This window comes from Aotus nancymaae, unplaced genomic scaffold, assembly GCF_030222135.1.
Source record: "Aotus nancymaae isolate 86718 unplaced genomic scaffold, 86718_ANA_hifiasm-v0.15.2.pri h1tg000020l, whole genome shotgun sequence".
Classification (NCBI taxonomy): domain Eukaryota; kingdom Metazoa; phylum Chordata; class Mammalia; order Primates; family Aotidae; genus Aotus; species Aotus nancymaae.
The window spans coordinates 56,519,515-56,663,693 of NW_026988432.1; the positions used below are offsets into that span (position 1 = coordinate 56,519,515).

General features: G+C 40.7%; 1 protein-coding gene, 1 non-coding gene and 1 pseudogene across 2 annotated transcripts; 1 reads left to right on the forward strand and 2 right to left on the reverse strand.

The window, feature by feature from the left end:
- Positions 1-7,234: 7,234 nt before the first annotated feature.
- On the reverse strand, positions 7,235-109,945 carry YES1 (YES proto-oncogene 1, Src family tyrosine kinase). The gene is made up of 12 exons (XM_064379360.1): positions 109,867-109,945; positions 42,724-43,002; positions 37,451-37,550; positions 33,960-34,058; positions 31,330-31,433; positions 31,090-31,239; positions 28,819-28,974; positions 28,477-28,656; positions 24,498-24,574; positions 21,553-21,706; positions 17,865-17,996; positions 7,235-9,817 (listed from the first exon to the last, which is right to left on the reverse strand). The coding sequence occupies exons 2-12, from the start codon at positions 42,992-42,994 to the stop codon at positions 9,609-9,611; spliced, it is 1,632 nt and encodes a 543-aa protein (XP_064235430.1). The 5' UTR covers positions 42,995-43,002; positions 109,867-109,945; the 3' UTR covers positions 7,235-9,608.
- Positions 88,308-88,456, reverse strand: LOC135276176 (U1 spliceosomal RNA; annotated as a pseudogene).
- Positions 108,485-108,591, forward strand: LOC135276207 (U6 spliceosomal RNA). The gene has a single exon (XR_010343750.1). It is a non-coding gene; the product is annotated as a U6 spliceosomal RNA (small nuclear RNA).
- Positions 109,946-144,179: the final 34,234 nt, after the last annotated feature.

Genomic DNA, 144,179 nt, shown 5'->3' on the forward strand with positions numbered 1-144,179 from the left:
TAAATGTAGAGAAATTCATATTCTTGGATTGGAGGACTCAATATTGCTAAAATATCAGTTCTTCCCAAATTGAACTACAAATTCAATGCAATTGGCCGGGCGTGGTGGCTCACGCGTGTAATCCAAGCACTTCGAAGGGCAAGGCAGGCGGATCACCTGAGATTGGGAGTTCAAGACCAGCCTGACCAACATAGTGCAACCCCGTCTTTTAAAAAATAAATAATAATAATAATAAAAAATTCAATGCAATCTAATCTGAATCCCCAGCAGGATTTTTTGAAGAAACTGACAAGTTGATTCTAAAATTTATATGGAAATTTGAATAGCCAAAATAATCCTAAAAAAGAACAAGGCCAAAAAGGACTACTTGGTTTTAAGACTTACTATAAGCTACACTAATTGAGTCAATGTGAAATTGGCATAAAGACAGACAAGTAGATCAATGGAACAGAAGAGGCCTTGAAATAGACCCAAACATATGTAGTAAGTTGATTTTTAAAAACAGGAACCAAAGAAATTCAATGAGTAAGATAGTCTTTCCAACAAATGGCGCTGGAACAATTGAATATTCATATAAACAAACAAAACAACCGTGGATCCTTACCTTATATCATACACAAAACTCATCTCAAAGTGGAATACAGATCTAAATTTTAAGAGCTAGAATATTAAACTGATAACACAGGAGAAAATCTTTTCTAAGTGTAAAAGCAAACTTAATACACTAAAAGCATGAATCATAAAAAACACTGTAAATTATCAAAATTAAAAATGTTTTCTCTTTGATAAAAACCATTAAGGAAATGAAAAAGCAAGCTGCAGATTGGGAGAAAAATATTTGCAAAATATATCTGTTGAAGGACTTGTATGCAGAATATTGAAAAAATTCCAACTCAGTAAGATGGCAACTTGTTACAAAAATGTGCAAAATATTTTAATAGACATTCCACCAAAGCAGATATATGAATTTGAAATAAGCTTATGAAAAGACTCAACATTATTAGTCATTAGGGAAATGCACACCAAAACCACAATGATGTACTACTAACATGCACCAGGATGGCCACAATTAAAATAACTGGCAATACCAAGTAATGGCAAGGATGTGAAGCAGCTGGAACTCTCATATATTGCTGGAGGGGTGTGAAAGGGTATAGCTTCTTTGGAAAATAAGTGATCAGTTTCTTAGAAAGTTAAACATCTATGTACCATACAACTCAGTAATCCTACTCATAGGTAATTATCCAAGAGAACTTAAAACCTATGTTTATTTATTTATTTTTAATTTTTTGAGACGGGTTTTCACCATGTTGCCCAGGTTGGTCTCGAACTCCTGAGCTCAGGCAATCCACCCGCCTGAGCCTCCCAAAGTGCTGAGATTACAGGCGTGATCCACTGTGCCTGGCTCAAACCTATGTTTAAAATAAAAACTTGTATTTGTTCATAGCAGCTTTGTGATAGTCTAAAACTAGTAACAATCTAGACATCCATCAACTGGAAAAAGGACAAAACCAAGATGTGGTATATCCATACGATGGAATGTTATTAAACCATAAAAAGATGAGTCTCAAAAGCATTATGCTGGATGAAAGACATCAGACACAGTGACTACATATGATTCCATTTATATAAAGCCCTAGAAATGTACAATTATAGTGACAGAAAACACTCAGTGGTTGCCAGGGGTCAGGGGTGAATGGAAGAGATTGACTGTAAAAGGGCATAATGGAACTTTCTGAATTGATGAAAATGTTCCATGATTGTGGTAGTGGTTTCATGGCTGTATACATTTGTAAAACACTCATCTAGTGGTACACTTAAAATGGTGGCTTTGTTGTATGTAAATTATATCTCAATAAAACAAAAATGTTGCTTTGGGGTGCTGCCTCCTCCTTGAATTTGAATCTAAGTTTGAATTTTCTTTGAAATTGCACTTAAAACTCTGCAAAAATGTTTTCTTCTATTTTAGATAGAGTTTCTTCTGATTCCACAAGTTTCTCAAAATTTGCTGAACTGATGCCACCCTTTTCTAACTTTCTAGCAATGGTGAAGATTACAAAACCAACCAAACCAAGTTTGCCATCTAGTTCCATGGTATATCCTCTCAATGTTTTAGGAGAGTTAAGACTTTTTTTTTTTTTTTTTTTTTTTTTTGGGACGGAGTTTCGCTCTTGATACCCAGACTGGAGTGCAATGGCGCGATCTCGGCTCACCGCAACCTCCGCCTCCTGGGTTCAGGCAATTCTCCTGCCTCAGCCTCCTGAGTAGCTGGGATTATAGGCACGCGCCACCATGCCCAGCTAATTTTTTGTATTTTTAGTAGAGATGGGGTTTCACCATGTTGATCAGGATGGTCTCTATCTCTTGACCTCGTGATCCACCCGCCTCGGCCTCCCAAAGTGCTGGGATTATAGGTGTGAGCCACCGCGCCCGGCCGTACTTGGAGTTTTCTATTTACCTGATTTAGTTTATTTGCTGAATTTATTTCCCGAATTTATTTCCCTACTGCATTTAAACTAGGTTATGAAATGCATCCCTACCCGTTCTTGTACCTTGTCATTATACCTTCTGGCCATGACTGAATCCCTTTTCTTCTCCTTTAAGGTCACTGCCTCACAGTTGTGTGTAGCTGATTTGAAGGAAGGTTTGGGGTAACAAGGACTCTACAAGCATCTTAAAATTGAATATCCAATTGAATATCCTATCTGTTTCTTAAAGGTCCCAGGGGCTATTCCTCCTACTGGAGAATTTTCACATTTTATCTATTTAGCTTTTATTGTTTTACTAAGTCTCATTTCTAGTTTTGTTGTTTTGTTTTTTGAGACAGGGTCTCACTCTGTTGCCCAGATTGAAGTGCAGTGGCGTGATCAGTTTACTGCAGTATCTATCTCCTGGGCTCAGTTCTCCCACCTCAGCCTCCTTAGTAGTTGGGACCACAGGCATGCACCACCATGCCTAGCTAATTTTTGTAGCGATGGGGTTTCATCATGTTGCCCAGGTTGGTCTTGGAACTCCTGGGCTCAAGCAATCCTCCAGCCCAGGTTCCCAAAGTGTTGGGATGACAGGCATAAGACACCACATCCAGCCTCCTTCCTATGCATTTTAAAATTCAACTAATAAAATTCATTTTTGAACTGCAGTTAAACAGCGAATTGAACATTCTGTTCAACAGTTTTACAACAAATGTTTACTAATATTGGGAAAACAGGCATTGAAAAACTCTTTTAAAAAAAGATTTGTTCTGGGTTGGTCGTGGTGGCTCACACCTGTAATCCCAGCATTTTGGGAGGCTGAGGTGGGTGGATCACTTGAGATCAGGAGTTTGAGACCAGCCTGGCCAACAGGGTGAAACCCTATCTCTACTAAATATACAAAAATTAGCTGGGCGTGGTGGCGCACGCCTGTAATTCCAGCTACTCAGGAGGCTGAGACACGAGAATTGCTCGAACCTGGGAGGCAGAGGTTGCAGTGAACCAAGATGGTGCCACTTCTCAAGATTTGGTATGCTTTCTCCACAGTTAATAGTCTTGTAATTTTCTCAATAGGCTGAGCAAAAAAAAAAAAAAAAAGTCTTGTAATTTTACATTTAATATTGCATATATTGCTGTAATTTTGTATACACAGCACTGAAAATGTTTTGTATAAACTGTCACTTTGATGTGATAATTTGAGTTTCCTATTTTCTGATACAGCTGTTGGCATAATGAGTATCAGCCAGGGTCCCAAATGGAAACAAATGGCATTCTCAAATTAAGATAAATCAAGAAGCTGGGCACAGTAGCTCACACTTGGTAATTTCAGCACTTTGGGAGGCCAAGGTGGAAAGATTGCTGAGCCTAGGAGTTCGAGACCTGCATAGGCAGCATAGCAAGACCTCATCTCTATAAAAAAAATAATAATAATAATACAAAAATTAGCTGGGCGTGTCTGGGCTGGGCATAGTTCAAGCTACTACGGAGGCTGAGGTGGGAGGATCCCTTGAGCTCCTGAGTTGGAGACTGCAGTGAGCTATGATTATGCCACTGCCACTGTACCCCAACCTGGGCGACAGAGACCATCTCTAAAAAACAAACAAAATTTCAAATCAAGGATATTTATTTACAAAGAGGTGGGCAGGATAGAAACCACAAGGATTAATGCAGCATTAGTAGCAGCAAAACTGTCATCAACCTAAGGCAGAAAACATATGGAATGGAAGCTGCTACCAGTCTCCAAAAGAATGGTGTATGAGGGAAGCTGGACAGGGAGGAGCTGAAGGACATAGCCAGCCCAGATTCTCAAGGCGGGAGCCCGGGGAATAAATACCTTGCCCTCTCTGTTTTTCTCCTGTCTGCTAGAGCTCCTCACTGGCCTCCCATAACAGGAATCGAGAGCCCCCTAAGTACAAGTCAGCCTTCTAGTATGAGCAGGCAGTCTGGATGTGGAGGGCAAACAGATGACACTGGGCACAGATTGCTTAATCAGAAGTATTCCTTTCCCTCTTAACAATTTGAAAATTAATCGGGACTATAGTCGTCAGTGGCAACAATTCAACTTGATGTAGTTTAAACAAAAAAAGGAGATACTGAAAGACAAGGAGTTGATTTTAGGGAAATAAATGCTACTGGGGCACACTGTTTTTCAACTCTGCATGTTGTTTGTTGGTTTCTTTTGTAACAAAATTGGAATCTGGTCTCCAGAAGCACTGAATGGCACCCTTTGAGCAGTGTAATCAAACACAAGATGAGACTCATCTTCCAACTCCACACAGAAAGCTTAGAGAAAAACTTTATCTAAACGAAGACTTGCACAAATGGGATGAGAAGCCTGATGGAAGATGCAAATTCTTACCAAATTAGTTTATAAGCATAATGCTATCCCAACCAAAATCTCACAAATTATGTAGGAATATAAAAAAATAAAGGCTAGAGTTAATCAATAATTTGTCAGGACACTAAAATTTTAAGAAAAGGAATAATGAAGGAAACTTGCTGTATTATTAAAATGCATTATCAAGTGACAGTAATCAAAATGCTTTGATGAAAGATAATTGGACAAAACAGATGTAAGACATATGTGTAATAAAGGAAGGAAACCTAAATCAATGAGAATTAACCAATAATTGGTGATGAGAAAAGTACCTATATGGGGAAAAAAATCATGCTACACTAAGTCATTTTTTTTTTTTTTTTTTTGAGGCAGTCTTGCTCTGTCACCCAGGCTGGAGTGCAATGGCATGATCTCTGCTCACCGCAACCTCCTCCTCCTGGGCTCAAGCGATTCTCCTGCCTCAGCCTCCCAAGTAGCTGGGATTACAGGTATCTGCCACCACACCCAGCTAATTTTTTGCATTTTCAGTAGAGACGGGGTTTCAGCACGTTGGCCAGGCTGGTCTCGTACTCCTGACCTTGTGATTCATCCACCTTGGCCTCCCAAAGTGCTGGGATTACAGGCGTGAGCCACTGTGCCTGGCCCTTAAGTCACCTTTTATACTCAACTTCCAAATGAATTAAAATGCTTTTTGTAAGGTTGGCCGCGTCGTGGAGAGTTCGGACACGCCTCCTCCCCTCGCCGGGAGCTCGGACACGCCTCCTTCCCTTGCTGGGAGCTCAGACACGCCTCCTCCCCCCGCCGGGAGCCCGGGGAAAAAAGTCCCATCAGGACTTACCTGATACCATCCAGGCCCGACTCCTTTCCATCCGGGTCCCACGCCCCTCCATTTTGTCCCACCCACCTTAGCCACAGCCAATCGGATGCCTCCACTCCCTATAAAATCCCGTGCCTGAGAGGAGTCCGTGCGACTTCTCCGGCCCTTCCTGTCCAGACCGTAGAACCTCGTCCTGGAGCCTGAATAAATTTCCTTGCATTGGATTATTTTCGTGCTGGCCTGTTTCTCCATTTCGTCTTTGGCGAAAACAGACCTTACACTTTTTAAAAAACATAACCTATAGGGCTGGGCACAATGGCTCATGCCTGTAACCCCAGCACTTTGGGAAGCCGAGGCAGGCAGATCACTTAAGCTCAGGAGTTCTGAGATTAGCCTAAGCAACATGGCAAAACCCTGTCTCTACAAAGTATGAAAAATTAGCCAGTCAAGGTGTCTGTCTCGCGGCTGTACTCCCAGCTACTGGGGAGGCTGACGTGTTAGGACTGCTTGAGCCTGGGAGGTTGAGGCTGCAGTGAATCACAATGGTGCCACTGCACTTCAACCTGGGCAACGGCAAGACTCTGTCTCAAAAAAAAAATGCATAAACTGTAACATAGATAACTGAATATTAATCTTGGGGTGGACAACGACTTCTAAGCATAAAAAAGGAAATTAAAAGGCAAACAAGAAACTAGAGCAACTTTTTTTTTTTTTTTTTTTTTTGAGACAGAGTCTCACTCTGTTGCCAAGGTGGAATGCAGTGGCAAGATCTCAGCTCACTGCAACCTCTGCCTCCCGGGTTCAAGTGATTCTCCTGCTCCAGCCTCCCGAGTAGCTGGGACTACAGGTACACACTACCATGCCCAGCTAATTTTTGTATTTTTAGTAAATACAGGGTTTTACCACATTGGCCAGGATGGTCTTGATTTCTTGACTTCATGATCCGCCCACCTTGGCCTCCCAAAGTGCTGGGATTACAGGTGTGAGCCACCATGCCAGGCCAAAAAACATTCTTAAATTGAGGAATTATTGCTATACTACAAGAATAATAAATGTTTACTAAATGAAGTGTTTTAGAAATCAGGGAAAAAGCTAATAATTTTAGATAATAGTAAAATGTAATTAACACTATTATCTTATTGAAAATAAATGCTTTTGAATGACCATTCAAAATTTAGTATTAATTTTATTTTCATTATATCTATATAATAATTATAAAACACACAGAGATAAGGCGAAGCTCATATATTTTTCTTGTCTAAAAAATTAGGCCCCTTAACTTATAATAAAAGTGGTCATTCTACTTTAAATTCTTCACATAGATTGTGAATAGCTCCACTCAAATTACTTAGGTTTCTGTATTAACTGTACTTGCTGGTATAATTTTAAAAAGAAGAAAATACTTGTAAAAATAATGTCACTCATCTGACATGGAAAACTGACCACAAAGAACAAGTTCAATAATGTTCTGAATTTAATAAAGGATTACATTCCGCTCAGTAGTTACAAGTAACTGAACATTTTTTTTTCCAATGGAAGAAATTCAGAATATACCAAATTTAAAAAAAACTAATGAGAATATGAATAGCAACTCAAAAGACTGATAGATGCATTCAATGAGAATTTATTTCAATTATCCACAAAACAATATTACAATACTTTATAAAAATATTAAGTTTAGGCTATCATTATTCATTTAAAAAAGTGTGCTAGAAGGCTGTTTTTGCCAACTTCCTTTTTTGGTAAAGGTTAACTTCCACATTAAGACATTGAAGATGAAAAGCTGTTGGAAAAAAATCTTCAAATATACAAACTTGCTTATTTTTCTTGGCAATTTAAAAATACAGAACAATTTAAGATGAATACACATTAAGTTAGTGTTTTATCCCTATTATACAAGTTATTATATAAGGAACTGCTCCATTCCGTTAAAACCTAACGAATATTATCAACTTTTCCTGGCTTACTTTCCCGATCAGATTTAGTACATAATTTTGTTACCCTTCTGAATATGCTTAGAAAAATTACAATATCATAGTTCACATAAAGCCCTTTAAAAATCTCATGTCACAAGTTGTTGACAAGAGGAAATAATGACGGCACTCTTCTTAGGAAGACCCTCTTGGTAGAGTCAATACTAAGCAGGTTACGTAAACAGAAAAAACAACCACAATTTTTAGTACCACAATCATTGCCAACTTGCATGAAGTCCATCTGTCACATTTTAAAATGGTTTGAATTTGAACATATATGGAATGGCACAGAATTTCAAATTTAATGATTAAATCAGGTAAATAATGATAGTTAAGAACTACATCCTGAAAACAGAGGAACCTAATACAAGGCTTAATTTAAGGTGACTATATGAGAGTATTTTAAAACATACACACCAGACCTTCATTTTATTTATCAGGTTCAATTTTTCCTTTGCTAGACACTTAAATCACTAGTGCTGCTATTCAAATTTGTATTTTGAAATTTTTGAGTTACTCTTAAAAATCAGTCTTATTTTGTATGTTTCACTTTTGTACTTTAGGGTAAAAACAACTGTCCCCTTTTCCCCCACTGTTAATATTCAGAATAAGTTTTCCTCCCAAAATCAACTATTTAATATATTCTAAAAGGGAAAAAAATGACCACCATTAAGTAGTCTTTACAAGTGAATGTAGATTCAAACATGATTTGAAAACTGGAGTTCTAAAAATGTTTTGCATAAAAGCTGTATCCTACTGGAATTAATGTGAAGCTGTAACTTCACTATTTTGAACAAATAACACCCATTTAGTGTATAAGAAAAATTAGTTTTATAGGTACACCTTATAATTCTTCAAAGTCTCAGAACCTAGCTAAGTGAGGAGCTTTGAGTGCCAGTAAAGCCATTTTGTCACTCTATGACATCAACATTAAACATTTCATTCCATCCCTCTACTTGCAAAACTTTTACATTTTCTTTTCTCATATTTCTTTTAAATACGTTTTCCTCTCTATTCATCTATATTCAACATGAGCAAAAGTGCATTCAAGTCCCCGATCTGGTCATATTTTCTATTTGTGGCACCCATCACCATAAGGACATATTAGCAGTATCTCACCAGTACCAAGTCTGTTTTTTAAAAAGGGCTTTTTAAATGCTGGGTCTTACTTTGCATGCTATCTAAAGATTGAAAGATTTCCCCTTTGATTGGATAGTAGCTTCAATTACGTAACACCTTAAAAAAATCAATGCAACCTCATACAAGATTAACTCACTTTCTAGTTACCTTCATTATTCTAAGTCAAACTCTTCAGAAAAGGACTGAAGTGAAAAATTTCTCATTCTACTTTTCAGTTTCATGAATATGAATATTAACATACTGTATTATACTTTCAAATTCCACTTCTGTGGTCTAATATTTAATCCAGTTTGAGATCCTGTTTATATTCTTTTTGAAAAACCTGGCCCAGGTCCATGCAAAAGGAGGCATATATTAAGATTGCATATTGACTATTTAACTTAGAAAAAACTTTTGAGAATAATAAATGCAAGAAACTTTAAAAAACTGGAATGGAATTATTTGGTCCCATGATATTCCTTAATTTTAGATTTCATTATGGTATAGCTTTTTATCTCTCAAGTTTTATCGGTAATAATAAATAATTTTATTTGAGCAATTCTGAGTTTGGAGAAGAAAATAAAGAAAATGATTTATAAGCAGTAGCCTCACTGTCCTTCATGACCATGCTATCACCCACACTGTCATCATCAGTATCTTAGCTCTATTTTCTTTGGACCCTGAAATAGGTTGGAAAATTCATCATTGGTACGTTAGAGTTTAATACTTGGGAACAAAAAAAGTGGTTTTGTGCAACCATATCTGGGATTCCAGTTTGCCACTAAAAACATGCAGAGTAAAGAAGAATTTCTTCTTTTGATTCCTGTAGAAACTCTACACAAGTTCTTTACATTTTGGCAGATTTGTGCATATAAAATAGGCTACTTGAATTATAAATTTTCTCCTGGCTGGTACTGTGGCTCTGTGGCAGTGAAGTAGTCTTCCAAGAAGGACTGAATATATTCAAATGTTGGTCTTTCATCAGGGTCCTTCTTCCAACACTGATTCATCAAGTCATGGAGGGATTCTGGACAGCCCTGAGGGCAGGGCATCCTGTATCCTCGCTCCACCTGTTCCAGTACTTCACGGTTCACCATACCTAACACACAAGATTAAAACATTAAAGAACAATGGTCCTAATTACCACTAGGAAAACATAAACCCCCTAGCCACTAACTGATTCAAAGTATATTAAGTTTATTTAGTGAAATAATTCTTTTAACAAAGCAACAAAATGTATTTTGAAGGAAAGTATCAAGAAAAGCTTAGAAAATGCTAACCTATGTTTTAACATGTCTAATTTTTCATTCCATCTAATATCTTATTTTTAATACTAATGTCTTCAAAAGCCAACCCCATTTGATTAATAAGAATTAGGGAGGTGCTCTGAGGTACTGGTACTTTCTAATGTTAACATTAAACAATGATCAAACTTGGGCTACTGAGGAATGGTGGCAAGATTGTGTCTGAAAATATTTTAAAATAGGAATTGAGAAGAAAGTTCTAGTCTTGGTTTTGCCAAATATACTAACTACATAACTTTATACCGAATTACTTCCTTGAAACAGTGTCCTTATCTAGTATAACCTGTTTCACTTTCTTCAAGATATTACACATAACTCTCTAATAATAAGCAGCTCATCCCATCTTATCACAGGCCAGCAAAAAGCCTCCATTTCCAAATTTTTCCTGACAGTGTCTCACCAAGCTGACAATCCCACCACGCTTCCCATCTGGTGCATCACCTTCCCTGCCTGCCGACAAGTCAGGCCATCCCTCATATCTCTTGTAAACTTTATCAACCAATCAGGAATGGTTTTTAAAATGGACTTGATTCTCTCAAGAAAATGTAATGAGGCTAAATCATTATTATTTAGATTTTTAGTTATTTCTTTTTGAGGAATAACTGATTTCTCAAAATACATTTCTTAAACTATTTTTAAAAAAACCCTATATGACATTACTTTGAAACTCAATACTTAAAAGGAAGTTTTCTCAACTTTTCATCTAAATAGGTAGTGTCATCTTCATAAGTGAAATCTGGCCAGACGCAGTGGCTCTTGCCTGTAATCTCAGCACTTTGGGAGGCTGAGGCAGGCAGATCACTTGAAGTCAGGAGTTCAAGATCAGCCTGGCCAGCATGGTGAAATCCCGTCTCTACAAAAATACAAAAGTTAGCCAGGCACGATGGCGGGTGCCTGTAATCTTAGATACTTGGGAGGTTGAGGAGGGAGAATCGCTTGAACGGGAGGTGGAAGTTGCAGTGAGCCGAGATTGTGCCACTGCACTCCACCTTGGTGACAGAGTGAGACTCTATCTCAAAAAAATAAATAAATAAATAAAGTGAAGTCCAGTATATTTTACCAACCATCGAAATACAAGAAGTTATTTCAGAGGAGGAGAAAAGGAGCAAGGGAATTAATATTTGGTGAGGGCTTACTATAATTGAATTTTTTTTCCTTTTTTTCTTTTGCTAGGAAAATCCTTTTGGTACTTTTTTCCTACTCTGTTCTTTTATTTTAATTGACTGTTAGGATTAATCAATCCAAATAAGCCAGAACCTACGAAAGTAACTTCTAATTACTAATAAGCTTTCATTTCACTCTTCAGAATTTTATAACTACAACTATTATTTTATGCCAACCAGGTGTGGTGGCTCACACCTGTAATCTCAGCACTTTGGGAGGCTGAGGCAGGAGGATCACCTGAGGTCAGGAGTTTGAGACCAGCCTGGACAACATGGTGAAACACCATCTGTACTAAAAATACAAAACTTAGCTGGGTGTGGTGGCACATGCCAGTTGAGGCAGAAGAATTGCTTGAATCTGGGAGGTGGAGGTTGCAGTGAGCTGAGATCACGCCACCGCACTCCAGCCTGGGTGACAGAACAAAATTCTGTCTTAAAAAAAAAGAAAAGGAAGAAGAAAAAAAATATGGTAAATACTCAGCATACTGTCAATAAATGTTAAGCATTTCATACCTGTTGGCGTTTATCAAGGTTTATTACTGTACCCAAATAAGAATAGTAAACAGAAGCTGTTGCTTTGAAATGGACAAGCTACTGTGAGAAGAGCATGCAGTGGATGGGTCTGTGCTATATGTGGAAAGTTCTTTCCAAATCCTCTAAAATCATCAAAAAAAGACAGTATCTCTTTTCCTTTTCCTTTTTTTTTTTTTTTTTTTAGATGGAGTCTTGCAGATTGGGGTGGGGGTATCAAAAAAAAAAAAAAAAAAAAAGGAGGAGTCTTGCTTTGTTACCCAGGCTGGAGTGCAGTGGCGCAAATTGGCTCATTGCAACCTCCATCTTCTGGTTTCAAGCAATTCTCCTGCCTCAGCCTCCCGACTAGCTGAAACTACAGACACCCGCCACCACTCCCAGCTAAGTTTTGTATTTTTAGTATAGACAGGGTTTCACCATGTTAGCCAGGATGGTCTTGACCTCTTGGCCTTGTGATCCACGTGCCTTGGCCTCCCAAAGTGCTGGGATTACAGGCATGAGCCACCGCGGCTGGCCTAAAGTATCTCCTTTTCTACTTTAAAGACGGGCAACCTACAAATTGTTTATATTTGGATTCTCATCTGAACATTGAATTTAACTAGAATATCCAGATCATATAAATTTTTATGCATTTTGAAGCTATGTAGTTACATAGCTCATTTTGGATTTTTATGTTTCCCTGCTGAACTGACCCTTTTATCATCATGAAATGTCCCTTTTTGTCCCTAATATTATTTGCTTTAAATTTAGTCTACTGCTACCCAGGCTTTGTTTCTTTGGTTAGGATTTACAGAGCACATCTTTTTCCATTCTTTTAATTTCAGTCATTTTTAAATACCTTAAAGTATGTATCTAATAAATGCCATTACAGTACTTGTGTATGTCTTTAAAATCCAGTCTTACCTTTTTTTTTAATTGGAATGTTTAGTGTACTTTAATTATGGATGTAGATGGGTTTAATTTCTACCATCCTGTTCTTTGTTCCATCTATTCTTTTCTCCTCTTGCTTTTTGATTACACAAGCATTTTTCATTGTTCAGTTTTTTTCTCTCCTCTGTTAGCTTTTTATGTTATCTTCTTATTATTTTAGTAGTTATCATTAAGACCACAATATGCTTCCTTGGTTTATTATATTTCACTCAAAGTAAGTACTTTTACCTGTTCCAAACTTAGAGCAGTTTACCTCTTATTCCTTTACGCCCTCTACCCTTTGTGTTATTGTCACAGAGTCTATTTTTATATACATTATAAATTCAGTAAGTTTTTTTTTTTTTTTGAGATAGAGTCTCCCTCTGTCACCAGGCTGGAGTGCAATGGCACAGTCTCTGCTTACTGCAACCTCCACCTCCTGGGTTCAAGCAATTCCCCTGCTTTAGCCTCCTGAGTAGCTGGGACTACAGGCACCTGCCACCACGCCCAGCTAATTTTTGTATTTTTAGTAGAGACGGGGTTTCACGTTGGCCAGGATGGTCTCCATCTCCTGATCTCGAGATCCGCCTGCCTCAGCCTCCCAAAGTGGTGGGATTACAGGCGTGAGTCACTGCGCCCCACCCAGTAAGATATTTTTATTGTTAGTGTTTTAGATCAGCAGTTTTCCCCCAAGCAGTTTAAAGACACAATTTCATTCTTTTCTGGCTTCCATATCTGAGGAAAAATTAGCTGTCTGACTGTTGTTCCTGTGTAGGTAATATACAGGCTGAGTATCCCTTATCTGAAATGTTTGGGACCAGAAAGTATTTCTGATTTTGGATTTTTGATTTTGGAATATTTGCATATACAAAGTGAGATATCTTAAAGGATGAGACCCAAGTCTAAACACAAAATTGATTTATGAGCCAGGCACGATGGCTTGCATCTGTAATCCAGCACTTTGGGAGGCCAGAGCAAGCAAATGGATTTCGAGATCATCCTGGGCAACATGGTGAGACCCTGTCTCTACAAAAATACAAAAATTAGCTAGATGGATGGCACACACCTGTGGTCTCAGCTACTTGGGAGGCTGAGGTGGGAGGATCACCTGAACCCAGGGAGGTAGAGGCTGCAGTGAGCCCTGATTGTGTCACTGTACTCCAGCCTGGGTGACAGAATGAGACCCTGTCTAAAAAAAAAAAAAATTTAAGTTTCATATACACCTTATACATATAGCCTGAAGGTAATTTTACATAATTTAAAAAATAATTTTGTGCACAAAATTTTGATGGCATTTTGACTGTGACCTGTCACATGAGGACAAGTGTGGAATTTTCCATTTGTGGTGTCACGTCAATGCTCAAAATGTTTTGGATTTTGGAGCATATCGGATTTTTGAATTAGGAATGCTGAATCTGCACCACCTCCTTACGGCTGTTTGGCTTTGATTTTTATAATCTGACCATGATATATTTGCTTGAATTTCACTGAGTTTATTTTTTTTGTCTGAGGTTCACTGAATCTGTGGTTACTTCAGGCTACTGAATCTGTGGGTTGGTATTTTGTTTTATCATATTTAGAAGATTTTTAGCCATTACTTTTTAAAAATGTTGCTACTGTTTCATTTTTTCTCTCTTCTGCTTCTGGGCCTCCAATACATATAAATTAGACCTTTTCACTATGGCCCACTGGTTTCATACAGTCTGTTCTGCTTTCTTCTTCATTAGCTTTTATCTATACATTACCTTTGGATACTTTGTTACTGTGTCAACCCACTAATCTTGTCTTCTACTATGCCCATCTAGTGAGTTCTTAATTTCATATAATGTTTTACAATTCTAAAATTGCTAATTGAGAGCCAGGCATGGTGGCTCACGCCTGTAATCCCGGCACTTCGGGAGGCTGAGGTGGGCAGGTCGTTTGACATCAAAAGTTTGCAACCAGCCTGATCAACATGGTGAAACCCCGTCTCTACTAAAAATGCAAAACATTAGCCAGGTGTGGTGCTATGTGCCTGTAATCCCAACTACTTGGGAGGCTGAGGCAGAAGAATCACTGGAACCTGGGAGACAGAGGCTGCAGTAATTGAACCAAGATGGTGTCATTGCACTCCAGCCTGGGAGACAGAGCCATACTCCATCTCAAAATAAATAAAAAAATAAATAAAATTTCCATTTGATTTTTTTATAGATTCCAATTCTCCTGAAATTCTCCAGTTTTTTCATTATTTTGCCAAACTTTTCTTCTATTTTAACATTCTATATATTGGTATTTTGAAGCCTTTAGCTAACTACAAGATTTGAATTATCTCAGAGTCTGCTCCTACTGATTTTGAACTCTTGATAATCAGTCATCTCTTCCCTTCTTCATATGTCTAGTAACTTTTTATTTTATGCTAGATATTTAGAATTATACACTGTAGATTATCTGGATCATGTTATCTTTTTCTGAAGGATGTTAAGTTTAATTCCATTTGTAATTCACTGGAAGATCACCTACCTGTCAGGGCTTAGTTTTAGGTTTTGCTCAGTTTTGCCCCTTCTCCTAGGGTATGCACTTTCTCGGGTCTCAACAAAAAGCCTAGGGTATTCTTCAGTGTCTATCAACACTTTGGCTGGGCAAAGACTCCCTAGCACTCTGTAGCCTCTGAACTCTGCTTGACTCCCCAGCCTCCTAGTGGTTATTTTCTGTTAGGCCTCCCAGAGCCTCTCCCTGTGTATGTGCAGATTAGGAACTGACCAAGGACCTGAGGGTCTTTTTTTTTTTTTTTTTTTGAGACAGGGTCTTGCTCTCCTGTCTAGGCTGGTGTGCAGTGGTGCAATCATAGCTCACTGCAGCCTCAAATTCCTGGGCTCAAGTGAATTCCTCAGGCTCCAAAGTGCTGGGATTATGGGTGTGAGCCCCCACACCCAACTGGAATTTTAAAGCAGAATTTTAGAGTTCTTTCCCTATGTTCCTTCTCTGGTACGTGTCCTTCAGATCCCAGCACTTGGATCTCTGCCTTTTTTGCTTAGTAAGACTTATGCTTTCTGTCTGGGTTTTGTTGCCCTATGCCATTTTAGAAAATGCCTTCAGAAAGAAAGCCAATGTAAATGTAAGGCTCATCTCGTGTCCTTGCCCTGTTTTAAGGAATATGGCCTTCCTTGGTGCAATGTCCTACCAATTCTTTTATATATTTTATCTAACTTTTGTAGTTATAGTGCGATAGTAATCTGGATATTAGGCACTCCATCATAGCTAAAACTGAAAGCTCCTCATGGTTATATATTTAAAGTGAAACTATGTTGCATGGCTGTGTTGTTTTCTCTAGCCCTGTTTGCAGGTATAGTGGAGGCAGAGTTGGATTTATTCAGTGTGGTGATTTTGCTAAGCAATGATGATGAAATCAGAGAAGGGAAAAGGGCAATGTAACTGCAAACAAGTGATTATACTGCTTCACCGGGGAATTTAAGGAGTAGAATGGTTTCATGAAGTGGTTGAGAAGCAGGAAAAGGTGGCAGAAACAATGGAGTAAAGATCCTGGTAGCATCAAGAAACTGCTAGGGTTGGGGTACAGAAAGTTAGCTAGAAAGACAGCAAGTGGTGGTCAGAAAGTAGATGGATGAAATAGATTCTGAAAGGATTGCAGTTATTGGTAACATTAAGGTTTAAGGTATGAAGATAGGAAGACTGGCTAAGATAGAGTGAAAGACAAGATTACATAAGAGAAGAGTTCAAGCCACACGAAACCAGGGTAATAGAAAAATCATCACTATGTGTATTAAGGTGACAATGAATTAAGACAGGAGAAGAGTTGTGTTGGAAAGGGCAAGGGTGAGTCATTAAATGAGAGGAATTTATCAGCAAATAACAGCAACAAGACAAAGTGGGCGAAATAATTTGATGGCATTAGATCTACAGTTGGAGGTATTAGGGAAGAGGGATATGTTAGATAATATGCAAAACCCGTAAGATTAGCAAAATAGTTTTTCCTAAAGACTGAATTTTATATGATTTCACTCTCAACATTAGGATCTTCAGCAGAAGAATTTGAGAAGTAACAAACTAAAATAGTACTCAATGATAGCTGAATTTCAAGTGAGCTAAAATTTCTCTTTCCCCCTAGAAACTATTCCTCTTTACTAATGGCAGATATATCTCTTAAAGTACTGGTTTTATAAATACGTTTTGTTAGGATAAATAAAACAAGAAAATGATCTCGAAATAATCTACTGAAGAAAAGAAGGCAAATAAATATTTTAAAAAATATACCAGGCGGGCCGGGCGCGGTGGCTCACGCCTGTAATCCCATCACTTTGGGAGGCCGAGGCGGGTGGATCACGAGGTCAAGAGATCGAGACCATCCTGGTTAACATGGTGAAACCCCGTCTCTACTAAAAATACAAAAAATTAGCTGGGCAGAGTGGCGCGTGCCTGTAATCCCAGATACTCAGGAGGCTGAGGCAGGAGAATTGCTTGAACCCAGGAGGCGGAGGTTGCGGTGAGCTGAGATCGCGCCATTGCACTCCAGCCTGGGTAACAAGAGCGAAACTCCGTCTCAAAAAAATATATATATATATACCAGGCTGGGTGCAGTGGCTCAGGACTGTAATCCCAGCACTCTGGGAGGCTGAGGCAGGTGGATCACTTGAGGTCAGGACTTTGAGACCAGCCTGGCCAACATGGCAAAACCGTCTCTACTAAAAATACAAAAAAATAGCCAGACGTGGTGGTGGGCACCTGTAATCCCAGCTACTTGGGAGACTGAGGCAGGAGAATTGCTTGAACCCAGGAGACGGAGGTTGCAGTGAGCTGAGACTGCACCACTGCACTCCAGCCTGGATGACAGAGCAAGAGTCTGTCTCAAATAAAAAAAAAAAAAAAAAAAAAAAGAACAAAACAACACCAGTCACACCACTGGTGGAAAAGAACAATTACTTAGAGTATGGGGTGATGAGCCAGGATATTTAAGATATGTTTTTTATTTGAAGGAACAGTAAGAGGCCCTTTTGAAAAATGTCCTGAGAAAGCTGAGGTGAATGTGGGGCATACCTCATGTACTCACCCTATCAAGGATTGTAGCTTACACTGACTGTTATCCATCTAATGCCACAGAGTAAAGGGAAGGCAGTGGGGAGAGGGAGAGGCAGGGGGACTATGAGAAGAAATAAAGGCCTTTCCCCCTTACATTTCTGTTCCTAATAAACTCCTGATAAAGCCACTCATGAGATAACCAAGAGCTAATAAAATGCAAGCTTACCTGGATAGGGCACTCTGCCCTTTGTTACCAGTTCTGTCTGTAGAATTCCAAATGACCAGACATCAGACTTTATTGTAAACCGACCATACAGTGCAGCTTCAGGAGCTGTCCATTTGATTGGAAATTTTGCACCTAAAATAATATTGATAATTCTTTTTTTTTTTTCTAAAAATCTATTTGTGTAAACATAGCATAAGCAGGGCTAATCCTGTCAATATCTCTACTGTAGTTATCAGTGTCAATTCTTTAAAGGTACAAGATATATGGGGGAAAAAATCCTTAATTTTTAAAATTTAAATTGAAATAAATCGCATTTCTTCCTGATAAGATAGCTGATGATATAAAAAATTAGTTGTGGAGACAGAAAACAATTTGAGAAAACAGAGGTTGAAGCTCTAGTAAGCCAAAAATATGGATTATAAAATGTGTAACTTTTAAGTATAATCTGGCACCTAATAGCTGTAGTTAACTATTGAGCTCTAATGTCTACTGACTTTCAACTATAATTTCTTTCCTACTTTATATATCTTTCTGGAAAATTTTACTATACTATTGTTTTTTTAAAGTCCATGTTAATTTACTCAAACATTTAGTGCATGTCTTTTCTGTGGAAGGCATTATGGTAATCATTACGGAAACCTAAAAAACACAGCTTTCATCATAAGACACCTATAATCTTATTTCCACAATAAGTCCATAAACTTATTGTAGAAACACATATAAATAACTTATTGTGGAAATAAGATTATAGGTGTCTTGACAAACAGAAGATCAAATTTCATTGGCACAATCACAATGCATTTCATTTAAAAAGTGGCAATTGGTTGGGCATGGTGGCTCATGCCTGTAATCCCAGCACCTTGGGAGGTCGAGGCAGGTGGATCACCTAAAGTCAGGAGTTTAAGCCCAGACTGGCTAACATGGTGAAACCCTGTCTCTACAAAAATGAGCCAGGAATGATGGCAGGTGCCTGTAATCCCAGCTACGTGGGAGGCTGACACAGGAGAATCACCTGAACCCAGGAGGCAGAGGTAGCAGTGAGCCAAGATTACGCTACTACTGCACTCCAGCCTGGGAGACAGAGGAGACTCCATCTCAAAAAAAAAAAAAAAGGGGGGGCAGCTACAACATCACTATCAGGGAAATGCAAATTAAAACCACAATGAGATACCATCTTACTCACAAGAATGCCCATAATGAAAAAGTCAAAAAAACAGTAGTTGTTGATGTGGATGTGGTAAAAAGGGAACATTTTTGGACTGATGGTGGGAATGTAAATTAGTACAGCCACTATGGAAAATAGTATGGAAAGTCATTAAATAACTAGAAGTAGAACTACCATTCAATCCAGCAATCCCACTACTGGGTATCTTCCCAAAGGAAAAGAAATCAGCTGGGTGCAGTGGCTCATGCCTGTAATCCTTGAGCTTTAGGAGGCTGAGGTGGGTGGATCACCTGAGGTCAGGAATTTGAGACCAGCCCAGCCAACATGGTGAAACCCCATCTCTACTAAAATATAAAAATTAGCCAGGTCTGGTGGTAGGTGCCTGTAATACCAGCTACTTGGGCTGAGGCAGGAGAATTACTTGAACCTGGGAGGTAGAGGCTACAATGAGCTGAGATTGTGCTGCTGCACTCCAGGCTGGGCGACAGATCGAGACTCTGTCTCAGGAAAAAAAAATCATTATATGAAGAAGATATGTGCACACACATTTGTAGCAGCAGAAATTGCAATTGTAGATATGGAACCAACCTAAATAACCATCCACCAATGAGTGGATAAAAAAAGTGTGGCAGATATACACCATGGAATATTACTCAGCCATAAAAAGGAATGAAATAATGTCTTTTGCAGAAACTCAGACGAAGCTGGAGTCCATTATTCTAAGTGAAGTAACTCAGGAATGGAAAACCAAATATCGTATGGTTTCACTTAAAAGTGGGGTTAAGCTATGAGGACAAAAGGCATAATATAATGGACTTTGGGGAGTCAGGGGGAAAGGTTGGGGGGTGAGAAGTAAAAGACTACATATTGGAGGTGAAACCCCATCTCCACTAAAAATACAAAAATTAGCCGGGTGTGGTGGCGCGAACCTGTAATCCCAGCTACTTGGGAGGCTGAGGCAGGAGAATCGCTTGAATCTGGGAGGCAGATGTTTCAGCGCCAAGATCACGCCACTGCACTCCAGCCTGGGCGACAGAGCAAGACTCTATCTCAAAAAAACTGTAAACAAACAAAATACTACATATTGGGTACAGTGAACAATGCTTGGGTGATGGGTCCACCAAAATCTCAGAAATCACCACTAAAGAATGAATCCATGTAACCAAACACCCCCTGTTCCCAAAAACTATTGGAAAAAAAAAAAAAAGTGGCAGCTAAATTAAGCCTTAAAGAATGGTTAGGATTTTCACATGTAAAGATTACAGGCTGGGCATGGTGTCTCATGCCTGTAATCTTAGCACTTTGGGAAGCCAAAGCAGGAGGATTGCTTGGGCACAGAAGTTTGAGACCAGCTTAGGCAAACATGGGAAAATTTCATCTCTACAAAAAACACAAAGAATGGCCAGGTGTGGTGGCTCACACCTGTAATCCTAGCACTTTAGGAGGCTGAGGCAGATGGATCACGAGGTCAAGAGATTGAGACCATCCTGGCTAACATGGTGAAACCCCGTCTCTAATAAAGTACAAAAATTAGCTGGGCATGGTGGCGCACGCATGTAATCCCAGCTACTCAGGAGGCTGAGGCAGGAAAATTGTTCGAACCCACCGGGAGGCGGAGGTTGCAATGAGCTGAGATCATGCCACTACACTCCAGCCTGGTGAAAGAGCGAGCGAGACTTTGTCTCAAAAAAAAGAAAAAAAAAGAATTAGCCAGGTGTGTGGTTTGCACCTGTAGTTGCAGCTACTCAGGAGGCTCAGGTGGGAGGATCACCCCCAAGTAGGTCAAGGATGCAGTAAGCTGAGATCACATCACTGTACCCTAGCCCTGAGTGACAGAGTGAGAGAGACCCTATTTCAAAAAACAAAACAAACAAACAAAAACCAAGATTACAGATAGGAAGGCATTCCAGATGGAGGTAACTGCACAAAAGTATGGAGGTTGAAAGAAAGCACTATGTCTCAATCTCGGTACCACTACCACTTTGGACCTGATAATTCTGTGCTGTGGAGGATCTTGCCTGCACATTTCTGTACACTGTAGGAGGTTCAGCAGTATGCCTGGCCTCTACCCATTAGATGTCAGCAGTATCCCCTAGGTTGTAACCACCAAAAATGTCTCTAGATATTGTCAGATGTCCTCTGGTGAGTGGCGGTACAGGGCAGTATCTCCTCTGATTGAGACCCTCTGGCCTTAGGCAATAGTTCAATGATTCATAACGTTTGTTAGGAAAAAAATTAAAACATGTTTGTTGGCATGTCAAAAGAAGTGTAAAGAGGCTACTACTTACTATACATATAATGCAAAGGATACTTTAGTCAAATTATTTCTTGGAGGAAATAACTATCAGAAAGCCATAGTGGTATTTATTGTACATGATTTTATTCATAAAATCAATGACTCTATGACTCTTCTGAGGGAACCTTGAATGATTCTTATTCTAGAAAACCCTGTATATTCAAAAGAGTTATGTAAGAAAAACATGGAACACTACATTACAAGCTTTTATGTAAAAGTAATTTTACCTTGTCTTGCTGTGTATTCATTGTCTTCAATTAACCTTGCTAAACCAAAATCAGCTATTTTGCATACAAGATTTTCACCTACAAGAATATTAGCAGCCCGAAGATCTCGGTGAATATAGTTCATTCTTTCAATATATGCCATACCATCAGCAATCTTGGAAAGGGAAAAACAAAAAACACAAAACATAAGATACAAAGGGAAGTAGAGAGAAGACAATTATGGTTACTATCAAATTGTGTCACTGAAAATCATATATCTCAAAAGGCGATGATGGAAACAGGGCACAGTCTAGAAGATAATAGGAAAACCAGAAAACATAATACAAATGCAGGTTAAGGCTGGGCACAGTGGCTCACGCCTGTAATCCCAGCACTTTGGGAGGCCAAGGTGGGTGGATCATGAGGTCAAGAGATCGAGACCATCCTGGCCAACATGGTGAAATCCCTGTCTCTACTAAAAACACAAAAATTAGCTGGGCGTGGTGGCGTGCGCCTATAGTCCCAGCTACTCGGGAGGCTGAGGCAGGAAAATTGCTTGAACCCAGGAGGCGGAGGTTACAGTGAGCCGAGATCGTGCCACTGCACTCCAGCCTGGTGCCTGGCAACAGAGATTGTCTCAAAAAAAAAAAAAAAAAATGCAGGTTGGCTCACACCTGTAATCCCAGCACTTTAGAAGGCCGAGGTGGGTGGATCACGAGGTCAAGAGATTGAGACCATCCTGGTCAACATGGTGAAACCCCGTCTCTACTAAAAATACAAAAAATTAGCTGGGCATGGTGGCACGTGCCTGTAATCCCAGCTACTCAGGAGGCTGAGGCAGGAGAATTGCCTGAACCCAGGAGGCGGAGGTTGCGGTGAGCCGAGATCGCGCCATTGCACTCCAGCTTGGGTAACAAGAGTGAAACTCCGTCTCAAAAAAAAAAAAAAGCAGGTTAAATTCAGATTTCAAAAATCTAACACTGATTGGGTGTGGTGGCTCACACCTATAATCCCAGCACTTTGGGAGGTTGAGGTAGGCAGATCACTTGAGGTCAGGAGTTCAAGACCAGCCTGACCAACATGGCAAAATCCTGTCTCTACTAAAAATACAAACATCAGCTGGGCATGGTGGTGGTGCATGCCTGTACTCCCAGCTACTCAGGAAGCTGAGGCAAGAGAATCGCTTGAACCCAGGAGACAGAGGTTGCAGTGAGCCGAGACTGCGCCACTGCACTACATCCTGGGCAACAGAAGAAGTCTGCGTCTCAAAAAAAAAAGAAGGAAAAACAAAAAGAAAAAAAGAAAAAAAAATCTGACATTACTCTAAAGAGCAAGATTAACCCTCCTAGTATATCTAGTCACCATTAGCAACATAATATCCTAATGTCCTTTGTGTTAGTAGTTAGGAGAAGAGATAAATCACAAGGTTATTTAGTGCCTCTGGACACAAGCTCATCAAGGTACCTATGAAGCACAATCTAAGATGACCATCACAATCTAAGATGTGGCCTGCATTCTATTTTTGCATGGCCAGAGAACTAAAAATGTCTTTTACATTTTACTGATTGACTGAGACAGGGGTTTCACTCTGTCACCCAGGCTGGAGTGTAGGGGTGCAATCTTGGCTTACCGCAACCTCCATCTCCTGGGCTCAAACAATTTTCCCACCTCAGCCTACTGAGTAGCTGGGACTTCAGGCATGTGCCACCATGACCAGCTAATGTTTGCATTTTTTTTTTTTTTGTAGAGATAGAGTTTCACCATGATGCCCTGGCCCCAAAAAGTGCTGAGATTACAGGCATGAGCCATCTCGCACACAGCCTGGTTTTTACATTTTTAAAGGGTTGTAAAAAGAAAAAAGTATGACAGATTGGATGTGGCTCACAAAATCTAAAACTTTTTTTTTTTTTTTTTTTAAAAACAAAAATGGATTGCCAACCTCCCCTACCACAGAGTGTCTAACTTAGAGGCATGAACCGGCCTGGCATATGCCTGTCGTCTATGTATAGTTTCTCAGTATAAAATTTCTCTAAATTGTCAGATTCTGTGGACATTTGGATGCTAAGAGGTTAGATTCCAAAACCAGCATGTCAACCAAAGCCAATAATAAGGCCTCTCAAATACCTACCACGTATCTGAAGAGAAACTTTTAATAGTTTTCACTGTATATTTAAAACAAAGTCAGAAGAGTAAAAATGTCCCATTTTAAACTGTATAATTCTTGTGTTGGACTAAAGTAAATAAAAAATTCAGCATACGCTTTAGATTACTAATATTTTCTTTGGAACAGCATTCATTCATTTTAATTTTCTTAAAATTGTCTGTTAAAATATAAATACATATAGACTTTACATCTGTGGAAACATCCATTTTCTAAAAAGCGGTGTAATACCAGACTGGCACTGGACTGAGAGTTATATAACTGGTTCTAATACTGATTCTGTTACCAACAAGTTATGTGAATTTTAGATACCACTGGTCTTTTGATACTTCATTAATCTGTAACATTAAGAGCTCACATTGGATTATCTCTAATATTCTTGCCAGTTCTAAAATTCCATTTGGCCAGGTAATCCCAACACTTTGGGAAGCTGAAGTGGGACAATGCTTGGAGCCAAGGAGTTTGAGACCAGACTAAGTAACACAGAGACATCCTTGTGTCTACAGAACAAATTTTTTTTTAATTAGGCGGGCATGGTGGCCTGTGCCTGTAGTCCCAGCTACTCAGGAGGCTGAGGCAAGAGGACTGCTTGAGCCCAATAATTCAAGGCTCTTCAAGCAGGAAGCTATCAGTGCACCACTGCATTCCACCTTGAGTGACAGATGAGACTCTGTCTCTAAAAAAATAAAAAATAAAAAATAAAATTCCACTGTTTCACTATATAAACTATAATATTCTGCTAAAATTATTCCATATCTTAATATATACTTTCGGTTCAAACGGATACATGTATATATACAGATACCTGAGCAGCCATATCAACTAGTTGTGGAAGCTTCAAATACTTTCCATCTCCTTCCTTAAGGAAATCTAGTAAGCTTCCTGTAAGAGACAGCAAGATAATCATACAAAACAAGCAAATCTTATATTAGGATTGAAATGAATACTCCTCCACCTGGAATCACAACACAAAACTTCTTAGCTTTTCATTTTTTAAAATTTTGTGCAGTTTTGGAGTTTCCAAATAATTATCTAGCTCCTAGAAGAGGTTTCTAAGCTGAAATTTTGAAAACTTCTCCTGATAACATATGCAAAAAGAAAATGCATCAACTTTACCTGACAAGAGGCATTTTTTACTTTGATCAATATCCCAATTCTGATTCAAAAAATAGTATTAAATACTTACATATTTTTAAGTAAATCTCAATCAAGAATTCAGACAACTAGGAATATCTTGGGGGCAGTTAAAACTAAATATAGGTGGCTAAATGAGTTGCGGTGGAACTACTTCCCTGACCAACTTCCTCTGGAACTGCAAAGTACTATGAATAACAGCAAAGAAAAAGGCTAGAAAAGAAGTCTGATCATGGCATCTCTATTACTTGTTAAAAGCTTACCATGTACTTGAATTTAATCAAGAGAAAACATGACACAAACCCAAATTAAGGCACATTTAAAACATAAAAGTGGTCTATTCTCTTCAGAAGTAGCAATGCTATGGAAGACAGAGGAAGGTTGAGGAATGACTACATTAAAGGAGACTAAACAGAAATGACAACTAAATGGAATGCCTGACCATAAACTGGATTGGGGAAGTGTAGTTGGTGGACTGGTTCAGAGCTAGGGAGACCAATACAGGACAGCATTGGACTGAGAGTTATGTAGCTAGTTCTAATACTGGTTCTGCTACTAACAAGTTATGTGAATTCCAGGTGAAAGAAAAAACATGAAGAAAATAAGGGAAACAAACAGCAGAACAGTGGGTTTATGCTGGAGTGCACGGGGCAATCAATGAGTTTGGACAGATAAAGAGTTTTAAAAATACAAAGGACTTTTGTTATCTTGTATTCTAAATCTCTCCCGCCTGGAAATAATCCTACCCAGTGGTCTGACAACATATAATTCTATCATGTTCTCCCAATTAATTCTTAAGATTAATATACAAAGCTAAATGGACTATTAGGCTTACCGTCATTGTATTTCTTATGCTCCCAATATCTTTTTTTTTTAATTGTTAAAGTCTTTATTTATTTATTTGAAATGGAGTCTTGCTCAGTCACCCAGGCTGGAGTGCAGAGGTGTCATCTTGGCTCACTGCAACCTCTGCTTCCCTGGCTCAAGCCATTCTCATGCCTCAGCCTTCCAAGCAGCTGGAACTACAGGCATGAGCCACCACACCCAACTATTTTTTGTATTTTTAGTAGAGACAGGTTTCACTATGTTGGCCAGGCTGGGATCAAACTCCTGACCTCAAGTAATCTGTCTGCTTCAGCCTGCCAAAGTGCTGGGATTAGAGGCATGAGCCACCACGCCTAGCCTGCTCCTAATATCTTGATTTAAACATTTTCCTTGTCCTTTTCTCTCTTACTTTTTTTTTTTTTTGAGACAGGATCTCATTTTGTCACCCCAGATGGAGTACAGTGACACAATCACAGCCGACTGTGGCCCCAACCTCCTGGACTCAAGCGATCCTCATGCCTCAGCCTCCTGAGTACTATCTCTCTTACTTTTTTTTTTTTTTTTGAGACAGGATCTCATTTTGTCACCCCAGATGGAGTACAGTGACACAATCACAGCCGACTGTGGCCCCAACCTCCTGGACTCAAGCGATCCTCATGCCTCAGCCTCCTGAGTACAGGAGTACTCAGGAGTACTACATCTGTGTGCCACCATGCCCTGTTAATTTTGTATTTTTGTAGAGAAGGAGTTTCACCATGTTTGCTATGTTGCCCAGTCACCATGCCTGGCCCTCCCTTCCTTTCTGGTTCATCTAATGTACTCTTTGGAAGGGCATATTTGGGCTGGGTGTGGTGGCTCACACCTGTAATCCCAGCACTTTGGGAGGCCAAGGCAGGCTGATCGCTTGAGCCCAGGAGTTCCAAACCAGCCTGAGAAACATGGTGAAACCTTATCTGCACAAAAATACAAAGATTAGCTGGGTGTGGTGGCATGCACCTGTAATCCCAGCTACTTGGGAAGCTGACATGAGAGGACCACTTGAGCCCAGGGGGGTGGAGGCTACAGAGAACTGTGACCGCACCACTGCACTCCACCATGGGGGATAGAGTTAAGACCCCATCTCACAAAAACAAAAAGAAAAAACAAGCAAACAAACAAATACCATATTTGGCAACTGTTTGCAGTAGACATTCCTTCCAAAGAGCGCCAGGTGCTTTGGGTTTTTAGGTGTGTTCTGGCTATCAATTAACAGGCTGTATCATTTCTTAACTTTTGGTTTTAGTCCCTTTGAGGGGAAAAATTTTCCTATAGCAAACATGTAACTTGTAGTTGTCCATGTCACCACTAGATGGAACTACATCACTGGTCAAGGTAGACTACTGGAGAAGGTGACATAGTGACTACTGCGTATTACTGATTCAAGAGTAAAAATAACAGTAATAAAGTAGATCAAATCAAGTAGATAAAAATCACGCCTGTCAGCTTATCTTCTTACTTACTAGTTCCTCTTCTAAAGTATCATTTGCACAGGGAAAAGAGGAAAGAGCATCAATCTTTTCTTCCTCCTCCCCCCCTAACTAACCCTGTTACTGAAGAGCCCAGCCCATCTTGTGGTCTGGAGTTTAGGAAAATTAAGAAATTTTCATTGAAAGTAGGGGGGAGGGTCAAGTGTGGTGACTCACTCCTAGCACTTTGGGAGGCCGAGGCCGGTGGATCACGAGATCAGGATATGGAGACCATCCTGGCCAACATGGTCAAACTTCCTCTCTACAAAAACTACAAAAATTATCCCAGCACTTTGGGAGGCCGAGGCGGGCGGATCACGAGGTCAAGAGATCGAGACCATCCTGGTCAATATGGTGAAACCCCGTCTCTACTAAAAATACAAAAAATTAGCTGGGCATGGTGGCACGTGCCTGTAATCCTAGCTACTCAGGAGGCTGAGGCAGGAGAATTGCCTGAACCCAGGAGGCGGAGGTTGCGGTGAGCCGAGATCGTGCTATTGCACTCCAGCCTGGGTAATAAGAGCGAAACTCCGTCTCAAAAAAAAAAAAAAAAAAAAAAAAAAACCTACAAAAATTAAGCTGGGTGTGGTGGCGGGCGCCTGCAATCCCAGCTATTCAGGAGGCTGAGGCAAGAGAATCGCTTGAGCCCGGGAGGTGGAGAGAGCAGTGAGCCAAGATCCTGACACTGCACTCCAGCTTGGTGACAGAGGGAGACTGTCTGGTGGTAGAGGGTGTGGGGGAAGAAAGTAGTGGGGAGGCTGGGCACAATGGCTCATGCCAGTAATCCTAGCACCTTGGGAGGCCGAAAAGGGAGGAATGCTTTGAGCCAGGAGTTCGAGACCAGCCTGGGCAACATAGTTGAGACCCCTATCTCTATTAAAAAAAAAAAAAAAGTAGTTGGGAAGAAAGTTCTTAGAAGTCCTGAATATTGGGAATATGTTTATATTATTTTAACTTTACCTAATTTCTTTCTTTGCTTTAGTACTAAAAATACAAGTTTCTTTCTGATTTTATCATTTTAATTAAATGTGTACAAACATTTTCTATTTTTACCTTTCTAGCTTTTCCATTTCTTTTAGTCAAACTTAATTAATTTAGCCTATCTACTATTTCTTTTAAACATCACACTATCCTCTGGAATAACTGAATAATCGCTAACTATTCCATTAATAAAGTGTCAGGTTTCTTCTATTCAAATGTCTACATTAAAGTCTTAAATCAGAAAACAGTATATGGCAAGTCTACATGCATACAAACAGAAATAAAGACTTATAAAAATTGTCAACATGAATATCCAAAAAGATACTAATACATGCATACCTTTTGACATAAATTCAGTGACAATGTAAATTGGCTCTTCAGAAACAACAGCATATAGTGGAACAAGTTTATCATGTCTTAATTTTTTCATGATCTGAGCTTCTTGAAGAAAAGCTTCTGGCATCATTGTACCTGGTTTTAGTGTTTTGATTGCTACTTTTGTGGTTCCATTCCACGTTCCTAAAGAAACAACACATTTTATGAATTTATATTTTAAAGGATTTTAGACCAAACTTCAGTAAACTGCAGTTATCTTAAATATTGAAACATATTTTATCATAAATTGTGGCACTTTAATCCATAGCTAAACAATGACAGAAAACAAAAATTCAGGTTTCTTACCCATCCACACTTCGCCAAAACATCCTTGTCCTAGTTTAACCTCTAGTCGCAAAGATTCTCGAGGGATTTCCCAAGCATCTTTTGCTAGACCTTGAGTCTGAGGTTTCACAGTTGGACATACAGTGGTTAACTTGTGGCATAAACCATCAGCATGTTCTAGATAAATGAATAAACTACATTGTAAAATCAATTACAAAAATTAAGGCGTATATAATGTATCAATGTTTTAATAAGTTTAAACTGTAGAAAAACAAAAACAGAAGTCCTTTCAAGCTTTACTCTAAAAACACAAAACAAAAAGGGAGTTCTCCATAAGAGGCAAAACATGAAGTATACATAAATGCAACATTTTGTAAAATATATTTTTAAGTTATTATTATTTTGAGACAGAGTTTTGCTCTTGTTGCCCAGGCTGGAGTGCAATGGCACAATCTCTGCTCACTGCAACCTCTGCCTCCTAGGTTCAAGCGATTCTCCTGCTTCAGCCTCCAGAGTAGTTGGAACTACAGGCATGTGCCACTACACCAGGCTAATTTTGTATTTTTAGAGATACAATGGGGTTTCTCCACATTGGGCTGGTCTCGAACTCCTGACCTCAAATAATCTGCCGGTCTCAGCTTTCCAAAGTGCTGGGATTACTGGAGTGAGCAATCACACCCGGCCTTAATTATTATTTACTAAATGCTTAGTATGCTCCAGTATTGTGCTAAATTAGCATTTTACAAATATCTCATATAAATATAGCTTTGAAAACCTATGCAACTTTTCCCCCAAGGTCCTGAAGTTAGTAAGTGGTAGAGACGGGATTCAAATCCAGGTCTGTCTGCTTCCAAAGTTCTGCCTTTGTACACTGGGCTTTATTAATTCTCAAAGAGAATGCTATCATTAAACGTTACCTCTAATAGCCACAAATTTGTAAGAGGCATACCAAAAATCAAGAAAAAAAGTTCACTTAGGAGACTGGTTTTTTTTTTTTTTTTGAGATGGAGTCTCACTCTGTCGCCCAGGCTGGAGTGCAGTAGTGTGATCTCAGCTCACTGCAACCTCCACCTCACAGGTTCAAGCGATTCTTCTGTCTCAGCCTCTGGAGTAGCTGGGACTACAGGCACACACCACCACGCCTGGCTAAATTTTTTGTATTCTTAGTAAAGACAGGGTTTTGTCATCTTGCCCAGGCTGGTCTTTAACTCCTGACCTCAACTGATGTGCCTGCTTTGGCCTCCCAAAGTGGTGGGATTACAGGTGTGAGCCACCGTGCCCAGCCTGTTTTTTTTTTTTTTTTTTTTTTTTTAAAGAGATGCAGTCTCGCTATGTTTCCCAGGCTGTTCTTGAACTCCTGGCCTCAGTAGCTGGGATTAAGGGCACAAGCCACCATGCCTAGCAGGAGACCAATTTTTTAAATAAGGGAGACACAAAGTCAGGGAACCCTAGATTCATAACTGCTTGACTTGTGAATTCTGCTTATACAATCTTTCTTATTGTAAATGAAACATACTCCCTGCTATTCTCACTAAATAACCACATAAATTCACATTCTAACAAAAGCAATTACAAGTGATGCCACTGCTTGGTAACATGCTTGATCAATGTCAAGACTGCTGGTTGACTTGATAGACTCAGTTGGCAGCTAGCTGTCATTCAAGAAATTACCATGGAAACGTCCCCTCTCCTAATATTAATCATGTAAAGACTTACAGGCGCATTCATATGCCAAGTTGGTAATGAAAAATTTTGAGACAGAAGATTCTAATATTAAATACCTTCAGAGGTCCTTGAAAGACAAAAATGTCTATAATTGCTATCGGTTAATTTTCTAGGATAAGAAAAATGCATCATCAGACCAAATTTCATTGGATTTAGACTTTAGGAAACCTTATGTGATCCAGCCCATGCAGAGAAAGGTAATCCTTCTGACACAGTTATTTCTGTTAAATGTTTAGTTTTACTTACTAAGTATCCATAAATATTTGCTTTTATGTTTATTTTCAGAATGTATATGTGGTGAAATGAACACCAATGTAAATACTATGCCAGCAAGATATGAGGACTCAAATGATGACAGTCTAATTTTAGCATATTATCTGAGTAGCACAATGCAAGTACTAAGTATTACCTGTTCCTCCTTTTAAAACTAGAATACAACAGACATTTATTGGGAATGTATTATGTGTAAATAAGTGTGTTAAATCTTAAGAGAAATGAGGATATGGATTTTGTTCTCATAAATTAGAATGTGAGAAAATAATTTTTACCTTTGAAATATTCACATACCTGTGTAGTGTTTTACCAATTTCTGCAGAGTATCAAATTGTGCTCTGGTTGTGATATAGTATCCACCATTGTCAAGTTTCCTAATTTTGTAGTGCTTCACATTGTCACCCCTCACCTCATCCCAATCACGAATAGAGAGGGAATAAGCACCTGGGTGGAAAATAAATATTTTCATTATATCTTTCTCAAAATACTGCCCTAAGAAATTTTATACTTACACTAGTATAACAATATTCATACCTTTAGTAGTTTCACTCTCTCTTACTAAGAAAATACCTCGTTGATTTCCAGGATTCAGGAGTAATCTTTCAGCATCTTTTCTCCCCATTTTGCCAAAATACCATCTGGAAAAAAGTTGTGTTTTGAATTGAAAAATATGAGGTTCAGAAAAATTATACACAAGTGTCAGTAAGAATGGAGTGGGATAGGTTTGGATGACAAAGAACAGCTAGAGAACACAGCTCAAAATATAGGAAAATGTAAGAGTTTTATTAAATAGTAATATCATAAATATTACTGTTAGCATATACTCTTATAGTATTTCCATCTATTAACTACTCAATATATCTCTTAAAACTCCACCGGACAGTCACAGAACAGTAAATGGAGAAGGAAAGACAGCAAAATAACAGATCCTTTCTGCCAGTGACAAATGGAAATATTAAGACTATGACAGGAAGAACAGAAGTGGTGCCCTGGTAACAGCATCAATCATCTGTATTCAGTAAGATGCAAGTGTATCATACCCAAATTATTAGTAACTCTAAATGTGTGTGGGTTTAATTTATAAGTTTTGTGGGGAAAAAAAAAAAAAAAAAAAAAAGGCAGTGTTGCCGGGTGTGGTGGCTCACACCTGTAATCCCAGCACTTAGGGAAGCCGATGTGGGTGGATCTCCTGAGGTCAGGAGATGAAGACCATCCTGGCCAAAATGGTGAAATCCCATCTTTACTAAAAATACAAAAATTAGCTGGGCATGGTGCCACATGCCTGCAATCCCAGCTACTCAGGAGGTTGAGGCAGGAAAATTGCTTGAACCAGGGAGTCAGAGGTTGCAGTGAGCCAAGACTGCGCCACTACACTCCAGCCTGGCAACAGAGCAAAACTCCATCTTAAAAAACAAAAAAACACTGTCTGCTGTGTACTGTGGAAGACCTCACAGAATACTGGAGAAGAAAGACAAAAGAACAAAACAGAAAGCAAGAAGCACCAAAGAAGAATAAAGAGTTATTGAGACACATTACATATCATTAATAAAAGCAAACAAACATTGATAGAGCACCTGTCACTGCAAGGTCCTGTGTTTAGTGTTGTAATATGAAAATAAACCAGCGTTTATGAATCCCAGATAAACTGGTTTGACCTATAAGTAGGATGTCACTGAAGGAGAATTTTGACTTTTTAAAAGTTGAAAAATAGGACACAAAACTCCCATGCACCCTACATAAACCCTACAGCTAGGTTCCCCAACAGTTAATATTTCACTGTCATACTCTTTCTCTCTCTATATATATATATGTGTGTGCATGTATATATATGCTTTTTTTTTCTGAACTAATTCTAAGTTGCAAACATGCTGAATTATTACCTCAAATACTTCAGCGTGTACTTCCTAAAAGAAAAGTATACTTTCCTACATAACTACAATGCAAGTGCCTAACTCAAGAAGTTAATGGTCATACAAAACTAACCAAAGGTAATTATTTTTCCATGGGCATATTACTTTTGCAATCATAAAATGGTATTAAATCTCTGAAATAGTAAAACTTCAAAGAATGTAAGTCTTTGGACCGGGTGCAGTGTCTCATGCCTGTAATCCCAGCACTCTGGGAGGCTGAGGCAGGTGGATCACCTGAGGTCAGGAGTTCAAGACCATCCTTGCCAACAGGCAAAACCCCGTCTCTACTAAAGATATAAAAACTAAGGCTGGGCAAGGTGGCTCAACCTGTAATCCCAGCACTTTGGGAGGCCGAGGCGGGTGGATCACGAGGTCAGGAGTTCAAGACCAGCCTGGCCAAGATGGTGAAACCCTGCCTCTACTAAAAATATAAAAATTAGTTGGGCATGGTGGCAGGCACCTGTAATCCCAGCTACTTGGGAGGCTGAGGCAGGAGAATCGCTTGAATGCCTGGGGGTAGAGGTTGCAAAGAGCCGAGACGACACGCCACTGAACTCCAGCCTGGGCAACAAATTGAGACTCTATCTCAAACAAACAAACAAAGACGTAAAAATTAGCCGGGCATGGTGGCACATGCCTGTAGACCCAGCTATTTGGGAGGCTGAGGCAGGAAAACTGCTTGAACCCGGGAGGCAGAGGTTGCAGTGAGTCGAGATTGCACCACTGCAAACCAGTCTGGGTGATAGAGCCAAGACCTTGTTGCAAAAAAAAAAAAAAAGAATGTAAGTCTTTGTGTCATACGTATGGTATGCATATAGACACGAATATACCCATCCCTATCAACACAGCCCCATACATAAACTGTAAGTTAAAAAATAAGTCAAGGCAGGGAATGGGGATAATCTGAAAAATTTTGAAGTGAGACAGTCTGAAAAATATGCAAAAGGTTTATAGGTATATATATTTTTTTTATCTGCCATCTAAATTCCAAGGTATATATTTCTTAAGTGAAAACATAAAGGAGAGAGACTCAGCATAAAGAAATATGATTGATGCAGATTCTTTTATGATTCTACTCTAAGCGAATACTATGACATTAGTTATTAATTTTTAAGTAACATCTATTAATATGATACATTAGCTGTATTAAGCCTGATTTGTAATTCTGTGTGTGTAAAGTTGTGGCTAAGGAGAATGTGCATTAAAATATTTTTAAAATCAAAATAATTAATAAAATATGAAGTAGTGCCATACTCTTCTGCCTGAATGGAATCTGCAGGCGCTACATAATTGCTTGGGATATAACCATTCCTTCCTGTAGCGATTGATCTTGCTTCCCACCAGTCTCCTTCCCTGCAACACACAAAAAAGCAATCACAGCAAGGTAGACTATTGCCCAAAGTACAATATACTGCAGTGCTATCTTGTATCTGAAGTAAACAAAGGGTATTACTTTCTTTTTTATTTATGTGTTCATTGGATAAAGAATTAAACTCAAAGAATGATACTAAAAAATAGGTTACATGAATTAAAGGAAGCACAATTGCATACTTCTGCTCCAAATAAAACCCAAAAACCCTACAGACTTTTAGTTACAAGATCTCTTTAACATAATTCTTTCAACCTTAGGCAGACTATAGTGAATAAAACAATTTGGGAGATAAATCTTTCAAATTACTCAGTTTTGATTGTTTTATTATTTTTTACACTTTAAGATGTAATTTGTAGGCCATAAAATTCCCCCACTTAAGATGTACAATTCACTAGTTTTTAATATATTCACAGAGTTGTACAACCATTACTACAATCAATTTTAGAATATTTTCATCACTCCAAAAAGAAACCCTGTACCCATTAGCAGTCATTCCCCACCCCCAACTCCCTCCAACCACTGTCAATCACTAATATGCTGCCTCTATGGATATGCCCACTGCATACACTTCATATAAATGGAAATATGTACATTTACGTGGTCTTCTATAACTGACTTCTTTTACTTGACATTTTTTTAAAAGGTTCATCTAGGTTATAGCACGTATCAGTAGTTCATTCTTTATTGCCAAATGCTTTTCTTTTTACAGTACATAAAATTGTAATATTCTTTTTTACTCATTTTAGGAGAAAAATTGAAATGCTCTAACATTCCTGTAGCCAAATAACAATGAGCAACAAAGTTAAACACTGAATTTCTGGGCCAGGCACGGTGGCTCATGCCTGTCATTCCTGCATTTTGGAAGGCTGAGGTGGGCATATCACCTTAGGTCAGGAGTCTAAGACCAGCCTGGTCAACATGGTGAAACCCGGTCTCTACTAAAAATACTAAAAGTAGCCAAACATGGTGGTGCACACCTATAGTCCCAGCTACTCAGGAGGCTGAGGCCAAAGAATCACTTAAACCTGAGAAGCAGAAGTTGCAGTGAGCCAGGATCACACCATGCCACTCCAGCTTGGGCGACAAAGCGAGACTCCCTCTAAAAACAAAACAAAACAAAACAACACAACAACAACAACAAAAAAAACTGAATTTCCGGCCCGGTGTGGTGGCTCACGCCTGTAATCTCAGCACTTTGGGAGGCCGAGGTGGGTGGATCACCTGAGGTCAGGAGTTCGTGACCAGCCTGGCCAATATGGTGAAACTCTGTTTCTACTAAAAATACAAAAATTAGCTGAGTGTGGTGGCACATGCCTGTAATCCCAGTTACAAAGGAGACTGAAGTAGGAGAATCACTTGAACCTAGGAGGCGGAGTTTACAGTCAGCCAAGATCACGCCACTGCACTCCAGCCTGGGTGACAAGGGCAAAACTCTATTTCAAAAAAACCCAGAAACAAAAAACTGAATTTCTAGAGTGACGCATATTTATAAAAATGTTATCTAGAAATATTCCAGTAAGACTAAAATTAAATTACAATTCAGAACATGAGAACTACATGTGGTTTGTAACACATAAGCACTCACTTTTCAAAATTAATATAAAAAGACCAAATATTATTAGTCTTTAAATAGGAAGATAGATATGGGATTTGTTAGTAAAGATTAAATACATGTTTTGCGTCACCAGAGATAAAAACTAAAAATGTACTGTCTAAATTAAAATGTTATAAATGCCTGAGGTAAATTTGCTCTCCAGAAAATGAATGAAAAATCCCTCAGTAATTCAAATATTTAGAAAATCATACACTTGGTTTGTGGTTCCTCCTATCTACTAAGCACTTTCAGATATACAAACTGAAAACCTTGTATTCGATCCTGCTAAGCATTCATTGATTCATTCTAACATTTACTGTATACCTACTAAGTGACAGACTTTAGAACAGAGTGTGCTGGAAACAAAAGTAAAAAGACTGCCCTTGACTTCAAGGAATTCATAGTCTAGAGCTGGGTTTTTCAACTTCAGCTCTATTGACTCCTTACGCTTGATCATTCTTTGTTGTGGAAGGCTGTTGTGTGTATTTTAAGATGTTTACCAACATTCCTGAACTCTACCCACTAGAAGACAGTGGCAGCACCCTAACTGTGACAACCAGAAATGTCTCTGGATATTGCCAAATGTCCCCTGGGTGATTCTGCCCCAGGCTGAGAACCATTGGTCTAAAAAATGACAAGCAAGTGACAAACTATAATTCAAAATGTGATGAGATCTATGACTGAAATTTCCACAGGGTCCTACATAAACACCTAAGAGAGATACTTAATCCAGCAGGGGATAGGGACTGGGCCAGGCAGGAGGGGAAGAATGTAAGGAAAGGTATCCTTGATAAGAGACATATGAACTATATTTTGAAGGGTGAGTAGGATTAGCTAAATAAAGGAAAGAAATGGAAAGATGAGAAATCACATTCCAGAAAAAAAGAAACGTATGTGTGAAAGCATGAGAGTATGAGAAACTCCAGGATACTCAGAAAACTGCAAGTAATTCAGTATGTCTGGTGGTAGAGTTAAAAGTGGGGAGAAGCACACAGCAAATTCTCAGTGAATGACACCTCTTATCATTGTTTTCCTTTTAACTTGATGGCAAGTGGTAGGTACTGAATGATTTTAAAGTAGAAGGATATGATCACATTTTATGTTCTGGAACAATAACTGGTAGCAGATGGGAACAAAGATGGAAGAAAATATGACTGGAAACAAAGAGATCATAAATATATATTTTGAGAAGTTACAAAGTGGTTATTATGCTTGCTAATTTCTATTTGCTACAACAAGCATCAAATTTTCTACAGTGTACTTCTAGATAAAAACTCTAAAAGTCACCTAAGGAAAAAGAAACAACTTAATTTCATCAACTGGAAAGTACATGGGTTCTTACCCAACTTTTTCCCTTTGCTTTTTTTTTTTTTTTAAGAATGAGATAAGATTTGAATTGAACCAAATTCAAAAAAAAAGGAAAAAGAATGAGATAAGATCTTTAAGCCATCTGGTACTTAGAAAAATAGGAGCATCGAATTCTCTTCATAAAGTTTTTTTTTTTAAACTATATACTCACATACACCTGCCTCAATAACTCTTCATTCTTAAATCTCTACTGTTTATGGCAGAACCACAGCAGCACAAATTGTAGAAGTAGTAACTTCGGGCTACAGCAGCAGTGTTACAAATTACATCTAAAGCAGCCAATGCATCGTTAAACCCAGTGGGAGGCCCATGCCCTACCTCTCTCATCTCTGGATCAACTAGCTCAGGGGTTTCAGTGTAAAGAAAATCTTTCTCTCAGTATTTCTCTCACAAAATTGTCACGACACTTACGTATTGTTAATTATTTGAAATCTTTCACCCTTCTTAAATGAAAGGTCTTCTGTAGTTCTAGCTTCATAATCATACAAGGCCACAAATATAGTAACACCACCTATCAGAGGGAAAAAAGATCAAGGTAAATAATGCAGCTAAGTTAACAAAACAGAAAGAACGAACTATTGCCAGAAAAAAAAAAAGTTAGGGATAGTTTTTTCCATAGTTTTCAGACACTATTTTTAGAAGTTAGAGCTACTGAAGAATTTTAAAGCAGAGAAACACGATCATATTTTATGTTCTGGAACACTAACCCACTAACTGGTAGCAATAACTAGTCTTAAATTCTCTGAAGACCTTCCATGAAACTACTGTATTTTTTTTTTCTTTTTTTAAGAGACGGGGTTTTCACCATGTTGGTCAGGCTGGTTTCAAACTCCTGATGTTGTGATCCTCCTGCCTTGGCCTCCCAAAGTGCTGGGATTACAGGCGTGAGCCACCACACCCCGCCTGAAACTACTGTACTCTGTAGACTTGGAAAAACAAGTTTTTAAATTTTGTTTCATTTTGAAACAAAGTCTTACTCTGTCCCCCAGGCTGGAGTGCAGTGGTGTGATCTCAGCTCACTGTAACCTGCCTCCTGGGTTCAAGTGATTCTCATGCCTCAACCTCCCAAGTATCTGGGATTACAGCCATGCGCTACCACATCTAGTTAATTTTTTCTGTTTTTAGTAGACACAGGGTTTCACTGGGTTAGCCAGGCTGGTCTTCAACTCCTGACCGCAAGTGGTTCACCCACCTTGGCCTCCCAAAGTGCTGGGAGACGTGAGTCACAGTGCCCAGCTAACAAATTTAATTTTGCCTCATGGTTAGCAACATCTCTGGCTTGGAAATGTAGTCAAATTTCAAATCAATTCTTTGATAGAAAAAGCACTGAAGAGCACTATAAACTAGTGCGGAGCTGTTCTTCACTTCGTATAAACAATGAATGAACAATTGCATCTAATCATTAACAGTAAAACTACGGTTTTAGTAAAATTATTAATATTTAACTCAAAGATAGAGTCATGTTTTGTCTTAAAAGTTAAATGGTTTCAGACAGTGACAGTGGCTTACACCTGTAATCTCAGAACTTTGGGAGGCCGAGGCAGGTGAATCACTTGAGGCCAGGAGTTAGAGATCAGCCTGGCAAACATGGTGAAACCCATTTCTACTAAAAATACAAAAATTAGCTGGGCGTGGTGGCACACACCTGTAATCCCGGCTACTCAGGAGGCTGAGGCAAGAGAATCACTTGAAACCCAGAGGTGGAGGTTGCCGTGAGCCGAGACTGCGCTACTACACTCCAGCCTGGGCAACACAGTGAGACTCTGTCTCAAAAAAATATAAAATAAAATAAAATAATATAAAATAAATGGTATGGCTGATATGAATTATAAAGCATAAATTCAAAAAATAAACTCATATTTAGCATTATGTGCAGATGCTTAAAAAGATTTGCAAACTGAACAGTCAAACTTATTTGCAAACAAAACAAATAATAGAACAGATGTATACAACATGTATGACATTTCAGTGTTAAAATTATTCAAGGCAGGTATTCTGGTTAAAAACTCCATAATATATTAATATTCTTTTAAAAATTATATATATTTATTGTATACAATATGATGCTTTGAAATATGTATACACTGTGGAATGGCTAAGTCAAGCTAATTAACATATGCATTGCATCACATATCATTTTTGTGATGAGAACAATTAAAAATTTGTTAGCTATTTTCAAGAATATAATACATTGTTATTAACTGTGTTCTACAATAGATTTCTTGAACTTATTCCTCCTATCTAAACTTTGTATCCTTTGGCCAAGATATTCTTAATTTGAGTATGTATATATTCTATATAATTCCACTGACTTGTCAGATCAAATTTTTTTTTTTTTTTTTTTTTTTTTTTGAGACAGAGTCTCTCTCTGTTGCCCAAGCTGGAGTGCAGTGGCATGATCTTGGTTCACTGTAACCTCTGCCTCCTGAGTTCAAGTGATTCTCCTGCCTCAGCCTCGTGAGTAGCTGGGATTACAGGCGTGTGCCTCCACACCTGGCTAATTTTTTGTAGAGATGGGTTTCACCATGTTGGCCAGGCTGGTCTCAAACTCCTGACCTCAAGTGATCCACCTGAGTTGGCCTCCCAAAGTTCTGGGATTAGAGGTGTGAGTCACTGCACCTGGCCTATATCTTTACTTGAATGTCTAATGAGCATTTAAAATTTATTACAAAACAAAGCTCTTGATTTTTCTCCTCTAACCTGTATTTATTTACCCAAGTCTTTCCTATCTAAGTAAATGTCCCTACTATCTAATCAGGTATTCAAGCGGAGTCCATTACTAGTGCTATCAGTTTTACTTCTAAAACACTTATCATTTACTTTCCATTTCCACTGTTGCTACCCTAACCTAAGTCCTTGTCATCTCTCACTGGGGCTGGGGGAACTACTGAGAATGCTAGTCTCCTCATCTGCTTCTGTATAGCTTCCCTACCATCCATTCTCCACGCAGCCGTCAGTCAGTTTTCTCAAAAGAAAATTCAATCATGCAAATCCTTTACTTCATCTCTGCAGTAGTTTCTTCCTAGCTTTGAATAAAACCTAAACTCCCTACCAGAGTTTATGAGGTCCTGAGTAATTGTAGTCTCCTAACTCTTCAATCCCATATAATACAATTATCCCCTCTGTTTACACTGGTCTCCACACTAAAACTCAAAACTTCCTAGTCTCCCTGTATCTCCTAAATTTTGCATTTGTTATTCTCACTCTCTAGAAAGCTGTTTCCCAGAATTGCACATAGGTAGGTCATTCTCACTAATTTAATCTCTGCTTAAGGCCAGGGGTGGTGGCTTAAGCATGTAATCCCAGCACTTTGGGAGGGCAAGGCTGGCGAATCACTTTAGTCAAGAGTTCAAGACCGGCCTGGCCAACATGGTGAAACCCCGTCTCTACTAAAGTTAAAAAAAAAAAAAAAAAAAAAAAGCCAGGTGCCCTGTTTCGTTTCTTGTAATCTCAGTTATTCCGGAGGCTGAGGCAGGAGAACTGCTTGAACCCGGGAGGCAGAAGGTAACAGTAAGCTGAAATTGTGCCACTGCACTCCAGCCTGGGTGACAGAGAGAGACTTCATCTCCAAAAAAAAAAAATCTCAGCTCAAATGATTTCTTCTTGAGACAGCTTTCGCTGATTAACTGCAGGGCTTTCACCATCATTCTAGTTAGTTCCTTCATAGCATTTAAGAACCATTAATTATCCATCCTGTTATTTATTCACTAATTATTCTCCAACCCTAAAAAATGTAAGCTCCATCAGGGCAGAAACCTTGTTTGCCTTGCTCACTTCTCCATACCTGGTACACAGACAGTGAGTGTGCATTGAGTTAACAAATGAATACCCCTGAACACAGTATCTTATGTAAGTAAATTGCTTTAGGTAACTAAAGTGTGTCTTTAAGTATCAACATTTATTTTAACCATTTTAGATTACAATCTTTCCCAAACATAATTCTGAAAATAATTTAAACTTTTGCTAGTGACTGAGAAATGCCCTCATGGCCATCTACTACTGAAGTATTCAGAGTCAGGGGGCTGGAATTAAGATTGTAATTGACTCTGACATTCATAACTCCCCAAATGAAGACTAACGGAATCAATGTATAGCAAACCTCTGGCATTGTCTTTTTTTTTTTTTTTTTGAGACAAAAGTCTTGCTCCATCACCCAGGCTGGAGTGCAGTGGCACAATCTTGGCTCACTACAATCTCCACCTCCCGGGTTCAAGCACTTCTCATGCCTCAGCCTCTCGAGTAACTGGGACTACAGGTGTGCATAACCACATTTGGCTCATTTTTTTTGTATTTTTAGTATAGAGAGAGGGTTTTGCCATGTTGCCCATGCTGGTCTCGAACTCCTGTGCTCAGGCAATCTGCCTGCCTTGACCTCCGAAAGTGCTAGAATTACAGGTACAAGCCCCTGCACCTGGCCTGGCCATTGTTTTTGGTTCGGTTGGAACAGACTGAAGAGACAAACTTATAGTCCATGCTTGTAGTGGAGATTTATCTTCTTTCCCCACTGGCTGTTAATAAGAACATATATTGCTTGATTTAATGCTGGCAGCTGTTTTGCCAAGCCTAAGGACAAAGCAGACACTCCCAAGGGCTGAGGAAGAGAGATGAAAGAAATCTGAGTCCTTGACGACATCACAGAACTGCTGTATCAAGGAATCCTGAAACTCACCCTATCTTTGTTTTGTTACTTCAATGAAAAAGCATCCTGATACGGGACCCCTTACAAAAGAGCTCATTTTCCCTCTTTTAAAACTTTTTGAATCTATTTTTTTTAACAGCCTTCTGTCTCCATGAAAGGTTGTCAACTATCACTTCTTGCTATTCTCTAAAAGGATATGATAATGTAATAATTGGAATTCTGGAATAGGACATTAAATCTGAGCTCTCCCACCTACTATCTGTGACTTGGGGGAAAAATCATTTAAACTCTCCAAGCTTTAGGATTTTTCTTTTCTTTTTTTTTTTTTTTTTGAGATGGAGGTTGCTCTTGTTGCCGAGGCAGGAGTGCAATGGTGCGATCTTGGCTCACTGCAAGCTCCACCTCCTGGGTTCAAGCGATTCTCCTGCCTCAGCCTCCTGAGTAGCTGGGATTACCAGCATGTGTCACCACGTCCGACTAATTTTGTATTTTTAGTAGAGACAGGATTTCTCCATGTTGGTCAGGCTGGTCTCAAACTCCTGACCTCAGGTGATCCACTGCTCCTGGCCAGGATTTTTCTTTTTTAAATTAACATCATCTGGGAGAAATATTGTATTATTATTACTTTACTGTCATTTAATTAACATCTATTAAGTAACTACTGTAAGACTTTAATACTGCAAAGCACTTCACAATCCTGAGAAGTTGTCAAATTACTGAGAGAAAAGTATGTTTTTAATCTTTATGTTCCCAGTGCCTACCCACACAATAGGAGACTCAATAACTCTTTGAATGATGAGTTAAATAAAATAATAAATGATATGATCCAGTCTATAATCACCATCAGGTTACCACGAATTTCCCAGAACGATACCCATGTATACAATAAGACTTTAATATTTATGTTGGAGACTAATTTTCACATACAATTATTTGAAAAGTCCTCCAGTAAGATTATCGATCTTAACAGCAGATAAGCCTTAAGTATACATCATCTAAGGTTATATTCTCAAATAGACAACATAACTGTCCATTTAAATCTCACCTGTTAAACCAGCAGGATATGAACTTGGCACCACTGAGAATGAGGAAGATGCACCTCCAAAAGGTGTTACCCCTGAGGATCCTCCAAATGGTGTCATGGAAAGACTGCTGAAATTAACTGCTGTTCCCTTTGCTGAAGATGACGGACATGGTGACGCTGCAGTGGGTTCTGCTCCATAATGGCTTGCACTTGTACTGACAGGCTCTGAAGTATTTTCAGGTCTATATTTAATGGCTGGACTTTTGTTTTCTTTACTTTTAATGCAGCCCATTATCAAATCTACAGAGACAAGAAAACAAATATTTTGAGAGTAAGTTAACACACAGGATACTTCAAAAAGAGGATTAGGCTGGACACAGTGGCTCACACCTATAATTCCAGCACTTTGGGAGGCTAAGGTGGGCAGATCACCTGAGGTTGAGAGTTCGAGACCAGCCTGGCTAACATAGAGAAACCCCATCTCTACTAAAAATACCAAATTAGCCGGGCATGGTGGTGCATGCCTATAATCCCAGATACTCGGGAGGCTGAGGCAGGGGAATCACTTGAACCTGGGAGAGGGACTGCGCCATTGCACTCCTGCCTGGGCAACAAGAGCGAAGCTGTTTCCAAAAAAAAAAAAAAAAAGGATTCAAAAAATGATTTTAAAAAAAGCATCTGCCATCCCTGCAAAAAGGAATATTAACAAAACAAAACAAAAAAAGAGGCAACTGAAAAAAGTCTCTTCCCCTCATTTATCTTTATTACAATTTGCTCCTGGCTTCCTACTTGGTAGCTGGAGTGATCTCAGGTATGCTGCTTAACCTCTAGGCACTCCAGTTACTTGAAGAAGTATCTAGGGGTCAGGCGCGGTGGCTTATGCCTATAATTGTAGCACTCTGGGAGGCCGAGGCAGGCCAATCACTTGAGGTCAGGAGTTCAAGACCAACCTGGCCCACATAGTGAAACCGTCTCTGCTAAAAATACAAAAGTTAGCTCGGCATGGTGGTATGCACCTGTAATCCCAGCTACTAGGGAGGCTGAGGCAGAATTGCTTGAACCTGGAAGCCAGGGAGGGAGAGGCTGCAGTGAGCTGAGATCGTGCCAGTGCACTCCAGCCTGGGTGCCAGAGTGAGACTCTGTCTCAAAAAAAAAAAAAAAAAAAAAAAAAAAACAAAAAAACAGTATGATGAAAAGAAAACACAATAGAAAACTAAAGACAGAGAAAACCTACCTCATAAGGTTTCCTATAAGGATTAACTTTATTCCAAATTCTAGACAATCTGGCACACAGTGGGTACTAGCAAATACTGTTGTATTCTGTCTATACCAGCACTATGTCAGTAGAAATATACTCTAAGTCACAAATGTGAGCTGCATAAGTTTAAATTTTCTAATTTAGTGTAGCCACATTGACCCAGCAATCCCATTACTGGGCATATATCCAAAGGATTATAAATCGTTCTACTATAAGGACACATGCACACGAATGTTCATAGCAGCATAGTTTACAATAGCAAAGACCTGGAACCAACCCAAATGCCCATCGATGATAGACTGGACAGGAAAAATGTGGCACATATACACCATGGAATATTATGCAGCCATTAAAAACGAGGAGTTCACGTCCTTTGTAGGGACATGGATGAACCTGGAAACCATCATTCTCAGCAAACTGACACAAGAACACAAAACCAAACACCACATGTTCTCACTCATAGGAGGGTGTTGAACAAGGAGAACACATGGACACAGGGAGGGGAGCACTATACACGGGGGTCTGTTGGGGGGGAGGGGGGACAACGGGGGGGTGGGGAGGTGGGGAGGGATAGCATGGGGAGAAATGCCAGATATGGGTGAGGGGGAGGGAGGCAGCAAATCACACTGCCATGAATGCACCTATGCAACAACTTTGCATGTTTTTCACATGTACCCCAAAACCTAAAATGCAATAAAAAAAAAAAAAAAGAAAAAAAAAAAAGTACAAAGAAACAAGTAAAATTAACTTTAGTATTTTATTTAATCCAGTATATCTAAAACATTTATTTCAAAATGTAACCAGTATAAAAATTCTAATGACTTTTTTTTCATACTGAACCTTAAAAATTAATGTGTATTTTGCACTTGAAGCACATCTCAATTGGACAAGATATAAATTGTCTCTGTCCAAAATATCCTCCCTGCCTCTCTACCTGCTAAAATCCTATCCTTTCACTGATGGTCATCACAAATGTTCTTTTCCATTCAGGTTTTCCTTATAATCAATAACATATCTTTTCTCTTAAACTCACAGTGTACACTTGGGGAGATTTTCTTATGAGGCTCACTTTATTCCATTTTATATACCATTTTTTATTTACCAGTCTAATCCCAACCTACCCCTAAATTAACAGCAATACACTTCTTCAAAGCAAAAGTGGTGCTTTACTCATCACTTACCTACTGTATTATCTACCATATAGCAGGTTTACTAACATTACAAAATCTGCATTATTCTATTCACTTTCTGCAGAAGCATTAGAGAATTCATTAATTCACTTACTTTCAAAAGTCATTCTTATTTGTATAGTTTTTCCCTTTCTATTACATTTAAAAGGAAGTAGGCGAGTGATGACCACCTCGTAAATTCTGAAAGACTGAACACTTACAACCTCAGCTGTATAATAATAATTTAAAATGTAGCTACAAATATTAGAATAGAAGCAGTCTCAGAACCTCAAAATTGGGTTTTCAGATCACTCTCTTAAATGGGTATATTCTAAAGATGTGACAGTTAAGTATAAGCATCAAAACAAAACCGGAGCCAGGAGCAGTAGTTCATGCCTGTAATCCCAGCACTTTGGGAGGCCAAGATGGGCGGATAGCCTGAGGTCAGGAGTTTGAGACCAGCCTGACCAACATGGTGAAATCCCATCTCTACTAAAACTTCAAAAATCAGCTGGGTATGGTGGTGGGCGCCTGTAATTCCAGTTACTCAGGAGGCTGGGGCAGGAAATCTCTTCAACTTCGGAGACGGAGGTTGCAGTGAACCAAGACTGTGCCATTGCACTCCAGCCTAGATGACAAGAGCAAAACTTTGTCTCAAAAAAAAAAAAAAAAAAAAAAAACCATAAAAAGCATAACCGATTCTGGAAACTTAGTATACAGTTAGCCTTTTGTATCTATGGGTTCTGCACCCATGGATTCAACCAAGACTCAAAAGTTTCAGAAGAAAATTGTGTATTAAAAAATATGTACAGGCTGGGCGCGGTGGCTCACTCCTGTAATCTCAGCACTTTGGGAGGCCAAGGTGGGTGAATCACAAGGTCAGGTGTTTGAGACCAGCCTGACCAACATGGTGAAACCCTGTCTCTACTAAAAATACAAAAATTAGCTGGGTGTGGTGGCATGCGCTTGTAATCCCAGCTACTCGGGAGGCTGAGGCAGGAGAATCACTTGAACCTGGGAGGTGAAGTTTGTAGTGAGCTGAGATTGTGCCACTGTACTCCAGTCTGCGTGACAGAGTGAGACTCCGTCTCAAAAAAAAAAAAAAAAGTATGTACTTTTTTCCCTTGTCATTATTCCCTAAACAACAGAGTACAATCAACAACTATTTACATTGTTTTAGGTATTCTAAGTAACCTGGAGACGATTTAGAGTATATAGGGGGGCCGAGTGTGGTGGCTCATGCCTGTCATCCCAGCACTTTGCAGGGCTGGGATGGGAGGATCACCTGAGGTCAGTAGTTTGAGACCAGCCTAGGCAACATGGCGAAACCCCACCTCTACTAAAAATACAAAAGTTAGCCACGTGTGGTGGTGCACACCTGTAGTCCCAGCTACTCTGGAGGGTGAGGCAGAAGAATCGCTTGAACCCGAAAGGTGGAGGTTGCAGTAAGCTGAGATTTCGCCACTGCACTCCAGCGTGGGTGAAAGAGTGAGACTCCATCTTAAAAAAAAAAAAAAAGGATATAGGGGGATATGCACAAGTTATATGCAAAAACATGCCATTTTATATAAGTGTCTTGAGCATCTGGGGATTTTGGTATATCCACAGGAGGTCCTAGAATGCTCTACAATTTCCCACAGATCTTGAGGGATGACTAAAGTGAAAATATTGGGAAGGAATTGTAAGCTAAATATATAAAAGGCAGTTGCTTCTGTAAGTATTAGAAAAAACTAAAGGTAAATAGTTTCATAAGCTAAAGTTGGAAAAGTCTTTTAAAGTAAAAAGTAAAAGTAGAAACTTTAAAAGACTAACAGATGAGATTATGTAACTTCCTTACCAAGGGCAGGGGTGAGGGAAAAAGCTTAAGAGATGCTAAGGGGAAAATATCTTTTTTTTTTTTTTTTTTTTTTTGAGACAGAGTCTCCCTCTGTCACCCAGGCTGGAGCAATGGCACGATCTTGGCTCACTGCAACCTCTGCCTCCCAGGTTCAAGCGATACTCCTGCCTCAGCCTCCTGAGTAGCTGGAATTACAGGCACGTGCCACCACACTCAGCTAATTTTTGTATTTTTAGTAGAGACAGGGTTTCATCATGTTAGTCAGGCTGGTCTCAAACTCTTGACCTCGTGATCTGCCCACCCTGGCCTCCCAAAGTGCTGGGATTACAGGTGTGAGCCACCATGCCTGGCCTGAAAAATATCTTTGTACTTACTCATGCTTTATTGTTCTCTCAATATATAATAAATGTACACATGTGGAATCTGGTTGACATTCTTAATACAGACAACTCTTATTCATGAAAAGAAAAAGCCCAACAGAAAAACAGACAACTCTTATTCATGAAAAGAGATGATTCACAAAACAGGAAAGGCCAATTAACATATAAAAATGCATCCAATGGCCGGGCGTGGTGGCTCATGCCTGTAATCCCAGCACTTTGGGAGGTTGAGGCAGGTGAATCACTAGGTCAAGAGTTCACGACCAGCCTCGCCAACATGGTGAAACCCTGTCTCTACTAAATATACAAAAAATTAGCTGGGCGTAGTGGCAGGTGCCTGTAATCCTAGCTACTCGGGAAGCTGAGGCAGGAGAATCGCTTGAACCTGAGAGGTGAAGTCTGCGGTGAGGCAAGATTGCCACTGCACTCCAGCCCAGGCAACAGAGTGAGACTCGGTCTCAAATAAAAAAAGAAAAGAAAAGAAAATGTATCCAACCTTTCCAGTCTTCCAAGAAAGCACATATAAGAGGATATCTTTGTGATTTTCAGACTGGATGATTTTGACTCAATATACTTAAGGCTGAATGGAAAATTGTAACAATCAATATATATTCACAAAATATGTAAAACTGAGAGAGGGAAAGGTCCACTGTTCCCCACCCCACCTTCCGTGGGGGCCAAGCACTGCTCTTTACCTTAAAAAAGTTCAACTGTAAAAAGTCAATTCAAGGAATTTGCAAAACTGCCTACATCCAAAGTCTAAATATTAAGAAAATAGTATTAACTATTACATAAATTATACTTTAAAAGAATAGCAGTTGTATGAAGAAGAAAAATTATGAGGGAAAGCCAATAATACTGTAATTTAAATTCTGACAGAGGGCCAACTGGGCAATACCATGTCAATTCACAACAGACGCTCCTATAATTACCCACCCACCTCAGCTTAATTCCTTATCCTCACCTTCTTTACCCATAACCATCTTAACTTCAAGTCCTCTTCCCTCAAAAGTCAAAACCTTTTCTCCTCACCCTATCAAGTCTTTCATTACTATGCTGAACCTGTCCTCCAGCCTCATTTTCTTACTCCAGAGTCTTGAGCCTAACACCTCATATCTACCTACTTATCTTTCCAATAACTCCAGGATAACCCACCATTTTCAGTCCAGTTCCACTAGCACCCCAGTATTAATGCATAGGACTCAGCATTGCTGCTCATCGCATTTACAAATATTAGCAATGTCATATATGATTCACATTTTTAAGTAAACTTCAGGTGCAATATGAGTTAAACTGATTTTTATGGGTTGTTTTACAAATGTAACATTGTTTAAAACATTTACATGGAAACCTACCGATTGGATATTATACTGATTACCTGGGAGACAAAATTTATCTATAGGCCAAATCCCCACAACACACAATTTACCCATGTAACAAACCTGCACATATATATACCCTTTGAATCTAAAAGTTGGAGAGAAAAAAACAAGAAAAATCACCCAAAATAAAAAATAAAATATTTATATGGAAAAGTTTCTTCCAAGTTTCAAGGTACTGACTTATAGATATGTATTCACTAATAATGTTTATTACGGGATAAAAAACTATATACTGGGTACAACATACACTACTCAGGTGGTGGGTGCACCAAAATCTCAGAATTCACCACTACATAATTCATCCATGTAATGGAAAACCACTTGTACCTCAAAAGCTATCAAAATAAAACAAAAAACCAAAAACAATGTATATTAGACTCTGTAAAAGGAGCTGGGAGGACAAGAAATGGTTCCTTTTAATTAAAAGGTCACAAATGTAAGAAACAAATACAAAACTGTAAAATGTGAAAAATGCTAGAGTGTGACAAAATATTACAGTGGAAGTATATACAAAATACCAAAACAACAAATGTTATCAGCTCTGCTTCAAGCGCTTAGGAAAAAAAGTTTTGCAAAGGAAGTGACATCAGAGTTTGGTCTTGAAGAGTTGCAGATTTGGGGAAAAGAAAATAGGATATTTCAGGAAGAATGAAAAGTATACAGAATGGCTCACACGCTTGAAACAGCATGGTTCATTTTAGGAACAGAAAATTTCTCTATTGCAAGAATGTCAGGGCTGTTTATGAGCTGGGTAGGACAGGCAGCTAGAAGTAGAGGAGACTTAATATAGAAGACTATCTGTTGTGCAGTAACTATGACAAAAAGCTCAATTATACAGCCTGGAAAGAAGAAAAAATAATGAAAACAATTAGACAAGTTATAAAACTATTGCAACTGACCCATGAGAGAAAAGACAAAAGCGGTCAGCCAGGTGTAGTGGTTCAACGCCTGTAATCTCAGTATTTTTGGAGGCCAAGGTGGGAGGATCACTTGAGCCTAGAAGTTTGAGACCAGCCTAGGCAACATGGCAAAACTCCGTCTCTACAAAAAATACAAAAAATTACCCAGTTGTGGTGTGTGGTGGCACACACGTGCAGTCCCAGCTACTTGCGAGGCTGAGATGGGAGGATCACCTGAGCCTAGGGAGGTCAAGGCTGCAGTGAGATGTGATTGTGCCACTGCACTCCATCCTGGATGACAGAGGAGACCTTGTATCTTAAAAAAAATAAAGACAAAAGCAGGAACAGTGTGGGGTCAATGATAATGGGAGAATTAAGAAGTATATAATAATCAAGGTCAGTTAAATATGGAAAGGCAGACATGAAGAAAAAGACATTCATTCTTCAATATTTATCGAACATTTTTAAAGTGCTTACTATATGTGTATTAAGGGTTCGCTGACTCCAAAGTTTCTAGTTTTACTTTTATTATTACTATTTTTTGAGACGGAATCTCACTCTTGTTGCCCAAGCTGGAGTACAATGGGGTGATCTTGGCTCACTGCAACCTTTGCCTCCTGGATTCAAGTGATTCTCCTGCTGCAGCCTCCCAAGTAGCTGGGATTACAGGTGTGAGACACCATGCCCAGGTTATTTTGTATTTTTAGTAGAGACAGGGTTTCACCATATTGATCAGGCTGGTCTTGAACTCTTGACCTCAAGTCATCCACCCGCCTCGGCCTCCCAAAGTGCTGGGATTACAGGCATGAGCCACCGTGCCAGGCCAAAGTTTCTAGTTTTAACCAAGTGGAGAGTAACACCATAATTAAGCTAGAGGAACAGATTTTTTGGACCAGTTTCAGATGGTTCCTTTTAGGTTCATGCTGTGAAGTATGGTGGGGAATTAATATTATGTCTAAAGCTCAGAAAAAGAGGGAAGCCAGAAACAGATTAAACAAAAATAGTTTCATAGTTTATTTGAACCTTTTAAAGACAATAAAACTCTCGAACAAGGTACAGATTTAGAGGAAATCAGAATTAACACAATATTGGAAGACATCTACGTATAAGGATAGACAGGGAGAGAAATTAGGAAGCAACCATTAGAGTTGGGAATACTTCCATAAATACAAAAACATAGAAAAGACAATAACTTTAAGACACTGGAAAGGTTGGGGAGTTATAACAATACACACACACACACACATGCGCACATATATATGTAGCTGCAGCAATTTTTTCCTTACAAGAAACATGAAGCAACAGAAAAAATGTTAGTGTGTTAAATGTGGATAAATTATTTTTGTTTGAAGTATTTTATAATTTAACATTTTTTAATAAGTAAAATAATAAGTGGGAATAAACTTTCAGGAAGAAAATGACTAATAGTGTTAAAGACAAAATGAAGTGGCATGTAAAATGATTTTTTTAAAGGCCAGCTGATTAGTAATTAGGAGCTCACTGGTGACTTTTAGCAAGAGCATTTCTTAACATCATGAAGACAGGCCGGGCATGGTGGCTCACGCCGTAATCCCAGCACTTTGGGAGGCCGAGGTGGGCGGATCACCAGGTTAGGAGATCAAGACCATCCTGGCTAACATGGTGAAACCCCGTCTTTAAAAAAAAAAAAAAAATCATGAAGACAAAAGCAAGACTGCAGTAAGTTGAAGAATAATCAGTAAGCTATGAAACAAGATAATTTTTGGAATATCTTCATAAGTTGGGAACACATGTATTATCAAGATGTTTCCTATTATTTGTTTGCTTCACTGATCCTCTCCTTCACAGTCTTAGTGTAATCAAATACAGCAGTCACTTAGTTAGTCAACAGCCATTTTTCTTCTTCTTTGATCAAAAGAACTGTGATTCTGTTGATCCTTCTTCCATTTGCCAAGTCCTTCAGGGAAGGCTCAGTGTCTGTCCAGCCCTACTTAGTAAATAGGGATTTATTTAAGCCACTCAAACGGTCTTATCTCCATTGCCAGTTGGCTGGTTGAGCCATAAGCATGGGCTTCTAGGAATTTTTCCTTACTTGTAAAGAGGAATACAAGACAGAAATACTCTATTTTCTTTCCAAAGATGTTATTATCTACGATGCCTAAATCAAATTACTTGCTCTACATCCTTAGCACTTGTTATTAACAGTTTTTTAAAAACTGTTAATTAAATGTAAGCTTTTTGTTGTTGTTTTTTTTTTTGAGATGGAGTCTTGCTCTGTTGCCAGGCTGGAGTGCAGTGGCGCAATCTCGGCTCACTGCAACCTCCGCCTCCCGGGTTCAAGCAATTCTTCCACCTCAGCCTCCCGAGTAGCTGTGACCACAGGCACGTGCCACCATGCCCAGCTATTTTTTGTATTTTTAGTAGAGACGGGGTTTCACCATGTTGGCCAGGATGGTCTCGATCTCTTGACCTCGTGATCCGCCCACCTCGGCCTCCCAAAGTGCTGGGATTACAGGTGTGAGTCACCGCGCCCAGCCTAAATGTAAGTTAACGGAATACTATGCAGTTATAAAAAAGGATGAGTGCATGTCCTTTGCAGGGACATGGATGAAGCTGGAAATCATTATTCTCAGCAAACTAACACGGGAACAAAAAACCAGACACTGCATGTTCTCACTCATAAGTGGGAGTTCAACAATGAGAACACATGGACACAGGGAGGGGAACGTCACACACCAGGGCCTGTTGGGCGCTGGGGGTCTCGGGGAAGAATAGCATTAGGAGAAATACCTAATGTAGATGATGGGTTGATGGTGCAGCAAACCACCATGGCACGTGTATATCCACCTGCAGATTCTGCACATGTATCCCAGAACTCAAAGTAACATTATAAAAAGTTAAAACCGCAAAAGGGTGTCACTATATGATTAGTGAAAGATGATTATCCTTTCTATCTTTTGGTATTTATGAAAGTATTCCCAACTCTAATGGCTGCTTTCCAATTTCTCATTCTAATTAGTGTGTAGTGATAGCCCTTGGTGGTATTAGTTTACATTTCCCTAATGACTACACCGAATTTTGAGTATGTTCTCATGTGCTTATTTGCTTCCCATCTCTACTTTGGTGACGTGGCTGTTCAAATCAGTTTTTAAACTGAAGTGTCTGTTCAAATCAACTTTTTAATTGGGCTGTCTTCTTTCTGTTATGTTCTAGAAACAAGAATATCTACTTTAACACTATTATATTCTTTATGTATTCTGGACTCTAGATTTTTGTCAAATGTTTATACTGTGATATTTCTCCCAGTACATAGGTTGCCTTTACATTTTTATAACAGTATCCTTGAAGATGCTTTTAAATCTTAGGTTCAATTAAAATTTTTTATTTTTATGGTTTATGTTTTATGCGTCCTGACAGTTCTTCACCAGATTTTTTTTTTTTTTTTTGAGACAAAATCTTGCCCTGTCGCTGGAGTCAATGGTGAAATCTTAGCTCACTGCAACCTTCACCTCCTGTGTTTAAGCGATTCTCCTGTCTTAGCCTCCTGAGTAGCTGGGATTACAGGCCTGTGTCACCATGCCTGGCTAATTTTTTTGTATCTTTAGTAGAGATGAGATTTCACCATGTTGGCCAGGCTGGTCTCAAACTCCTGATCCCATGATCTGCCTGCCTTGGCCTCCCAAAGCACTGGGATTACAGATGTGAGCCACCATGCCTGGCCCACCAGAAGATTTTCTGTGTGTTCATCTATAAGTTTGAACTCTTCTGTAAGTCAGGCTTATTGAGCCATTTTAAGCTAATTTTTGAATATGTTTTAATAGTCTTATGTTTAAAAAAATTCTTTTTTGAGATAAGGTTTGGCTCTATCATCCAGGCTAGAGTGCAGTGGCATGATCATGGCTCAATGAAATCTCCTCCTCCCAGGCTCAAGTCATCCTCTTATCTCAGCCTTCTGAGTATCTGGGACCACAGGTGATCCACCACCACACCTAGCTAATTTTTGTATTTTTTTTGTAAAGACAGAGTTTAGCCATGTTGCCAAGGCTGGTCTGTAAGTCATGAGGTCAAGCAATTCGCCTGCCTTGGCCTGCCGAAGTGATGAGATTACAGGCATGAGCCACTACACCGAGCCCTATGTTCAATTTTTTTAAAGACTCAGTATCTAGTTCTCCTAGCACAATCTGTGGAAAAACCTATCCATTTCCCACTGAATAACCTTGTTACCTTTGCCAAAAAGCAATTAACCATGTATGTGTAGTTCTGTTTTCATTCTCTATTTTTCCCATTGTCTTACATGTCTATGCTCATGTCAACCACCACAGTCATCATTACTGTAGCTTTACAATATCTTGATATTATTATAGTATAAAGTCTCTAGTTTTTTCATCTTTTTTTTTTTTTTGGAGACAGAGTCTTGCTCTGTGCCTAGGTTGGAGTGCAGTGGCATGATCTTGGCTCACTGTACCCTCCATCTCCTGGGTTCAAGCAATTCTCCTGCCCCAGCTTCCCAAGTAGCTGGGATTACAGGCATGCCCTGTCACACCTGGCTAGTTTTTGTACTTTTAGTAGAGATAGGGTTTCACCATGTTGGCCAGGCTGGTCTCAAACTCCTGACCTCAAGTGATCTGCCCGGCTTAGTCTTCCAAAGTGCTGGGATTATAGGTATGACCCACTGTGCCCAGCCTTCTTCATCTTTTTCAAAATTGCTTTAAATACTCTAGGGCAGGGTCAGCAAATTTATTCTGTAAAATATTTTAAGCTTTGTGGACCATATGGTGTCCGTAACAACTACTCCACTCTGCTGTTTTATTGCAAAAGCAGGCTCAGACAATACGCAAACATATTAAGTGTAGCAATGTTAAAAAACAATTTCCAAAAGCAGGCAGTGGGCCAGATTTGGCTTGCAAAGATCTGCCAAACAATGCATGATGATCTTTGCATTTCCATACAAAGTTTAGAATTTCTACAAATTTTAATCATACACATTTTAGAATCTCTACAAAAATGCATGCTGGGACTTTGACTGGGATCATTCATTCATTCATTCATTCATTCATTTTTTGAGACGGAGTCTCACTCTGTCGCTCAGGCTGGAGTGCAATGGCATGATGATCTGGGCTCACTGCAACCTCTGCCTCCTAGGTTCAAGTGATTCTCCTGCCTCAGTCTCCTGAGTAGCTGAGACTACAGGTGCGCACCACCACACCTGGCTAATTTTTGTATTTTTAGTAGAGACCAGGTTTCACTATGTTGGTCAGGCTGGTCTTAAACTCCTGACCTTGTGATCTGCCCGCCTCGGCCTCCCAAAGTGTTGGGATTACAGGCGTGAGCCACCAGTGTGCCTGACTTGAATGGAATTATTGTTAATCTACAGACCAATTTGGGGAGAAATTTTATTTTAAGAATACTGACTTGACTTCCACTTGATCCATCAATGTGGTATTTCATTTAATTAGGACTTTAAAGATTTTTCTCAGCAGTGTTTTGTAGTTTTCAGTGTACAGGTCTTGTCCAATTTTTGTACAGTTTATCTGTAGACATTATGGTTTATGCCATTATAAACGTTATTACTTTACTTCTATTTCTAACTCTTCATCACTAACATATACCATCATGTGTGGCATAACAACATTTTGATCAAAGAGAGACCACATATACAATGGTGGTCCCGTAAAATTATAATACTGTATTATTACTGTACCTTTTCTTTGCTTAGATATGTTATTTATTTATTTATTTTTGAGACAGGATCTTGCTCTGTCACCCAGGCTGGAGTGCAGTGGTGTGATCTTGGCTCACTGCAACCTCCGCTTCCCAGTTTCAAGTGATTCTTGTGCCTCAGCCTCCCAAGTAGCTGGGATTACAGGCATGTGCTACCACACCCACTACTTTTTGTATTTTTAGTAGAGACGGGGTTTCACCATGTTGGCCAGGCTGGTCTAGAACTCCTGATCAGTGATCCGCCCACCTTGGCCTCCCAAAGTGCTGGGATTACAGGCGTGAGCCACTGTGCCTGGCCCTAGATATGTTTAGATACACAAATACTTACCCCATTGTGTTACAACTGTCAACAGCATTTAGGATAGTGACATATTTGTAGCCTAGGAGCCATAGGTGCATAACAGGCTCTACTAACTAGGTTTATGTAAGTACACTGTATAATGTTCACACAATGATAAAATCGCCTAATGATGCAATGTCAGAACATATTCCTGTCTTTAAAGTGATGCACAACCATATATATACTTGGTATCTGTATACCCTGTTCTTGTGACTCTATTAAACTCACTTATTTGTAGCACTTTTATAGGTTCTATACTATTTTCTACATTCAAGATCATGTGTACAAATAAACACTGGCTTACTCTTTACTTTCCTACATAGGTCTTTTTCCCCCGCTTCCATTATCCACTGACTAGTACCTCCAATGCAACTGTTGAACAGACGTGATGAGAGAGAATAGCTTTGCCTTGGTTCTCAATCTTAAGGGGAAAGTATTTAGTCTATCACTATTAAGTATGATATTAGCTGTAGGATTTTTGTATTATAGTAGAAGGTCATAAGGTCAAGTAAAGTTCCCTTCTTTGTTTGCTGCCAGTTTTCATCATAAATGAGTGCTGAATTTTGTCAAAAGCTTTTCTACATATACTTAGATTATCATATAGGTTTTTTCCCTTTATTCCACTGATGTAGTGAATTATACTAATTGATTATTCAATGTTAAGTAAACCTTGGGACCTTTGCATTCTTGAGATAAAATCCAATTGGTCATGGTATATTACCCTTTTATATATTCCTGAAAGCTAATATTTTGCTAAATATTTTTGTCTATGGTCAAGAAGCACATTGTCATTTAGTTGTATTTTCCTGTAATTTCTGTGTTTGCTTTTGGTATCAGGATGTTGGTCTCACAAAATGAACTGGGAAGTAAGTATTCTCTTCCTGTTCTATTTTTTTTTTTTTAAGAGTTTAAGATTGGTATTATTTCATCCTTAAATGTTTTAAAGAATTCACCAGTGAAGCTATCTGGGCCTGGAGTTTTCAATAACGAATTCAATATCTTTAATATATAGGGGCTATTAATACTCCTAATTTTTTCTTGTGTTACTTAGGACCATGACTTTTTGGGGGCTTCCACTAAATGTTCTGAGTGATCGACAAGGACTTTCCCCTCTACCTAAAAACTCAAATGCTTCTCAGCCCCCTGTGACCTCTGATGTCTGTCAGTTCCAATCAATCTGGTTGCTCTTTGTCTGGCTTTACAGTTTCACTCCATGCATGTTCATTCTAGAATTCAGCAAAAAGTCAGAGACTTCTATGGATAGCATTATTTTTTGACAGTGTCCTTCTGCTGGAACTTTCTCCTAAAACTTCTTGCTGCCTCAGCTTCCATAAATTCTGATCTCTGTCTCTTCATCTTGTTCTTTGCTGAAGAGTCCCTGTCCCAGATCTACAATTTGGAATGTGCCCCAGGCAAAAAGCTAGGGTGGGTGAGTGCCTGTAGAGCTCACCTTGCTTGTTTCCCTTCTTTCAGGGATCATAGTCCTGCACTGCTGTTGTCCAAAGTCTAAAACCCATTGTTTCATTTATTTTGTCCAGATTATCAAGGTTTTTGTGTGTTTGTGGAGGTTTGGGAGTTGAGAGATGGTAAACTCCATCACGGTCAGTTAAAAATTCTAAAAAGTTGCCAGTGGTGGTTCATTCCTTTAATCCCAACGCTTTGAAAGGCTGAGGTGGGGGTACTGCTTGAGGGCAGTGACTGTTCGAGGCTGCAATGAGCACTACTGTATTCTGGCCTGGACAATGAAGAAATATCCCGTCTCAAGAAAACAAAATCTGAAAAGTTAAAATCTTTCATTTAAAGTTAAAACATTTCATTCCCTGGTGTTAATAATCATTCAAGTGATGGCTGGGCATGGTGGCTCATGCCTGTAACTCCAACACCTTGGGAGGCCCAAGCAGGTGGATCATTTGAGGTCAAGAATTCGAGACCAGCCTGACCAACACGGCAAAACCCTGTCTCTACTAAAAATACAAAAATTAGCTGGGCGTGGTGGTGCGTGCCTGTAATCCCAGGTACTCAGGAGGCTAAGACACAAGGCGAAGGTTTCAGTGAGCTGAGATCACGCCACTCCACTACAGCCTGGTGACAGAGTAAGACTATCTCAAAAAAATCATTCAACGCCTATAATCCCAGCACTTTGGAAGGCCGACGCAGGTGGATAACCCGAGGTCAGGAGTTTGAGACCAGCACGGCCAACATGGTGAAACCCTGAGTCTACTAAAAATACAAAAATTAGCTGAGTGTGGTGGCCCCTGGAATCCTAGCTACTCAAGAGGCTGAGGCAGGAGAATTGCTTGAACCTGGGAGGCAGAGGTTGCAGTGAGCAGAGATCTTGCCATTGCAGTCCAGCCTGGGGGGATGAGAGTGAAACTCCGTCCCTACCTCCAAAAAAAAAAAAAATCATTCAAGTGCAAAAAGTATTAATTTCTAAAATGAACTGGTACCTAACTTTTTATTATAACAGATAAAATATTTATTCCTTTAAAATCACCCTCAGGCTGGGCGCAGTAGCTCACACCTGTAATCTCATCACTTTGGGAAGCTGAGGCAGGCGGATCACAAAGTCAGGAGTTTGAGACCAGCCTGGCCAATATGGTGAAACTCTGTCTCTACTAAAAATACAAAAATTAGCTGGGTGTGGTGGCACGAACCTGTAGTCCCAGCTACTAGGGAGGCCAAGGCAGGAGAATTGCTTGAACCCAGGAGGCGGAGGTTGCAGTGAGCCAAGATCATACCACTGCACTCCAGCCTGGCGACACAGCAAGATTCCATCTCAAAAAAAATCACCTTCAAGTAAATTAACATTTTAAGTGTTTTACTGATATCTGTTAAAGGACTCTGTGGCATTTTTCTTTTGTATTATTTCAAGAAAGAAAAGCTGTGAGATGGGGTTTCACTTTGTCACACAAGCTGGAGTGCAGTGGCCCCGATCATGGCTCACTGAAGCCTAGACCTCTGGGCTCAAGTTACCCTCCCACCTCAGCCTCTCCAGTAGCTAGGACCACAGGTGCAGGCCACGACACCTGGCTAATTTTTGTATATTTTCCTAGAGACAGGGCTTTGTCACGTTGCCCAGGCTGGGCATAGCGATCCTCCCACTTCAGCCTTCCCTGGGATTATGGGTGTGAGCCACCACACCTGACCTGAAAGAAAAAATGTTAAAAAGTATTTCCTTATGTATCTGCTTGGTAAGTCTAAACATTTATACTCAGCTTAATGTTGGGCTCTTTTAGACTGAAGAAGCTATTTTATTGTAAAGATTAAAATGGTAATAAGGAATAGGCAAGAATTTCACATAAAAATCAGAAATTACAAGACAGTCTGATCATACACCCCAAAGTATGTTCAAGTTTGAATGCAGGTCTTGATGCTAGGTAAACATTGCTTTGTTTTCTGGAACTTATTGGTTCCCTACCACAGTGTGGATTAAGCATCTTTCTTTCTTTCTTTTTTTTTTTTTTTTTTTTTGAGACAGAGTCTCGCTCTTATCACCCAGGATGGAGTACAATGATGTGATCTTGGCTCACTGCAACCTCTACCTCCTGAGTTCAAGAGATTCTCCTGTCTTAGTCTCCTGAGTAGCTGTGATTACAGGTGCATGCCATCATACCCAGTTAATTTTGTGTTTTTAGTAGAGACGGGGTTTCACCATGTTGGTCAGGCTGGTATTGAACTGCTGACCTCAGGTGATTCACTTGCCTTGGCCTTGGCCTCCCAAAGTGTTGCATTACAGGGTGAGCCACCTCGCGTGGCCAGCATCTCTTATTTCTGAACTTCTGATGTTTTTTTTACTAACTACTTTACTTTCTACTGGCATACCTATTCTCTACCTCATAACTTCTACTTACTCTTAATTTTTATTGACTTGGGGTCTGCTCCATGTTCTCTCAATCTTCTGCAGCACTTGATTTGCCTATTTCTGAGTTTGCATTTGCATCGCCAAGAGTAAAAGCAAAATAATATAAACTGCTATCTAATTGCAATACCTGCTGATCAGTTATGATTTGGCTATAGGCAGGTCCTATGATTTCCTTAAGAGGCTGTGGACTAGAAGGTACTATAATGACTGGCCTCTTTAGCACAAGCTCTTAACATGAGGTCTCCTAGATTAATCCTGCTTTAATAGCTAGTAGAAACACACATTTTAGCAAAATGCACTAAAAGTAAAAACTTTTCAAATTGAAACAAATTTCTATATTAGATTTTTTATTTAATGGAGATGAAGTCAGAAATCTGGAAGATTAATGTTTAATGATGATCTAGCTCTACTAAGTCACCTGCCATTACCAGAGGGAGGAGTCAGGTCAGTAAAGAAAGCTTTACCTTGTTCCCTCCTCATACTTGAACTACTTTCATCTTCCTGGATAATGGGCAAGAGAAGGTAGAGTAGAACTAAAAGAGCTTTGCTGATGGGGCAAGTTCTCAGGAGCAGAGAAGTAAAATGACACCTTTCCTATTTCTGTTTTTTTAATATAATTTTTTTTTTTAAATAAAGATGGGGTTTCACCACGTTGGTCAGGCTAGTCTTCAACTCCCGACCTCATGGTGATCCACCCACCTTGGCCTCCAAAGTGCTTGGAGTACAGGCGTGAGCCATCACACCCGGCCTTTTTTATAATTTTTTTTTTTATAAAGACGGCCTTTCCTATTTCTTACATGGCTATCTTGTCACCCCCTACAAGAAGGTAAATCACTGTATTCAAAAACCTGAACCACGACACTTGTCTTTTGATTCAAAATCCTGCAGGAAATAAAAGGTCGGTAAGACAGTGAGGAAAGACAGACACTAAGAAATGCTACCAGGTATTTAAGATGGTCCAGGTATCTCTTCTCTTTTAAAACCTCTAGACTTTCACAATCCTGTCTCTTGTATAACTTTCCTGCTTCTTTTCCATATATCCCACTTCTTTTAGCAAATTTTGTTCCAACTTTCCTATGTTTGAAACATTCACTTAAAATACAATCTGATCCAATGCTAATAATAATAAAAGAAAAATAGGGAAAAAAGTACACTGAATTTTTTTAATTACTTTTTTTAAATTTAAATTTCTGCCTGCCTGCTGCTTCCACTATATTAAAACTGCCCATTAGCCTCCCCAAATAATTCTGCATTGTTGTTTGGCCAATGGCAAATTTTCAGTCCTCTCATCTTGCTTGTCAGCCACATCTGACAAAGAAGATCACTCTTCTTTAAAACACTTTTCCCACCTGCTTTCTAAGACATCACCGTCTTGGTTTCCCCCCATCTTACTGCTCCTTCTCAATCTCCTTTGCTGGTTGTTCCTATACAATGGAATGTTGCAGAAAGAATTTCTCTATTTACATTCATTCCTTTGGTGATATCACCTAGTCTTATAACTTTAAATACCACCTGCACATTGATGATTACCAAATTTATATCTTTATGGACTTCTGGACTTCTCACTTTATCTATGCAGTATCTTCACTTGGACATCTAAAAGGATTTAAAATTTAACATTTCCAAGACTCCTAATCTTCCTCCCCAAACCAACTCCTCTTGCAATCTTCCCCATCTAGATAAATGTTAATGCCATTCTTCTAGTTGTTCAGGCCAAAACTCTAAAGTCATCATTATTATCTATTTCACACCCTTAAATTCCTCAGTAACTCCCCTGACCCTATTTTTAAAATATACTCAGTATCTGAAAACTTCTCTTCACCTCCCACTGCTACCCTGGTCTGAGTCACATCATCTGTCACTAATTCAACAACACTGAATTATTCTAAAAGCCTAACTGGTCTCCCAGTTCCTGTCATTGCACCTTTTACAGGCTTGTCCCAAAGTAGTTATCCTTTTAAAATATAAATTGTTTAACATCACTCCTCTGCCAAATTCCATCCAAAGACTACCAACTGCACTTTGAGTAAAAGCCAAAGTTTCTACCATGGCCTTCAACATCCAATAACCTACTATGTAGCCTTCAACTCCTACTACTGTGCCCCAACTTGCCTCACTTCTGCCACACTGGTCTTGCTATCCTTCAGACAGACCAAGCATACTACCATCTGAGGCCATCACACTTTGTTCTCTCTGCCTGAAAAGCTACCTGCATGATTCATTCTCTCACCCTTTTTAGGTCCTTGGCTGTTTTCACCTTCTCAATGAGACCTTATCTGACTTATATAAATTAGCACAAAAAATCTCCCCAGAGCACTGCCTATTTTCATTTAACTTGCTTTATTTTTCTCCATAGCATTTATTACTGTGTAAAGCATAGTGGCTGAGAGCAAACTGCTTTGTTATTTGTTTACTGTACGTATAGCAGAGCAGTTAAGAGCACAGACGTCAGAGACAGAATGCCTGGGTGCAAAACCTGAGTCCATCACTTACTAGCTAGGTGAGCTTCAGCAAGTCACTCAACCTTTCTGTGTCCCAGTTTCCTCATCTGTAAAATGGGGATAATAAAAGTAAACCTCACAGAGTTGTGAAGACTAAATACGTGTGTGTGTGTGTGTGTGTGTGTGTGTACAAAAAACACACCTAACACAGTGCCTGGTATATGAAGCATGAATGTTTGCTACAACAGTGATCATTTTTATGATAACAGTGGCTCTCCTCCACAGCATGTAAATATGGGCAAATTTTAAAAAAATTTATTGAAACACAGCACAAAGAAAAATACATATAAATGTACAGGTAAATGAATTACATAAACTCAACACTAATGTACTCACCAACCAGACCAAGGCACACTGTCAGCACCCAAGAAGTCTATCGCATTCTATTAACCCTGCTAAGTTCCTCTTAACCACTGTCTATAACACTCTCCTGGATACTTCTGTCAATGGCTTCCTACTACCTATGGAATAAAACCTCAACCCTTAGCCAGGCATTCCAGGTTAACTCCCCTAACTTACTTTTCCAATACGCTTTCCTTATCATCTACTAATCTTCCAAAGCGCTTATATGCGGTTAAGAAAAACAAAAAGGCCAATTAGATATTAACCACAAGAAACAGGGGGCAAAAAAAAAATTTTTTTTGTTCTTTTGTTCTAGAAATTATCTTTGAAGCAGAGGCAGCAGGATGTGCAAAAGCTCATAAACAAGAGGGAACAAAGTAGGGTTTTAAGTCGTAACTAGTTTGGTGCTGGTGAAGTACAACATAGAAGAAAAAGAAGGGGAGGAGGCCAAAACAGCAACAGGAAACAGAGCCTATGACTCAAGGCTCTTATATTTCCTTCTACTTAGCACTAATTGCTTTATATATGCATATAAGGACATTCATTTAATTTTTGTTGAAAAAATAACTCACTGAATTGTAACTTGATTCTGATTAATTCTATCCAACAACCTACCTGACATTTATATTCCTCCCTCCTCCAAAAAGCCAAGCTTAACAAAAATTTTAGAAATACTTGCAGGTTTTACAACTATTTCATAACTTACCAACTCCAAAAGTTGTATGAAAAAATTTCAAATTAATATTAGGTGGTCATCTATCAGAATTACCTATATCAGGCCGGGTGCACTGGCCTATAATCCAGCACTTTGGGAAGCCTAGGTAGGACAATCACTTGAGGTCAGGAGTTCAAGACCAGCCTGCCAACATGGTGAAACCCTGTCTTTACTAAAAATACAAAAATTACCCAGGCAGGGTGGTGTATGTCTATAATCCCAGCTACTCAGGAGGCGGAGGCTGCAACGAGCTGAGATCGAACCACTACACTCCAGCCTGGGCAACAGAGGAAGACTCTGGCTCAAAAAATAAAAATTAAAAAAAATTAAAAAAGGAATTACCTATATCAGAACCTACTTTATAGCACTATATTCAGTAAAGCTATTTGAAGTAAGTTTATAATGTATCTGATTCAATCATTAACAGTTAACACATTATGTTGTACACACACACATTATGTTGTACAATGTGTTATACTGAAGTATTTTGCTTTTAATAAAATTTTACACTTTGACAGTGCCTTAGGTCTCCAAAGCTCTTTGTTATTATTATTTGATCCAAAAATAATCCCAATATGTTTACCAAATGGTAAAGAGCATCGACACAATGAAGAAACTGCGTCAACTAATGGACAAAACAACCAGCTAGCATCAAAATGGCAGGATCAAATTCACACATAACAATATTAACCTTAAATGTAAATGGGCTAAATGCCCTAATTAAAAGACACAGACTGGCAAATAGGATAAAAAGTCAAAACCCATCGGTGTGCTGTATCCAGGAAACCCATCTCATATGCAAGGATACACACAGGCTCAAAATAGAGGGATGAAGGAAGATCTACCAAGCAAATGAAGAGCAGAGAAAAGCAGGAGTTGCAATTCTGGTCTCTGATAAAACAGACTTTAAACCAACAAAGATCAAAAGAGACAAAGAAGGGCATTACATAATGGTAAAAGGATCAATGCAACAAGAGCTAACGATCCTAAATATATACGCGCCCAATACAGGAGCACCCAGATACATAAATAAAGCAAGTTCTTAACGACCTGCAAAGAGACTTAGACTTCCACACAATAATAGTGGGAGATTTTAACACTCCACTGTCAATATTAGACAGATCAACGAGACAGAAAATTAACAAGGATATCCAGGAGCTGAACTCAGACCTGGACCAAGCAAACCTAATAGACATTTACAGAACTCTCCACCTCAAATCCATAGCATATACATTCTTCTCAGTACCACATCACACCTACTCTAAAATTGACCACATAATTGGAAGTACATCACTCCTCAGCAAATACAAACGAACGGAAATCATAAAAAACAGTCTCTCAGACCACAGTGCAATCAAATTAGAACTCAGAATTCAGAAACGAACTCAGAACTGCACAACTTCTTGGAAGCTGAACAACTGGCTCTTGAATGTTTTTATAGGAAAATTTATAGCAATAAATGCCCACATGAGAAGCAAGGAAAGATCTAAAATCAACACCTTAACATCAAAACTGAAAGAGCCAGAGGAGCAAGATCAAAAAAACTCAAAAGCTAGCAGAAGACAAGAAATAACTAAGATCAGAGCAGAACTGAAAGAGACAGAGACACAAAAAACCCTTCAAAAAAATCAATAAATCCAGGAGCTGGTTTTTTGAAAAGATCAACAAAACAGACCACTAGCCAGATTAACAAAAAAGAAAAGAGAAAATAATAAAATAGATGCAATAAAAAATGATAAAGGGGATATTACCACAGATTCCACAGAAATACAAACAACCATCAGAGATTACCACAAACAACTCTATGCACATAAGAAATGGATAAATTCCTGGACACTTAACACCCTCCCAAGCTTAAACCAGGAAGAAGTCGAAACTGTGAATAGACCAATAACAAGGGCTGAAGTTGAGACAGCAATTAATAGCTTACCCACCAAAAAAGCCCCAGGTCCAGATGGGTTCACAGCCAAATTCTACCGACATACGAAGAGGAGTTGGTACCACTCCTTCTGAAACTATTCCAAACAATCCAAAAAGAGGGAATCCTTCCCAAATCATTTTATGAGACTAACATCATCCTGATACCAAAACCTGGAAGAGACTCAACAAGAAAAGAAAACTTCAGGCCAATATCCATGATGAACATAGATGCAAAAATCTTCAATAAAATACTGGTAAACCAATTGCAACAGCACATCAAAAAGCTTATCCATCACAATCGAGTAGGCTTCATCCAGGGATGCAAGGCTGGTTCAGCACACGCAAGTCTATAAATGTAATTCACCACATAAACAGAACCAAAGACAAAAACCACATGATTATCTCAATAGACACAGAGAAGGCCTTAGACAAAATTCAACAGCTTTTATGCTAAAAACTCTCAATAAACTAGGTATCCACGGACTGTATCTCAAAATAATAAAAGCTATTTACGACAAACCCACAGCCAATATCATACTGAATGGGCAAAAACTGGAAGCATTCCCTTTGCAATCTGGCACTAGACAAGGATGCCCTCTCTCACCACTCCCATTCAATATAGTATTGGAAGTTTTCGCCAGAGCAATCAGGCAAGAAAAAGAAATACAGGGTATTCAATTAGGAAAGAAGGTAGCCAAATTATCTCTATTTGATTGTATATTTAGAAGACCCTATCGTCTCAGCCCAAAATCTCCTTAAACTGATAAGCAACTTCAGCAAAGTATCAGGATACAAAAACAATGTGCAAAAAGCACAAGCATTCCTATAAACCAATAACAGACTTAAGGACAGCCAAATCAAGAACGAACTGCCATTCACAATTGCTATAAAGAGAATAAAATACCTAGGAATACAATTAACAAAGGACGTAAAGGACCTCTTTAAAGAGAACTACAAACCACTGCTCAACGAAATAAGAGGACACAAACAGATGGAGAAACATTCCATGCTCATGGTTAGGAAGAATCAATATCATGAAAATGGCCATACTGCCCAAAGTAATTTATAGATTCAATGCTATCCCCATCAACTACCAATGACCTTCTTAACAGAACTGGAAGAAACCACCTTAAACTTCCTATGGAAACAAAAGAGAGCCCGCATAGCCGAGTTCATTCTAAGCAAAAAGAACAAAGCTGGAGGCAGCACACTACCTGACTTCAAACTATATTACAAGGTTGCAGTAATCAATGCAGCATGGTAATGGTACCAAAACAGAGATATAGACCAATGGAACAGAACAGAGGACTCAGAGGCAATGCCACACGTCCACAACCATCTGGTCTTTGACAAACCTCACAAAAACAAGCAATGGGGAAAGGATTCCTTATTTAACAAATGGTATTGGGAAAACTGGCTAGCCATGTGCAGAAAGCAGAAACTGGACCCCTTCCTGACATCTTACACTAAAATTAACTCCAGATGGATTAAAGACTTAAACATAAGACCTAACACGATAAAAACCTTACAAGAAAAGCTAGGCAAAACCATTCAGGAGATAGGCATAGGCAAGGACTTCATGACTAAAACACCAAAAGCATTGGCAACAAAAGCCAAAATAGACAAACAGGATCTAATTAAACTCCAGAGCTTCTGCACAGCAAAAGAAACAATCATCAGAGTGAACTGGCAACCAACGGAATGGGAAAAAAGTTTTGCAATCTACCCATCTGACAAAGGGCTAATATCCAGAATCTATAAAGAACTAAAACAGATTTACAAGAAAAAAACAAACAAACCCATTCAAAAGTGGGCAAAGGATATGAACAGACACTTTGCAAAAGAAGTCATATATGAGGCCAACAAACATATGAAAAAATGCTCATCGTCACTGGTCATTAGAGAAATGTGAATCAAAACCACATTGAGATACCATCTCGTGCCACTTAGAATGGCAATCATTAAAAAATCCAGAGACAACAGATGCTGGAGAGGATGTTGAGAAACAGGAACACTTTTACACTGTTGGTGGGAGCATAAATTAGTTCAACCATTGTGGAAGATAGTGTGGTGATTCCTCAAGGACCTAGAAATAGAAATTCCATTTGACCCAGCAATCCCATCCCATTACTGGGTATATATCCAAAGGATTATAAATCATTCTATTATAAGGACACATGCATATGTATGTTCACTGCAGCACTGTTTACAATAGCAAACACTTGGAACCAACCCAAATGCCCATTGATGATAAACTGGACAGGGAAAATGTGGCACATATACACCATGGAATACTATGCAGCCATAAAAAACGCTGAGTTTGTGTCCTTTGTAGGGACATGGATGAACCTAGAAACCACCATTCTCAGCAAACTGACACAAGAACAGAAAATCAAACACCACATGTTCTCACTCATAGGTGGATGTTGAACAATGACAACATATGGACACAGGGAGAGGGCATCACACACTAAGGTCTGTTGAGGGGGGACTAGGGGAGGGACAGCGAAGGGTATGGAGTTGGGGAGGGATAACATGGGGAGAAATGCCAGATATAGGTGATGGGGATGGAGGCAACAGTCCACATTGCCATGTATGTACCTATGCAACAATCCTGCATGTTCTTTACATGTACCCCAGAACCTAAAATGCAATTATATATATATATATATAAATAAAAGAATTGTATGGTCAGGTGCAGTGGCTAATCTCAGCACTTTGACAGGCTGAGGTGGGAGGATCACTTGGGTCCAGGAGTTCAAGACCAGTCTGGGCAACATAAGGAGACCCCACCTCGACAAAAAATTTGAAAATTAGTCAGGCATGGTGGTACACACCTATAATTCCAGATACTCAGAAGGCTGAGGTGGGAGGACAGCTCGAGCCTGGGAGGTCAAGGCTGCAATGAGATATGATCACACCACTGCACTCCAGCCTGGGCGACAAAGTGAGACTCTGTCTCAAAAAAACAAAAAAGAAAAGAAAAAAATGTAGAGAATACGTAATCTTTTTGTTAGAGATTACAGTAACAAAAATAACTTACAAAGTACCTCAAGATTTAAAAAAAAAAAATTTAACACAGATCAGACCTGAATCATGAAGATCTCAGGTAAATTACCTTCAGCCACCTTAGGCAATTATTAAAGGCAGTTTGTTGGTAGCAAGGCACCTGTGAGGTACTATTATGCATCATTCCCTCTACAAATCCAGTCAACTCAAAAAATAAGCTCACCACACACCTATCTCAATAATCTTTATTCTCTCAGATTTTCACACCTTACTACCAGTCTTTTGTCAAGATTTTTGATCAGCAAATTACAGTAAACAATTATGTACCACTTTCAAATCCTTATGTCAATTAAATGCTCCTCAGGCACTGCAGGTACTCTTCTTTAACTGGGGTTTTAAACCTTAAAAACACCATCCAATTGTTTCTATAACAATGTATGTAGTCATTTTTTTTCCCTTAAATCTCTTTAAGAAAGACTAAACAGGCTGGGGGCGGTGGCTCACATCTGTAATCCCAGCACTTTGGGAGGCTGAGGCAGGTGGATCACCTGAAGTCAGGAGTTCGAGACCGGCATGACCAACATGGCAAAACCTTGTCTCCACTAAAAAACAATAATTAGCTGGGCATTGTGGCACACACTTGCTACTTAGAAGGCTGAGGCAGAAGCATCGCTTGAAGTGGGGAGGTGGAGTTTGTAGTAAACCAAGATCTTGCCATTGCACCCTGCACTCCAGCCTGGGTGATGGAGTGAGACTCTGTCTCCAAAACAAAAACACAAACTTAATACCCAGTGAGGCAGTACTGAGACGGATGCCTTTAAGAAGTGACTGGATCATGAGAGCTCTGCCCTTATTAATAAATTAATTCATGCAAGGATTAATAAAGAGTAAAGGTCATCATGGAAGTACAACTGGTGGCTTTATAAGAGGAAGAGAGATCTGAGCTTAGCACAATAGCACACTCAGCCCCCTCACCATATGATATCCTGTACCACCTAAGTAGACAAGATTCCTACCAGCAAGAAAGCCCTTCCCAGATGCGGCCCCTTGACCTTGGACTTCTCTGCCTCCAGAACTGTAAGAAATAAATTCCTTTTCTTTATAAATTACCCAGTTTCGAATATTCTGAAAATGGGCTAAGACACCCTCCCCCATGCCCTGTATGGCCAACTGTCACAAGGACTTGATCATAATGCCCTGTAATCTCTGAAATTCTTCCATTTCCCCCTCAACTAATTACTACTTCCCTTGACTACTATTTAGTGTCCAGATTATTGCAAAAGCCTCCTTAACTGACTTCCATCCTTCTATAGTTTTAGTTCTCCAATCCTTCCTGGCTGTAATGTGAAAAATATTTGTGTTCTCTAGAAAAGAAAGTCTGATTATGAGCCTTTGATGATCCAGCCCCCTCTTTCTCCCAATATAAAGTCTAAACTCCTTAACATAAAATAGAGGGATTGGCCAGGCACAGTAGCTCACACCTTTAACTCCAGCACTCTGGGATGCTGAGGTAGGTGGATCACTTGAGGTCAGAAGTTTGAGACCAGCCTGGCCAACATGGTGAAACCCCATCTCTACTAAAAATATTTTTAAAATGCTGGGCATGGTGGTGGGCGCCTATAATCCTAGCTACTCAGAAGACTGAGGTAGGAGAATCACTTGAACCTGGGATATAGAGGTTGCAGTGAGTTAAGATCGCACACTGCACTCCTGCCTGGGCAACACAGAGAGACTCTGCCCCCGCCTCCAAAAAAACAGAATAAAAAAGTAAGAAATCCGTAAGCCGTAGCATATCTTCTTCCAATTCCCTACCCACAACAGATTTTTCTAAGCTTCTACATGTATCATGAATTTTTCTTTTTCTTTTATTTTTTTTTTGAGATGGAGTTTCAAAAAGCTGGGCATGGTGGCGGGTGCCTATAATCCCAGCTACTCAGAAGGCTGAGGCAGGAGAATCACTTGAACCTGGGATACAGAGGTTACAGTGAGTTAAGATTGCACACTGCACTCCCGCCTGGGCAACACAGCGAGACTCTGTCCTCCCGCCCCCCCCAAAAAAAAAACGGGATAAAAAAGTAAGAAACCCGTAAGCTGTAGCATATCTGCTTCCAATTCACTACCCCCAACAGATTTTTCTAAGCTTCTACATGTATCATTAATTTTTCTTTTTATTTTATTTTATTTTTTGAGATGGAGTTTCGCTCTCGTTGCCCAGGCTGGAGTGCAATGGCGTGATCTCGGCTCAATGCAACCTCCACCTCCCAGGTTCAAGTGATTCTCCTGCCTCAGCCACCCAAGTAGCTGGAATTACAGGTCCCCACCATCATGACCAGCTAATTTTTGTACTAGAAGAAACAGGGTCTTTCGCCACGTTGGCCAGGCTGGTCTTGAATACCTGATGTCAGGTGATCCACCCACCTTTGGCCTCCCAAAGTGCTAGGATTACAGGCGTGAGCCATCATGCCCGGCTCATTAATTTTTCATTTTATTAATATTTGTAACATACAATAAACACTGAAAGTTTTTTTCTTTTGAGGATAATAGAAAAAATCCATTTCCTATATTAAACAAAACAGGCATAATATTGATGCAATTTTCCCAGTCAAATTTCATACTGGCAAAAAAATGCTCATTATAAAGACACATCTTGTCACATATATGGCCAAACTCTTCTTGTAATTTTAAATGTCCATGGGACAGTTACTATATATGTCTAATTTCTTATATTTTAATAAGAATTAAGATGAATAATTCAATTTTTTCTTTTTCATTACAAATTTTCTATATGCTCACCATATTAAAATGTAAATAATAAAAATGTATATGCCGGGCACGGTGGCTCACACCTGTAACCCCAGCATTTTGGGAGGCCGAGGCAGGTGGATCACCTGAGGTCAGAAGTTTGAGACCAGCCTGACTGACAAACAGAGCGAAACCCTGTCGCTACCAAAAATACAAAAAAATTAGCCAGGAATGGTGGTGAGTGCCTGTAATTCCAGTTACTCGGGAGGTTGAGACAGAAGAATTGCTTGAACCCAGGAGGCAGAGGTTGCAGTGAGCCGAGATTGTGCCATTGCACTCCAGCCTGGGCAACAAGAGCAAAAACTCCTTCCAAAAAAAAAAAAAAGAAAGATGTATGTAAGTGTGTACATTGGATGCACTAAGTTATTTAATCCATGCAATAACCACTGAAGATATGTGTTGTTATTATCCCTGCTTTACAGATGAGGAAACTGAGGCCGGAGAGGTTAAATAGATTTTGGTTCTGTGTCACAAAACTAGTAAGTTACAGAGCCAGAAGCTGAGAATGACTCAGAACATCTCATCTCAGTGTCCATTAATTATTGCTGCTACAACAGATTACCACAAATTTAGCGGCTTAAAACAATACAAACATACTTATCTTACAGTTCAGAAGTCTGACACTGGTATCACTGGGCTAAAATCAAGGTGTCAGCAGGACTGCATTTCCTTCTGGAGATTCAAAGAGAAAATCAGTTCTTGCCCTTTCTAGCTTGCAGGGGCTGCTCACATTCCTTGGCTCACAGATTCCTTCCACTTTTAAGGCCTGGAATGTTGTCTCTTTCTGATGCTGCTTTGTTGTGACATTTTTTTGACTTTCCTGCTTTTCTCTTACACTATTAAAAACCATTGTTACAGCCGGGCGTGGTGGCTCACACCTGTAATCCCAGCACTTTGGGAGGCTGAGGTGGGTGGATCACAAGGTCAAGAGACAGAGACCATTAACATGGTGAAAACCGGTCTCTACTAAAAATACAAAAATTGGCCAGGCATGGTGGCACATGCCTGGGGGCTGAGGCAGGAGAATCACTTGAACCCAGGAGGCAGAGGTTGCAGTAAGCCATGATTGCGCCACTGCACTCCAGCCTGGTGACAGAGCAAGACTCGCTTTCTCAAAAAAAACAAAACAAAAAACCATTGTTACTCTATTGGGCTTACCTGGATAAGTTAGGATAAACTCCCTATTTTAAAATCAGCTGATTAGGAACCTTAAGTCTACCTGAAACTCTAACTCCTCTTTACCATGTAACCTAATATAGTCACAGGTTCTGAGAATTCACAGAACATGGACATCTTTGGGGAGACAAGATACTGCCTACCACAGTATCCATGCTTACAATCAGTATATTACAAAAATGCTCATGTGTTACGGTTCAGAGAGTCAGTATGCTTCCATACTAAGCAACATAACTTAGCTAAATTAGGAGAATCACGGGTGTTCAACCCTTTGAATGTGAGGACTATTTTGCTTATCTGTGGTGGCGGATATCACAAAAAAATTATGCATAGTTTTTTTTTTAACCTAATCAGCCATTGTTAGTGTTATTGATTTTTTTTGTTTTGTTTATTTTGTTTTGAGACGGAGTCTCACTCTGTCTCCAGGCTGGAGTGCAATGGCACGATCTCGGCTCACTGCAACCTTCGATTCCCAGGTTCAAGTGATTCTCCTGCCTCAGCCTCCCAAGTAGCTGGGACTATAGGCGCGTGCCACCGTGCCCAGCCAATTTTTGTATTTTCAGTAGAGATGGGGTTTCACCATGTTGGCCAGGATGGTCTTCATCTCTGGACCCCATTATCTGCCTGCCTCGGCCTCCCAGAGTGCTGGGATTACAGGTGTGAGCCACTGTGCCTGGCCAGTGTTACTGTATTTTATGTGTGGCCCAAGACAATTCTTCTTCCAGTGTAACCCAGGAAAGCCAAAATGTTGGACACTGGTGGAAATTATTAACTTTCAAAGTAAAACAAAGTGATTGAGTCAATGGAGTTAACAACTCATCCATCTAAATAGGTCTTTTATTTTATTTTATTTTATTTAAGATGAGGTTTCACCATGTTGGTCAAGCTGGTCTTGAACTCCTGACCTCAGGTGATCTGCCCGCCTTGGCCTCCAAAGTGCTTGGATTACAGGCGTGAGCCACCACGCCTGGCCCCTAAATAGGTCTTAAAAGGAAACAAGCCAATAAGAGACACCATCTTCCCCTTTCCTTACCAAACTTCTGAAGTATATAATACTAAGTGTTAAGAGGAGAAAGAGGAACAAGTAAAGATGGGCTTGTTCTAAGTAGCTGGAAGGAGAGAGAAGCACTGAGTCCTGGTCATAGGGCTGTGGCTGGCATTATATCCAGCCTGTTCAGATGATACTCTATTATATGGTTTGAGTATGTCCCCAAAGTTCACATGTTGGAAGCTTAATCCCCAATGCAACAGTGTTGAAAGGTGGGATCTTTAAGATGTGAATAGCTTACGACTCACATCTTAAAGATACCATCTTTCAACACTGTTGGGTTAATGTCACTATCATGGAAGTGGGTTTGTTATAAAAGGGATTTGTCAAGACCAGCCTAAGCAACACAGTGAGACCTTGTCTCTACAAAAGAAAAAAAAAAAAAAAAAGTCCAGGCACTGGTAAGCACCTGTAGGTAGTCCCAGCTACTTGGGAGTCTGAAGTAGGGAGGAACATTTGAGGCCAGGAGTTCAAGGCTACAGTGGGCTAGGAGTTCAAAGCTACAGTGAGCCAGGATTGTGCCACTGCACTCCAGCTTGGGCAAAAGAGTGACTTTTTTTTTTAAGTGAGTTTCTCTTTTTCCCTCACTCCAACCCTCTCTCAGCCTCTCACCTCCACTATGGGATAACACATCAAAAAGCCCCTTGCCAGCTGCCAGCACTTTGGTATTGACCTCTCAGCCTCCAGAACTATGAGAAGTAAATTTCTCTTCTTTATGAATTACCCAAATCTGTGGTACTGTTATAGCAACACAAAATAAACTAAGAAACCCTAAGATGTAATTGTTCTTCAAATAACTCTAAATGAGAACTTGGCAGAAAGCTGGTCTCCACATAGAAATTACTCAAATCACCAGGACTGAAAGATGAAAGATGAGGTGGAAGTGGGGGCGGGGGGTGGGGAGTGACTTTCTTCTTTGTCACAATACCAAACCTGGAGACTTTTTCCCTTTTTTCTCCCTCCCTAGAGTGGGAGGAAGGGGAGCTTGACATAGGAGTGTCAAGTTTGAGGGGCACTGGCAAGAGAACTAAGGAAACCTAAAAGAGAATCTTTGTCTATTATGGTTAGCCTAGAAGGCACTCCGCAATATTCACTACTATAAACATCATCATTAATAAGTACACACACACACACACACAGATGCTCCTATCTTGGATTCAGTATTTGTGAATTCAACTGCTTGCTAAAATTAGCACCATATCAGTTCAGGATGGCAATAACAATTGATAATATCGATTTCTGCATTACTGATTACTTAGCAACCGCTATTGTTTCCACTCGAAAATAGGAAACTTAGAGGCACTTGAATAAAAATGTATGAGAAAACAGGATTTGTTACACATCAAACTTTTATATGATCAAGCTTCAAGTACCATATCTATATCATAAAGTCAAATATACCTGCATGACATATGTTCTGAAGGACTTCATTCCATTTACATTTTAATAGATATAAGACATCTTTGAACAGAAGCACACATATAACAAGGTTGTATACTTTCTTTAAAAAAGCTCATAGGATTGAGTTCTTCGGCAACTTAAATAAAGAAAAACAAACAAACAAACAAAAGCTCATAGGAGGCTGGGTGAGGTGGCTCACACCTGTAATCCCAGCACTTCGGGAGGCTGAGGCAGGTGGATCACGAGGTCAGGAGTTTCAGACCAGACTGATCAACATGGTGAAAACCTGTTTCTACTAAAAATACAAAAATTAGTGGGGCATGGTGGCACGTGCCTGAATCCCAGATACTAAGGAGGCTGTGGCAGGAGAATCGCTTGGACCCAGGAGGCAGAGCTTGCAGTGGGCTGAGATTCCGCCACTGCACTCCAGCCTGGGTGACAAAGCAAGACTCTGTCTAAAAAAAAAAAAAAAAACTCATAGGAAACTAACCTAACCCTAACCCTGTATTCCCTCTAGGAGGAATGGTTTGGTCTTTGATAAGTTAGTGTTCATAATGATCTTACAGAATATAACTAGCACAAATAATGAGAACTGACTGTATACGAATATTGATAGAAAAGATGGCCAAAATTATGTTATTGTTGGGTCAGGCTCACTGGCTCAAACCTGTAATCTCAGCACTTTGGGAGGCCAAGGCAGGTGGATCACCTAAGGTCAGGAGTTCAAGACCAGCTTGGCCAACATGGTGAAACCCTGTCTCTACTAAAAATACAAAAATTAGCTGTGCATGGTGGCACGTGCTTCTAATTCCAGCTACTCCGGAAGCTGAGGCAGGAGAATCGCTTGAACCTAGAAGGCAGAGGGAGGTTGCAGTAAGCTGAGATCATGCCACTGCACTCCAGCTTGGGCAACAGAGTGAGACTCTGTCTCAAAAAAAGAAAAAAAAAATTTTTTTTTTTTTTGTTGAATGATAAATACTGATAAAAAAATTAATGTTTGAATCTATTTTTTAATTGAAGAGTAGAGATTAAAGAGACTGATATTAATCTATAAATCAACATATATCACATTAATTTACTAGTTATCTGCATCACCAAGCTGTGAAGACTTGGTAATGCTTTGGAGTTCAACAACTGATCTAGTCTCGAAATGTCCACATAGGGCATGAATGCTGAGTAACAAGAAAACAACAGCTATATGAGAAAGGCAAGATGCCTGCTATTTCCAGCCAATCCTGATATTTATATTTTGACTCTTCACATCCATTTACATTTTGAATCTCCCAACTATATGAACTTGCCTCCTTTGGGTCTTTGAAGTAAAAAAAGTTAATGTGCCGGCCGGGCGCGGTGGCTCACGCCTATAATTCCAGCACTTTGGGAGGCCGAGGCAGGTGGATCATGAGGTCAAGAGATCGAGACCATCCTGGTCAACAAGGTGAAACCCTGTCTCTACTAAAAATACAAAAATCAGCTGGGCATGGTGGCACACGCCTATAGTCCCAGCTACTTGGGAGGCTGAGGCAGGAGAATTGCTTGAACCCAGGAGGGCGGAGGTTGCGGTGAGCCGAGGTCACACCATTGCACTCCAGCCTGGGTAACAAGAGCGAAACTCCGTCTCAAAAAAAAAAAAAAATAGTTAATGTGGAAATAGCATGAATGCTTTCATTCTAGTTCAATACAGCTGTTATATTAAAAAGAGATATAAAGTTTTTGATTTAAAAAAGTTGATGTTTCCTTTTTTTTTTTTTTAAAAGATGGGGTTTCACCATAATGGTCAGGCTGGTTTCCAACTCTTGACCTCAGGTGATCCACCCGCCTCAGCCTCCCAAAGAGCCACCGCGCCCAGCTCCTTTGTTTCTCTTTTTTTTTTGAGACAGAGTTTTGATGTTGTTGCCTGGGCTAGATGCAATGGCACGATCTTGGCTCACTGCAACCTCCACCTCCCAGCTTGAAGTGATTTTCCTGTCTCAGACTCCTGAGTAGCTGGGATTACAGGTATGTGCCACCAGGCCTGGCTAATTTTGTATTTTAAGTAGAGAGGGGGTTTCTCCATGTTGGTCAGGCTGGTCTCGAACTCCAGACCTCTGGTGATCTGCCTGCCTCAGCCTCCCAAAGTTCTAGGATTACAGGTGTGAGCCACTGTATCTGGCTGATGTTTCCTTTCTTTCTACTTTCATATTACATGGGGAGCCTTTTAGCATGTGCTACAAATGATCATTTATATTCAACTTTTCATTCCTTAGGATGACCTAAAAATTAAAGCAAGAACTTCATATTTCTGAGATATTGCTTACTTCTGTCTATACTATTTCAACCCTAAAATCATTGTTTAAAATATGTACATAACTATGTGTATATATAAGTTAAAAATTTATAAGTTTTAATAAAAATAAAACCTTTTGGTTTTCAAAGTTTAGTATATACAGGTATGGAAGTTTCCACCTAAAAAGGCACAAATATTCCGTGGAAAACTATTTTAGAATGCAACAATGTTAAGAATTTTTGTAATCCTGATACTACTTTGTGCTCTTAAAACAGTATTAGGGCTGAGCGCAGTGGCTCACGCCTGTAATCCCAGCACTTTGGGAGGCTGAGGCAGACAGATCACTTGAGGCCAGGAGTTTGAGACCGGCCTGGCAAACTTGGTGAAACCCTGTCTCTACTAAAAATGTATTTTTAAAAATTAGCCAGGCCTGGTGGTGTGTGCCTGTAGTCCCAGTTACTTGAGAGGCTGAGACACAAGAATCGCTTGGACCCAGGAAGTGGAGGTTGCAGTGAACCGAGATCTCTCCACTGCACTCCAGCCTGGGTGACAGAGTGAAAGACTGTCTCAAACAAACAAAAACAGTATGAGAAGTATTTGCTTGCTCAGAGCATGTAAAAAAGTTTGTTGAACTGAATCATATAAAGATTATCATATTATGGTCCCCATTTTATAACATTATTAGTTTTGAGAATGGATAAATTCCATGAAATTACCTATAAATGCTTTAGTTGCTTCTGACTAGAAACAATTTTTTCATTGTTGCTTAGCATTCACTGAGAACTAATAACAGAATATATGCTTAAAACCTAAGGAAATGCTACATAAGCTGTTTTTTCCAAGTTTTCTTAAGTGAGATGACTATATTAAAATATTCATGACACAATACACTTAAGTCAAATAGAGAACAAAGCCCGCAATTATAAAATTACAACTTTGCTAGCTGGGCGCGGTGGCTTACACCTGTAATCCCAGCACTTTGGGAGGCTGAGGCAGGTGTATCACGAGGTCAGAAGTTCGAGACCAGCCTGACCAACAACGTGAAACCCCATCTCTACTAAAAATAGAAAAATTAGCCAGGCACCAGCTACTCAGGAAGCTGAGGCAGGAGAATTGCTTGAACCCGGGAGGCAGAGGTTGCTGTGAGCTGAGATTGCGCCACTGCACTCTAGTCTGGGTAACAGAGAGACTGTCTCAAAATAAATAAATAAATAATAAAAAACAACTTTACTAGGCATCATGGCTCATGAATGTAATCCCAACACTTGGGGAGACTGAAGAGGGAGGATGGCTTGAGCCCAGGAGTTCAAGATTAGCCCGGGCAACATAGGGAGACCCTGTCTCAACAAAAAATTTAAAAATCAGCCCAGTGTGGTAGTGCATGTCTGTTGTCCCTGCTACTTGAGAGGCAGAGGTAGGAGGATCACTTGGGAGGTCAAGGCTGCAATGACCCATGACTATGCCACTGCACTTCAGGCTGCACAAAAGAGCAAGACCCTGTCACAAAACAACAAGAAAAAAAAAACAAAAATGAAAAGCCCCAAAAAAACAACAAAAAAACCAACAACTTTCTTTATCAGTAAACTACAGCAAAGGTTGTATTCAGAGCAAAGTTCACAGCCTTACACACATTATTACTAAAAAGGAAATAATATAAACAAAATGAATTGAGGAATTTGGGAAATTCTAGGAAGAAACAAAATTAGGGAAATTTACAATCTAAAAAAAATTAAATGACCAGGTGTGATGGCTCAAGCCTGTAATGCCAGCACTTTGGGAGGCTGAGGCAGGCAGATCATCTGCAGTCAGAAGTTCTAGAACAACCTGACCAACGTGGTGAAACTCCATCTCTACCAAATACAAAAAATTAGCTGGGTGGCACCTGCCTGTAATCCCAGCTACTGGGGAGGCTGAGACAGAAGAATTGCTTGAACCAGGGAGATGGAGGTTGCAGGGAGCCAAGATTGTGCCACTGCACTCCAGCCTGGGCAAGAAGAGAAACTCTGTCTCATAAAAATAAATAAAAGGCCTGGGCGCGGTGGCTCACGTCTATAATCCCAGCACTTTGGGAGGCCGAGGTGGGTGGATCACGAGGTCAAGAGATCGAGACCATCCTGGTCAACATGGTGAAAGCCCGTCTCTACTAAAAATACAAAAATTAGCTGGGCATGGTGGCGCATGCTTGTAGTCCCAACTACTCAGGAGGCTAAGGCAGAATTGCTTGAACCCAGGAGGCGCAGGTTGCAGTGAGCCGAGATCGCACCATTGCACTCCAGCCTGGGTAACAAGAGCGAAACTCCATCTCAAAAAAAAGAAAATAAATAAATAAAAAAAAATAAAATAAACAAAAGAAACTCCGCAGGCACAGTGGCTCATTCCTGTAATCCCAGCACTTTGGGAAGCCTAGGTGGTTGGATCACCTGAGGTAGGAGTTTGAGACGAGTCTGGCCAACGTGGTGAAAACCTGTCTCTACTAAAAATACAAAAATTAGCCAGGCATGGTGGCCCATGCCTGTAATCCCAGCAACCTGGGAAAGGCTGATGCAGAAGAATTGCTTGAACCCGGGAGGCAGAGGATGCAGTCAGCTGAGACTGTGTCACTGAACTCCAGCCTGGGCAACAAGAATGAAACTCTGTCTCAGGTGGGGGGAAAAAAAGGAAACCTCCCAAAAGAATTTTTATTTCTAAATCATACCGAGATTTCTTTCTCTTGTTTCTAATTCATTGCCTTTTAATTTTCTCTTATTATAACAAAAAAATCCAGTATGATATTTACAAATAAACATCAATGAAACAGATAAATCACTAGATTTCATCATAATCAAGAAACAAAAAGGGCTGGGCACAGTGGCTCATGCCTGTAATTCCAGCACTTTGGGAGGCCAAGGTTGGATAGATCACGTGAAGTCAGGAGTTTGAGACCAGCCTGACCAACATGGAGAACCTCATCTCTACTGAAAATATAAAAATGAGCCGGGCATGGTGGTGCATGCAGGTAATCCCACCTACTCAGGAGGCTGAGGCAGAAGAATCGCTTGAACCTTGGAGGCAGAGGTTGCGGTGAGTCGAGATGGCACCACTGCACTCCAGCCTGGACAACGAGAGTGAGACTCCGTCTCAAAAAGAAAAAAAAAGAAAGAAACAAACGAAAAGGGAGAGTACACAGTATTAGGTATGAGAAGAGAGCCACAGATGATTTGAAAAGAAAGTGATAACTTTGTATAATTCCTGCCAATAAAGTTTTCAGAACTAGATGAAATGGCTAACCAGGCAAATAAAAATAACTCAGTTAAAAGATAGGAGACCTAAATAAAGCAATAACCATTAAAACAGTTTAAATCTTCTTTAAAAAAACTATCAGAAAAGCACAAACATCATATATTTCCTGAGTATTACGGGATGCTTTCTTGGTTGTAGTAACCTTCTAACAGACATTCAGGGTTATCAAAAGAGCTCCTTCCCAACTGTTTCTCAGAAATTCTCTATATTCATTCATTAATTCAAAAAAATTTTTTTTGAAAGTCTAGGCTGGGTGCAGTGGCTCGCGCCTGTAATCCCAGCATTTATGGAGGCCAAGGTAAGTGGATCACCTGAGGTCAGGAGTTCAAGACCAGTCTGGCCAACATGGTGAAACCTCCATCTCTACTAAAAATACAAAAATTAGCCAGGTGTGGTAGTACTCGCTTGTAATCTCAGCTACTCCAGAGGTTGAGGCAGGAGAACTGCTTGAGCCCAGGAGGAGGAGGTTACAGTGAGCTGAGATTGTGCCATTGCACTCCAGCCTGGGCGACAAGAGGGAAATTAAAATAAATAAATAAATAAGTCTAGAAAGTAGAGATGTGACAGTGAACAAAACAAGGTTCCAGGCATCATGCAGCTTGCATTCTTATTAGGAATAGTAACAGTTAACATTAGGTGGTTGCTACGTGCTAAATATTATCCTAAGTACTCTTGTGTACACTTACCCATTTAATCCTTATAACTACCACCCTTTCAGTTAAGGACTATTTTCACTCACCCCTTAGAGATGAGGAAACTAAGGCACAGAGATTAGGTAACTAGTCTAAGGTCAAAGATACTCTCAGGCAGTTTGGCTCCAGAATGGTACTGTTCAATAGAAATATAATACAAACCACAAATATAAGCCACATATGCAATTTTAAATTTTCTAGTAGCCAGATTTAAATAGAACAGATATTAATTTTAATATCTTATTAAACCTAATATATCAAAAATGTTATCAACCTGCAATTAACATTTAATAGTTGAAATATTATCTAGATTCTTTTTACTTATTAAAATCTAGTGTGTATTGGGCCGGGCACAGTGGCTCATGCCTGTAATCCTAGCACTTTGGGAGGCCAAGGCAGGTGGATCACTTAGGTCAGGAGTTTGAGATCAGCCTGGCCAACATGGTGAAACCCCATCTCTACTAAAAATACAGAAATTAGCAGGAGGTGTTGACATGCATCTGTGAGCCCAGCCACCTGGGAGGCTGAGACAGGAGAATTGCTTGAACCTAGGAAGCAGAGGCTGCAGTGAACTGAGATAGTGCCATTGCACTCCAGTCTGGGTGACAAGAGCAAAACACTGTCTCAAAAAAAAAAAAATCCGGTGTGTATTCTACACTTACAGTACATCTCAATTTGGACTAGCCACATTTCAAGTGCTCATCTATTACAATGGACAGTGTTCATAACTACTATTCTAGGCTTTTCTACTAAAGAAAAAATAGTGTATTCTCAGGAGGTAAGAATGGTTTCATTTTAGGGTCTATTAATAACATTAATTCATCATATTAAAAAATAAGAAAGTGTAGCCAAGTGTGGTGGCACGTGCCTATAATCCCAGATACTCTGGAGGCTGAGGCAGGAGAATCACCTGAACCTGGGAGGCAGAGGGTGCAGTGAGCTGAGATCATGCCACTGTACTCCAGCCTGGATAACAGAGTGAGACTTCATCTCAAAAAAAATAAATAAATAAGGATCATTTACATTGATCATTTTGGGTTCAGGTTAAAAAAAAAAGAAAGACGTCAGGTGCAGTTGCACACACCTGTAGTCCCAGCTACTCAGGAGGCTGAGGCAGGAGGACACTTGAGGCCAGTCTCAGCAGCATAGTGAGACCCATCTCTTTTAAAGAGGGTGGGGGGGAAGGGAAGGGAGGCGGGGGAAAAAAGAGACAAAGAGAGAGAGAGAGAAAAAGAGGCCAGGTACAGTGGCTCAAACCTGTAATCTCAGCACTTTGGAAGGTTGAGAAGGGAGGATTGCTTGAGGCCAGGAGTTCAATATCAGCCTGGGCAATACAGTGAGACCCTGTCTCTATTTTTAAAAAGAAAAAGCAGAAAAGCTATTTATTTCAATAAAAGCCAAGGGAAAAAAGGTTAAATCACATCCACCCCTCCTTTTTAATAAAATAACTCTTATGAACTAGAAATAGAAGAATCCTTCTATGATATTATATATCTATAGCTAAAATTCAAGTCAACTCTGGCATTACAGCTTAATGGCAAACCTGAGAAACAGTCTTATTAAGGTTCGTTATAATTATTTGAGATGAGGTTTCACTCTGTCACCTAAAGTGCAGTGGCATGAGCATAGTTCACTACAGCCTCAAACTCCTAGTCTTAAGCAATCCTCCCATCTCAGCTTCCTGAGTAGCTAGGGCTACAGGCATGTGCCACCACACTCAGCTAATTTTTTAATTTTTTGCAGAAGTGGGGTCTCAACTAAATTCCTCAGGCTGGTCTCAAACTCCTGGGCTCAAGAGTGTGAAATTCCCCCTGTATTGGGGATCATATATAGCCATGTAGCCCTTGGGGCTCAAGTTAGGGAAAAATTTGATCCTCCCACCTCAGTCTTCCAAAGCTCTGGGATTAAAGGTGTGAGCCACTGTGTCTGACCTGCATGATCCCTTATACAAACAGCGTAGGAGAATTAACTGAAAAGCTATCAGACGCAGACTTCTATAGAGCAGTTACAAAAATATATTGAGAAATAAGTAGCTTTTTAATATACCAAAAGTAGTTATAAAGTAGTACTCAGTAAATGATGGAGATCTATCAAAAGTACATAGAAACTAGCTTCAAGAGGCTCTTGCTGACCAAATAAAGAATTTGAGCATCAAAAAATAATGGTGACACTAACAGATTACAACTAGTTGACTAACATAGTCCATAAGTCACTCTGATAATAAATAAATGAGGTCAGGAAGGTTCTCTCTTAAAGAATCCCAACTAATAAACTGGGAATATGAGAGCTAGAAAAGTATTATTTTACAACTCTTACTGCAATAATTAATTCAGCCAAGGAATCATCAATGAAAGTGAAAACTGTTTCCCTACCTATAATTTGTTTAAAAAGAGAGAAATGTTAATTTTACAGTGAAGAAACCTGACAGACATCACTTAACTAAGTAATCAAAGTTAATATTGCCAATAGTAGGACTAACACAGCATGCCTCCTGATGTGTTGTACTCTGAAGAACATAATAGCCTTTAAGTGGTACTCTCACATCAAATCATAATCTAAACTGAATCATGAGGAAACAGCAAACAAATCCTCATTGATATATACTATACAAAACCAGTAGTCTAATTTTTAAAAAATATCAGTGTCGGTCAAGCACGGTGGCTCATGCCTGTAATCCCAGCACTTTGGGAAGCTGAGTTGGGCAAATCACGAGGTCAGGAGATCGAGACCATCCTGGCCAATATGGTGAAACCCCGTCTCTACTAAAAATACTAAAAAATTAGCTGGGCGTGGTGGCACACACCTGTAGTCCCAGCTACTCGGGAGGCTGAAGGAGGAGAACTGCTTGAACCCAGAAGGTAGAGATTACAGTGAGCTAACGCCACTGTACCACACCCTGGGCGACAGTGCAAGACTCCATATCAAAAAATATACATATACAAAAATTAGCTGGGCATGATGGCACATGCCTGTAATCCCAGCTACTTGGGAGGCTGAGGCACGAGAATGCCTTGAATCGGTGAGGTGAAGTTTGCAGTGAGTTGAGATCATGCCACTGCACTCCAGACTAGGTGACAGAGGTAGACTCTGTCTCAAAAAAAAAAAAAATCAATATCATGAAAGATAAACACTGAAGAACTGTTCAGATTAAAGGAGACTAAAGAAACATGACAAATAAGTGCAACACATATCTCTAGATTAGATTTTGGGTTTTTGTTATAAAAGACAACTGGAAAAATGTATGGACTACTGTATTAGTTTCCTCATCACCTTTCCTTTATCATTCCCCCACTAGGGCTGCTGCAGAAAAAAATGGCTTAAAACAACAAATTTACTATCTCATAGTTCTGGAGGCAGAATGTCCAAAATTAAGGTGTCAGCAAGGCTATGCTCCTCCTGAAACTCTGGATACAATTCCTCCTTGCCTTCTTCTAGCTTCTGATGGTAGCTGGCAATCCGTCCTGCTCCTGGCTTACAGCTGCATCACACCAATCTCTGCCTCTGTTGTCACAAGGCATTCTCTTTGGGTGTCTGTCTTCACATGTGGAGTGTTTTTTGTTTTTTGTTTTTTTTTGAGACAGAGTCTCACTCTGTTGCCCAGGCTAGAGTGCAGGGCGCACAGGGTCTCTGCTCAGTGTAACCTCCACCTCCCAGGTTCAAGCCATTCTCATGCTTCAGCCTCCTGAGTAGCTGGTATTACAGGTGTGTGCCACAATGCCCAGCTAATTTTTGTATTTTTAGTAGAGACGAGGTTTCACCATGTTGGTCAGGCTAGTTTCGAACACCTGAACTCAAGTAATCCACCCACCTCGGCCTCACACTCACAAAGTGCTGGGATTACAGGCGTGAGCCACAACACCTGGCACACATGTGTTTTTCCTCTTATAAGGACACCACTCATATTGGATTAGAGTCAACCCTAATTTAGAATAACTTCAATGTAACTTAATTGTACCACAAAGATGCTATTTTCAAATAAGTTCCCATTCACAGCTACTGAGGGTTAGGACCCTTTTGGGGAACATAATTCAATCCAGAACTGGAAATTAGGTAACTGCAGTGATGTTGAACTTCTCGAATTCAGTAACTGCACTGCAGTTGTATATGAAAATATCCTTGCTTTAGGAAATACATATTGAAATATTTAAGGGTACTGAGACATGATGTTTGCAATTAACTCTCAAATGGTGGTGGTGGGGACACGCATACACACATACCCAAGGAGGGAACCATAAAGGAAATGTGACAAAATGTTAACAACTGGTAAATCTAGGTGGAGGGTATCCAGGAGGTCTTTGTGCTACTCTTACAATTCTTCTGTAATTTTGAAATTATTTCTAAATAAACCTGCAGCATTATTTACAATAGCAAAGACTTGGAACCAACCCAAATGCCCATCAACGACAGACTAGTTAAAGAAAATGTGGCACATATACACCATGGAATACTATGCAGCCATAAAAAAAGAATGAGTTCATGTCCTTTGCGGGGACATGGATGAAGCTGAAAGCAATCATCCTAAGCAAACTAACACAGGAGCGGAAAACCAAATACTGAATGTTCACACTCATAAGTGGGTGCTGAACAATGAGAACACATGGACACAGGAAGGGAAACATCATGTACCAGGGTCGCTGGGGGGTGGGGGGAAAGGGGAAGGAGAGCATTAGGACAAATACCTAATGCACGCAGGGCTTAAAACCTAGATGACGGGTTGACAGGTGCAGCAAACCACCACGGCAGATGTATACCTATGTAACAAATCTGCACTTTCAGCACACATATCCCAGAACTTAAAGTAAAGTTAGAACAAAAACAGAAACAAAAAAACAGCTGGGCGAGGTGGCTCACACCTGCAGTCCCAGCACTTTGGGAGGCCGAGGCGGGTGAATTATGAGGTCAGGAGTTCAAGACCAGTCTGACCAACATGGTCAAACCCCATCTCTACTAAAAATACAAAAATTAGTTGGGCATGGCGTGGGCGTCTGTAATCCCAGCTACTCAGGAGGCTGAGGCAGGAGAATCGCTTGCACCCAGGAGGTGGAGGTTGCAGTGAGCCAAGGTCGTGCCATTGCACTCCAGCCTGAGTGACAGAGTGAGACTCCATCTCAAAACACACACACACAAATAATACCTATGAGTAAGTAAAACAAATGTTCAGAGTCTATATAAGAAAATAAAATTGGGCCTGGGCGTGGTGGCTCATGCCTGTAATCTCAGCACTTTGGGAGGCTGAGGCGGACAGATCACCTGAGGTCAGGAGTTCAAGACCAGCCTGGCCAACATGGTGAAACTCTGTCTTTTTTTTTTTTTAATTTTTAAAATATAAAAAAAAGAAAAAAAGAAAATTGGGATATAAAAGACAATCTCAAAAACTAAACACATCATTTATTTTTAGAAGATACATTATAAAGATGCCCATCCTTCCTATATAAATCTAAGTAACATTAAATCAAAATCGCAATGAAGTTCATATGAAAAAGTGAATGCATATGAATAGCTGAGGAAGTTTTGAAAAGGAAAACAGGAAATTTGTCCTTCTAGGAATCACAACCTCATGGTTAAGAGTACAGGCTCTGGAGTTCCTTGTAATCTGAGTAAATTTAACCTCGTGAAGACCATTTCTTTATGTGTTAAAATAAAGATATCAAGAATACCTAATTCTTGACGGTTTTGTGAGAAATGAGTTAGCTAAATATGTTAAAGTATTTATAAGAGGGACTGTCACACAGTCAATTATCAATATACATTAGTTGCTGTTGTTAACATGGCTATAATCAGCAGCATCAAGCTATGTGGTATTGGCATAGAAATAAACAATCTAATCCATCAAAAATAAAGAGAGCGCAGAAACAGGCCCAAGAGTAAAAAGAATTTATAAATGCTAAAAGGTGGCATTTTGAACCAGTGTGAAGATAGATTTAATAACTAGCACTAGTGAGGTATATCATCTGAGGGGAAAAAAAGAATTCTTACCTCACAACATACATAAAATCCAGAGTAAAGAGCTAAATGACTTTGTAAGATAAAAAAAAACCTTCTAAGTAGAATTTTTTTTTTTTTGGAGACAGAGTTGCTCTTGTTACCCAGGCTGGAGTGCAATGGCGCGATCTCGGCTCACCGCAACCTCCGCCTCCTGGGTTCAGGCAATTCTCCTGCCTCAGCATCTTGAATGGCTGGGATTACAGGCACGCGCCACCATGCCCAGCTAATTTTTTGTATTTTTAGTACAGACGGGGTTTCACCATGTTGACTAGGATGGTCTCGATCTGTTGACCTCGTGATCCACCCGCCTCGGCATCCCAAAGTGCTGGGATTACAGGGTAAGCCACCGCACCCGGCCCCCTAAGTAGAATTTTTAACATTATCTTCAAGTGGAGAAAATATTCTTGAAACACAAATTCCAAAAGTTATAAAAGGAACATTATGCACAGGCATGGAAAAAAGTCTTTGTAACACAAAGACAAAGAAAGAATTAACATCTATAATATATTGAAGAGTCCCTAAAAATCTATAAGAAAAAGACAAATATCTCAATAGCAAAACTGGCAAAAGTTATGAGCAAGCAGTTCACCACAAGAAGAGATGTATATAGCCTTCAACTGAAAAAGCAAATTAAAATAATTTTAAGATATCTTCATATATATAACAAAAATAAAATGATGTTCAGTCAGTCCCCCTAAAGACACTGGTAAAATATAAAAAAAGCTTTAAACCCACTAATATCCCCAGCTCTGTTTATCACCAAAAAGAAAATGCAACACCTATCATGCCATTAGAAAACTTTATCATGGAAAGAGTAAAAAAAACAAAAACAAAACACAGGTAGAAAAGCAATCACTTAACCATACTGTTAGAAGGAAACTAAGCTTATCAGGTCTGACCATTTACCAACACAAGAAAGTATCACTGACAATGACCTATATGCAGCATTTACTCAAACTCATAAAGCACTACTAAACAACTGTTAAAAATTACTTCTTGGCCGGGCGCGGTGGCTCAAGCCTGTAATCCCAGCACTTTGGGAGGCCGAGGCGGGTGGATCACAAGGTCAACAGATCGAGACCATCCTGTTCAACATGGTGAAACCCCGTCTCTACTAATAGAAAAAATTAGCTGGGCATGGTGGCACGTGCCTGTAATCCCAGCTACTCAGGAGGCTGAGGCAGGAGAATTGCCTGAACCCAGGAGGCAGAGGTTGCGGTGAGCCAAGATCGCGCCATTGCACTCCAGCCTGGGTAATGAGTGAAACTCCGTCTCAAAAAAAAAAAAAAAATTACATCTTTACAGTCTTCCAATTGCTTATAAATGAAAACAAACATCTATTTAACAAACTTTTAAAAAATTTTGTCAGGAATCAAAGGCAACTTTCAGTGTCTTCATTTATTAACATTCACCTTTTAAGGCATCATCTAATCATTTTTCTGGGATATCTACCTGTCTCCATGATTTCTCTCTTACTGGCAGGACCCTGGAAGTATCAGAAATGTCTTTCAGAACCTTCGGATATAATTCTTTTAGATCTAGAGACTTGAAATCATTTAAAGCTAGATGACTCTTACTATTTTCTTATTATTTGTTTTTAATATCATAAACTTCACACTATGATCTCTTACTTGACAAATGACAGGGGAAACCACAAACATAGTCCCTCACTACTACAAATTCTGCATTTGGGGAAATCACAAGGGTCAACACAACCAGAGTGCAATGGATGAGCCTCACACCCTGGGAACCACCTTCATGGTCATGGTATATCCCCTGCCAGATAAGTATATTATCTATTTTCTTTTTGTTTGTTCTAGTTTTTCTAATTTAAAGAGCAACTTCTTGTTACAGAAGTGAGCAGATTAAAAGGAAATATACTAGGTGTTCTGTGTCACCTATTATGTCAAGTTTCCTGAGCTGTAGATTCATGACTTTGTACTCTAGCTATAAGTTTATCTCTAAGAATCATCAATATTGTTTTTCCTTTTCTTTAACATCAGTCTTTGTAAAAATACTATTCATCCTCTGACAACATCCTAAGAGGTTCACGACCCTCTCTTCTACTTGACATGTGTTATGAGTTCCTCCTTCTGACTTACAGTTTATGCATTAAAACAAAAAAACAAAACAAAACAAAACAAAACAAAAACTAAGACCCAGTTGGAGTGACTGATGGGGTGGGGTAGGGGAAAAGGGGAGATGGTGAGAAGATGCTCTGGGGGTGTGGCTTTAGCTCCACCCTAATTTCTACCTGCTACTACCCTCACCAAATTCTTTGATAAGGCTAGTTAGTATCTTTTCTCAATCACTAGAAGTGCTATGTAAATGGACATATAATACCTATAATGCCTGTTCTACTCTGCCCGCCCTCCCTCCCACCACTGTGCTTCCTAACCTTTCATATAAGTAGTTTGGGGCATTTTAAGACTTTTCACTCCTTCAGGGGGTACACTGTGCATTAGAATCATAAGCCTCATTCTTAGTGGTTTTCCAATGTTTCCTAAAATCTAACACACACATCTTCAAATCCAGAACTGTCTTTCCTGCTACTTTTCATATAAACCCAAGATGACATGGCTCCTATCTCCAAAGGTTCTTTCTAGGATTTGCATATCACTAGCTTTTTTTTCTACTGATCCTAATTAAGTTCAAAATAGCAAATATCTTCATAGATTTACAACCTCAAATATAAAATTAAATTAGTCAGATGCTCTAAGAAACACATTTCTAGAAGGTGTTGGACTAACCAGTTGCTTTATACCAATATTGTAGCCTGAATTAAGATACCATCGATACCCATACCTTTCAAATATTCTAACCACATTTGTACAACCAAATAGTATTTTCCATACAGATGTCTAACTTGTGTTAACTACTGTACTTTCCATTCCCTTCTGTGACAGAGATAACTACTTGTTCTCCTAAAATTCATTCTCCCCTTCTATGTATGGCATGCAGTCGTCACTGGGAGGTGGTTGACCTGCCAGGAACTATGTTTTTCCAGCTCTCCTTACACTCAGATAAATCCATATGACTTGTTATGTTAATGTAACATAAGAGGAAATGATGTGCACCAGAGTTTTAAAAAGTATGGTTGCGAGGCTGGGCACAGTGGCTCACGCCTGTAATCCCAGCACTCTGGGAGGCTGAGGCAGGCAGATCACTTGTGGTCAGGAGTTCAAGACCAGCTTGCCCAACATGGTGAAACCCCACCTCTACTAAAAATACAAAAAGAAGCCAGGCAAGGTGGTGCATGCCTGTAATCCCAGTGACTCAGGAGGCTGAGGCAGGAGAATCGCTTGAACTTAGGAGGTGGAGGCAGCAGTGAGTTGTGATTGTGCCACTGCACTCCAGCCTGGGCAGCAGAGCGAGATCACCTCTCAAAAAAAAAAAAAAGAAAGAAAAGAAAGAAATTTTAAAATAAAAATTAAAATAAAAAAATTAGCTGGGCGTGGTAGCGTACACCTGTAATCCCAGCTACCTGGGAGGCTTTGGTGGAAGGCTTGCTTGAACTCAGGAGGCAGAGGTTGCAGTGAGCAGAGATCATGCCACTGCAGTCCAGCCTGGGCTACAGAGAGAAACTCTGTCTCAAAACACACACACACACATACACAACAAACAAAAAAATGAAGGATGGTTGCTGGACATATATTTATGGAATATAAGATAAAGAAACAAAATTCCCTTATTGTTAAGTGGCTAGCTATGCTTAGGTTAAGTACTGCTCCTTAACATTTACAAGCTATTAAACTGAATCAAACCTTAAGTTTCTCCATCACACTCAAGTAGAATGCTTATTTGAAATTCATCCTGAGCATTAATGATACTATTTTAGCACAAGTCTGCCACTTCAAGAGAGTCTCAAGAGTGTCTTGAGTAAAAAACATCTGTGGTTACCACACGAACTTTAAGTGAAGAACTACTTGTTATTTCTTTCTCTCATGCCCATGATAGGCAGACAATGCCAGCTGACTGCTGCATGTTCCTACAATAAAAAATATTTAACAAAGTGTGTATACATTATTATTCTATCTGCTTGGAACAACTTTAGTAACCAAAACGAAGATCCCTTTCTTCCAGAGCTTACATTCCAGTGGCAGCCATTCCAGTCATTTGGAGTTGGTACAATGGCAGTTCAAAGGCTATCTGTCAACCTTTATGTAAAGACTTAACAAACATGGGCAAAATAAACTGTTAGAGTTAACATGTGAAGGAGTTGTACTATAGATATTCTTTGTAGGATAATAATGCTACAAAAATTAAGCTAGTATTCCCACTAGAAAACAATGTTCCAGCTTATTAGGGAGGACAAAGCATACATTCTTGGATACAATTAGAGAAATAAAAGCCAAAGAAGAAAAGCCTACTAAGATGGTGAAGGAAATTATTGTTAATGTAAGAACTTGACAAAGTGGCAAAAGAGTGGCAAATAAAATTTTCATTGGTAGCTTTAGATGAGACTCTTCTTCTAGACAGTGAAGTTCATACAACAACATTTACAGGGCCAGAGGTGATGGCTCATGCCTATAATCTTATCACTCTGGGAGGCCAAAGTCAGTGGGATCACTTGAGCTCATGAGTTTGAGACCAGCCTGGGTACCACAGAAAGACCCCGTCGCTGGAAAAAATAAAAATAAAATTAGCCAGGTATACCGTGGTGCACATGTGTGGTCCCAGTTACTGGAGAGATTAAGGTAAGAGGATCACTTGAGTCCAGGAAGATGAAGCTGCAGTGAGTGGTGATTATGACACTGAACTCCAGCCTTGGAGACTGAGTGACATCCTGTCTCAAAAAAATGATTTATAGGAACAAACTAGCATGGAAGACTGTAAGAATGAGGAACAAGACAGTATGGAAGAATCTTAGCTTCCTCTAAAAGTATAGCCTTGAATGGCTGATGAGTTTGTACCAAGATGTAGGAAACTGCTATTCTACTGACAGGGCAAATCAGAAAATGGTAGTCTTTCTGCAACATGCCCGAAATGTGACTGAATCATTAGGCAATGAAGATCTTCCATCTATTTCTACTAACTCACCTACAAATAAATTATATAATTAGTAGAAATAAAGGCAATATTGTATAGTAGCAATTTGATCCAGCTTTTAAGGCAGAAGACACAGATGAGTAAAAACTATATGTATCTATATCTATATCTATATCTATATCTATGTGTATAGAGAGTACGTGTGTGTGTGTGTGGAGGGAGAGGGAGAGAGAGAGAGAGGGAGAGAGACAGACAGACTGACTGACTATGTAGACTTTACCCAAACCTACAAAAGGGCAACACTTGCTACAGTTTAGTGTAATAACTCATCTTTTGCATGTTTGTTTGTTTATTTATTTATTTATTTTTTTAAGACAGGATTTCACCATGTTGGCCAGGCTGGTCTTGAACTCCCAACCTCAGGTGATCCACCCACCTCAGCCTCTCAAAGTGCTGGGATTACAGACATGAGCCACCGCACCTGGAGGTTTCTTTCTTCTTTTGATGAATTCAGTTTAGAAAAAAAGAAACCTGATTGGGAAAACAAGCTCTGTTAATCTGGCTGAACATCATATTTTATTAAAAGACGATGAATGTTTTAGACTTAGCATATCATTTTCCATTATAAACTTAAACTTACAAAAAGCATTTGCCACAGTTTTGTTAGTGTAATAACCCATCTTTTTCAGTTAATGAATGTATTTAATATCCGACCTTAATTAATAATTGATGTCTATTATAAGACATCCACGCCACAAAGCTACTTCCATTAAAAAGAAAAGTGTGAGGCGTGGTAGCGCGCACCTTTAGTCCCAGCTACTCGGGAAGCTGAGGTGGAAGAATTGCTAGAACCCAGGAGGTGGAGGTCGCAGTGAGCCGAGATTGCACCACTGCACTCCAGCCTGGAGACAGAGCAAGACTCCGTCTCAAAAAAAAAAAAAGAAAATATGTCGGAAATAGGATCCAAGATGGCCACTTAAGAGGAAGTCGGGATTGCAGCTCCGAGAGAAGGCGCAGAGGGTGAGTGGACGCCGCATTTCCAGACGGACTTTTACTGCCCACAGACCAGGAGATTCACAGCAGGAAAAGCCCCACGGGTCTCCAGCGCCGCTGGTTTGAGCGGAGTGGCCGCTCAGCCTACGCCCTGGAGCGGGGGGCAGTGGCTTCTTGCGCAGAGCGAGAGAGACAGAGTTCCCTCTGAGCCAGAAAGGGGAGCTGAAGCAGGGAGCCAAGCCAGGAGACCCCTGGGCAAGGGAGTGCCACGAATCTCAGAGCCGCTGCTTCGGCTGACGCAGCGGCACACAGGGCAGCGGATTTTAATTGCGTGGAGAAGCTCCCCGCATTCCCAGCGCCGCTGGTTGGCCCGGAGCAGCCGCTCGGCCTGCACGGGGGGCGGGGAGTAGCGGCTCCTTGAACAAAGTGAACGAGACTGTGTCCCCTCTGGGCCAGCAAGGGGAACTGTGGCAAGGAGGCAAGCCAAGAGATTACAGGACAAAGAGGGCCCCTCTAGAAACACGGCTGAACCCGGGACGGTTCAGCTCTGTGGGGGAGGGGCGTCTTCCATCGGGAAACACCCTGCAGTTCCCGGGGAAATTTTCCGTAACCAAGACAACCCGCCACTACAGAGACTCCGTCACTACAGGGGCGGGTCAGCATAGCGGAAGCAGTTCTAACTACACCCACAGGACTGCTGGGAAGCTCACACGGAAGCTGGGCGGAGCCCACAGCAGCTCAGCGAAGCCTCTGCAGGCTGAGTGTGACTAGACTGCCACCTTGTGGGCAGGGAAAACGGTAGCAACACAGCTGAAAAATATAAAGTGCTAAACCCCTGGGCCAGAACACCTGGGGAGAAGAAAAGGGGGTTTATGAGTTCAGCTGCTGCAGACTTAAAATTACCAAAATCAGAAAGACAGCAACTACAAAGTCAATAGGCAGATAAATCCACAAAGATGGGAAGAAACCAGCGCAAAAAGGATGAAAACACCCAAAACCAGAACACCTCTCCCCCTACAAGGCAGCATAACTCCTCACCAGCACGGGAACAAGACTGGACGGAGAATGAGTGTGATGAAATGACAGAATCAGCTTTCAGAAAATGGATAATAAGAAACTTCTGTGAGCTAAAAGAACATGTTCTAACCCAATGCAAAGAAACTAAGAACCTTGAAAAAAGACTTGACGAAATGCTAACGAGAATGGACAACTTAGAGAGGAATATGAATGAATTGATGGAGCTGAAAAACACAACACGAGAACTTCGCGAAGCATGTACAAGTTTCAACAGCAGAATTGACCAAGCAGAAGAAAGGATATCAGAAGTTGAAGATCAACTCAATGAAATAAAACGAGAAGGGAAGATTAGAGAAAACAAGGTAAAAAGGAATGAACAGAGTCAACAAGAAATATGGGACTACGTGAAAAGACCTAATCTACGTGTGATAGGTGTACCTGAATGTGACGAAGAGAATGCATCCAAGCTGGAAAATACTCTTCAGGATATTATCCAGGAAAACTTCCCCAACCTAGCAAGGCAGGCCAAGATTCAAGTCCAAGAAATACAGAGAACACCACAAAGATATTCCTCTAGAAGAGCAACCCCAAGGCACATAATCATCAGATTCACCAGGGTTGAAATGAAGGAGAAAATACTAAGGGCAGCCAGAGAGAAAGGTCGGGTTACCCACAAAGGGAAACCCATCAGACTCACAGCAGATCTCTCAGCAGAAACCCTACAGGCCAGAAGAGAGTGGGGGCCGATATTCAACATCCTTAAAGAAAAGAACTTTCAACCCAGAATTTCATATCCAGCCAAACTAAGCTTCATAAGTGAAGGAAAAATAAAATCCTTTGTGAACAAGCAAGTACTCACAGATTTCATCACCACCAGACCAGCTTTACAAGAGCTCCTGAAGGAGACACTACACATAGAAAAAAACAACCAGCACCAGCCACTCCAAAAACGCACGAAATGGTAAAGAGCAGCAACACAATGAAGAATCTCCATCAACCAATGGGCAAAACAGCCAGCTAGCATCAAAATGACAGGACCAAACTCACACATAACAATATTAACCCTAAATGTAAATGGACTAAATGCCCCAATCAAAAGACATAGACTGGCAAATTGGATAAAAAGCCAAAACCCATCAGTGTGCTGTATCCAGGAAACCCACCTCACATGCAAGGATACACAAAGGCTCAAAATAAAGGGATGGAGGAAGATTTACCAAGCAAATGGAGAGCAAAAAAAAGCAGGAGTTGCAATTCTCATCTCTGATAAAATAGACTTTAAAGCAACAAAGATCAAAAGAGACAAAGAAGGACATTACATAATGGTAAAAGGATCAATGCAACAAGAAGAGCTAACGATCCTAAATATATATGCACCTAATACAGGAGCACCCAGATACATAAGGCAAGTTCTTAAAGACTTACAAAGAGACATAGACTCCCACACATTAATACTGGGAGACTTCAACACACCGTTGTCAATATTAGACAGATCAACGAGACAGAAAATTAATAAGGATATCCAGGACTTGAACTCAGACCTGGAACAAGCAAACCTAATAGATATTTACAGAACTCTCCAGCCCAAATCCAGAGAATATACATTCTTCTCAGCACCACATCACACCTACTCTAAAATTGACCACATAATTGGAAGTAAATCACTCCTCAGCAAATGCAAAAGAACAGAAACCATAACAAACAGTCTCTCAGACCACAGTGCAATCAAGTTAGAACTCAGAATTCAGAAGCCCACCCAGAACCGCACATCCTCATGGAAATTGAACAACTTTCTCCTGAATGTTGACTGGATAAACACTGAAATGAAGGCAGAAATAAAGATGTTCTTCGAAACCAACGAGAATGAAGACACCACATACCAGAATCTCTGGGACACATTTAAAGCAGTCTCTAGAGGAAAATATATAGCAATAAGTGCCCACATGAGAAGAAAGGAGAGAACTAAAATTGACACCCTATCCTCAAAATTGAAAGAGCTAGAGGAGCAAGATCAAAAAAACTCAAAACCTAGCAGAAGACAAGAAATAACTAAGATCAAAGCAGAAATGAAGGAGATAGAGACACGAAAAACCCTACAAAAAATCAATAAATCCAGGAGCTGGTTTTTTGAAAAGATCAACAAAATAGACAGACCACTAGCCAGACTAATAAAAAAGAAAAGAGAGAATAACCAAATAGATGCAATAAAAAATGATAAAGGGGATATCACCACAGATGCCACAGAAATTCAAACCATCATCAGAGATTATTACAAACAACTCTATGCACATAAATTAGAAAACCTGGAAGAAATGGATAAATTCCTGGACAGTAGTCTCCTCCCATGCCTAAACCAGGAAGAAGTCGAAACCCTGAATAGACCAATAACAAGGTCTGAAGTCGAGGCAGCAATTAAGAGCCTACCACCCAAAAAAAGCCCAGGCCCAGATGGTCTCACAGCCGAATTCTACCAGACATACAAAGAGGAACTGGTACCATTCCTACTGAAACTCTTCCAAATAATCCAAAAAGAGGGAATCCTTCCCAAATCATTTTATGAGACCAACATCATCCTAATACCAAAACCCGGCAGAGACTCAACAAGAAAAGAAAACTACAGGCCAATATCCATGATGAACATAGATGCAAAAATCTTCAATAAAATACTGGCAAGCCGATTACAACAGCACATCAAAAAGCTTATCCACCATGATCAAGTAGGATTCATCCCGGGGATGCAAGGCTGGTTCAATATACGCAAGTCTATAAATGTAATTCACCACATAAACAGAACCAAAGACAAAAACCACATGATTATCTCAATTGATGCAGAGAAGGCCTTCGACAAAATTCAACAGCCCTTTATGCTAAAAACCCTCAATAAACTAGGTATCGATGGAACGTATCTCAAAATAATAAAAGCTATTTATGACAAACCGACAGCCAATATCATACTGAACGGGCAAAAACTGGAAGCATTCCCTTTGAAATCCGGCACTAGGCAAGGATGCCCTCTCTCACCACTCCTATTCAATATAGTACTGGAAGTTCTAGCCAGAGCAATCAGGCAAGAAAAAGAAATAAAGGGTATTCAATTAGGAAAGGAGGAAGTCAAATTGTCTCTATTTGCAGACGACATGATTGTATATCTAGAAGACCCTATCACCTCAGCCCAAAATCTCCTGAAACTGATAAGCAACTTCAGCAAAGTATCAGGATACAAAATCAATGTGCAAAAATCACAAGCATTCCTATACACCAATAACAGACTTAAAGAGAGCCAAATCAAGAACGAACTGCCATTCACAATTGCTACAAAGAGAATAAAATACCTAGGAACACAACTAACAAGGAACGTAAAGGACCTCTTCAAGGAGAACTACAAATCACTGCTCAACGAAATAAGAGAGGACACAAACAGATGGAGAAACATTCCATGTTCATGGTTAGGAAGAATTAATATTGTGAAAATGGCCATACTGCCCAAAGTAATTTACAGATTCAACGCTATCCCCATCAAGCTACCAATGACCTTCCTCACAGAACTGGAAAAAATCACCTTAAACTTCAAATGGAACCAAAAGAGAGCCCGCATAGCCAAGTCAATTCTAAGCAAAAAGAACAAAGCAGGAGGCATCACACTACCGGACTTCAAACTCTACTACAAGGCTACAGTAATCAAAACAGCATGGTACTGGTACCAAAACAGAGATATAGACCAATGGAACAGAACAGAGACGACGGAGGCGACACAGCATATCTACAACCACCTGATCTTTGACAAACCTGAAAAAAACAATCAATGGGGAAAGGATTCCATGTTCAATAAGTGGTGTTGGGAAAACTGGCTAGCCATATGCAGAAAGCAGAAACTGGACCCCTTCCTGACACCTTACACTAAAATTGACTCCAGATGGATTAAAGACTTAAACATAAGACGTAACACCATAAAAACACTAGAAGGAAACCTAGGCAAAACCATTCAGGACATAGGCGTAGGCAAGGACTTTATGACCAAAACACCAAAAGCATTGGCAACAAAAGCCAAAATAGACAAATGGGACCTAATCAAACTCCACAGCTTTTGCACGGCAAAAGAAACAGTCAATAGAGTGAATCGGCAACCAACAGAATGGGAAAAAATTTTTGCAGCCTACCCGTCTGACAAAGGGCTGATATCCAGAATTTACAATGAACTAAAAAAGATTTACAAGAAAAAAACAAACAAGCCCATTCAAAAATGGGCGAAGGATATGAACAGATACTTTACAAAAGAAGACATACATGAGGCCAACAAACATATGAAAAAATGCTCATCATCACTGGTCATTAGAGAAATGCAAATCAAAACTACATTGAGATACCATCTCACACCAGTTAGAATGGCGATCATTAAAAAATCTGGAGAAAACAGATGCTGGAGAGGATGTGGAGAAATAGGAACACTTTTACACTGTTGGTGGGAGTGTAAATTAGTTCAACCACTGTGGAAAACAGTGTGGCGATTCCTCAAGGACCTAGAAATAGAAATTCCATTTGACCCAGCAATCCCATTACTGGGCATATATCCAAAGGATTATAAATCGTTCTACTATAAGGACACATGCACACGAATGTTCATTGCAGCACAGTTTACAATAGCAAAGACCTGGAACCAGCCCAAATGCCCATCGATGATAGACTGGACAGGAAAAATGTGGCACATATATACCATGGAATATTATGCAGCCATTAAAAAGGAGGAGTTCACATCCTTCGTAGGGACATGGATGAACCTGGAAAACATCATTCTCAGCAAACTGACACAAGAACACAAAATCAAACACCACATGTTCTCACTCATAGGTGGGTGTTGAACAAGGAGAACACATGGACACAGGGAGGGGAGCACTATACGCGGGGGTCTGTTGGGGGAGGGGGGATAGTGGGGGGGGTGGGGAGTTGGGGAGGGATAGCATGGGGAAAAATGCCAGATATAGGTGAAGGGGAGGGAGGCAGCAAATCATACTGCCAGGTGTGCACCTGTGCAACAACCTTGCATGTTCTTCACATGTACCCCAAAACCTAAAATGCAATAAAAAAAAAAAAAAAAAAAAAAAAAAAAAAAAAAAAAAGAAAAAAAAAAAAAAAAAAAAAAAAAAAAAGAAAAAAAAAAAAAAAAAAAAAAAAAAAAAAAAAAAAGAAAAGTGTAGGCTGGGTGTAGTGGGTCAAGCCTGTCTCTGCTGCTCAGGAGGATTACTTGAACCAAGGAGTTTGAGGCTGTGGTGAGCTATGATCATGCCAATGCACTCCAGCCTGGGCAACAGAGCAAGATCCTATCTCTTAAAAAAGAAAGAAAAGAAAATAATTAAAAAGTGTTAAGTAACTGAACATTCTTTGGCAACAATTCAAATGCACCATTTAATGAAGAAGAAAAAGACAACAAATCTCCCTTTCCATCATTGCTCCTTATTCCTAAGAAAGTTATGGCCTAGGGAATAGGCTTTTAGTCAGTCCTAGATTTAAATCCCAGTTCTGCTAGTTGTGACCTTAGCAAATTATATATACTTTTTGATCCTCAGTTTCTTAATCTGTAATAAATACCTACCTCAAGGGGCCCACCATGGTGGCTCACACCTGTAATTCTAGCACTTAGGGAGGTCGAGTCAAGTAGATCAATTGAGCTCAGCAGTTCAAGACGGCCTATGCCACACAGTGAAAACTCTATTCTAAAAAACTAAAAATAAAAAACAGGCCAGGCATGGTGGCTCATGCCTGTAATCCCAGCACTTTGGGAGGCCAAGGTGGGAGGATCCCTTGAGCCTAGAGGTTCAAGACCAGTCTGAGCAATGTGGTGAGACCCCATTTTAAAATTAAAAAAAAAAAAAAAATAGCTTGGTGTGGTGGCTCACAACTGTGGTCCCAGCAGCTACTCAGAGACTAAAGTGGGAGGAACATGTGAGCTTGGGAGGCAGAAATTGCAGTGACCCGAGGTTTTGCCACTGCACTCCAGCCTGGGTGGCAGAGTGAGACTGTCTCAAAAACAAAAAATAAATACCATCTCATTCTTAATTTTTCTGTGTATTTTGGAAACACATTTCAAAGATTCAAGTCATATGTGATAATGCATATAAAAGTGTGGCACAGCACCTATCATAGGACAGGCTTTCTTCTTTCTCTACCCAATGCCTAAGAGGAGTGAATGGGTGGGAAATAAAAAGGGTCAGAGAAGGTAAAGTTACAAACTCCATATTATAACACTTCTCATTTTCCCAAGCCTCTTTCTACTATTTTTGTTTATTACTTCCAATCTTTTGAAGTTTTTCTATACTTCATATCATCCTATAGGGTTAGAGTATGAGGCAGGTTTCACAGTGTCTAGCAAGCAGGTGGGGAAACCAAGGGAAATTTCTGTACTTAAATTAAGCTTAATAGTAATGCCTCAATGGGATAATCTGAGTATCCTAATAGGAAACTTGAAACAGTGATTTTTAAATACTGAGGAGCTGGGAAGGTGGGAAAGGAGGGTGACTAGCAAGGCTACAGGTTCATCCACCTCATAATCAGAGCATTTGTAGAACAAGTTTTTATTTGTTCAAAGAGCTCAGCAGTCAACAAAAACAAGGCAAAAACTGAGAACCAACCAAAAAATATTTTGCCACCAAAATATTATTTTACCTGTTTGTGAGGTTTTATAAGACTCCAATGCGCTGCCTAGAAATCAGGCCAAAAGGCTTATGTTACTGAAAAAACTTCCTGGAAAAAGATTCTAATTTTCAAAAAATCAACTTACAAACTTTCAGAACACTATGATTTTAGTTTGTTTTAGAAAATCTATTATACAAACCTTAAAAAGCTAACCATTTTCCAATGCCAAGCTTGTCTTGTTCTAAATATTAACTGTATGCATTAAAGACAAATATCCAGAACAAGTTGTAAACATTTTTGTCAATTAAAAAAGTAAACGTAAATTTTGATGATAGTGGCTATTTTGCTGATATAATGTTGCAAAGCTTTCAAACAGCCACAATTACTTGTTAACTGACATCATAACTATCTACTTCAATGCAATTAAGTCATTTTTCTAATTTTACTATGAAAAAATCTGAAATGCTTTTTCAAAGCCTTGCTTTCAAATGTGTCTATTAAAGCTTGTATGTAAGTATTGTGGAGCCTGTGCATCTGAGCCACAAACACCTGTAATGAACTAATATCTAGAAAAACATTAAATCCAATCTTCCTGCCTAGAGAAGTCAATCAATTTACAGGAGGTTAAATCTATTCAGTGCAAAAGAATTTATTACAGTTTCAGAGGTATCACACAATGCCATCAAAAACCAAAAGTATTATATAATGTATTATCACACAAAAAAGATCTACTGGCTGGGCACTATGGCTCACACCTGTAATCACAGCACTTTGGGAGGCCAAGGCGGGAGGATCACCTGAGATCTGGAGTTCAGACCAGCCTGTCCAACATGGTGAAACCCCGCCTCTACTAAAAATACAAAAATTAGCTGGACATGTTGGCAGGTGCCTGTAATCCCAGCTACTTGGAAGGCTGAGGCAGAAGAATTGCTTGAACCCGGGAGGTGGAGGTTGCAGTGTGCAGTGAGCCGAGAACACACCTTTGCACTCCAACCTGGGTGACAGAGCAAGACTCCATCTCAAAAAAAAAAAAAAGAAAAAAAGGAAAAAAAGATCTATCTACCAACCTACAAAATTTGTAACAGGCTCATAATCATAGCCAGCTGTGAATTCTTAGAAGGCAGCAGTAATGCCTTAGTCATTTTTGTAACATCAAAACTAGCATAGATCAGGTGCAATGGCTCATGCCTCTAATCCCAACACTTTGGGAGGCTGAGGCGGGCAATCACCTGAGGTCAGGTGTTCGAGACCAACCTGGCTAACATGGTGAAACCCTATCTCTATTAAAAATATGAAAATTATCTGGGCATGGTGGTACACCCCTGTAATCTCAGCTACTCAGGAGGCTAAGGCAGGGAAAATTGCTTGAACCTGGGAGGTGGAGGTTGCACTGAGCCGAGATCACACCACTGTACTCCAGCCTGGGCAAGAGTGAGACTGTGTCTGCCTGTCCCCGCCCCCACCCCCCCCAAAAAAAAGGATGGGTGAGGGGGCTCATGCCTGTAATTCTAGCACTTTGGGAGACTGAGGCGGGCCAATCATCTGAGGTCAGGAGTTGGAGACCAGCCCAGCCAACATGGTGAAAATTCATCTCTACTAAAAACACAAAAATTAGCCAGGCATGGTGGCACATGCCTGTAATCCCAGCTACTTGGGAGGCTGAGGCTGGAGAATGACTTGAACTCAGCAAGCAGAGGTTGTAGTGAGCCGAGATCGAGCCACTGCACTCCAGCCTGGGTGACAGAATGAGACTCCAAGTAAAAAAAAAAAAAAAAAAACCCCAAATTACCATAGTATTTGTCACACCACAGGTTTAATAAATGTTTTCTTAATTAGTATAACTGCATTTGCTTGAGAAAGTCCTGTGCCAAGTCCATGGGTCAGTTTTTTACTATAATCATTAATTACAGCTAATTTGATTCCAAATTTTAGACTCAAACATTTCCTTAAACTTTTATCAATACAGTCACTCATCACTTTACATATATTTTGAGAAATGCCTCATTAGGCAATTTTGACATTTTGTGAACACTCTAGAGTGTACTTATAAAAACCTACGTAGTACAGCTGACTATAACCTCAGCTAAATAGTATGGCCTATTTCTCTCAGGCTACAAATCTGTACAGCATGCAACTGTACTGAATACTGCAGGCAACTGCAACACAGTAAGTATTTGCATATTTAAACATTACTAAATGTAGAACGGATGTAGTAATTACACGGTATAAAAAAATAGTACATCTGTATAGGGCAGCTCTACTATAATCTTATAGGATCACCATTACTGACTGTAACTTCCTTAGGCAGAGCATGACTATATTATAACAACATCAACTGTGGCAGAGCACACATTTATATAAAGCTGAGAAACTATTAGAAACCATCAGGCCCAACTACCTTTTGTTTCAAATTGCAAAACTGAGGCCTAGGGAGTTTACAGAATTGACCAAGGCTACACAGCTCTTCACTGTCAGAAATGAAACTAAAATCTAGATAGTGCTCTACCTTCTAGTCCTTTCCTTATAATACCACATTGCCTTTTGTGCTCCTTCCAGATGTCCGACTGCTATTTTTTTTAAAGTGTCCTTATCTGTAAAATACTAATCACATCAGAACAAAAGTTAGAAATCAATACATTTGCCAGGAAATAATTTGAAGTATTAACTTTTACACAACCACCAACTTTCTCCACCTCACCCCAATTTCCACTTAATGCTAAGAAACTCAGTTATATTTAAAAAAGTGAAATCCTCTTAAGTCAGTTGAAGAAAACCTAGAATCCATATTTTTCTGGAAACAGAGGCTGAAAAGAAGACAATCTTGAAGTTTCAGTGGTCAGTTCTTTTTCTCCCAGCATTTCCCGTCCTGTCCTCACTACCAATAACCCAGCAAAAATATACCTATGAATTATGCATTCCTTCACACACATTACAGCAAGAATATCAGGACTTCCTTATCTTTTTGTCCTGGGTGGATATGAACAAGTCATAATTGTAATACTGATTGTCACTACTAATGTGATATGACACCAAATGCATTTTTAAAAAATCTAGGATTTTTCTTTAGCATAACTTGGACTTTCTTCATTCACTAAAATAGTACAAAGTATTTAAAATAAACCTTACTAGAGACTAGTTTAACTTCAACTACAACAAATTTTTCAGTTCACATTAGAAATATGAAAATGGGCCGGGCGCGGTGGCTCAAGCCTGTAATCCCAGCACTTTGGGAGGCCGAGGCGGGTGGATCACGAGGTCAAGAGATCGAGACCATCTGGTCAACATGGTGAAACCCCGTCTCTACTAATACAAAAAATTAGCTGGGCACGGTGGCGCGAGTCTGTAATCCCAGCTACTCAGGAGGCTGAGGCAGGAGAATTGCCTGAACCCAGGAGGCGGAGGTTGTGGTGAGCCGAGATCGCGCCATTGCACTCCAGCCTGGGTATCAAGAGCGAAACTCCGTCTCAAAAAAAAAAAAAAAAAGAAATATGAAAATGACCTTTAAATTCACATTTGCAAGATTAAGCTCTTTTGTAAAATCACCTTCTAGAACAAAACCTTGAGAGCAAAAATCTGAAGAATTAACTTCAAGCTATGAAAACTCATTAAGGTAGTTTTATAACATTTTAGTAGATGTGTACTTTAAAGATTTGTTGTGTTTGCAAAAAGTCATAAAGTCATATAAATCTACCCAGAACTACATCCCTACATACAATTCAGAATTTAGTATTTATTATATTGGGGCTGTTCTCAAAGATAGCTATAAAACAGCTCCTTGACACAGTGAATACTAGGTCAAGAATAACAGACAAGCCTGGAAAGAATGAATTACAATGCAAGGAGAGGTGTGTTTTGACGTAAGTGTTTTGTGGGAGCACAAAGAGGTCATAACACCAATGTCTTGCTAAGTATAAGCCATAATGATGTGTACTTCCTAATGTTCAAATGTATGGTCTTCCTGCACCTCATCCTTCCTTCTGGTTATACAAGTTTGAGCACTACTTTTCTCAATACTCTCTAATTTCCATCCCAAATTTGCCAAACCCCGAACTACCAAATTCCAAAGACAAGATTAATCAAAGGAATTGTCTCCAGATGTTCAGGAGACAGTAGTGGTAAAAGCAAGAACAAGATGCTGCTGTGGCTGAGTGTGGTGGTCTGTAATCCCAGCATTTTGGGAGGCCCAGGCAGGTGGATCGCTCGAGCCTAGGAGTTTGAGACCAGCCTGGACAACATGGAGAGACTCTATCGCTACAAAAAATTTAAAAATTGGCCAGGCATGGTGGTGCATACCCGTGGTCCCAGCTACTCAGGAGGCTAAGGTGAGAGGATCCCTTGGGCCCCAGAGGTCAAGGCTGCAGTGAGCCGTCACTGAGCCACTGCACTCCAGTCTGGGCAACAAAGCAAGACCATGTCTCAAAAACAAAACAAACAAAAAAATAAAAAAGACTTGACTGCTGCTATTTACTGGGCATATTTATAAACCAAACAACATTTTAGAAGCAGCAAAATTTGCCTTTGGCATCTTCCAGTCTGGGAATTGCCATATATAGCTGATAATGTATCTGCAACTGTTGATGTCCATCTTCTCAAACACCAGGGATAAAGAAAGAACAAAAGGAGGCCGGGCGCGGTGGCTCATGCCTGTAATCCTAGCACTTTGGGAGGCCAAGGTGGGTGGATCACCTGAGGTCAGGGGTTCAAGACCAGCCTGGCCATCACGGTGAAACCCCACTTAAAAGAAAAGAAAAGAAAAGGAAAAAAAAAAAGAAAGACCAAAAGGAAAAGAATGCAGCGTTCCTACCAGCAAAATTCAGGCAGCCACAGGGGATGTGCAATGTATAGCTAGTCCTAGAAGTCATCCCTCTTGAAGGCCTTCCACTTTCTAGGAGAAAGTAGTGCAAAGAACCTACATGCCAGCAATTCTACCCACCTCCCCCAAACAACAGTAAAAGCAGCAATTCTAAGAATCACAGCTTAAAGTGAAATTAAGATGCTTGAAGGAACCTGCAGTCTCACAGCTTACTATACATTTGAACAAAAGAAACTGAAAGGCACTGCTACCCTAGATTGGGGGGTGGGAGGGGGGAGTTGAGGCAGCACAGAGGCTTGTAACTCAGTCCATTAGCACCTCAACTGCACATTAGTCTATACTCTAAAATTACAGGATTCTCTGTCTTTCCTGGAGTGGGCTTTCATTCTGAAAGGTAAACCCAATCCAGATCGGGATATATTGCCATCACATCTGCTAGTTCCAAGACAACAGTAGTGCTGCTGCAGCCAACGATTCCTTGGCATAGACACGTGAAAATGATATTGGCGGCAGCACCCGCTCTTCTCCTTCACCCTCTGCTGTTACTATAGCTCCTTTTGCTAAATCTGCCTCTGAGTTTAGACAGGAGCTGGATGGTTAGTAATCACCCAGCAGCTGCAGCTGAGCAATACTCAGCCTAATTGTGGCACTGGAGCAGCTGAGAAGAAGAAAAAAGATAATACATACCCTACCTAATAGCCATACACGCGCTACCAATAAGACAAGAAGACACTTTAACAGGAACAGATTATTTCCTTTAAAGAAAAGCAGTTGTACCTCGCTATTGGACTTATATTTATATTGTAAACCTGTTTAAATGTGAACTGAAGGTGACCCAAGTCATGTAGGTTCTAAACAATGGAAGATCTTACTAAAACTTCCTGTAAATATTCACACAGCAAAGCCTGCACCACAAACATCACCTTTATAACACGACAGAAAGTTCCTGTGATATAAGAATTTGGCACAGATGTGATCGCTTCTTCAACTCTGCAACAATGCAAAGGCACAACATCAACAACTAAAATAGCAAGCCATTACATAAAGCAAATAAAATAGCATGACCCAATGATTCTCTGCATTTCTGAAGCTCCAACACCATATTGTAATTTGCTTTCTTTTGAACCAAAACATATTCATCCTTCTGTAAATCTTCATAAACTTTAAACAAAAATTTATTTTACGCTGAAATTTTATGGCATTCTTAAGAATATAAAAACTAAGGCCGAAATTACTGATCTAAAGAATTACTGTTCTAGAAAACTGAAAATAGTTTTGAGTTTTGTCATGTAATTTTCAGAAAAACAGAGTATTTGATAACAAAACAGTATCCATTAGTTCAATAAACATTTTGATTACCTTCTACTGGTTATTTACAAAATACAAGCCAAAGCAGATTTTAATTTTGTAAAACCTGTATCTGTCAAAATATTAACTTATTTAAAAAAAGCGAGTAGAAATTTAGAAAATTTTTCCAAAAATTCTCTAATTATTGTACATTTGGGAGTATGTGACATTTTGTTTCTGTTTTTTATTTTGTTATACTTGTCGAGACAGAGTCTCACTCTGTTGCCCAGGCTGCAGCACAGTGGCACTACTATCTCAGCTCACTGCAACCTCTGTCTCCCAGGTTTGAGCCATTCTTGTGCCTCAGCCTCCCAGGTAGTCGGGATTACAAGTGTGCACCACCACACCCAGAAAGTTTTTGTACTTTCGTGTTTTTGTTTTGAGACAGAGCGTTGCTCTGTCACCCAGGCTGGAGTACACACTGCAACCTCCTCCGCCTCCTGGGTTCAAGCAATTCTCCCACTTCAGCCTCCTGAGTAGCTGGGAATACAGGTGCCCGCCACCACACCCAGCTAATTTTTGGATTTTTGGTTTTTTGTTTTTTTTTTTTTTTTTGAGATGGAGTCTCACTCTGCAGTCCAGGCTGGAGTGTAGTGGTGCAATCTCGGCTCACTGCAACCTCCGCCTCTTGGGTCTCGGTTCAAGCAATTCTCCTACCTCAGCCTCCCAAGTAGTTGGGATTACAGGCACGAGCCACCATGCCCAGCTAATTTTTGTATTTTTTTAGTAGAGACGGGGTTTCACCATGTTGGCCAGTCTGGTCTTGAACTCCTGACCTCGTGATCCGCCCGCCTCGGCCTTCCAAAGTGCTGGGATTACAGGTGTGAGCCACCATGCCCAGCCCGATGTTTTCAAAGTAGTTATATATACTAGCTGGTATATGACAATTATGATTTAATAAATTTAATCCTATTGGCAGAGGATAGGCTAGGTGATGTTCTAAAGTTGGTCACCAAATATATTCTTAAACCAAGCACCTTATATAGTACATTACACACTTTCTAAAGAAAAATAAAAAGAAAAAAATTTCATGTAAAATATAAACAGAAAAGCACACAAATGTATGGCTTAATGAATTACACTAAGACCAATATCCTTGATAACTCCTACCAGGTTAAAAAAACTTTGTCATCACTTCAGAAGCCAGGTCTCCATCACAATCTCCTCCCTCTTTCCATATCTTCCCTTTCATAGAACCACAGGTATTCTTTGCTTCTATCTTTACGTTCACAGAAATTTCCTTGCAGGTTTTTTTTTCTTTTTTTTTTTTAGTTTTATTACCCAAGTTTGGGTGACACCAGAGCTTAGCATCACTTAAAATTTTTTTTGGAATTAGTCTTTTTTCTTACTATAATGCTAATAGAATAAGTGATGCCTACACTGATTTTGTAAAGAAAAACTACCCATAGTAATGAATTATTTACTGCCTAACATGATGCAAATTTCAAATTTGAATAAGTCTTACACCATGGGTTGGTAGTATTTCACTTATACAGGGTTACTTCTATCCTTTTAGCACATTCATTCTTTTATCATTACATACCGTGGAGGAATTTTACTTGCATAGACATTTTTTCAGCTTGTGAATTTCCTGAAAACACACACACACACACACACACACACACCCCATGTATTAATATTATACTTTGACCATAAGACAAATTCCACCTATCCCAGGAAGACAGGTCAAAGCTGTATTTTCACTTTCAGATGAACAGAAAGGAATCAGTTTTGTGGTTTATGAAGTCAGCAAAACCTAACTGCAAAATTAAAGCTATTATAACATTACGGTGGTTACAGCAGAGTATATATTTTAAGAGCCCTTTTATCTTTTATCCTGGAAACATGGATATAAACTGTTTTGTTTTCAGATCAAAGGCAATTGTCTTTTTCAAATGTAGAGCCCTCTGAATTGTCAACCAGCATTTAAAATCTCCACTGACTTTTAGCTAGTCCAAAAATTAAAATACAATTTAACTTCCTTTTCTTACATGTCAACTGTGGAAGGGGTCTCATATTTATAAGAAACAAACGTGCTCGCTTCGGCAGCACATATACTAAAATTGGAACAATACAGAGAAGATTAGCATGGCCCCTGCGCATGGATGACACGCAAATTTGTGAAGCGTTCCATGTATTTTTTAATTAAAAAAAAAAAAAAGAAACAAAAAAATCATATATAGGACTTGCTAAAGTAAAACTTTCTTAATGTACAATATATTAAAATTGTGATACACACAAGATCCTTGGCTAAGACACTTCTTTATTACCTGTCCATTCAAAATGCTTCCTGTCCACTGTGTGCCAAGCACTGTGATAGTTAAGATACTAGATTTACCACGCACTTTTCCTTAAATGCAGTCACGTGTATAGATTTAGTAATACTTTCCTTAGGCATAAAGACACTATAATCCTATTATATATATGTGAAATCAACTATGTGAAAACACACACCCGTGGAACGTATGTACATAAACGACATGGACATAAAATTGTGCTTCCACCGAAGACTTTTCATTATTTCCTTTAATAATTTATAAATTATTAGACAGTATGTTATTCCACGCCTACATCAATTAATTATGCAGAAAATAATTCAACCAAATCCGAACTGTTAAGTCTTACTAGAAAACAAACACTAAAGAAGTCCCTACATCAGACTTATTTTCAAAGAGCTTCCTAAAACAACTCTGCCCCATGCCCAATAAAGTGAAAGCTGGAAGCAATTAAGAAGAAAAACACACTTTAAAACAAAATTTTCTTTAACACATGTGGACAGGGCACCGAACGCAACGGGAGGCGGTGCGGCGTGATTCTGTAAAAGTGGACGCTGAATGGTAAATTTCCCAACCCCCAATCCAAAACAAAGGAAAACTTTAAACATGTTGCGGTTTTCAATCAAACCAAGTAAAGCCAGAGGCTCACCCACTCGCCCCACACACCCGCTCCTCTCCCCGCACAGCTGCTACCGGCGTTAGCAGACACACGGAACCCCAGCCTTTAGAACCGAAAGGGGCCGCTTCCCTCGCCCCTACTTCGGCCGTGCGGGCAAAAATAAACCTCGCCCCCACGTCGCGGGGCGGTCCACACGACCCCAAAGACAAGGGGTGGGGAGTGTCCCCACGCCCCTGGGACCTCAGGTCGAACTTGGGCGGGACCCGGCAGGACTGAACGGGACAGGGATAGAGTCAGGGGGCGAGCAGGTAGCGCGGGGAAGGAGACGAGCCCGGCGGGCGAGCCGGGGGAGGGGAGAAGTTTCTTCCCAACTTCCCGACTTGGGCCCGCGGGGGCGGGGAACCGCGGCGGCGGCGGCGGGGAACCGCGGCGGCGGCGGCGGCAGCTCCCGGCGCCAGGGCCTAGCGCTGTCCCTGCCGGGGTGGACCCCTCCGCTCGCGGGGCCCCACCGGGTCCTTACCTGTTTTATGGTCGCGCTCTCATGAGTCTCTACTTCTGCAGCTCGGGGTGGCGGGCGGGGGCGGCGGGCGGAGGCGAGGCCCGCGGGCCCTCTCCCTCCTCCACCTCCTCGTCCCGGGGCGTCCGGCGGCAGCAACGACGGCAGAGCCGGCCCGGGACGCGCTACTTCATGAGGAGGGAGTTCCCAGGCTCCCCACCCGCCGGCCTCACTCTCCACCTCCTCCCCTCCCGGCCCCGCCCATTCACTCCTCGCGGGGGCGGGGGCGGGGGCGGGCGCGGGGCGGGGGCTGCGGCTACCTGCGCGCGCCGCCGCAGCCGGCTCACCGGAACTCGGGCCTCCGCGGCCCGGCTCCAGAATACCCAGCTTTCGGGCGCCAACGGCCCCCTCGCGTCCCCTCCAAGGACTCCGGGCCGCTTTGCTGTGGTCAGGTTAGGCGGCCAGTCCGTGTCATTTTTCCCGACCCAACATGGCGGCGGGGTCCGGGACGGATTCCCCGGGCGGCGCAGACTGAGGGGGCGTGAGGAGGAGGAGGCGCTTCCCCGCCGGGAGAGCAGGCCCGCGGCGCCCCTGTCCACCCGGGAACCCACCGACGCTCGGCTGCCACGGGGATTGAATGGGGCGCCCCAATTCCGCCCCTCTGCCTTTCTCTTTTCCTTGGGCCGGCTCTGCGTAGTACCCAGGGCTTTGGGGCTTGTTTTTGTGGGGAAGGACGAGGTTGAGTTTATTTGGTTGACTGTTTGCTTCTCTGCACTAAGCTTCCGCACTCTTTGTCGTTAGTAGTAAAATCTCAGCCCAACCGCGTGAGCCGGGGGCGTTACTCACACCCTCATCACAATCCTGATCGCTGTCCAAAAACGTTCACGTCTGGCCTCCTTCCGAGGCTGGGATCCTGTCCCTGCCCCCAGGAGCTTCCTGTTGACTGTAGGTCGAACCAGCCTTGCCGGGAGGGTAACCAAAGCTGAGTTGTGTTTGGCGACTATCCCAGTAATGGTGGCTTTGGCTTATGTTGGGACAGCATATTTCTGTATGTTGCTGGCAGTGGACTAGTGAGGGAAGTGAGACAAGTATGGTTATCCTGCTCGACAATCGTGGAAACAGCGACCCCGAAACTGGAGAAGCCACAGCTGGAACCGTATCCATCTGAATCCATGCACCTTTCCTATGAGCCTTGTAGCCAGTTGCGGAAGAAGGGGGAGGACCCGGAAGGATGGGGTGGGGGCGTAAAGATAAGGGAGGGTTAATCAGGGTCCTCACGGTCCTCATAGAGCCTTGAGGCTCTTCTGCTGCAGTCACTTTTGCCTTGTCAGACTTTTCGAGTAACTTCCTCTCTGTATTTCCTCTTTGGTGGGGTTATCAGAATTATTGTGTGACTATTGGTTTCCTTTGCGGTTTTCAGTGAAATTCAGAATCATCTTCAACAGATACGAAATAGTGCAATCTTATGTGTCAGCGTTCCGGTATTCTAGGAACTTAAGGAAATGCGTATAAGGGTTTGAAAACTTTTTTCTTCAGCTCACTAAATGAACAAAAGGTAGACATAGGCATTCAGAGGAACAAAAAGATACACATAATGTGGAACGATGTCGTATTTTCTTTTTTCCTTCTTTTTTTTGAGATTGAGTCTCTCTCTGTCGCCCAGGCAGGAGTGCGGTGACGCGATCTCGGTCACTGCAACCTGCGCCTCCTGGATTCAAGCGATTCTCCTGCCAAAGCCTCCTTTGTAGCTGGGATTACAGGCATGTTGCACCACGCCCAGCTTCTATGTGTATGTATGTTTATATATATATATGTATGTGTGTGTGTATATATATATATATATATATTTTTTTTTTTTTTTTTAAGAGATGGAGTCTTGCTCTGACGCCCAGGCTGGAGTGCAGTGGCGCAATCTCGCAATCTCGGCTCACTGCAATTTCTGCCTCCCGGGTTCAGGCGATTCTCTTGCCTCAGCTTCCCAAGTAGCTGGGAGTACAGGCATGAGCCACCACACCCAGCTAATTTTCGTATTTTTAGTAGAGACGGGGTTTCACCATGTTGGCCAGTTTGGTCTCGATCTCTTGACCTCGTGATCGCCTGCCTTGGCCTCCCAAAGTGCTGGGATTACAGGCGTGAGCCACCGCGCCCGGCCTAATTTTGGTATGTTTAGCAGAGACGGGCTTTCACCATGTTGGTCAGGCTAGTCTCGAACTCCTGACCTCGTGATCCCCCTGCCTTGGCCTCCCAAAATGCTGGGATTATGGTAGTGAGCCACCGTGCCCAGCCTACTGTATTTTCTTTAGCTGCTAAAACTTCATTTGGGCCAGGCCTGTGGCTCACACCTGTAATTCCAGCATTTTGGGAGGCTGAGGCAGGCAGATCACCAGCGGTTGGGAGTTCGAGGCCAGCCTGACCAACATGGAGAAACCCCTTCTCTACTAAAAATGCAAAATTAGCCACACATGGCAGCACATGCCTGGTAATCCCAGCTACTTGGGAGACTGAGGCAGGAGAATCGCTTGAACCCGGGAGGCCGAGTTTTCAGTGAGCCAAGGTCAGGCCATTGCACTCCAGCCTGGGCAATAAGAGCAAAACTCGGTCTAAAAAATACTTCACCAAAAAAAAAAAAAAAAAATCATTTGCCACTGTCTCGGGCATTGAAATTTTATGTAGGTTTATATTCAGCTTTATTAGAAAATTCTTTGAGCTGTTGCCTTACTTCACTAAATAAAATAGAGATGTTTTCATCTTTCTAAATACTCAATCTCCAAAAATCAACTCTAAAATAGGCTGGGCACGGTGTCTCACACTTGTAATCCCAGCATTCTGGGAGTCCAAGACAATCACTTGAGCCCAGGAGTTGGAGACCAGCTTGGGCAACATGGGAGACCGCCTCTCTATTTAGTAAAGTATATTTTTAAAATAATAATAAAATAAAATAAAATAGCAGTTTGCCCCAGTTTAAGGGGTAAGGTGGCTTTGAATATGTTCTACATGGAGTTTTAAAGTTGGGAGAGTATGTCAGACTGTCAACTACAAGTTATAGATTACATTGACTTACTGAGTGCTTTTCTTTGCCCTCACTTTGATTTTTTTATTACCTCCTTTCCTGATTTCTTTTTCAGTTTATTCATCATCCAATGCCAAACTTTAGTCTGTAAATAACCTGGAAAGTTTTCAATTTTATATTTAGTGGCTCACTTGTTTCCAGGAATTTTTTTATTTTAATTTTTTAATGAGGAAGAGAAAATCTGGAAAGTCTCACTGAGTTTGGTATAACAAAAATTGCTTTTAATCTGTTTATCCTGAAACAGACAAATAAGCTTGCCCCTACTTTTTCCTCCTGCACAGCATAGAGGTGTGTCATGTATATGTATGTTATGGAGTGATAAGGAACTTAAGTCTTGAAACCCCTGGAAAAGTCTGCTGGAGGAAAAAGCTAGGGGAAAGCTTTAAACAAACAAAATTTGTAAGATATGTTAGGTCCCTATAAAAGTAAAATGTTTTCATTTATGTAAGTTTATTAATGCTTAAAATTATTTGGCTGGAAGTTTGAAAGGTTGAAAGTTGAACTAGGGCCCACTTAATACTACCTTGGAACCTGTGATTCTACCAGGAAATGTTTTGTTTAGGATAAAACTCTCCTACATGCTATCAGTGATACGCTTCTGCTGCTGCTTCCGTCACTGAGGCTGTGATAATGATTTTCTCTTCCTGGTAACAGTAAAAAAGCCTGCAGCCCACAAGGTGCATGTATTGCCTTTTCTCTAACAACCATCCCCCTCATCACCTCCTCATATCCATTCAGTGCCTGATGTTATCTGTACCACCTTAGCCTTGCCTCTTCCACCTGGCCAAGATTGCTCATATGCCCAGTTAGGAAGAATATGAGGACCCCTCTAAGCAAAAATTTAGAAGATGAGGAAAAGGGAAAGTATTTCTCCTTGAGTGTTAGGCCCATTGTGCCAAGCTCAGTGGAGAAATGCACCAACCCATCATGTTCTCAATGCTCCTGATGTCTTTCTTCATTGCCTCAAGGACTGAGGTTCCTGTATTACAGTTTTATTTCCCCCAACTGGGCAAGGACTATCTAAGCGAGCTAAATAAATGAATATATAAGGACAATGAATAGATGCAATGCATAGATGTCAATCAAATATGTCTTGCAATTAATAAATGTGAAACATGGCAATCTTACGTGAACTTCAGCAAGTCTACCTCCATCTTGCTTCCTTTTATTGCTCTCTCTAGCTTTTAACTTCTTCAATACCTGGTTTACAGTCTTAGAATTTCACCCTGTGCCCATTATGCCTTCTCCACTCTAGAACTATTTTCTGGCAGTATACTTGTTGCTGCCGGAATCTACTTTGGGGATATCTCTTGTTTTATTTCTGATTTCAATTCTTTCTAGTTCTGTAGTTTGATGCAGGCCTGTTGTATTTACCAAAGTCCCTGGTTTCCGATCTAGCTTCTGATACCACTCTGCTTATTCCTAGGTAGATTTTACCCACAGCTTTAGACTTTCATAGGCTCAGCTTTGTTTCTCACTCTGTTTAGCGACAGCAGTTTCCTTTTTTTTTTTTGGAGACGGAGTCTCACTCTGTCATCCAGGCTGATGTGCAGTGGCACGATCTTAGCTCACTGCAACCTGTGCCCCTCAGGTTCAAGCAATTCTCCTTCCTCAGCCTCCCGAGTAGCTGGGATTATAGGTGCCTGCCACCATGCCCGGCTAATTTTTGTATTTTTATTAGAGAGAGGGTTTTGCCATCTTGGCCAGGCTGGTCTTGAACTCCTGATCTCATGATCCACCCGCCTCAGCCTCCCAAAGTGCTGGGATTACAGGCATGAGCCACCGTCCTCGGCCAGTGACAGCAGTTTCTAGGCTGGATGAGCACCTTACATCCTCTCACATGCCTTCTGCCAAGTAGACTACAGAGTGTAGTGGACACCTCTTTAGGGTGCCTGTTTAACTGAAGTTCCTCTTCTCTGAGAATTAATCCTTCAATAGGTGTCATGTAGGTCTATGATCTGAGTACTGCTAATCCCAGGCTCCAGGCTGAAAGTTTGAATTTTGAGGAGTAACACAAAAGTGACTTGGTGATTATTCATGGTGGCCATGGTGGAGTTGAGCCAAATGGGAGAAGGTAAGTGTCCAAGGGTAGAGGATTCCAGTGCTGGTGGTGCCTGTGTCGTGAGCATACCATCCCCGTGGCAGAACCTGGACTTTGTCTTGCCTTCCTTGCATCCTGCCTGAGCCTGCTCCTCTAATCTTCCTGTTGATTCTCACCTTCCTCCAATAAATTCCCTTTCTGCTTAAAGAGAGACCATTTTTGTTCTTTGCCTATGAAAACCATTATTTAGTCTTTGCTACTTACTTGTACAGCCAACAGTGAACTCAGGAGCTGTGAGGGCAGCAACTCCTGCCACGTGATCAGAGAGGTGGTGGGAGTGGGAATGGGATGGGAGATCCAGTTTTCACAGACGATGAAGCAGCCAGAGGCAGGAGATAAGAGATTGTGAGGCCCCAACACTGAGATCTGTGACTTGTGCCACATGTAAGACCGCAAACCTAGAAGAGAGGTGACAGGTCTGTCCCTCCTGTTTGCCCATGGCAATCATGGCTTTTAGACTATGGCATAGCATATACTGTCTCCCAGAGCATTAACACCACCCCCAGAGTCCTTCTCAACACAATTCAGGCAACAGCCACCGCAAAGCTGGAGTTAGAATATGTTGAAAACCATTTCATGTCTCCACCCCATCGGCCTGTAATTTCCTCCATAGATCTATATTTGCAATTCCTATAGTCATTACCAAGTATTTGGCCTGTACTTTTCTGATATCTGCATAGCTGATATGTAGTCATGACAGTGTCTGACATTGAGTTTAGACACCACTAAAATTGTTACCAGATTGCCACTCCCTGGCAATCTTTACAAATGGGTTACGAAAAGAAGAACATTGCTTGAAGGCAAGAAGTTAAAGTAGACTGTTTACCTGCATTGCGTGTTTAGAAAAGAAACTATAAAACAGGCTTTTATCTTTAAAGTTAATGAAGGCTAACGCCCTTTTCGGCCTTAGCCCACCTGCACCCAGGTGAATAAAAAAAATTAAAAAATAAAGTTAATGGACATCAGATCATGAAACATAAGAGGATAGTATTAAGGAAATTTTTATTACTAGATGTTTTGCAAGGTAACACTATGGCTGGGGTTTTCTTTTTTTTTTTTTTTAATGTGTTTAGAATAAATCCATGCTTTTGAAAAACTTGTTTTAATCTCCTTTCTAAAGCTAAATATTCTTTATGCATTTTTGGCTGTATAGATCATTATTTTTCACATTGAACAAATTTTAAATTCTGACTACAGATCTTTCTATATGATGTAAACAATAAAACGACTGGGAATGGTGATTCACGCCTGTAGTCCCAGCACTTTGGGAGGCTGAGTCGGGTGGATCACTTGAGGTCAGCAGTTCGAGACCAGCCTGGCCAACATGGTGAAACCCCATCTCTACTAAAATACAAAAAATAGTTGGGCATGGTGGTGAACACCTGTAATCCCAGTTACTCGAGAGGTTGAGGCAGGAGAATCACTTGAACTTGGGAGGTGGAGGTTGCAGTGAGCAAAGATTGCACCCCTGCACTCCAGCCTGGGCGATAGTAAGACTCTGTCTCAAAAAACAAAGCAAAACAAAAAACAATAAAACATTTAATCCTTTAACAAACTATATTCACTCTTCTTTGACTTGTATATGAACAGGGCTTTTGATTACTTGAAATAGCTAATTTTTCTTTTTTCTAAGGAAAGCACATATGCAACAAATGTTTAGTGTAAGACCCATGCTTTGATGAAAGGTGTTTTAGGTCATGTGAATGAATGAATTAATCAGTGCAGACACTAGGATTGATAAACAACAGCAGCAGCAATGGCTGTCTTTTACTGAGCCTTCACCATATGCCAGGTGCTTTACCTACATCATTCACTGAATCCCCACAATAACCTTGGAGGTTGGTAGTATCCCCATTTACTGATTGGATCCCTCAGGCTTAGAGGGGTTAAGCAACAGGCAACTAATAAGAGGAGATGCTTCAAAACCTATTCTACTCAAAGTCACTGTGATTACAGAAAAGAAATTATTTTTAAATGTTATTTCAATGACCATGTAAAATAGCATTCCTCTAAATTCTGGAATCATAAAAATGGGTAAATTTTCTCTAGAATTAGGAAGATATAGCTAAGAAATGTGAGAGTATACAAATTCATAGGAAATCTTTCTTTATATTACAATCATACATTCCTAAGAAAGGGTTGGCACAAACAGATGTGTGAGAGACTAGCCTAAAAAGAATGAATTCACTCCAGAAAAAATAGTTATGTATTAAATATAACTTTCTGGAGAGTTAGTTGTTTGCATCTATCAAGTCAAACTTCCACTGACACTACCCTAAAATCATAGTCTTCCAACAAAGAACCAAATATGGGAAATGACTATATACATGTAGCATAAATAATTACCTTACCAAATATAAAATGTCGAAGTTATGTCAATAATAAGGTTTATATTTTAATCTGCTCTGCCTGTGTAACTGTAGTTAAGCCTTCCATGGTAACTCAGTGATAAGAGTCAATAACAGTTAATAATAGCCCAACACTAGGTAAGATTGTTTAATATTTTAAAAATCAGCTTATTCATTCATTCGTAAAACAGGTGTCTCCTGATAAATTCTGTGTATTTTGGCCTATATTATATTAAGAGAGATCTTGTAACTTTATTAACTTAGAGATAAATACCAGGACATATTGTACAGAAATCCAAGGAGTGTGAACATTAATAGATTTTCAAATACTTTATTAAAATTTATTTTCAGAGATAAGGGAATTAATATTCTACCAAACTTTATGTTAAAATACACAGGTGTCTGGCTGAGTGCAGTATCTTGTACCTGTAATCCCACCACTTTGGGAAGCTGAGGTGGGCAGATCATGAGGTCAGGAGTTTGAGACCAACCTGGTAAGATGGTGAAATGCCGTCTTCACTAAAAATACAAAAATTAGCTGGGCATGGTGGCACATGCCTGTAATCCTCAGCTACTTAGGAGGCTGAGGCAGGAGAATCATTTGAACATCCTGCCTCACAGAGCAAAATTCTGTCTCAGGAAAAAAAAACATGTAGAAGTTTCTTTTGGAAGTTTTCATTAGAGACTAATAAAATCTGTTTTTACAGTTATCAAAATCTAATTTGATTTTAAATTTGTTTTGATTAAAATAACTAGCCATGGCCGGGTGCAGTGGCTCACGCCTGTAATCCTGGCAATTTGGGAGGCCAAGGCGTGTGGATGTCTTGAGCCCAGGAATTCAAGACCAGCCTGGGAAACATAGTGAAAGACCATCCCTAGTAAAAATATAAAAATTTCTCAGTGGCTCACGCCTGTAATCCCAACACTTTGGGAGACCGAGGTGAGTAGATCACTTGAGGTCAGGAGTTTGAGATTACCCCAGCAAACATGGTGAAACCTTGTCTCCACTAAAAACACAAAAATTAGCTGGGTGTGGTGGTAGGCAGCTGTAATTCCAGCTACTTGGGAGACTGAGGCAGGAGAATTGCTTGAACCCGGTGGGGCAGAGGTTACAGTGAGCCAAGATGGCACCACTGAACTCCAGCCTGGGCAACAGAGTGAAACTCTGTCTCAAAAAAAAAACAAAAAACAATTATCTTCTAGCTTTATTACCATTATTATCATTTTCATTTCTTTGTAGTGGACTAATCTATAATCATTTCAAATTATTTGAGCCCTGAGTTCTGATCAATTTGCATGTGTATATGTTCTGAATGCTTGAAAACACATTTACTAAAGATTGAACGACCATGCACTGAAGATTCAAAATGTATACAATGATTCTCACAGTTTAAAAGGTGCTATTTAGATTATCTAAACACGACTAATGTAGAGATTTTTCTTTTGGAGACCTAGTAATTTTGGCACAAAATAGAAAATTGGCACTCATGTTTATTTTACGTAAAAGTAATTCCAAGTTTAAAATAGAAGCAATGCAGGAGATCAAGAAATGGATGTTTTGAAAACCAGAGACTGGAAAATTTGTTTTATGTTATAATAAGTGACTTTTAAAATTTATATGAACTCCAACTCAGGAAAATATTTAGGTTCTCCTTAAACCTTTTAAGGACGTATTGTCCAGTCAAGGATTCTATTTGAAAACTTTGAAACAGAAAATAATCCTTTATTTAATAAAAGCCTCCAGAATAAACAACTTCTTTAATCATTTCTCTGACGTCTCGCGTACTCTCGGTGAAAATTAGCAGTCTCATTTCCTTTGAGATGGTTGTGCTGTGCATCCAAAGAACAAAGCGTTTCCTGAGTCTGTTTAGAGTATGTAGAACCCATTTCTAAGTGTTTGCCATGTATCCTCAAGAATCTGGCATATATTTGGAAAAACAACAATAAAAAAACACCAAAGAATACAGAAACTCATATAAAAGTTTGAGATAGTTAATGGCACAGAACTATGCAAAAAGTCTTAGCAAGTATTTGATAAATTTGATTATTTAGATATTAAATACTAAATAAAAGTTTACTTACCTAATCAATTTGAATCTCCATATATATGACTATGACAATGCAAAGAATCTTTGGACTAGAAGTGAAATATAAGTTCTGGTTCCACTGCTAGTGGATACAGGATTTCTTCTTGGGGTGATGAAAATATTCTGGAATTATATACTGGTGATGCTTGCACAGCTTTGTGAATATACTAAAAATCACTTTGAACGGTGAATTTTACTGTATGTAAATTATATCACAATATAAAAAAATTTCTGCTACCAGAATTTTATGCCCTTTTATAGTTACATAATCTTAAGCAAGCAAATTTTTCAATTTCTCAAAGACTTCAGTTTTTTCCATTGTAAAGTGAAGGGATTGTATTAGGTCACTGTTCTGAACTTTTTACATGTTAACTCAATCCTCACCACACACTATGAAGCAGAACAATTGTTATGGTTCTTTCGTTTTATAGACAAGGAAAATGAAGGAAAGGTAAATTAATAACTAAGACAAAATTGTACAGTTAGAAGTGGTGGAGCTGGAAATCAAGGCCAAATAGTTTAATTTACTATATGTAAATTATATCTCAATTAAAAAAATTAGTCCCAAAATTGTATGCCCTTTTGTAGCTGTGTAATCTTAAGCAAATTTCCCAATTTTATTTTCCCAAATCTATTTTTGGTTGTGAAGATTGTCCAAAAAATAGGAAAAGTTTCACTGAGGCCAGGCGTGGTGGCTCACACCTGTAATCCCAGCACTTTTGGGAGGCCGAGGATGGCAGATCACGTGAGGTCAGGAGTTTCCGATCAGTCTGGCAAACATGGTAAAACCCTGTCTGTACTAAAAATACAAAAATTAGCTGGGCATGGTGGCATGCGCCTGTAATCCCCGCTACTTGGGAGGCTGAGGCAGGAGAATTGCTTGAACCTGGGAGGTGGGGGTTGCAGTAAACCGAGATTGTGCCACTGCACTCCAGCCTGGGAGACAGAGAGAGACTACCTCTCAAAAAAAAAAAAAAGAAAAAAGAAAAGTTTCATTGATATGAAAGAAACCATACTGGAGAAAGCACTAAAGGAGATGGAGGAGGCATGGTCATCAAATCACATTTGTCGATCAGTCCTCTTGCCAGTGCCCTCTGTAGACTCAAGGTTTTGGCTGAGTAGCAGAAATTTTCACTTTCAAAAACAACAGAAAAGGACACTCTGTTTTAAATAAGCTTCCCTTAAGAAAAATTAAGTAGGCTGGGCACGGTGGCTCATGCCTGTAATCCCAGTACTTTGGGAGGTCAAGGCAGGTGGATCACCTGAGGTTAGGATCCTGTTTGAGACCAGCCTGGCCAACACGGTGAAACCCCATCTCTACTAAAATACAAAAATTAGCTGGGCATGATGGCAAGTGCCTGTAATCTCAGCTACTTGGGAGGCTGAGATGGAAGAATCAATCACTTAAACCTGGGAGACAGTGGTTGCAGTGAGCCGAGATCGCGCCACTTGCACTCCAGTTTTATTTATTTATTTATTTATTTATTTATTTTATTTATTTATTTTTTAAAAGATGGGGTTTCACCATGATGGCCAGGCTGGTTTTTGAACTACTCACCTCAGGTGATCCACCCACCTCGGCCTCCCAAAGTGCTAGGATTACAGGCGTGAGCCACCACGCCCGGCTCCAGTTTTTTTTTTTTTTGAGATGGATAGTGTCTTGCTCTGTCACACAGTCTGGAGTCCAGTGGTGCAATCTTGGTTCACTGCAGCCTCCGTCTCCTCGGTTCAAGCGATTCTCCTGCCTCAGCCTCCAGAGTAGCTGAGATTACAGGTGTGTCATCACCACACCTGGCTAATTTTTGTATTTTTAGTAGAGACAGGGTTTCACCATGTTGGTCAGGCTGGTCTTGAACTGCTGACTTCGTGATCTGCCCGTCTTGGCCTCTCAAAGTACTGGGATTACCACCACACCTGGCCTGTTTTTTTTTTTTTTTTTTTTTTAGTGTGATGTGAGTACACTGAAACTCACTTCAAATAATTTAGTGTTAAGAGAGCCAGTTTAAATTAAGCTTCAGTCTCTGTGAGCCAATCCTGGTGGCTTTTCCTGCTATATGGATCTGAATATTGCTCCCTTAACCCAAATGCACCTCCATACACTGTGTACATGTATACATGTATTTCACATGTTTTCTATTGTTACAATTTATATAGATATATTATGTCTACCCAGACATTTCCATTCTTTGGCTTTCATCTGCTATGGGATCTATATGTTATGATTACAGAACATTTGAGACCAGGCATGGTGGCTCATGCCTATTATCCCAGTACTGTGGAAGGCTGAGGCTGGAGGATTGCTTGAGGTCAGGAGTCTGAAATCAGCCTGGGCAACATAGCAAGACCCTGTCTCTACAAAAAATGGAAAAAAAAAAAAAAAAAAGCCAGGTAGGCAGTGTATGCCTGTAGCCATAGCTACTTGGGAGGCTGATGCAGGAAAATCCCTTGAGTTCAGGAGTTGTGGTGAGCTATGATTGCACAACTGCACTCCAGCTGGAGCCTGGGTGACAGAGTGAGACCCTGTCTCTTAAATAAATAAATAAATAAATAAAAACATTTAGAAAATTTAGTCAAACTGCGGGGAATTTTGTTCTTTTACCTTCAGTTCAGCTCAAATCTTGAATATTTGTATTTAACAGTCACATGCAAATGTTTCTCATTATTTCCTGTTTAATACTACACTATAAGTTGTTAAATTTAAGTCCAGCTGCTAATGCCTAATGGGCCAAGAACAATGTAGCTATTTATATAGAATTTTGCAAATTGATCATGGAATTTACAGAGAAATGACGACCCCTGACTTAGTTGTGTGTGTATATGTGTGTGTGTGTGTGTGTGTGTGTGGGTGGGTGGGTGTGTTTTTACTATAATCTTATTCTTGGACAATGCTTGAGATAATGATTCCCACAAGAAAATGTAAGTTATGCAGAGAAAAAACACATGTATAAAATGCAAAATAAGAGATGAACTTTCAGCCTATAAAATCTATTTTGGAAGAATCAGATCAGAAGTTCTTTCAAGGCATAGGAAGAGCACACCTAACAGAGATTGTAGCCAGGTAGAAATAATGCAGAACCACTGTGAAGAATTTGGTGTGCCTAACCAAATACAAGCTTTCTGGTCTTTTCTTTTGTTTTCTTTTTTTCTTTTTTCTTTTTTTTTTTTTGAGACAGAGTCTCACTCTCTCACCCAGGTTGAAGTGCAGTGGCACAATCATGGCTCACTGCAACCTCTGTCCCCCACTTCAAGTGATTCTCCTGCCTCAGCCTCCCGAGTAGTTGAAATTACAGGCACCTGCCACCATGCCCAGCTAATTTTTTTTTATTTTTAGTAGAGATGGGGTTTCACCATCTTGGCCAAGCTGGTTTTGAACTCCTGACCTCGTGCTCCATCCGCCTTGGCCTCCCAAAGTGCTGGGATTACAGGAGTGAACCACCTCACCTGGCCTGCATTTATTTTCTAAGGTAGATACTTTTTTTCCCCACAATTACTAAAAGCCAGGCAAATTACTAGTATTTTACATAATCATAACTCATTAATCCCTCACAAAAATCCTATAAATTTAGTTAGTAATGAAATTAAAATCCCCTGGAGTCAGAAACATCCCATTCGTGAGAAATATAATTTTCAATTTATGGCTGGGCGCGATGGCTCACGCCTGTAATCCTAGCACTTTAGGAGGCTGAGGTGGGTGGATCACCTGAGGTCAGGAGTTCATGACCAGCCTGGCCATCATGGTGAAACCCCATCTTTAAAAAAAAAAAAAAAAAAAGAAAAAAATATTTTCAATTTATGCCAGCCAAAAGCAGAATAAAAATTTAATTTATGAATTTTTAAGATGAGGAAAGTGTTGATTAGCAATGCTAATTTTACGCTTTTTTTTTTTGTCTTTTTGTTTTTTTCCTTTTTGTGGAGAATGGGGTCTCGCTATATTGCCCAGGCAGGTCTCGAACTCTTGGGCTCAAGCTATCTTCCCGCCTCTGCCTCCCTAAAAGCTGGGATTACAGGCGTGAGCCACAGCGCCCGGCCAGCAATGCTAATTTTAATATGTCCAAGTTTGTGCAGTTACAAGGAATCTGATTTATAATCACTTTTCTCCATTGCTTCCACAGATTAAAAAGGTGTTCCCAGCCCTGCAGTTTTTCTTACAAAGCTTGCTTCCTTAACCATGTATCAATAAATTTCAATTGCAGCCAGGCGAGGTGGCTCACACCTGTAATCCCAGCACTTTGGGAGGCTGAGGCGGGCAGATCACCTGAGGTCAGCAGTTTGAAACCAGCCTGACCAACATGTTGAAACCCCATCTCTACTAAAAATTTACAAAAATTATCCAGGCATGGTGGCAGGTGCCTGTAATCCCAGCTACTCGAAAGGCTTGAACCCAGGAGAATTGCATGAACCCAGGAGGCAGAGGTTGCTGTGAGCTGAAATCACACCATTGCACTTCAGCCTGGGCAACAGAGTAAGACTCTGTCTCAAAAAAAAAAAAAAATTCAAGTGCATATAGTATATGTCTTATGCTTTTTCCAAAAGCTGAAATTTGATTTTTGATTATGGATTAGAATCCTTACGTAAAGGAGTATTTTTGGATATTTGCCATGAACAGATAATTTTTAATCTCAGTAATAGATGTTGATTAATTTCCTTATTGTCAATAATAACATTATAAACAAATTATTTTCTTTTTTTCTAAACAAAGTGTTTTTTCTTTGTAACTCATTTGTTCTTTTTATTCTTCTTGGAAGAAAAAAATATTTTACATAATATTCCTGTTATCAAGCATTTACCTCATTGTGTAGCTTGTGAAAACTCAGGACATTGCAACAAAGTGACTTCCCAGTTTCTCATACTGAGTCAGCAACAGAAAATCATTATTGTTACTCAAGACATGCTTACTCTACTGGATGAAACAATGAAATATAAGAACATATCCTTCTTAGAAGCTTAACACTAGAATATTATATACAAATATGATTAGTAGCTTCTATTTGATAAATGCTGATGAGGAGTACAGAAAATAAAATCTTTGGGAATTTAGAGTAGGGAAGATCTTAGTAGGCGGAGGAAACTGACAAGAGCTTTAAAAAGGCAGTGGGATAATCAAGAGAGACAGCTCTGGAAAGGCATTACAGGAAGGGGAGATGAAGGCAGAGGCAGAGTTTCAGTTTGAGTAAATGTGTGCGAAATAGAGTGCTCCATTATGCCAAAAGTAGAGGATTTGCATGGGAGTAGAGTAGGAGATAAGGGCCCTAGATGATTCAACATTTACAACTCTTACACTTTGAACACTAATTTTTCTATCAAATGCCTCTAGGTCGCACTCTACTAAACTCCTTGAAGGGTGGGGACTTTTATCGACCTTGATAACTTCAGTGCCTGGTACAGAAAAGGGAGTCTGTAAGTATTTGTTGAATGAATGAATTAATGAATCTCAGATAGATTAAGTGAATTTCTAAAGGTCAAACAACTGGTAGGTGATAGTGCTATGACTGTAATCAACCATTTGTTTTTACTCTGTTCAGACATGAATGATGAAATGTTACAGAATCCTTATTTCTTCATTCTCCTTTGCTTTTTGGAAATTTTCTTGGGTGAACGTTACCTTTCATAGAGTAACTGAACCAATAGGATGTATATATACATAGAGAGACATTTATGAGAAGGAATTGATTCACATGATTATGGCAGCTGAGAAGTCCCAGCATCTGTCAGTTACAGACCAAGGACAGTGGGTAGTGTAAGGTCCAGGCAGAATTGCAGAGTTTGAAGGCCTGAGAACCAGGAAGCCAATGAAGTCAGGAAAAAGCCAGTGTCTCACATTGAAGGCAATCAGGCAGGAGAAATTTCTTCCTTCCTTCCTTTCCCTTTCTTTCTCTTTCTTTCTTTCTTTATTTCTCTCTCTCTCTCTGTCTCTTTCTTTCCCTTCTGTCTCACTTTGTTTCCCAGGCTGGAGTATAGTTGCCTGATCTCACTGCAACCTCCCCGGGTTCAAGCAATTCTCCTGCCTCAGAATCCTCAGTAGTTGGGGTTTACAGGCATTTGCCCCCACTCTGGCTAATTTTGTATTTTTAGTTGAGACAGGGTTTCACGATGTTGGCCAAGCTAGTCTTGAACTCCTGTTCTCAGGTGATCTGCCCACCTCGGCCTCCTGAAGTGCTGTGATTACAGGCGTGAGTCACCCTGCTGGGCCCCAAATTATTTTACTATATTATCACATTTGATCCTTATTACAATCTTAAAGGATGAATAGGTTGATGTCACTATCCCCATTTTGCAGGTGCGGAAACTGAGAAATGAGAAATGCAAACCAGTATGCCAGTCACCAGGTATCAGATTAAGTACTGAGCTAGAGGCCAAATGAGGTAGCTCAAGCCTGTACTCGCAGCACTTTGGGAGGCCGAGGCAGGCGGATTGCTCGAGCTCAAGAGTTCGAGACTAGCTTGGGCCAGAAAAAAAAAATTTAGCAGAGTGTGGTGGCACGTGGCTGTAGTCCTAGCTACTTGGGAGGCTGAGGTGAGAGGCTCACTTGAGCCCAGGAGGTTGAAGCTGCAGTGAGCTGTGACTGCACCATTGCATTCCAGCCTGGGTGACAGAGCAAGACCCTGTCTCAAGGTGATGAAATAATTAGAATTGGCTGGGCGTGGTGGCTCATGCCTGTAATCCCAGCACTTTGGGAGGCCGAGGCGGGTGGATCACGAGGGCAAGAGATCGAGACCATCCTGGTCAACATGGTGAAACCCCGTCTCTACTAAAAATACAAAAAATTAGCTGGGCATGGTGGCGCGTGCCTGTAATCCCAGCTACTCAGGAGGCTGAGGCAGGAGAATGCCTGAACCCAGGAGGCGGAGGTTGCGGTGAGCCTAGATCTTGCCATTGCACTCCAGCCTGGGTAACAAGAGCGAAACTCCGTCTCAAAAAAAAAAAAAAGAAATAATTAGAATTATCCCAAACCTACCATTCCGAATGGTATTGTTATTTTGTATCATTGTATAATTTTATTCTGCTATTTCATTCCTTCAGCTTCTAAGGGACAGTAACTTCCAGTTGGTTTCCAAAACCTCCAACTTCAATGGTTTTCTGGCAATTTTGAGCTTAAAGATTATGTCTTTTTTTAAAAAAAAGCTGGCCAGAGCAGCTCGCGAAAAGAGAAAAAGATTATGTCTTTTCTTCTTTTTCTCTTCTAGTAACTAGAACACATGCAGAAGGTGCTTAGTATACTCATGAGCAATGAATACATAAAGAAAATAAGTTTAGCCAGGTGCAGTGGCTCACGCCTGTAATCCCAGCACTTTGGGAGTCTGAGGTGGGTGGATCACCTGAGGTCAGGAGTTCAACACCAGCCTGACCAACATGGAGAAACCCCGTCTCAACTAAAAATACAAAATTAGCCAGGCATGGTGGCGCATGCCTGTAATCCCAGCTACTCGGGAGGCTGAGGCAGGAGAATCGCTTGAACCCAGGAGGCAGAGGTTGCAGTGAGCTGAGACCATGCCATTGCACTCCAGCCTGGGCAACAAGTGCGAAACTCGGTCTCAAAAATAAAAATAAAAATAAAAAATAAATAAAATGAGTTTAGAAGAGACCTGAGAAAGTCTGTGTAGTGGATTGGGAATACTCTTCTTTGTTAGAAGATGATCCCTCAGCACTGGGACATCAGCAGTGACAATCCTGAGTCACAGTTGGTGAGAAGCAGCAGGGAATAAGGGGAAAAGGAGGTAGAGGCAGGCACAGTGACAGTCCAAGGAAATGAAGGCAAACTGTGGCCATGAGACCAGAGACAAGGGGAGCCGGGGAAGGGAATGATGTCATCAGAACAACAATAGAGGAAGATGGTTTTGGCAGCAGCCTTTGAATAGACTTTGAAGAAAAAAATCAGAGAGAGGGGAAAAAGGAAACGGGAAAGGGAAGTCTGTTGAGAACTCAGCATGACATTTGGAGTGGGTGGAGAGCATCCTGTATAGCTTGATGTTTGGAACATCTGGTCACCTCTTACAATAACAGAACCTTAGAAACTTCAGCTTTCTCAACTGGCCAGGTTAGAATGAGTGTGAATTCCACAGTCAAACCGTCATTGCCAGAAGACAGGAATATCTAAGGAGAGAAAAATTCAGATGGAAGCTGACTCTTCTCTTAACACTGAGAACACCCCACTAGTTTTTCGATGTAAGTATTTATATTTGTAAATGTATATATGCTTTATGTATTTTTGGAATACAATACTGGTTTTGTATTAAATTTAAAGCATAAAGTCTACTTTAATTCAATTATCTCAAAAGGCAAAAAGTAACCAACATATTTACAAAGAAAGCAATTGTTTTCAAAGCTTATGATTTTCATTACCCAATTTTCTTTTCTTTTCTTTTTTTGGAGACGGAGTTTGCTCTTGTTGCTCAGGCTGGAGTGCAATGACCCGATCTCAGCTCACCACAACCTCCGCCTCCCTGGTTCAAGCCATCCTCCTGTCTAACCTCCCGAGTAGCTGGGATTACAGGCATTCACCACCACACCCAGCTAATTTTTGCATTTTTAGTGGAGACAGGGTTTCGACATGTTGGCTGGGCTGGTCTTGAACTCTTGACCTCAGGTGATTTGCCTGCCTTGGCCTCCCAAAGTGCTGGGATTACAGACGTGAGCCATCGTGTCCAGGTTTTTTTTTTTTTTAGACAGGATCATCTGATTCTGTCACCCAGGCTGAAGTGCAGTGCCACAATCACAGCTCACTGCAGCCTGGAACTCCCAAGGCTCAAATGATCCTCCCACCTCAGCCTCCAGAGTACCTCGGACTACAGGCGCCCGCCACCATGCCTGGCTAATTTTTGTGTTTTTAGTAGAGACAGGGTATCGGCATGTTGGCCAGGCTAGTCTCGAACTCCTGGGCTCAAGTGGTCTTCCTGCCTCAGCCTCCCGAAGTGCTGGGATTACAGGCCTGAGCCACCACACCCAGCTTTTTTTGTTTTTGTTTTTTTTTTTGAGATGGAGTCTCACTCTGTTGCCAGGCTGGAGTGCAGTGGCGAGATCTTGGCTCACTGCAGCCTCCGCCTCCCGGGTTCAAGCGATTCTTCTGCCTCAACCTCCCGAGTAGGGGACTACAGGCATGCGCCACCACACCCAGCTAATTTTAGTATTTTTAGTAGAGACGGGGTGTCACCATGTTGGCCCGGATGGTCTCCATCTCTTGACCTCGTGATCCGCCCGCCTCAGCCTCCTAAAGTGCTGGGATTACAGGAGTGAGCCACCGCGCCCAGCCCACTACCCATTTTTCTGTTGCATTATGTAATTTTAGACTCCATACCTTGCTTCATTTCCAATATTGGCCGAAAATTTCCACAACTCAATTGTGCCCTCTAGTGTTTCTTAGCATTTAGTGATGGTTACTTTGGAGTTTTAAAAAGTGGTCCCGCAGAACCGGACTCTTCTAAGGAGCAGGAATGATTACCACATTGTCATCTTTATTCTACTCACTGTAGCAATCAATATAGGCATAGCTATGTGATGATAACAAGCCCTCAAACCTCAGTGGCTTAAAAATCCGAAGTTTATTTCTCACAGAAGGTCCAGTGAGGGTTGGCTGGGCTTGTCTGCAAGCGGTGTATATATATATATAATTTTTTTTTTTTGAGATAATGTCTCATTCTCTCACCAGGCCAGAGTTCAATGGCATGATCTTGGCTCACTGCAACCTCCGCCTCCCGGGCTCAAGCGATTCTTCTGCCTCAGTCTCCTGAGTAGCTGGGATTATAGGCATGTGCCACCGCACCGGGCTAATTTTTGTATTTTTAGTAGAGACCAGGTTTCACCGTGTTGGTCAGCCTGGTCTTGAACTCCTGATCTCGTGATCCACCTGCCTCAGCCTCCCAAAGTGCTGGGATTATAGGTGTGAGCTACCACACCTGGCCAGCTCTGCTTTCAAATGAAATCATCTTCCCTATACCTAGTGGTGGTCTGGAGATAATACGCTCTAGTATTTAGCCTTCAGTACAAGCATGTTACATAGTTAACCTTTTCCTTTTCAACCCTGATATACTAAGAGGCTGATTTTTAAAAAGTTATTTTAAATATTGAGGACTAAACTCTGATTTTTAAATCTTGCCCAAATTATTCGTATCTAAGGGGTCTGGAGGGTCATGCCCTACAAATCATAAAAATTCTCATCAGATAGGTTTATTTAACCCTATATATCATAATTTTCTCTTTCTTTTTTTGCCGTGAGCATGGCTCACTGAAACCTCTGCCTCCTGGTTTCCACCAATTGTTGTGCCTTCGCCTCCTGAGTAGCTGGGATTACAGGCGCGTGTCACCACACCTGGCTAATTTTTGTATTTTTAGTGGAGATGCGGTTTCACCATGTTAGTCCGGCTGGTCTCGAACTCCTGACCTCAGGTGATCTACCTGCCTTGACCTCCCAAAGTGCTGGGATTACAGGTGTGAGCCACCACACCCAGCCAGATTTACTTTACAACTTGACTCTGGCATAACATTATGAGACAAAAAAGAAAAGCAAAATATTTTACCCCAAAACAAGTTTCTTTGCCATATTTTGAAATGGCCCTGCAAAATATGGCAGGTTCTTCATGGGGGAAAATTTGCATCTGTAAAGAATCTCTATTAACTTAGCTGGATCTTTTTCTTTCAGACCCTCCCAATCCTAAAGAGATCACCTAAAATCTGAACAGGAAACATCAGTCATCTTATTGTCTCTAAGGGCAGCCAGTATAAGACTCAAAAGGACTTTGGTCTCTACAATCTTTATCTTAACCTGAACATTCCCTTTCTGTCAATCCCAGGTCTTTAGACAAAGTCAACCATCAACCAGAAAATATTTAAATTCACCTATAGCCTGGAAGCCCCGGCTTTGAGTTGTTCTGCCTTTCCGGACCAAACCAATGTATTTCTTGAATGTATCTGATTGATGTCTTGTGCCTCTCTAAAATGTATAAAACCAAGCTGCGTCCCAACCACCCTGGGTACATGTTCTCGGGACTTCCTGAGGGTTGTGTCATGGGCCATGGTCACTCATATTTGGCTTAGAATAAATCTCTTCAAATATTTTACAGAGTTTGACTCTTTTTTTGACAATATGGAGGTACTGTAGGATGTTAGGCACATTATTACCAGCTTCACCATACTTTTAAAAGTTTTTATTATAATTCTGTTGCTAATAATATGATTAACTTCCATATAATAATACAGTAGTCTCTCCTTATCTGTGAAGAATACATTCTGAGATCCCCAGTGGATGCCTGAAATCGCTGATAGTACCAAACCCTGTAGATACTGTTTTTTCTTTTATATACATATATACACACACATCCCTATGGTAAAGGTTAGTTTATAAATGAGGCACAGATCAACAATAACTAATATTAAATAGAACAATTATAACAGTATGCCAGCATCCCTACCCTTGTGCTCTGAGGCCATTATTAAGTCAAATAAAACTTAACGTGAGCACACAGACTTCAATACCATGACAGTTGATCTGATTCTGATAACTGGGCCAGCTACTAAGTGACTCATGGGCAGGTAGTGTAGATGGCATGGAGGCACTGGACACAGGGATGATTCACAACCGGCCCCAAGCAGGATGAAACAGGACAGCAAGAGACTCCATCACAGTTATCAGAACAGCGCAGGAAACTTATGAATTGTTCAATTCTGGAATTTTTCTTTCTTTTTTTTTTTTTTTTTGAGATGGAGTCTCACTCTGTTACCCAGGCTGGAGTACAATGGCGTGATCTTGGCTCACTGCAACCTCTGCTTCCTGAGTTTAAGCAATTCTTCTGCCTCAGCCTCCTGAGTAGCTGGGATTACAGGCACCTGCTACCATGCCTGGCTAATTTTTGTATTTTTTTTTTTTTTTTTTGAGATGGAGTTTCGCTCTTGTTACCCAGGCTGGAGTGCAATGGCACGATCTCGGCTCACCGCAACCTCCACCTCCTGGGTTCAGGCAATTCTCCTGCCTCAGCCTCCTGAATAGCTTGGATTACAGGCACGCGCCACCATGCCCAGCTAATTTTTTGTATTTTTAGTAGAGACGGGCTTTCACCATGTTGACCAGGATGGTCTCGATCTCTTGACCCCGTGATCCACCCGCCTCGGCCTCCCAAAGTGCTGGGATTACAGGCGTGAGCCACCGCGCCCGGCCTAATTTTTGTATTTTTTTTTTAGAGATGGGGTTTCACCATGTTGGCCAGGGTGGTCTTGAACTCTTGACCTCAGGTGATCTGCCTGCCTCAGACTTCCAAAATACCGGGATTACAGGCGTGAGCCACCATGCCCAGTTGAATTTTTCATTTAATATTTTCGGACTGCAGTTGACTGTGGGTAACGGAAACCGTGGGTAACTGAAACTGGGGAAATAACTGAAACTGGGGATAAGGCAGAAGTACTATAATGGCTACTAGGCACTGTTCTAAGTACTAGACACAGACGATACGTGTTGATGCTTGTCTTTGAAATAGAAAACAGCAAAAGCAGGATAGCAAAGGGGGAAATGATTACTTGAGTGTTGGGCATGTTGGGCTTGAGGTATCTGAGGGAAAGTGAGTGGAAGTGTGAATGGAGCACTGCCAGGACTGGAGGTAGATTTGGGAATGAATAACATATAGGAAAGAGCTGAAGCTGTGGAACAAATGAGATTCCTGAGAGGGAAGGAATGCAGAATGTCCAGTTAGTCCAGCCCCAGCCCTGAGCTGAGCCAAAGGGATGACCAGGAATTAACCAGGAAAGAAGGTGGAAGAGGTCATTTCCGGCAGAGGAAGTAGTGATGGCAAAGCAGCCTGCAGGTCCCTGAGGTCAACTGAAAAAGCACATGATTTATAAATTTAGAAAGGAGGGCTGGGCCTGGTGGCTCACACCTTTAATCCCAGCACTTTGGGAGGCTGAGGTGGGAGGATGGCTTGAGCCTAGGAGTTTGAGATCAGCCTAAGCAACATAGAAAGACTCCCATTTCTACAAAAGTAAAATAAAATAAAAATAGCTGGGTGGTATGTGCCTGCAGTCTCAGCTACTTAGGAGGCTGGGGTGGGAGGACTGCTTGAGCCCAAGATTTCAAGACTGCAGTTAATTATGATTGCACTGCACTCCAGCCTGAGTGACAGAGCAAGATCCTATCTCAAAAATAAATAAATAAATAAATAAAAAACAATTAGAAGGAGACTTTGTTTTTTATAAAGGATTACAGCCTGCAAGGTGGCCATTCTGACAGGCTGGGATGCGTAGCCTCTAGGAGAGGCTGAAAGGCAGGCTCTTCAAGGGAGACAGGAATTATGCTGAGGGCATTGGCCAAACATATATATTCAACAGGTTACAGGAGGAGCTATGAATGTTCATGAACAGGGTCCTGAAGCATGTGTGGTAAGCAAACGTGCACGTTACATGTGACCCATATTCACTTTGGAGTGGAGATTTGACATTTAAATGTATTACAATTAGGCCCTATATGTCAAAAGGTGAAGCAGGGGCTGGGCGCGGTGGCTCAGGTCTGTGATCCCAGCACTTTGGGAGGCCGAGGAGGGCAGATTGCCTGAGGTCAGGAGTTTGAGACCAGTCTGGCCAACGTGGTAAAACCATGTTTCTACTAAAAATACAAAAAAAGAAAAAAATTAGCCCAGCAGGGTGGCATGCACCTATAATCCCAGCTACTTGGAAGGCTGAGTCAGGGGAATTGGTTGACTCAGGGAAGGTTGAGTCAGGAAGGTGGAGGTTGCAGTGAGCCAAGATCATGCCACTGCACTCCAGCCTGGGCGACAGGGTGAGACTCCGTCTCTAAAAAAAAAAAAAAAAAATGTGAAGCAGGGACATGAAGAACTGTGCTCAAGTGCAGAGCTTCTGTAAACTGGCCAGAACCAGTCCACAGTTGGTGGCCTCTTATCAGGAGAAAGTTACAGAACTCAGTCTCTGATCCAGTCAAAGCTGTAGTGATGGCTGGTGGAATAGGGAGTCACTCTAAGTGTCTGATGGTGGCTGAGCTGCGACGGCTTCAACATTGCTTATCTCAAAGCCAGTGCTTGTTTAGCTGCTGGAGAAAAAGAAAATCCTGGTGGCAGTCAGAATATAGTTTATTCTTTAACTCTAGGGAGTGCACGGCTTAACCTTTGCCTGGCATGGGCTTAGGTCTGTTTATAATTTGGCATCTTATTGCCACAAAAAGTCCACTGTGTCAGGATTATGAGCTCCATTTTAACATCAATGCTGGTCAGTTTTTCTGTCTAAACTGCAAAAGGGAAGGGATATAATGAGGTGTGTCTGCCTCCCATTTTGTCATGGCTGGAAACTCAGTTTTTAAGATTTCTCGCCAGGCACAGTGGCTCAGGCTTGTAATCCCAGCAATTTGGGAGGCCGAAGTGGGTGGATCAACTGAGGTCAGGAGTTCAAGATGAGCTTGGCCAACAGTTGAAACCCTGTCTCTACTAAAAATACAAAATTAGCCTGGTGTGGTGGCACATGCCTGTAATCCCAGCTACTATGGAGGCTGAGGCAGGAACCTGGGAGGCGGAGTTTGCAGTGAGCCAGGATTGCACCATTGCACTCCAGCCTCGGCAACAAGAACAAAAGTTTGTCTTCAGGCTGGGCGCAGTGGTTCTCACCTGTAATCCCAGCACTTTGGAAGGCCGTGGTAGGCGAATCACGGATCACATGAGGTCAGGAGTTTGAGACCAACCTGACCAACATGGAAAAACCCCGTCTCTACTAAAAATACAAAATTAGCTGGGTGTAGTGGTGCATGCCTGTAATCCTAGTTACTTGGGAGGCTGAGGCAGGAGAATCACTTGAACCCGGGAGGCGGAGGTTGCAGTGAGCCAAGATCTCGCCATTGCACTCCAGCCTGAGCAACAAGAGTGAAACTCTGTCTCAAAAAAAAAAAAAGTACTAGAAATTTTGTCTCAAAAAAAAGAAAAAAGGGTTTCTCGGGTTCCCTTGGCCAAGAGCAGGTTCGTTTAGTCAGTTGAGGAGCTTAGAATTTTATTTATAGTTTACATTGTCAACTATTGTTCTATTTTGTCTCCATGAATTTGACTATTCCAGTACCTCATATAAATGGAATCATACAGAGTTTATCATCAGTGTCTGGCTTATTCAGAACATTTTTTTTTTTTTTTCTGAGTCAGGGTCTGGTTCTATTGCCCAGGCTGGAGTGCAGTGGCACAATCTCAGCTCACTGCAACCTCCACCTCCCAGCTCAAGCGATCCTCCCACCTCAGCTTTCTGAGTAGCTGAGACTACAGGCATGCGTCACTACACTGGCTAATTTTTGCAGAGATGGGGTTTCGCCATTTTGCCCAGGCTGGTCTCAAACTCCTGAGCTCAAGCAATCTGCCTGTCTTGGCCTCCCAAAGTGCTAGGATTACAGGCATGAGCTACCACACCCAGCCTCCACAAGTGATTTTGCTGCTCAGTCAGGGTTAAGAATGATTGATCTGAGGTAGGGCACAGTGGCTTACACCTGTAATGGTAGCACTTTGGGAGGCCAAGGCGGTCAGATCCCTTGAGCTCAGGGGTTTGAGATCAGCCTGGTCAACACGGTGAAATCCATCTCTACTAAAAATACAAAAATGAGCCAGACATCATGGCACACACCTGTAATCCCAGCTATTTGGAAGGCTGAGGCTGGAGAATCGCTTGAAGTGGAGGTTGCAGTGAGTCAAGATTGTGCCACTGCACTCCAGCCTGGGTGACAGAGGAAGACTGTGTCTAAAAAAAAAAAAAATCACTTGTGGAACTGTGAAAACCTGCGAATGCCTGAGCTGTGCAGCTAGTGATTCTGACCTATGTGGTTTGAGGACGGCATCAAAACATCTGCATTTAGAAAGAGCAAGTGAGAATGCCTGTTATAGAAGTAGGAGAAGATGGGAGGGGATAGCATCACGTGAGCTGCAGGAAGGAAGGAAACAGTGACAAAGCACCTCTGAGGTTTAGAAGGACGAGGACCAGGGACAGCCACTAGGGCTGGCAAACAAGATTTTATCAGAACCTTCCATAGAGCAGTTTTAGTAGAGGAATGAGGGAAGAATCACTGGTGAGCAAGTCGTCTGAATTCTGGAATTGGAGGCAAAATTACGGGTAGAATGGGAAGGTTTAAAGGATGGATGAAGATACAGTTAAACAACTAGATAGAAGGGACAGAAATAGAGGGACTTGATACCTGATAGCTTCTATTTTCTTTTTTTTCTTTTTCTTTTTTGAGATGAAGTTTGTTCTTATTGCCCAGGCTGGAGTGCAGTGATGTGGTCTCCACTTTCTGCAACCTCTGTCTCCCAGGTTCAAGCAATTCTCTTGCCTCAGCTTCCCAAGTAGCTGGGATTACAAGTGCGTGCCACCGCGCCTGGCTAATTTTTGTATTTTTAGTGGAGACAGGGTTTCACCATGTTGACTGGGCTGGTCTCGAACTCCTGACCTCAGGTGATTTACCTGCCTTGGTCTTCCAAAGTGCTGGTATTACAGGCATGAGCCACTGCGCCCGGCCAAGAGAGCTTCTATTTTCTAAGTGGTGCTTTGGGCATAGTCACCAGAGGCCACATGGCACTGGTGACCAGGAACATTGGTTTTACAGCCAGATGACCTAGGCTCAAATTCTCAGTCCTTTATCTCTGTTCTTCAGATTCTCATCTGTAAAATGGGGATTTTTTTTCTGCCCTGTAGGACTGTTGAGAAGGTTAAAGGAGTTAGTACCTATGATATTTTTGGAACAATATCTGGTATGCAGAGAGGACTCAGTTTTGTGTTAAGAGTGATAGAAGCAAGGACTGGGTTTGATGGCCAAGTTACCTCTGTGAGGATGGAAAAAGAAACCCACTAGAGCTGCAAAGTGCTTGTTCATAGTGTCAGTGGCCCAGCTAAAGCTGGAAACCATTAATTTTGTAACAGAACCAACTAGCGACTATTTTATTTTCTTGGTAGAAGTCAGCAGCAGGAAGGAGCCAAGGTAAGGCATTAGCCAGGGAGGTGGGGCTGAAGGGCCAGGGGCTGGAGAATTTCTAGTGCTTCCATGACTGTGGCCACATGGTTCAACTATGGTTCAGGTTGGGGTTTATAAACTCTGAAGTCAGGGGGACTTCAGGTCTCCGAGCCCTGGCAGAGTCCAGGGGAGGTTTAGAGGCTGCGGAGGAGGTGGAAATGCAACAGGGAAGAGAATTATGACTAGACAGAGAATGTCAATACGACAAGCAAGTTTCAGGGCTCCTGACTCAGAGTTTATTCCACTCCATCAACTTTTTTTTTTTTAAATCTTTGCTTTCCTGAGAAACATCAATCATTTTTTTTCGTTTCTTTCTGGAGTGCAGTGGCGTGACCTCAGCTCACTGCAACCTCTGCCTCCCAGGTTCAAGTGATTTTCCTGCCTCAGCCTCCCTAGTAGCTGGGATTACAGGTGCCCGTCACCATGCCGGGCTAATTTTTGCATTTTTAGTAGAGGTGGGCTTTCGCCATGTTGGCCAGGCTGGTCTTGAACTCCTGGCCTCAAGCAATCCACCCGCCTTGGTCTCCCAAAGTGCTGGGATTACAGGCATGAGCCACCGTGCCCAACCTCATCAATCGTTTTCAAACTCATCTGAGGAAACTGATGGTTCTTCAGCAATGCCTCAGGAATGATTCTTTCAATCAAGGTGACTCCATTTTCGTTTGCTGAGATGTGGGGGCTTGGGTGGGGTGTAGGAAGGCAGCAAAAAAAGTATATTTTATCTGTAAAATTTCATTAAAAAAGGTGGTGTTGCTTGTTTTTTGTTTCTGGTTTGAAAACTACTTTGGTTTGGCCGAATGAACTTGGGTTTGACAGTGAGGAGGTGTATTAGTCCGTTTTCACGCTGCTAATAAAGACATACTCGAGACTGGGTAATTTATTTTTTAATATTTATTATGTATTTAGAGACGGAGTCTCGCCCTGTCACCCAGGCTGTGGAATGCAATGGTGTGATCTCATTTCACTGCAACATCTGCCTCCCAGGTTCAAGTGATTCTCCTGGTTCAGCCTCCCCAGTAGCTGGGATTACAGGCACGTGCCACCACGCAGCCTAACTTTTTGTATCTGTAGTAGAGACAGGGTTTCACCATGTTGGCCAGGCTGGTCTCGAACTCCTGACTTCAGGTGATCCACCTGCCTTGGCCTCCCAAAGTACTGGGATTACAGGCGTGAACCACTGTGCCCTGCTGAGACTGGGTAATTTATACAGAGAAAGAGGTTTGATGGACTCACTGTTCCACGTGGCTGGGGAGGCCTCACAATGAAAGGGACATCTTATATGGTGGGCAGGCCAGAGAGACAGAGCCAAGAGAAAGGGGAACCCTCTTATAAAACCAGCAGATCTCGTGAGACTCACTTACTACCACGAGAACAGTATGGGGGAAACTGTCCCCATGATTCAATTGTCTCCCACCGGGTCCCTCCCACAACACGTGGGAATTCTGGGAGCTTCAATTCAAGATGAGATTTGAGTGAGGACACAGACAAACCATATCAGGAGGCATGGTCTTTGGTTCTGTCTCCTTCCAACTAGCAGTGTAGTTTGGCCTAGGTACTCACTTTCCTGGGTTCTCAGTGCTCTCATTTGTGAAATGGTTTGTGAAATGGGCGGGCTGCCCTAGATCTTTCTGCGTTTTCTTCCCTGAGGGCCGGAGTTGAGTTCACAGCTGTGCAGCCTCTGTGTAGCTCTGCGGGCGCCACCTTCTGGTCAAAACTGGAAGTGCTGTCAGCGGGCTCAGGACGTGAGAGGCCGGGGAGCTTTCTAGATGGGCTTCCACCTACATTAGACAACAGTTTCTCCAGGGGACAGAGTGCCCTAACCAGGGTAAGAGAGTTCTTTTGTTAGAATAAATTGAGGATGAGCTGAACGCGGCACAGTAGCCAGGATCTCATCATGAAAGCCAGAAGACTCATCCACATACGTGAATAATTCATGGCATACGCAGCCTGTTGGAGAGAGAAAGCCGATACCGTTAGTCAAAACTTACAGTCAACTTACTTCAATTATATTTTCCTTTATTGAAACAGTGACCCTGAAAATGACTTCATCTTCATATTCACGCCAATCTCATGTTTCCCAGAATAGTTATAACACTGATCTGATGTGTGTGCTGTTTACGTCCCAGCGCTTGTTGAGTGGAGATGAAGTCAGGGTCACTCTACATGAGCCGCGACAACCTCTTTTATCTCTAAAGAATTTTTAAAATGGCTGATTAGTAATATTGGAGAGCCAGGTGTATGATTCAGAAGGATTATTGGAACAAAAATTCTGAAAATGGCCTTGGATTATTAATTTCCTATCCATGGGAATAGAGGGTGTTTGCAACAAAGGGTCTGTCACGAAATAAATGACATAAAATGATAATAGAGTGGAAGTGGAAGGAAGTTTTTCTGTCATTGTGTTTGTTAGTCCTTGAATCCTCAAGGAAAGAGATAACAATGCCTCTAGCTTTGGACTACAAATACCCACTCCCTTTATTTAACTTTTACTTTTTTTTTTTCTTTCTTTCTTTTTTTTTATTTGAGACAGAGTCTCGCTCTGTTGCCAGGCGCCAGGCTGGAATGCAGTGGCGCGATCTCGTCTCACTGCAACCTCCGCCTCCCGGGTTCAAGCAATTCTCCTGCCTCAGCCTCCCAAGTAGCTGGGACTACAGGTGCACGCCACCACGCCCAGCTAATTTTTGTATTTTTAGTAGAGACGGGGTTTCACCATGTTGGCCAGGTTTCACGATTTCTTGACCTCGTGATCCACCCGCCTTGGCCTCCCAAAGTGCTGGGATTACAGACGCGAGCCACCGCGCCCGGATTTTTTTTTTTTTTTTCCCCAGAAATGTTTCAGACTAAAAATGTACTCTCCAAAGAGCTAGCTTCAAAAACTCCTTGGAAGAGCTTAGTTTCTTTATATTTACCGTCATTTTATTTTCTTTATGAGAAACTTCTGGATTAAAAACTGTAGGCTAGGTGTGGTGGCTCACACCAGCACTTTGGGAGTCTGAGACAGGAGGATCCACTGAGCCCCAGAAATTTGAGATGAACTGGGCAAGACAGGGAGACCCCCATCTCTACAAAAAATTTAAAAAAATTAGCCAGGTGTGATGGTGCATGCCTGTAGTCCCATATACTTGGGAGGCTGAATTAGGAGGACTTCTTGAGTGCAGGAGTTGGGGGTTCATAGCCTCAACTTCCTGGGCTCAAGCAATTCTCCTGCTTCGGCCTCCCAAAGTGCTGGGCTTACAGGTGTGAGCCACCACGCCCAGCCCCATCTTCATCTTTTAACTCTCTCTTCAGTTGGTTTCAGTGACACAATTCTCCAGACTCTTATTCTTCCTCTTTAAAAATTCCTTTTCAGTTTTTTTTTTGGAAAATGCGAGTGTGTATGTGTGTGTCTATGTGGGTTATTGTTTGCCATTTACTGAGCCCCTCCTAAGGACCAGTTACTGTAATAGTTTGCATACTTTTACAATGTAATCCTCTGAATGGCTTTGTGACATTGGTAATTTTATTTTTTTTGAGATGGAGTCTCATTCCCGTCGCGCAGACTGGAGTGCAGTGGCATGATCACGGCTCACTGCAACCTCCACTTCCCGGGTTCAAGCGATTCTCCTTTCTCAGCCTCCCAGGTAGCTGGGATTACAGGTATGTGCCATTATGCCTGGCTAATATTTGTACTTTTAGTAAAGATGAGATTTCACCATGTTGACCAGGCTAGTCTTGAATTCCTGACCTCAGGTGATCCGCATGCCTTGGCCTCCCAAAAAGCTAGGATTACAGGCCTGAGCCACCGTGCCTGGCCTGACGTTGGTACTTTAAATTTCCATTTTACATGATGAGCCCATGACTCAGAAGTTAAATAACTTGTCCATGTTCTACAGAAAGTAGTAGATTCGAACCCAGAGACACTGGTGTTCAGAGGTTGAGCTGTTACTCTGATGTTATACTGCCAGTCCTCTATCATGACTCTTGAAGTTTAACCTTCTTGAAGGTGCTGTCCATAGTCCTTCTTATCTCCCTAGAGAGTGTTACTCTCACCCAGGGATTCAATAACATTTTTATGCTGATGCATATGAAGTCACTGTGTCCACTGTTATTTCACACACATGCCCACTGGACATCTCTAACTTCATGTCCCATAGGCCCTGCAATTTATCAAAGCCCATGTAGCATGGGATTTTATCCACTTCTAGCTTCATCCCATACTGCTTTTCTGCTTGGTCAGGGCGCTCCAGTCACACTAACCTTCTTTCTGTTCCTCAAAGACATCAAATTCATTCCTGCTCCAAGGCCATCGCACGTGGGGTTACAGGTGTGAGCCACCGCTCCCAGCCACATCCTCATCTTTTAACTCTCTCTTCAACTGGTTTCAGTGACACTATTCTTCAGACTCTTATTCTTCCTCTTTAAAAATCCCTTTTCCGGCAGGGTGTGGTGGCTCACGCCTGTAATCCCAGCACTGTAGGAGGCTGAGGCGGGTGGATCACCTGAGGTCGGGAGTTTACCAGAATATTTGCCAGAATATTCTTTCCACTGCTTATTTCACAGTTGGCTGCTTCTTGTCCTTCTTGTCTCAGCTGAATTGCCATCTCCTTAGAGACACTTTACTGACCATCCTATCTATAAAAGTCTTTCCCCTGCAGTTTTTCCTGATCACATCATCCTTTATAATTATTTTGCGTTTTGCTTGGTTGTTGTCTATCTGCTCACATCAAAACATATATCCCTTGAAGACAAGTCATTTGTTCAGGCACATATAAATATTTGTACAGGTTGTGCACTGTGCAAGGACACCTAGCTGAGGTGGGTGCATGGGCTAAAATCTAGTCTGTCTCCACTTTCCAACCAGAAGAGCTGTCTTTAAAAAAATTTTCCAAAGACACCATCCAGGGGAGCAGTGGATGTGGCCCTGCGTGTCTTGTCCAGCAGTTAATTTTCATAGCCTAGAACATTGACTGGTACATATTAGGCTTTCATGAAATATTTAGTGAATGAATTAAAGGGAGTAATGTAGCTGCAGGACAGGTTTATGCTAGAAAATAACCAACAGGTGGGGCACGGTGGCTTGTGCCTGTAATCCCAGCACATTGGGAGGCCAAGGTGGGCGGATCACCTGAGGTCAGGAGTTCGAGACCAGCCTGACCAACATGGAGAAACCCCATCTCTACTAAAAATACAAAATTAGTCAGGCATGGTGGCACATGCCTGTAGTCCCAGCTACTTGGGAGGCTGAGGCAGGAGAATTGCTTGAAATCGGGAGGCAGAGGTTGGAGTGAGCCGAGATTGTGCCACTGCAACAAGAGCAAGACTCTGTGTCAAAAAAAAGAAAATGAAAATAACCAAGCAGTCCTAACATTTAAAAATCTTCCAATTGCATGGGGTAAAACTGAAATTCCTTACACAGCCAGGACCAGCCTCCAACCTATATCTGCAGCCTCATTTCGCACCTTGATTGCTATGATAAATTGCTGTGGTTCTAATCCTCAGATATCTTTTGAAAAATGAAAACCTGACTACAAGTCCAGAGCCCACAAAACACAGACAATACTGTTTCTTGCTATGTTTCAACTTGCAAGAAGTAGTACTTTGCATTTTGGGCATTTTATCCGAAATGTTTTTTTTTGCATTTTTCCCCTATCGTAGAATTTCCTATCAATTTATCCTAGGATGGTTTCTAAGGAGACTCTTCATCAGAAAACTGTCTAGTAACATTAGTTCCCTCAGGTCATGTGATCCCAGTCAAATTTCCCAGTGAATGTTTTCTTGTCAATTTCTATTTGAGTACTCATGTTAAATGGGAAATCTGTATGAACTTTGAACTTCTTTGATTTGTTTGCTCTTTGATAGCTATCTCCAGCTACTTAGCCCTTTGAATTAATTCCTACTTTGTGAATGATCCAGCTCTTTTTTAATTTTTTTTGAGATGGAGTTTCGCTCTCTTGTTGCCCAGGCTGGAGTGCAGTGACACGATCTCAGCTCACCACAACTTCCGCTTCCTGGCTTTAAGCGATTCTCCTGCCTCAGCCTCTTGGAGTAGCTGAGATTACAGGCATGCACCACCATGCGCAGCCATTGTGCCCAGCTAATTTTTCTATTTTTAGTAGAGATGGGGTTTCTCCATGTTGGTCAGGCTGGTTGGGTCAGGCTGGTCTCGAAATCCTGACCTCAGGTGACACGCTCGCCTCGGCCTCCCAAAGTGCTGAGATTACAGGCATGAGCCATTACGCCAGCTACCCCCACTTTTTTTTTCTTTTTCTCTTTCTTTTTTTTTTAATTGTACTTTATGTTCTGGGGTACATGTGCAGATCATACAGGATTGTTGCATAGGTACATACATGGCAATGTGGTTTGCTGCCTCCATCCCCCCATCACCTATATCTGGCATTTCTCCCCATGTTACCCCTCCCCAACCTCCCCATTCCCTGTTGTCCCTCCCCTACCCCCACAACGGACCCCAGTGTGACGCTCCCTTCCCTGTGTCCATGTGTTCTCATTGTTCAACACCCACCTGTGAGTAAGAACATGCAGTGTTTGATTTTCTGTTCTTGTATCAGTTTGCTGAGAATGATGGTTTCCAGATTCATCCATGTCCCTACGAAGGACACAAACTCATCGTTTTTTATAGCTGCATTAAAAAAAAATTTTTTTTTTTATTGAGATGGAGTCTCACTCTGTCACCCAGTCGAGTGCAGTGGTGTGATCTTGGCTCACTGCAACCTCTGCTGCCTCCCAGATTCAAGTGATTCTCCTGCCTCAGCCTCTTGAGTAGCTGGGATTACAGGCACCTGCCAACATGCCCAGCTAATTATTATTATTTTTTTTAGTAAAGATGGGGTTTGACCATGTTGGCTAGGCTGGTCTCGAACTCCTGACCTCAAGTGATCCACCCACCTTGGCCTCCCAAAATGCTGGGATTACAGGCATGAGCTACCGTGCCTGACCTGATCCAGCGCTTTCAATAGATTTTTACCCTTACTTAATTTCATTCCAGCAGTCAGAGCACCATGTATGTCTGGATGACTTTTTATTTTGTCCTCTCTCCTCTCCATTTTTACAAATGTTGTCCACCAGTTCAGGTGAGACCAAGGTCTCTCTCTTCCTGGTTGTAACAGTAATGCAGCCACTGTGGAATTACTTTCCTTCAAGCTCCCTGGGCAAATGATGAAGTTTTAATTTATTTATTTATATTTTGTTTACTTATTTTTTTAGTGACGAGGTCTTGCTATATTGCCCAGGCTGGTCTCGAACTCCTGAGCTCAAGGGATCCTCCTCCCTTGGCCTCCCAAAGTGTTGGAATTACAGCCGTGAGCCACCTCACCAGGTGGGAATTCCTTTCCTCATGACTAAACTTCCTCTTCTGAAATGTGATAGGAGGGGAAGCAAATGCAAAGATCATGACCTTCTAAACTTCCTCTCGGGCTTTAATCAGATCTTTTTACAAAGGAACAATTTTAGAAAGCCAAGCCAAACCAAACAACATCCTTGGGCCAAAGTTTTAGATACTTCCTTACTCACTTTTCTGGAAAAGTGGTGGGGATGTCCAGTCTGACCTTCCTTCACATCAGGAAGATGTTATTTTTCCTGGTCCACCTTTCTGATTAGTCCCATTCGGCCTGGTTTAATGTGCACATACCTCTTTCTGCTGTGCATTTAGAACTCTCAGATCTCTGGAACAAATGTGACGACCTCTTAAGCCCTCGTTAACTTGCTTAATAATTTTAGGAAATGCTCACCAGGATTGGCACTGGGGTGTTTTAAGCTTCAACCACGGAATTCTGGTGTG

Excerpts from the sequence above, each read along its gene's own strand:
- YES1 (XM_064379360.1), bottom strand. The coding sequence starts at position 42,994 with ATGGGCTGCATTAAAAGTAAAGAAAACAAAAGTCCAGCCATTAAATAT. Across the intron at positions 37,551-42,723 it reads ATATCCTGCTGGTTTAACAG|GTGGTGTTACTATATTTGTG; the intron begins GTGAGATTTAAA and ends TCCCTCTGATAG. Across the intron at positions 31,434-33,959 it reads GATTCCATTCAGGCAGAAGA|ATGGTATTTTGGCAAAATGG; the intron begins GTATGGCACTAC and ends ACTTTTTTCCAG.